The following is a 144,179-nucleotide window of genomic DNA, read 5'->3' on the forward strand; positions in this document are numbered from 1 at the left end:
TGGCCTCCTGGTTTACATCCTCCAAGAATTGGTTCACTGGAATTTTCCAGAAAGATTTGGGAGGATGGCCACCTGGTCATGGTGCATCTGGCTTCCCCTTCCCATCAAGCCTATTGCTCTCTCCTAGTTCTATCTCCCCATAAACACTATAAAATATCCAGATATTCTTCAATGTCAGAAAAGTTTTTGTGTTAATGAATGCCCCTAAGGATACCTATTATGTACTGATATGCTTCAACATCTGCTATTGTTCCATTCCCCCGAGTTGCCCCCTGCCACCAGGCCACAGACAGAATACTCACACCATCATGGTGAATACAGTCTGTCTGTTGTGCATATCTCCAGAGGTAGCCTTTTCTCTGCATACTTTAAGAACCTGACTTACAGGCGGATTCACTTATGCTTCATTTTAGTGGCATGCCAACTCCCACTGGTGCCATCCTGAATCTTCACCTGGATGACTTGCTGCAAGGCCTCATTAAATGTAACCTTCTCCCAGAGGCCTTTCCCAAACAGTGTGATCTTGAGATCTTGATAAGTTTCTAATGCTTTTTAAAACATGAATAGCATATTTGCTTTCTGATTTCTTGTTTCTCTTGAGAATAGAACCTAGACCAGAGCCTAGTACGTTGTTAGAACTAATCACCAATGAATGAGTCTTACGTGATCCTCATTGCTTGTTATTGTTGTATCACAGGGAACACATGGATTTCTTTGCCTCTTCCTTGTGATCATATTCAACAGTTTTCCCATTAATCTGTACCCTAACCCAGCACACGTCAGGAGTATTTCAGATGTCCCATGAACGGGTAAATGAACTATTGGTAAGACTCCTTCTGCTATGGATTTCTCTGATTTTAAAGGTTCTTGTGTGGATGAAGAAGGATATTTCCTAGTATCTCTGAAAATGTTTCTCCAGGGAAAATATCTTCTTTTGAGTAGTGAAGACGTGTAGCCAGGGGTGATAGCTAAAGCATATAATAACTGCTATAGTTGTGTTGGTTACAAGTTCTCCTGTGATAAACCAGATATTGGTGCTGGAACAGACATGAAGCCTTTCAGTGTCTAGAACCTAGGATGCCCTGGAAGTTCTGGAATACTATTTGGGATCATAAGGAACCATGTAGAAAATTTAGAGAAATCACTCTTGCCGCAACTTAGAATCATGTTTAAATATTTGTAACTATGTCTGTTTTTATTCTAGACCTTAGTCCAACGTGCTGTAAAGACTCAGAGAACACTGGGTAGCATGGACATGGTTATTATTCCCTTCATTCTAACCCAAGAATATTTGAGTTGGCCTAATTCAAATCTGCACACTGTGTGCTGAATGTGTTCAGTGAGAGCTCAGGCCAAATCACTGCCTTTCAACCTCTCATACTCTGTTTCTATTCCAGGGCACATGAGCTTGCTGCTTGACTTCTTAAAGACAGCCAACTTGACCAGTGTGACCCACAGTGGCCTAAAGTGAAATACCATGTTAATGCAGTCATTAGAATAACCCTTTGAGCAATTTTCATATTAATGAGGATATCTCAGAGAAAATCTTTAGCAAGTTATCAACAGGTAAATCCAAGGCTCCTCCATGCTTTGATGAAACCCTATTTATTTTTTTGTAGACAGGGTCTCTAATAGATGCTGGCCTCGAACTCCTTGTAACCTTGTTAAAGGATGTGTGTCACTGTGGGGGTGGGCTTTGAGGTTTCCTATGCTCAGGATATTTCCCACTGTCCCACTAGACTTTCTGTTGTCTGCAAGATGTAAGACTCTCAGCTCCCTCCCCAGCACCACATCTGCCTGCAAGCTGCCATGCTCTCCACCATGATGATAATGGACTGAACCTCTGAAACTGTAAGCCAGCCCCCCCAATCAAATGTTGTCATTTATAAGAGTTGCTGGGGTCGTGGTGTCTTTTCACTGGAATAGAAACCCAAACTAAGACAATAGCTGAGAATGACCTTGAACTCTTGAACCTACAGGCTCCACTTTCTGAGTGTTGGGATTATAGACACAAGCCACCATGACCATTTTTACAGTAAGGGGTTTGTCTGTGCTAGGCAAGCACTCCATCAACTGAGCTATGGCCCTAGCCACGGGCCTTACTTTAAGCATGGCTTATCAAGCCCTCATACCATCTTGTTCCTTACTCCTTTTTTTCTCTAGCCTAACAAGAAAGAAAAATTAAAAAGAAAGTTGTTAAGTGCACTAGAGCTACTTATTGCTCCCTTGGGTTTTGGTTAATTCAGTGATGAAATTCATACCAGACAAAGCATTCCTTGATGTCTCTGACTTAACCTAAAGGAAGAGCCTCTGTTTCCCACTTGACTTGCAATAGGTATGGAACCCTAACCTTCAGAGGTCTGCCAGCACCACCCTCTGTGTCTTTACTCATCTGTGAGAGATTTCCAGCATCCACCTAGAACATTAGCATTTTGGGATTCCAGTTAACAAGGTGAATATTTCTGTTGTTCACTTGTATACTTCTCCATAATAAGATGGGCTACTTTCATTTGTCAAAGAGGATCCACGTGGACTGACACACAATGATAGAATTAGAGAGTCAAGGCTGGAGCATGAATGAAGACAAGGGATGCATACGAAGAGGACCGCCACCGTCTTCAGGACTGGTAAGGGCATCTGGCTGAAGGCGGCCTGCAGTGTTAGCACAGCGTTCCTTCTTGGCAGAAGAAAACCTTCATAGGCACCTAAATAAAACCAACTTTAAAAATCCCAGCAGTGATGCGCACCAGTTTCTTTAGAAAGAGGCAGTGGTGTCTCTCTTTGCCTTCCCTTTCACTGAATGAGAGAACACCTAAGTGTGTTCTCGGGTTCTTAGGAGGCAGAACAGTTTTATGAAGTGTCTGGAGCAGGTTCACACAACCTCCTTGTTGCCATCAAGTCCACGAAATGGGCCACCATCCCATCTGTATTGAATTATATTACAGCCATCATTTAAATCTCAGCTTATGTTGTGGCTAATGACGCCATGCAGCCTAGTAACTGAACATGGAGTAGGAAAAGTTGAATGCAGTGACTGAAAATTAATTAAACCAAACAGTGAGTTCAAGGTGTACCTGTAGCACTCACCTTTAGTGCATTGTGTGGCTCTGCTGCAGTCTTGGTTCTAAACACACACCATACTGTACTGTCTGTCACACCAATGCTGCCTGGAACACTTGGACTTGGAGCTGAGACTACTGTGAGTTATGAATTTGCTACAAAAGTATACTGTAACAATGTGATTGCAGAAAACAAAGACAACAATTTTCTACAGTTATTTCTCTGCATGTGCATACCCAAATTAGGGTGGCTTTAGATTGTGCTGTGTTATGAGAATGCTTGATTTTTTAAAACTCTGTTTCAGTTCCTGACTTGAGTTTCATGTTACTCAGTAAATTTGACCATGAGATTAAGAATTTTCAATAATTTCATAAACGGCCCTTAACACACTTCCTTCTATTTTGTATCATGTATTTAAGCAAAGTGATAATATTCAGAACTATAAAACCAAAATATCACTTAATTCTGGAAAGTTTTGAAGATGCACTTTATCCTATAGTGTCAAATATTCAGCCACAATATAAATTCTTTCTGTACAATTAAAAATCTCATCTAACTCATTAATATGCAAAATAGTTCATCTTTAATAAATGTTAAAATGTATATCAATGTCATTTAAAATAATTTATGATTTGTTTTCATTAAATGTTTGATTTAAATACCTGTATATACCTTTGTAGCCAGGGTTATATAAAAGCATCTTGTGCTGCATGAAGGGATTTCAAATGAAAACAGTTTAAGAAACCCTGATGTAAATCATAGGTCAGCAAACTACAAACTGCTGGTCAAATCTTACTCATTGCCTTTTGCTTTTTTTATGAATGATAGGTGTTGGCACACACATCTGTTTAGGCATTTTCTGAGGCTCCTTTCACCCTACAAGGACAAAGCTAGGTATCTGTGTCACAAAGACAATGCCCAGCAGAGCCTGGGATACTTATTGCCTTCTCCCTAACAGTAACAAATTATAGAACTAAACTGTGCATAAAAGTTAAATTCACTGGTTATTTGTCTGTGTCTGTCAGTAGAAGGGCTTTGGTCTATGGCATTTGAGAGCCAGGATCTTCAGAGACTAGAGTCTAATCCATCGCAGACACCAAGCATAAAAAGTAAAGTGACTGTCCAAGATGAGTTAATAGTAGGACTGCGGTTAGGACAGTGTCCCTAAGTGATCTTCCTAGGATCTCACACTTATTCACAGAATGAGTTATTTTCTCAACTAAGTCATAATTTAATTTTTTTAAAAAGAATCTCTCCAGGATAAGTTTTTAATCTGATTGAATAGACTAAAAATCTCAAGACGATGAATGACAGATCTTGAAATGTGTGCCACTTTTTCAAGTTTTTAAAAAATATTAAAGAAAACTCATGATGAGCTGGGAGCAGTCCATACCACAGCCCCCAAACGAAAGCAGCTGGCTTTGGGGGGTCAACCATGCCATCACTCAGCAGTTAAAGGAAAGAGGGTCAGAACAACCAAGCAAATGGGTGGAAGTTGGGTTTTAAAGTTGGCCAAGAAATTTCTGGAAAATGTCTGGAATAGGTACAAATGTGAAGTGGGGAAATGTGTGTTTTCCTGGGAGCTCCATAGTTTCTTAGGTATATGCCTCTTGGGGAACTGGGCAGGGGATTCTAGGAAGCAGCCCAAAAAGAACGGTGCAGTCACTGACTTGGGCTGAGGGAGAGACTAGGCTCAAGTTCTTACAGCTATCCCTGAATAAGCCACAGGAGGTATTTGGCTCACACCTTCCCATTTCTTCAGCTTTCTCTCACTACCAGCCCCAACCATCTGCCAAACTGACCTATTCATGGCTTTCTAAAACACTTGTGCTCTGTTTCAAGGGGTCAAAGTTCATGGTGTGAACTGCCATCCCTGGGATCAAGTTCTAGGTTGCTATTTATCAAGATTCCTAATCTCACTTGACCCTGTGTCTGCTTGATGAGAATATTCATATTACCTTCCTGACAGGCCTGTGGCATTTCAAGGACATAGTCAGGTGCAGAGGACACACCTTTGATGCCTCCTGGTTGCACACGCTGTTTCTAAGTTTTCAGCATCCTCGGCCCATCACCCAGGTGAGAAAGGAACCCTTCCCAGTCTCCCCATCCTGTGCATCTGCTCCCACATAAGGCTGGGTTAGGTTTCTTATCTCCAGATGCAATTTGAAGCAATCTTCTCCTGTTAGGTTAAGTTCTTTTCGAGCTAGAGATTGATCTTAAACATCTCAGTATTCAGTGAATGTTTGACACAGACCACTGCTTGAAGTCTGGGGAGGGCAGGCTTTATCTCACCTTGAGGGGATTACAGAACCTTCCACAAGATCCCTGTTCTGCCCCATAAATCATTAAGCCCCCTGCACCTGGCACACAGTGTCTACTCTCACAGAGAGGCCACTGCCCTTCACTGTTCTAATTAAAGAACAACCTGCTTCTGTGAGATTCAGCTTCTCTTTCTTTTATCTTCATAGTGCCTCGATCAGTTACCATCTAGCCAAGCCCCTCCAAACTCATCAGCACATAAATGTTAATGCTTACCTTATGAATACCCCTAAAGGCTCTGAGGTGTCCCACCTGCTAACGAAGGTGGGGATGCTTGCTGTGTTTCTCAGGGCAGAACACCAGACTGATACAGCTATGATAAATGTTTATCAGGGGAGCTCGCAAACCATCGTGCCAGATGTCACCCTGTCAAACATTAGTGTCATCTTCTCTCATGGGAGTTAGGCTGTGCAGAAATTTAAGTGGAATTGCATGATGGGAGGCACCAGGGAATCTGCCCTTCTGCTCAGTGTGTCTGTCCTCCCCAGTCATCTCTGCTGTGAGACTTCTCCAGTGTTTTCCTCTCAACAGTGAGAAATTAAATGAACACAGCCTGAACTAGAGGCCAACTGATAAGGGTTTTGTTTCTTGCTCTGTCACTAATCAGTTCAGTAATCTTGGGCAAATCTCCTAGCTGTCCTGAGGCTCACTTCCCTCTTCTAGAAACATGAAAAATAAAGTCATTGAAAGAGCGCAGATTCCAAAACTGGAATACCCCCATTGTCATCAATAACTATGTATCATTACATGAATCATGCTAACAACAACAACTCTTAGAATCAAACATTTTATAAATTAGGTATAGTTATGTAATTCATTAATAGCTTCCCAAGGATTTGATCATACAACCAATACAGAAAGAGGACCCTAGGAAGGAGTGACACTTGATGAGTTATGATTAGTAAAGAAGAACGTTAAATTGGGAATATGAGTGTCTATACTACACTAGAGAAGTTTGAATCAGGATAAACACTGATGGTCATTGGCTATCTGAAAGGAAGCAGAGTGGCTGTCATTTCCAAAGTCTGGCATGGAAATTCTTCTGGGACTTGGCTTGTCATGGAGAACTTAACAGTGCACTGGGCACTGTGGCTGATGACTTTTTTTTTAACCAAACACCACAGTGATCTTGAGGGCCTCAAGAGTCAGTTCTGACTCCAGTTAAGGGAGTAAAAGATCAGGAAAGAATGAAATAAGTGGATCTTTCCCTGCAAGGTTAGAAAGTCCAAGAGTCTAAGAGAAACCTTGCCATGTTTCAGGGTTCAAGTCAATGTTGCAATCTTCTAATTAAGATAACATGTTGAGGATCAAAACACTGGAACATCACAATTGAGAACAGAAATATCACAGCCCAACAACATTCACCCTAGAAATGAAGAAACGAGAAAATCTTGTCCAAAAACCATGCATTGACCTTAAGTAAATGCCATAACCCAAACCAGCTTACCTCAAAGCTGTGGATATTAACAAACTTTGCAACTTCAAGTATACATCCTCCCATGAGACACCGGTTGTTCTACTTGTAGCCACGAATCCCCTGCAGATCTGCAGATCCCAGTGCTTATCTGAAGGTTGCCACTCCATAATATGCAGGGTATTAGAGGCTTAAGGTGGAAAGAACACTGAAGATGGCCACTACAGTGGACAGTAAGATGACACAGGCAAACCGCTGAATCAAGCCCTGCTTAGGACAGGACCAAATTTTAAAAACTCCTAGCCAGCACTGGTCTTGGCACTTCCACCCCAAAGATTTATTGATATGTGGGACAATAAGGAGCATTTCTCCCTGGTAACCATTTCAGTTCCTGCCTCAAGACTTCTGCCTGGAATTCCTGCCCTGACTACACCTCGTGATGGACTGAAAGCTGTAAGGTTAAATCAGCCTTTTCCTCCCCAAGTTGCTTTAACCACAGCAGTAGAAAGCAAACTAAGACATCCGTTTCTTATCCAGCTAATCTGTGCCTACAAAATGGGACTTGTCACAGTGCTTGATACTACATCGTTTAGTTTGGGGATATCTGCACTTACATGCTCTTTCTTGACTCCTAACTGGAATCCGGTGAACCAAGTATCCTCATTCCTTACCTCCAGCACTATCTACATAGAATTAGATTACAACACAACCTACAGTCTGCCAGTAAGTTATGCTCACACAGGAAATGGAAGGTGGACCAGATCAAAGCCATCCTTGTCAAAGGCACAGGATGAGATTCCCTGTAAACATGAGGTCTGTAGTGGCCTCCTGAAACTCACTTTCTTCAGGTGCATGAGCTTAACTGGTTTCTAGATGTTGGAGAGTCCAAAAGTTTTATGACTTAAGGGTTGATGCTATTCTTCCTGACTTCCCCTTAGAACTTTTCAATGATTGTGTAAAGTGTGCTTCTCGGCTTTCCACCCCTATTTGCTTGAAAGACTATAAGTGGCTGTAGTTAGCTGACCATGAAGCACATCTGCCACCAACCACTGTGTGATATTGAGCCAGAGACATTGCCATCCTGGACTTTGGAGTCAACTCTGTTAAATGGCAGTGACAAGCTTGGAGGAAAGGGCCTGTGAATGTTCTTCTGGTGTTAAGATCTGTAGTCTCACCTTAAGTTTACACTATTTCTCAAAAGTTGTGTGAAAGGAAGAGGATAAGGGAAAATATGTCCTGCAATTAGGGGATGCAGTCCTCTGAGAAGGTACAGGGTTTCATTATTATTATTATTATTATTATTATTATTATTATTATTGTAGCTGAAAGGCATCCAGGTCCTGCTAACAAGCACAGTTGATAGAGGCTACTCAGTTGTTACTAGGCTTCTCTGATAGAGAGAATACCACTGCCACTCCTTTGTGAAAGTGGTCCTTGCCTCACTCAAAATATCAAGAAAAACTCATATATATTGACCCTATTTAAAAGGGGACCCAACTGCCTCTTCTACCCCCAAAACATGTACTTCCTTTTACATTCTAATTAAAAGAAGCATCCGTTTGGATTAAGGCTTTGTCTCAGATGTTCTTAGGAAGATCACACCCCATCATGATGCTAATTTATAGCAGTTAGCATCATCTGCTCTGCTCCATAACAGCTAAGGTAGCTGCCTCAATACTCCATGTGCATCCCATCAGATCCACAACATCTGTGTACCCTGGTCATTTCCAAACTCCACAGGCATACACGTCATTTTCCCTAGGAGCTTTGTCCATGAACGATCTGCTCATGTGCAAGGAAGCCCAGACAGGCCAGAGGACTAACACCCTCAACCAATTGGAAAGTTTTGTGTATAGCAAACCCCAATACCCTTGCTTCTGGGTGAGGCAACACAGTGGAGATGTGTGTTAGTTCATAGGTTTTGTTCAGCGTTTTCAAACACAACTAAATGAGGTGACCCACTGCAGTGACTGACTTGAGTTTCTGGCTCTTAACTAGATGTCCTCTACTTCCCCAGTCCCTTATTCCAAATCAGGCACCTACTGTTGGCTTCCTTCCTGCCTTGGGCTCTTCTCTGAGGTAACTCAGTCAGGTACAGCTAGTTTATTACATGCTTTTCCTCACATCAGTGATTTGCAGTCAGAGAACTGAGGCAGGGGGAGGAATTACAGGTAAGAAGAATGTTATGGAGTGAAAGCCGAACTCAGCCTTTGTCCCGGGCTACAGCAAGCAGCACAAAGGCTCTGAGGAAATAAGGAAAATCTACAAGAATAGTGAGCAAAATGAAAAAAAAATGAGCCAAGCCTTCAGCGTCCTCACATCAAGTAGAGGCTTCCAAGTAGCAGGGACTCAGGAGTATAGAAAGGTGTGCAGATCTGCCCTGAAGTCAGACTATTCATTCTTCATGTGTTGATTCAATCCTGTAGTCTGTTCACTCAGCAATTGAAATCACTTCTTTCTTGCTGGAGCTAAACCAGTAATTTGAGAGGAGCTGTGGAGGAAAGGTAAAAGGGGTGGGGGGATGGGATCTGGAACTATGACAATTCCAGTCAAAAGGCCCAGAATGATTGTCCCTACTGGTACTAAGTCCACCTCCTGACTGAGGCTTGCTCGCCTGGGGGCTTCGTAAGGAGATCTTTGCTTGGCTCTGGAAGAGGTCGGCTGTACACTGTATTTTGCTCATTCCAAGCAAACAAGCAATAATGTAATGGCAGGAAGCCTCGTAAAATGGTTATTTCTATTCCCGGACTGCTCCGGGGTTCCATCTAATTTATAAACATTGTTTTATGAAAAATTGAGATCATTCTTGGAAGTGCCCACAGAGAGTGACCTTTGCTTGTTTTGGTGCAATGTTTGTGTGTGAGTGTGTACGCTGCTGTTGTTGCTAAGGAGGCAGTGGCCAGCTCCGGGTAATGGCTGCCTTTCCAGTCTTCACATTTCCTTCCTCAGGGAGGGCAAACCTGAAAGCCCTCACCCCCAACCCAGTGCTCCCCACAAAGACAGGAGTGGAATCAGGTTACGAAGGCAGCAGCTGAATGTCTGAGGCAGGCTGGCCTTACCCACAATACATTTAGGACCAGTTCAGGGCTTCCCAGTGCTTCTAAACGTAGAAATTTTTCAGTTCTTTACCATTTTCTTCTTGTGAGAACTGGGCCACTGGTATCAGGCTGTCTGGTAGGATTTGCATTAAATTCTAGAATTCGGAGCCTTAGTAAGTGGACAGGGGTGGAGGAGAGAGCCTGAGATTGGAGAAAGCAGAGATCAGGTTTAAATCAATTGTGGGAGTGCCTGACCCCTCCTAAAAATGAGTAACAATTGGAACAATATGACATAGAGATAAAATTCATGAGCTGGGCTCACCTTTCGGCTGGCCTCTTTGCTTGCTGGGTGGCCCTGGACCCATAACTAAACCTCTATGTACCCCAGTTTTCTCAAATGTCAGGAAAACACCTGTATCCACTAATTCTGCAAACTTTCATAATGTGTGTGGCACACAGCAGCCAGCTTTGGTGGACACTTGGTTCGGCTGCTTCCTTTACATGGAATGTTCTTCTGTCAAATCTCTGTCTAGATCCCTCCCTTCCTTTCATGTGACTTTCTATTCAAACATCACCTCAGTGTCCGTCCCCGACCCCCCCCCACGGCTCACACTTGTTATGAAGAGCATCCTTTGTTTTTCCCATCCTTTTGGACTGTCCTTCTACCTGACAATGCATCTTTTCATGTAATTACTGCAGTTTTCCGTCCTACCTGCCCTAACTAGAATTACTATGAGAAAAATACTTTTCTGTGTTTATGCTGTTAAAGTTTTTTTATATGTATGTATGTGTGTCTGCCTGGGTTTATGTGTGTCGCATGCATCAGGAGCCTGCACATCAGATCTGCTGGAACTAGACTTGCATGCAGTTGTGACCCACTATGTGGGTGCTAGGGACCAAACCTAGGTCCTCTGTAAATTCAATGGGTGCTCATAAATGCTGAGCCGTTTCTCCATCCCCGAAGACTGGTGTTTATCACTATACCAAAGGTCCATAGTGATGCCAAACACTGCTTAGAGACTAAATATGTATTCAATAAAATGATGTATGTAGATTCCCCCAAGTATGCTTTCTGAATTAATTTCATAATTAAGAAAATCAAATTCAGTCTAAATGTTTAGAGAAAAATGCCACAGTAGAATTTGACAGACTTGGTTAAACTCATGATGAGAAAAAAGTATACTTTCTCCTGACAGTCACAGTTGTCTCTGCTGAGTGGTCCCCTTCCTACCAGACCTCCTACTTCCTGGGCCACATTCTGTCTGTTCCCTCCACCTCTTCATCTCACGATGTAACCCTACTTTAGAAGTGACTCTTCGGACTCTGGGATGAGTTTTGCTTCTTTTTATGGGACTGAAGCATCTCCGAGGGGAGGCACCCTGCTACCACTCCTCTATTAGCCCTTGGAGGAGGCCACAATGGGCTTCAAGGCTCCCCAGGGGGTAGCTGGAGCCAACACATCCATGTGATCACCTCACAGAGCCAGATCATATGAAAATGAACTTGGAAAGCAAATTTCAAAAAAGATTGATGTCATTGGTCCCAGGGGTCCTTGGGTAGGGCCATGTGGAAAAGGAAGTCTCTTCATTGATCTGGCATGGCCCAGAACCAAATAAATAAAAAGAGGGCTGATAGGTAGACAGAAGCACAGTACCATTAAATACCAATATAGATGGAACTCACAGACTCTTCAAGGCTGTAGACTTCCCAACCATGCTAAAATAGGAGTTAAAACCAAATAAGTGGGAAGCCAGAAGCTTGTCCAATGTCATCCAGTCTGTAGTTCAAAGAGCTGAGATTAATGCCTGTTCTTGGTTAGATTATAAACTCATGTCAGTCAATGAGTAAATTTAAGTTGCTCTCTGTGGATTCTTCAACATCCAGAAGAGTTCTGGACATTGACATATTTAGGATATTCTATAAATCCATATATGCATAGCTCTGAGAATTGTAGTCAGAAAAAATCTAAGAGGTCAAAGAATCAGAAAGACTGAGAGCTTGGGAGAGCACAGTAGTTATCCTGAGTTCTCACCAAGTGAGCTTTTCTATCCCTAACCTTAGTTCCCCCAACCTTCATAGCTGTCTCCTGCCATCCATCAACAGGCCTCAGGCTCTTCTTCCAATACAATTCTGGCATTGTGAGCCTATTGCACTGTTCAGTAATGAATGTTGTTTCTCCATTTGGGGCCTATTGATTTGAAAAAGAAACCATTATTGGTTTTATCATATTCACAGTGAGTCAACAGGTTCACTGGATCCGATTCCCCAGCTGACTAGAGACAAGCGGGCTAGGTGAATGGACTAGAGCAGAATAGGTAAACAGCTAACCAAGACACTACAAAGAAGTAAAACAATAGGCAACATTGTGTAGGGCAGAATGCAAATTCCTGAGTACAGTTGTGGTATCGACTATGAGTCTGCACTTTAACTACTCTCCTGATGAGTCAGATTCAGATGGCTCAAAGCCTTCCCACACATTGGGTACATAGTCTCAGGCAGGAGCCAAGAGAGGACAATTATCAGGGATGGGATTCTGTGCGGCTGTGGGAATTCATACAACTACTTGACTTTCTTACATATGACTTTTTGTCTAGACAATGAACACATTGTTCAGGGTTCAAGTGGCAACTCAATGACTCAAAATGCCTTCAAGAAATGTGCGGTGTTGTCATTTTCTGTGTGACACCTGGCATTCTTTGTTCAGTAAGCCCATCAAATCTGTTGAGCGTGTTAGTGTTAAGTTCAGTCACCTTTCCCATTTCAAATTAAATGTAACTTAACCACAAACTGGTTGAATTGCAGTTGATTATTTGATGTGCTGTTTTACAGGCCTGTAATTAAGTATTAATAAGCATGCTAAGGTTATAGTAGGGGTTGTTTTAGCAAACATTTCTATAGGATATAAAACATCTTAGGCTTTACATTCCATGTCTCTAATTTTAACAAAAAATAAAATTTTTCTCTTTTTCAATCATGAAAGCATGTTAGCAAATGCCTGAAACTAGCCAGGGGTGATCTTAATAAAAATATAAGTAGCGTGGCCTCTAGGGGGTTATACATAATCTACTCCATCATGTTTACATTACCTACCTGTCTCTGGGATTGTTAGTCATTATATATCATGAAAAATATCTAGATACCTCCTAGCTTCCACTTGTACTGTTTTATAAACAGAAACTCCCTTGCCTACAAACCATAGTTCAACATATCCATTTGACTGATGAATCTAAACTATACAGTTAGCTTTATTTGAACAATTAAGAGTACCCACTTCATGGTCCAGCAAAGATGGCTCAGTGAGTTATGGTACCTGGCAGTAAGCCTGAAGACCTAAATTCTAGTCCCCATGATGGACTAGAAGAATCAAATCTCCTGAGTTGTTCTCTGCTGCAGAAGTGCAGTGGCATGCATGTGTGGCACGTGCGCGCACACAGTGAATAAACAGATATTTTTAAAAGGCGATCCAGTGTGATAGGGGAAAGTTTTGGTTAGAAACAATATTTAATTTCACCCATGTAATGATACCAAAGGGATTGACACACAGGACAATGAGTTTCTGAAGCTTAGTAGTAGATTATCAACAAAAATTGCTTGAAGAATACATGTATAATGATTTAGGAACATTAAAACAGAGACTGATGGGGCCAGGCAGTAACCAAGATGGCGCAGACTCATGGCACCAAGAGGAAAGTCTGTTATTACTCCGATGGTGATGTTGGAAATTACTATTATGGACAAGGCTACCCAATGAAGCCTCACCGAATCCGTATGACTCACAATTTGCTGCTCAACTATGGTCTCTACTGAAAAATGGAAATCCATCGTCCTTACAAAGCCAATGCTAAGGAGATGACCAAGTACCACAGTGATGACTACATTAAATTCTTGCATTCCATTGGCCCAGATAACATGTCTGAGTACAGCAAGCAGATGCAAAGATTCAGCATTGGTGAGGACTGTCCAGTATCTGATGGCTTGTTTGAGTTCTGTCAGCTGTCTACTGGTGGCTCTGTGGCAAGTGCTGTGAAACTTCAGCAGACGGACATCGCTGTGAACTGGGCTGGGGTCTGCACCATGCAAAGAAATCCAAAGCATCCGGTTTCTGTTACGTCAGTGATATCGTCTTGGCCATCCTGGAACTGCTAAAGTATCACCAGAGGGTGCTGTACGTTGGCATTGATATTCACCATGGCGATGGTGTGGAAGAGGTCTTCTATACCACAGACTGGTCATGACTGTGTCCTTTCATAAATATGGAAAATACTTACCAGGAACTGGGTACCTACAGGATATTGGGGCTGGCAAAGGCAAGTACTATACTGTTAACTACCCTCTCTGAGATGGGATTGATGAGGAGTCCTGTGGAGCCATTTTCAAGCCAGTCATATCCAAAGTAATGGAGATGTTCCAGCCTAGTGCAGTAGTCTTACAGTATGGCTCAGATTCCTTGTCTGGAGACCAGTTAGGTTGCTTCAATCTGACCATCAAAGGGCATGCCAAGTGTGTGGAGTTTGTCAACAGTTTCAACTTGCCTATGCTAATGTTGGGAGGAGGTGGATATACAATCCATAATGTTGCTTGGTGCTGGACTTATGAAACAGCTGTGGCCCCAGACACGGAGATCTCTAACAAGCTACTGTACAATAACTACTTTGAATACTTTGGACCAGACTTCAAGCTTCACATCAGCCCTTCCAATATGACCAACCAGAAAACTAACGAATACCTGGAGAAAATCAAGCAGAGGCTCTTTGGGAATGTGAGAATGCTGCCCCATGTGCCTGGCCTCCAAACGCAGGCAATGAGGATGCCATCCTAGAGGAGAGTGGTGATGAGGACGAAGAAGACCCTGACAAACGCATCTCCATCTGCTCCTCTGACAAGCGAATTGCCTGTGAGGAAGCATTCTCTGACTCGGATGAGGAGGGAGAAGGTGGTCGTAAGAACTCTTCTAATTTCAAAAAAGGCAAAAGAGCCAAAACAGAGAATGAAAAAGAAAAAGACCCAGAAGAGAAAAAAGAAGTCACCGAAGAGAAGACCGAGGAGAAGCCAGAAGCCAAAGGGGTCAAAGAAGACATCAAGCTAGCTTGAGCAAGATCTACAGTTCTGACCTCTCCCCAAGTTCCCCACTTCTTCCCAATCTCAGATTTTATATTTTCTATTCCTCTGTGTATTTATATAAAATGCATTAAATATAATGTCCCCAGGGACTAGGCAGGAACCAGGGACCAGAGCCCAGTGTAGTGGTGCTGGGGGAGCTCTTCCCAAAGCCACCTTGTCCATCCTGCTCAGGTCTTAGTTTTGAGCCATGTAGGGTGAAAAGGAAACAACCAGAAGACAAAATCCTGAACTGCCAAGTGCCTGCTTTAGGAGCTCTGTTAAGATGCCCTTATTAAGCTTTCTAGAAGGGGTAACAGAGTCTTCTGAGACCTCCTATTTTCAGACTTAGTTAATATCAGCCATTTTTAGATTGACTCTGCTTATACCTTCCCACTGGACTCAGGCAAGCAGAAAAACTACCATAGCCCTGTCTTCCTAGCTCTGCAGGTGGAGATGTTAGCCTAGCTTCCTTTTTGAGATATTCCATTTTGTGAGACTCTTTATAATAAACAACACATTTCTTAAAAAAAGAAGCATTAAATCAAATTCTATGTTAGTAAATGAGTCAGTGAATAGAGTATGTTCAGAATAAAAAAATATTATGGGTCTTATAATATACTTTTGATATGGGCTATTATTTAGAAAGCATAGAATAACATAAAACACAAAATAGTTTGTAAATAGAGCCTTACTTTCTGATTTAGTTACCTCCCACACAGGCACTAGGCTTAGGTAAATGTGTATGCAATTCTGTGTCTCCTGGGTTATCTGTGACACGTCCTCACAGGGCTTGCTTCACTGTTGAGACTTTGCCATGCCAAGACACTTTGCCCAGCTACCTCATATCGTCATGTATCGCCAGGATCATGCCTGAATTCCAGTTGTTTTGCAAGTGACTGCCAAATGACAATATAGGAAATGACTGGATTTTAATGCTACTAGGAAATCTAAAAGGGGCACCACAGGAGAGAAAAACATAGGAATCTGAACAGAGCAGATTTGACATTTGTTCTTGTCTACCTAGAATCCTGACAGAAGATAAGGAGCAACATGCAGATGATGAAAGTACATTTTTACGTGGGTTGTGATGTGCTGGACATGTGCTTCAGCGCTCATGGTTTGAGCACAACCTGAATCGCACTACACCAATTAATGGGCTGACATAAATCCCTCCCAGAAGAGATGGCTCTTCCACAGGGCTATACAGCAGCCTGTAGCTGAGTTCTCACTTAGGTTCATCCTTGCCTACCAACCAGGATGAAAGCAAGTATGTAAGCATGCTTACTATGTCCTGGGAAAAACAATGATGCATCTATTGAGATGATAACTTTTTCTCATACCCAAATTATTTTTTTCTTGTTTTTTTAAGGCAAAGTTTATCTGTGTAGCTTTGGAGGCTGTCTTAGAACTCACTCTGTAGACCAGGCTGGCCTCAAACTCACAGAGATGCCCCTGCCTCTGCCTCCTGACAGCTCAGATTAAAGGCATATGCCACCACTGCCCGGCTCCCAAATTTTTCTTTTGGAATAAGAGCAACTTAATTTAAAACAATCTAGCTCTCCTAACCATAGAATTTCTAAAACATAATTTCTAAAATTCTTTAAGGAAAATAAAGGTGAGAATTATATTTCTATTAAGTAGGAATATTTGTCTCTTTGCTTAAATTATAAATTTGCACCCAATAGCACTGGATATATAATTAATTATATCCAACAGTTAAATATGTTAATGTATTTCACCACAGTGAAGTTGAATATAAAAGAATTTTTTCCAAATCTGTCTAAAAGATAGTGTTCTATACAGAATGCTTATGGGTAATAAAATTTTAAACTGCTTCAAAACATTGTCTTGGTAAGGCAGTTTATAGTACATGCATTTGGTGTCTGACATGCAGTTATCAAACAGAATCAGGAAAATATGGTCTGTATGGAGTTACATCTTCAATTTATTCAGCAATATTTGAAACAGAAGCTAGCAAATTGAAAATTTTAAAATAGCTTATGTAAAAAATTGAAACCCCAGGTCCAAATAGAAATGGATGTGTTTTCCATTTCATTTTCAGCCCCATCCCCCCTTACTTCCCTCTCCTTTAATTATGTCTTCTATTTGGTTTATGTCTTATTCTCTCTGCTAGGCCTTGTCTTTTAGAAGACAGTTTTCCAAGAATTATATACAAACCATTTTACACATAATGCAAGCAGATTATATATATATATATAAAATTTATATGTTAAAATTTTTATTTCAAAATGGTGTTTAGCTATCAAACTTTTGTGCAAACTGAATTTAAGAAAAGGTACGAAACCCTTAAAGCGGATCCCAAGTATATAATTGTAATATGATCATTATGGGAAAAGAATATCCAGAAGTATTTTTTATTTAAATTAGAAACAATCTTTCTTCACATGTCCCTCTCCCTCCCCTCCTCCCCTGCCTCCATCAATCCTCCCAACCCCTATGGTGAGGCCATCCATGGGGTATCTCCAAAGTTTGTCATATCATTCAGGGCAGGGCCTAAGGCATCCCCCAAGTGTTCATGCTGAGAGAGCATCCCTCAATGTGGAATGGGCTCCCAAAGTACATTTGTGTGTCAGGGATAAATACTCACCTACTACCCAAGGCCCCATAAATTGCCTAAGCCTCCTCACTGACAACAAAATTTAGGGGGTCTGGATCAGCCCCATGCTGGCCTCTCAGTCATCAGTCTGGGGTCCAAGAGTTCCCACTTGTTCAGGTCAGCTGTCTCTGTGGGTTTCACCAGCCAGGTCTTGACCTCTTTTCTCATGACTCTTCCCTTTCTGCAACTGGGTTCCAGGAGTTCAGTTCAGTGTTTAGCTATGGGTGTCTGCCTCTGATTCCATCAATCACTGGATGAAGGCTCTAGGATGGCATATAAGGTAGTTGTCAAACTCATTATCAGGGAAGGACATTTAAGGTAGCCTCTCCACTATTACATAGTTTGACAGTTGGTGTCATCCTTGTAGATCACTGGAAATCTCACTACTTACAGATCTCTCCTCAAACCTATAATGACTCCCTCTATTATGGTATCTGTCATCCTGCTCTCCTCTATTCTTCCCGGACTCAACCTTCCTGCTCCCCCATGTCCTCCCCTCCCCTCCTTTTCTGCCCTTCTAATTTTCCCAGTTCCCTCTCCCCTCCCTCCATGCTCACAATCCACTCAGGAGATCCTGTCCCATCCTTCTCTGGGATAGCGTGCATATCTCCCTTAGGGTCCTCCCTATTTCCCAGACTCTCTGGCAGTGGGATTGTAGGCTGACACTCCCCTGATCCATGTCTAAAATCCATATATGAGTGAGTACATACCATGTTTATATTTTTGTGACTGGGTTACCACACTCAGGATGGTTCCTTCTAGTGCCATCCATTTGCCTGTAAATTGTAAGATTCCATTTTTTTTCCCGCTGAGTAGTACTCCATAGTGTAAATTTACCACATTTTCTCTATCCACTTTTCAGGTGAGGAGCATCTATGTTGCTTCCAGGTTCTGGCTATTACAAGTAATGCTGCTATGAACATAGTGGAGCAGATATCCTTGTTGTATGAATTTGCATCTTTTGGATATACATTTAAGAGTGGAATTGCTAGGTCTTATGGTAGAGAGATTCCCATTTTCCTGAGGAATCTCCATACTGGTTTCCACAGTGGCTGTACAAGTTGTCATTCCCACCAGCAGTGGAGGAGTGTTCCCCTTTCTCCACATCCTTTCCAACATAAACTGTCATTGGTATTTTTGATTTTAGCCATTCTGACAAGAGTAAGATGGTATCTCAGAGTTGTTCTGATTTGCATTTCCCTAATGGCTAAGGATGTTGAGCATTTTCTTGAATTTCTCTCAGCCATTTTAGACTGCTTTATTGAGAATTCTCTATTTAGTTATGTAACTCACTTTTTAATTGGATCCTTTGGTGTATTGGAGATGTGCTTCTTAAGTTCTTTGTAAATTTTGAATATCCACCCTCTGTCAGATGTAAGGTTAGTGAATATCTTTTTTCCATTCTGTGTGTTGCCTTTTTGTTTTGTTGACTCTTTCCTTTGCCTTAAAGAAGCTTCTCAGTTTCAGGAGGTCCCATTTTTTTAATTATCATTCTCAGTGTCTGTACTACTGGTGTTATGTTCAGGAAGCTGTCTCCTGTACCAATTAGCTCAAGGGTACTTTCTACTTTCTCTTCTAAGAGGTTTAGTGTGGCTGGATTTATGTTGAGGTCTTTGATCCATTTGGACTTAAGTTTTGTGCATGGCGATAAACATGGATCGATCTGCATTCTTTTACATGCCAGCCTCTAGTTATGCCAGCACCATTTGTTGAAGATGCTTTCTTTTTTCCATTGCATAGTTTTAACTTCTTTCTCAAAAATCAGTTGTTCATACATGTGTGCATTAATAGCAGGGTGTTCAATTCGATTCCATTGGTCTACCTGTCCATTTTTGCACCAATACCAAGCTGTTTTCAGGACTATGCCCTATAATAGAGCTTGAAGTCAGGGATGGTGATGCCTCCAGATGTTACTTTGTTGAACAGGGTTGTTTTGGCTATCTTAGGTCTTTTTTTCCCACACAAAGTTGAGACCTGTTGTTTCAAGGTCTGTGAAGAATTGTGCTGGGGTTTTTTTTTTATGGGGATTGCATTGAATCTGTAGATTGCTTTTGGCAAGATTGCCATTTTTACTATGTTGATTCTACCTACCCAAGAGCATGGGAAATCTTTCCATTTTCTGGTATCTTCTTTAATTTCTTTCTTTAAAGACCCAAAGCTCTTGCTATACAGGCCTTTCATTTGTTTGGCTAGCATTACCCCCCAAGATATTTTCTTCTGTTTTATGTAAATTAGAAACAAACTTGCTTCACATGTCAATCCCAGCTTCCTCTCCCTCCCCTCCTCTGCCGCCCCCCCCCCCGCCACCAGGCCACCCAGCCCCTCACCCAATCCCTACTCCATTCCCCAGGGAGGGTGAGGCCCTCCATGGAGGGATCTCCAAAGTCTCTCATTTCATTTAGGGCAGGGCCTAGGCTCTCCTCCAAGAGTTCAAACTGAGAGACCATCCCTCATTGTGGGATGGGTACCCAAAGTCTATTTATATGCCAGGGATAAATACTGATCTATTATCCAAGGCCCCATGGATTGCCTAGGCCTCCTCACTGACACCCACATTCAGGGGGTCTGCATCAGTCCCATGCTGGCCTCCTAGCCATCAGGCTGGGGTCCAAGAGCTCCTCATTGTTCAGGTCAGCTGTTTCTGTGGGTTAAACCACTCAGACTTGACTCCTTTGCTCATCAGTCCTCCCTCTCTGTCACTGGAATCCAGGAGTTCGGTTCAGTGCTTAGCTGTACCTCAATATATTTTATGTTGTTTATGGCTATTATAAAGAGTGCTGTTTCTCTGATTTCTTTCTCAGCCCTTTTATCATCTATGTATAGTAGGGCTACTGATATTTTGGAGTTGATCTTGTATCCTGCCAGTTTGCTGAAGGTGTTTATCAGCTGTAGGAGTTCCCACATAGAGTTTTTTTGGGTCACTTATGTAAACGATCATATCATCTGCAAATAGTGAAGGTTTGACTTCTACTTCTAATTTGTATCCAATTGATCTTCTTTTGTTGCCTTATTGCTCTAGCTAGAACTTCAAGTACAGTATTGAAGAGGTATGGAAAGAGTAGACAGCCTTGTCTTGTTCCTGATTTTAGAGGAATTGCATTAAGTTTCTCTCCATTTAGTTTGATGTTGGCTGTTGATTTGATGTATATAGCTTTTATGATGTTTAGGTATGTTCCTGTTCTCTCTGATCTTTCCAAGACCTTTAACATGAAGGGGTGTTGATTTTGTCAAAGGCTTTTTCAGCATCTTGTGAGATGATCATGCGATTTTTGATTCTCAGATTGTTTATGTGGTGGATTACATTGATGGATTTTTGTATGTTGAACTATCCCTGCATCCGTGGAATGAAACCTACTTGATCATGTTAGATGATTTTTCTGATGTGTTCTTGGATTCGATTTGGCAGTATTTTATTGAATATTTTTGCACCAATGTTCATGAGGGATATTGGTCTGAAGATTCTGTCTTATTTATGTCTTTGTGTGTCTTGGGTACCAAGGGTATTGAAGCCTCTTAAAAAGAGTTTGGCAATGACGTTTCTGCTTTTATTGCATGGAATATTTTGAGGGGAATTGGTATTAGCTTCTCTTTGAATTTCTGTTAGAATTCTGCACTGAGGGCATCTGGCCCTGGGCTTTTTTTGATTGGGAGACTTTTGATGACTGCTTCTATTTCATTAGGGCTTATAGGTCTTATTTAAATTGCTTATCTGTTCTTGATTTAATTTTGGTCAGTGATATCTATCCAGAAAATTGCCCATTTCCTTTAAATTTTCAAATTTTGTGGAGTGCAGGTTTTCAAAGTACGTATTGATGATTTTCTGGATTTCCTCAGTGTCCATTTTTATGTCCCCATTTTCATTCCTTGTTTTGTTAATTTGCATGTTCATACTCTGGCTTTTGGTGAGTTTGGATAAAGGTTTGTCTATCTTGTTAATTTTCTGGAAGAAGCTAGTCTTCATTACATTGATTCTTTGTATTGTTTTCCTAGTTTCTACTTTGTTGATTTCAGCCCTCAATTTAATTATTTCCTGGCATCTACTCCTCTGGGGTGAGTTTGCTTCTTTTTGTTCTAGAGCTTTCAATTGTGCTGTTAATTCTCTAGTGTGACTATTCTCCAGTTTCTTCATGTGGGCACTTAGTACTATGAACTTTCCTCTTAGTATTGCTTTCAAAGTGTCCCATAAGTTTGGGTATGTTGCGTCTTCATTCTCATTGAATTATAGGAAGTCTTTAATTTCTTTTTTATTTCTTCTTTGACCTAGGAATGGTGCAATTGTGCATTATTCAATTTCCATGAGTTTGTAGGATTTCTGTAATTTGTGTTATTGTTGAATTCTAACTTTAAAGCGTGGTGGTCTGATAAGATACATGTAGTTATTCCAATTTTTTGTACTTGTTGATGTTTGCTATGTTGTTGATTTTTGAGATGATTACATGTGGCCCTGAGAAGAGATATATTCTTTTGTGTTTGGATGGAATGATCTATAGATGTCTGTTAAACCCAGTTGGGTCATAACTTCTATTAGTCCCTGTGTTTCTTTGTTAAATTTCTGTCTGGTGGCCCTGTCTAGTGGTGAGTGTGGGGTGTTGAAGTCTCCCACTCTAAGTGTGTGAGGTTTTATGTGTGATTTGAGTTTTTGTAATGTTTCTATTATGAATGTGGATGCGTTTGTATTTGGGGCATAGATGTTCAAAACTGAGAATTCTCTTTGTGGATTTCTCCTGTGGTGAGTATGAAATGACCTCCTTCATCTCTTTTGATTGATTTTAGTTTAAAGTCTAATTTGTTAGATATTAGGATTGCTACCCCTGCTTGTTTCTTAGGTCCATTTGGTTGGAAGATCGTTTCCCAAACCTTAACTCTGAGGTAAAGTCTGTCTTTGAAGCTTAGGTGTGTTTCTTGTATGCAGCAGAAAAATGGATTCTGTCTTCAAATCCATTTTGTTAGCCTGTGTCTTTTTATGGACCAGTTAAGACCATTAATATTGAGGGATATTAATGAACGTTGATTGCTCATCCTTATTTGTTTTGGAATTGGTGGTGGTGGTGGAATCGTGTGTGAATTTTGTTCTTTTGTTCTTTTGGCTGTTGATAAATTGGGATTATCTATTACCTATGTTTTTCTGGTTGTACTTAACTTCTTTGGGTTGGAGTTTTCCTTCCAGAACTTTCTGTAGGGCTAGATTTATTGTTTAAATCTGGTTTTCTCATGGAATATCTTGTTATCTCCATCTATAGTGATTGAAAGTTTTGCAGGGTAGAGTAGTCTGTGCTGGCATCCATGGTCTCTTAGTGTTGGTAGAATATCCAGGACCTTCTGGCTTTCCATGGAGAAGTCAGGTGTAATTCTGATAGGTTTGCCTTTATATGTTACTTGACCGTGTTTCTTTACTGCTCTTAATATTCTTTCTTTATTCAGTGTGTTTGGGTCTTGATTATTATTTGGCCAGGGGACTTTGTTGTGGTCCACTCTATTTGGTGTTCTGTGAGCTGCTTGTACTTTTATTGACATATCTTTCTTTAAGTTGGGAAAGTTTTCTTCTACTATTTTGTGGAGTATGTTTGCTGCCCCTTTGAGGTTGGTTTCTTCGCCTTCTTCTACACCTACTATTCTTAGGTTTGGTCTTTTCACAGTGTCCCATAGTTCCTGAATATTTTGTGTTAGGGATTTGTTGTACTTAAGATTTTCTTTGGAGCAGGGCATTGGTGGTGCACACCTTTAATCCCAGCACTTGGGAGGCAGAGGCAGGCAGATCTCTGTGAGTTTGAGACCAGCCTGGTCTACAAGAGCTAGTTCCAGGACAGCCTCCAAAGCCACAGAGCAACCCTGTCTCGAAAAACCAAAAAAAAAAAAGATTTTCTTTGTTAGATGAATCTATTTCCCCTAGTGTATTCTCTCTTCCATCTCTTGTATTCTGTTTGTTATGCTTGCATCTGTAGTACCTGGCCATTTGCTGAGCTTTTCTATTTCTAGCATTCCCTCTGACTGTGTTTTATTTATTCTCAGCTTTCAACCCTTGTACTGTTTGAATTGTTTCTTGCAATTTTTGCTTTGTTTTTCCTCCATTTCTTGCATTTTTTTGGTTGCTTTTTCTTCCATCTCTTTTATATCCTCTTTGAGGGCCTCTATCATTTTCATGAAGTTGTTTTTAAGGTCATTCTCTTCCGCTTCATCTGCATTGGGATGTTTGGGTCTTGCTGGTGTAGAGTCTCTACACTCTAGTGTTGTCATATTGGTTTTTCTGTTACTGAGTGTGTTTTTATATTTTCTCCTTCCCATCCCTTCATCCAGGGGGTGCATAAGGAGTCTTTTCCTCTCCTGGTGGGTATGGGACCAGGGTTCCCTTCCAGTGGGTGCAAGCAGGTTCAATACTCTGGTGGCTCTCCTCTTTCCATGGATGGAGACACAGGGGCCTTGACAGTCTCAGGATGGGCTGGACCCCATCGGGATGGGATCAGCAGGTCACAGTCCCAGGCCTCAGCTGGTTGCATGCAGCACACAGGAAGGTGGGCAGAGAAAGGGACTAGGATGCTGGCAGTCTCTGGGTGGGTTGGCTCCTGCCAGGGTGGGAACCACAGTGGCAGTCCCCAGGCCTCAGCTGGTTGCACATAGGGCACAGGCGAATATCCTGGAGTTAATACAGAAATGGCTGGAGTTTTGAAAACATGCCATAAGGTATCTACCAGGTTTGTGTGGCACCCAGAGGCCTGTGTGTCACGGATCCTATGCTTGCTCCAACTCTGATATCCCAGCATCAGTCTGACTCTAGGCCTTATTTTGGAATTTATATGACGAATTAAAATAACCAAATTTCTTCAGAAATTCAGCTGCTTAGCTGGTTATCCTAATTGTACACCTGTGGACTAGTACTTTTAGTTTTGGAGAAGGTTGACAGAAGTTATTACTTCATGAAAGCGACATTTGAAGTGCAGTCCTTTAAACACAAGTGCTGCGTGCTGATCAGAAGGACCAAGGGATTCCCACGCAAGCACATCAGGGAGCACTCTCAAATCCCCCTCCTCGAGTCTCCAGGACCATGTAGTGTGTGGTTATGGTGTGATGGCTAACCACATAGGTCCTGGAGCTAGAAGGCCTCAATTTGAAACTAAGCCATTGCTTGTAAGCCTTGTGCCTCTGTTTCCTCATTTGTAGAACATGGCAGAATGCCAGTGACTTCCTTGGGCGTTGCCATGGAGATGTGCTAGGTCAATACAGGTGAAGCACTTAGCACAATGGACATGCTGTGCTGGTGGTTTTCCATTATCAAGTTTATCTTCCAGCTGACTCATAAAACATTAAAGTTGCACTTGCTGGTGGGATGCCATGTGGAATTTCTGTTCCTGTATTCACTGTGCAATGTTCAGATCAGGTTGAGATGTCTCCTCCAATCATTGCGTCTTCACAGTGAGAGCACTTAAATTCTTCTTTCTTTGTATCATGAAAGTATATTAAATGTCCTGAGAAGTCCTGCTTAAGCTTAACCCACAGCGCCTAACCTCACCTCACTTTGAAATCGTCCTTTCCTGTAGAGTTGTTCAGAATACTCGGAGGTCAGTAATTTGGGAAGCAGATTGTGTTTGAAAGCCAGTTGTTCAAAATGCAAGTGGGTTGTTTCCTTGGAGGTCCTTTTCTATGTAAGGGTTTGCTGCCCCCAGCTGGACAGAAAACAGAGCCATGCTAACAGGTGTGGTGAGAAAGTGAAACTAACAGTTGATGGTTATACTATATCTTTAAACAATTGACAAGGCAGCTTTTAATAAAACAGTGCAGGCAGAGGGTTCAGCCAGAACTAAGGCTCTAAATCCGTCTCATAAGAACACAATGCTCTGGTCACTGCATGTGAATCTAGGCATACAGTAGATAAGGGTATACATTGGCAGATGATCAATAAGTATTTGCAGAAAAAAATGGCTACCTAGTGGTTTCTTGACAAGGAGGGACAGAAAGCGCTGGAAACTCAAGGAACTGCTCTGGACTCACGTGACCCTCCAGGTACTCTGACTGTGACACTTTTCTTTGGGAGAGGCCATCGAGGGAGGACATAAGCTCAACACTGACTGAACTTGTAAAGATATCAAGGTGCTGAATAGTCACCTAGCAAATCAACTGAGAGAAACAGAAGAGCCAACCTCATCAAAGTCACACGGCCCTATAATCCAGTTTTTTTTCTTTGAAATGACGCCATGATAAAGAGGAGATACAGCTACGGCTTTTCCACAAAGTCGTCTCAGAGAGGAAGGCCGTCTGAGACCATGCATTTGCACTTCCGGGACCTGCCTTCCACTTGCACTTCCGGGACCCACGGTCCACTTGCACCGTTCTTCCTTCCTTTTGTTCTCTACATCCTTCTCTTCCGCTCGACTGCTAAATGTGAGCTTGTTTGTTAGGACAGTTTAAAATCTACACATACTAACTGCAGAGAAAACAGACTGAGAACCAAAGATGAGTTTCAAAACCCATTTGTTAAGTTCTTGACCTCTATGGGCTATGGTTTCCCCAGCTGAAAGGTTGGGTCACAAATTTTATAGGGGAATAGCAAGGCTTAAGTAAGTGAATATAAAAATTGGCAAGATTGGCACATTATAAAAACACTCTCAACAGAAATAGCCAAGTATTTCATCACTTTATCTCTGCAAATAGATATCGATGCACATATATGGCATGTGTAAACATGGTCAATTAAATACTTTTTCCCTTGTAAGAATTTTCGCCCAGTATTTTTCAAAATCAGGAAAAGTTCATTTGTGAACATGTCAGGTCACTAGAACCAGGACAATGTGCATTAGAATGTCTGTGGTGCTTGCCCTGGGTTAAGTAGGTAGCAGATTCTCTGGGGACAGATAGACTCATGTGAGTATCTTCTAGACTTGCTGGGAACACTCTTCCATCCATGCATGACCACCACTGCTGAGCATGAGAGCCAGTCCTCAGATGGGCACCAAAGGGAGGTATCAGACTTGTGGAGTTTTCATGTGGAGAAAGTAATCCTTCTAGTGAAAGCTCTGGATCCAGGGCCACTGTGTGAGGGGTCAGCTTACTCCCCATAACCCATCTAGCTCCCCGGTGCCTGCCCTTCCCCTCCCACACTCTACGTCACACTATGTCACATTAGAAAGTGTAGCCTTACAGAGAAGTCCTCACACTCAGGAGCATGGCCCATGTATTTATCAGGGAATCTTTTTATTTTCATCCTCCACTAGAGAATAATCTAAAGCTCTCCTAACATCGAGAGAATCATTAAGGTCAAGGCCACAGCCTCACTGGCAAAGCAAGAACTCTAAAGACAGAAGTGCCTACGTTTGACCCATATACAATTATCAAGCTGAATAACTTGGGCAAGTTGCTAACCCTCTCCAGGTTAAAGAATTTTAGTAAAGTGTAGGAAGCTTTATGTATCTGTGGATACATCTAAGGACCAAGATAAGATGTGTCTACCAAAGTGCATGGCACACTCAAGCAATGGTGTCTACTGATGGCAGAAATAGTAAGGGTTCCTTGGTAAGAGTCCCTGTCTGTCTTATGGAGTGATCAGAGAGCATCTCCCATATCTATAGACACTTAGTGAGAAGAGATCAAAGATCCAGCTACCCTGGCAGCATTCTCTGCTCACTGCTATGTCGGAGAATTCCAAAGCTGGCTGGGGGCAAATGCAAGGACCCTCGTGTTGCTTCCACTCGACGTCAGTCTAGACACTTGATGATAGTAAGGGGTCACTCTCCGATGGACACGACACCAAGACCCTCAAGAACATTTTCTAGCCTGGTGCTCAAAACCGTCTAGATCATGACAGTTCCTAGCATTGACTCCAGTCTCCACAGGATGAAAGTAGGACTTGGGACTGAATGACTTGCCTGAAACCACCAACATGCATAAGTAGACTCAGATATTCATCTGACACAGCATGATCTCAGAGTCTCCATACTTAACACCTCTGCCATATTACCTCAAAATGTGGGGAAAGGCGGTGGAAAAAAAGAGCCATGGGCTCTGTGGGCCAAGATGACTTTGTGGTGGGACTGATTAATTAGAGCAAATGACCTGATGGCTTCAGGCATGTGGCATGTGTTAGAGACGTAGGGATGTCTTATACAGCAAAGGGTTTCAGCCCTAACAGCATATGGATATAACTGCTTTAAAAAAAACCTATGCCTGTACATCACTGAAAGAAATTCTGGATTAATGGCTCCGGGTAGAGTCTTGGCACGGAATTTTAAATCTCTCATGCAACTCTAAAGTGCAGTTATGGTGAAGCAGTGGTGTGGCCTCCCCTTGCCCCTGAAGGTGCCTCTTAGTCACATGGCTTCTTGGAATCTTTCAAGGACTGGGTTTGTTTATCTTGGCATTTGGTTCACAACTAATTAGATGATCCTCAAAGGCTAGGCAATAACACATTGTGTAAATTCTGAGTTGAGACACCACTTTGCATAGAAACATGAGACTTCTCAAGGAGGATATTTTTCTCTATTTCTGACCTTAGTCAAGTTTCCTTTGGAAAATGGCAACATCCAAATATCTTTTTTTTCCTGCTAATTGTGTATTGAAAAAATTTTGTCTTGAAACATTGCAAGGCAGCCAATACTATTCAGTAAATTACACCATGTAACTGGCTTGGGTCTCATTAAATATGCCCCCCTTGGCCTTATCGAGGGAACAGCCACTTCCCTCTGCAAACCCTCCTGGGGGTAGGTTTCTTCAGTTTTCCCTGAAAGGTCAGGACACCCGCCTTTCCCTGAATCCCTCATCAAGTAGTGATGGCTCAGCCATTTGTTATCTCCTTGTGTTGCTCCCAAGAGGATTTGTCCTTACAAATTAAAGATGTCTGCAGTTTCAGACAATTTATATTTGGAAAGGAAACAAAATAACTTTATTTTGAACAATTGCACTCATAGTGAATTTTACTGGCCATCCAGAGTTGTCCCCTTTTGCCTTTCAAGCCATGATTTTATGTCGCTATCCTCTTCCTCCTCTTCACCCCACACATGCTCAGCACCCACTTGTGTTAATGTTCCGCTACCCCTGTGGTGCTAATGTCCCTTTATTCCTGTGGCGCTAATGGCCCATTACTACTGTGGTGCTATGTTCCTTTACTCCTCCAAATGCACTTTTGTTCTCCTCTGTTCCCACCCATGCCTGGTGCCTGTGCTGGGAATAGCCTTGTAGTAATGGCTCCCTTGCACTGTGGTTTTCAGAGTGAGTCCCTCTTCTGACTTCCTCCTTGTCTAGTAGTCTCAGGCTCACAGACTCCCCCTATGAATGGACAAAGGTACTCAACGGCAATGCTCTCTTTTCAAATCTTAGGGGTGTCCTAATATCAGCTTCCCATTCTTCTAGCTCAGGGAAGCACCAACTCTGGGCTGTTGGTAGCTCCTGGGTTCTGCACCACCTCTTGGTGACTTCCTTGATCTTTGTCTACTATTCCCAGTCATTTTATTCAAGTCTCCTGATTTTACTCCTTTTATCATATCATCTGCGTCCTGCTGAGACCCTATCTAAGATACTGTGTGATTCATGTCTCAGTTTCAGTGGGTGGATGGTGATTGGTCTAACCTAGTCTCAGTAACAGTTACCAGTCATCAGTTCAGACACCATTGTTAGGGCAACCAAGGTGTGCTACTCCACTAAGAAATAGTTTGATAACGATATGAGCACCTAATTGCTCTTGGTTAGTTAGTTGGAAAGACAAGGAAAGTGCTTGGCCTCAACAGTATGCCATCAGCTACCCTGTAAGCAGAGACATTGTTAGCACAAAGGAACACACTGATTAGGCAGAGCTTAGAATAGTGACCCTGGGCTATGCCTATTATGGCTATGAGCTTACGATTATAGAAGTAAGACATTTCCTTAAGGGTTAAGCCTTTTACTGCTTTATCTTTACTTGTTTGTGTGCATAAGTGTTTTGCAATTGGCTGCCAAGGGAACAAGGGCTTCTGCAGTTGTAGTACTATCTCTCTAATGCATAGAGCAAGTGCTGTGCTTTGAAGCAGTTACCACACACAGTCTCATTTGATTTTCTGGTGATCAGATTAATGATGAGAGTCGTAGTAAAGTTAAACTCATTAATAACAGTGCCAGCAGTGTTTTTTAAGTGCTTTCCCTATGAATGTTAGTTAAGTCTCTCACAGGGCACTATGATTATTTCAGGGCATGGGGGCAGAAAAGGCCATTCTAGCTCCTCAATGCCTATCTCACAATGGAGGGGGAGGCCCAGGAGACTCCAAAGGTAAACAAAATGTCATATGTCTCAGAAAGTGGAAACTCAGAAGATTTTCATAGACCCTCTCCTCGGGTTCAAAGTGTCAGTAAGCAGCTGCCAGGAATGAGCTGAGGAAACTCTGACCAGCTGAGCTACAAAGAGCTCTCATGGGCAGGTCCAGCTGCCTACACATTGTGCAGACAGTTCCAAGGTTGTAGCTTTCATGAGTTGTCAGGCATGTTGGGGTGGTCTTTTTGGTGATACAACTGATGTTCGGCGTCATCTCCACTCCTACAAATAAGCTGTCACCTATACTCCTGTTAGTAACCCCAATTAAAAACTCATTGCTTCACTAGGCTGGCTTTGGTGTGATCATTGGTCTACTGGGGGTTCCCTTTCTGGAGTTAGTAGACAAGTATGTGTGCTGAACCTCTCCAGGGAAAGCTTGTCATGTATGTGACCTTTCCACAGTTGCAATAAACACTCAGTTGTTTAATAACGTAACTGTGCCATGAGAACAACAGTTGTTTTAATTATTTATTTTTGTTTTATGTGTAGGAGTGTTTCCTTGCATTTGTAACACAAGCTCATGGTGCTTGTGGAGGCCAGAAGAGGACATCAGATTCCCCGGAACTGGAGTTACAGGGGAGTTGTGGACTAACACACAAGTTTTGGGAACCAAACCTGGATCCTCTGAAAGAGCAGATTATGCTTTTCATAACAGAGTCATCACATCATCACAATAGTGGCTCTTTAGAAAAAGAGTAATGCACGGGGAAGTTCATAAGGCAATCCAGGTTCGTCTGATTTAAATCTCTGAACAGTTCCAGTAGCGCAAGTCGAACAGCTCCTCAAGGGAACAGACTTTAAGAAAAGGTCCAAAATGTCCTATGGCCAATTCCACTGTGACTCCTGACAGCAATGAAACTTGTGTGCTATGACGATGCTTCTCTACTAGACTACTTCCATCTGCTTTACCTCAGAGTTTTACCCAGTTAAAACATGTTTCCTTCTAGAAAACTGCATGCATGGTAAGTCCCAGCTCCCCTCCCAAGGTGAGCAGGCTTCTGGTGAAACCCTTGCCTACAGAATAACATGGTTCCTTCTTTCCAGGAGGTATTTGGTATTACTTCTGGACTCCTGCTAAGTGGCAATCCATGGTATTTACAGAGACCTAAAGCCTTTGAGATTTCTAACAAGATCTCTCCTTTGTCTATAGTTGCTGCAGTAGCAACTCTGGAACCAAAAATTCAAAGAAGTGTTTGCTTGTTAAATCATGTCTTATACAATATATTCTCAACCAACATCAGTCAGGAATGTTGTGCTCTGAGATGGCATGGTCCTTTTCCAGCTTCCGAATCTACAAATTCCATTGTGCTATGTGGCTCCTTATGGTTCTCTCATAAAATGTACCACTAGTGTCAACAGGGAAAGTGAGGACCAACACGTTGTAGATACTTAAGCACTTTGAATGCATTGTCTTATTTAATTCCTACAAAAAAACCCTTATGGTATGTATGTATATATGTACCATTGGTTACATATCATGCAGTGAAATAGCCAGGATGTGAACCTAGACATTCCCCAGACCACACAAGCTAGTATGTGAAATTATTTTTCCTGGGTACAAACGAACAGGGGAGCTCAGTTTACAACTGTCTATGCATTTGGGGTTACAGTGTAGCATGTGTACTCTTAGATACATGTTCATATGCTATGTACTTTTAGGAAAGTAAAGGGTCTGCCTGTCAAAATCCTACATGAGTATGACCTTGGCAGCATTTGATTTGGGTATAGATGAGCAGTTGCTCTGTTGAACTGTTGGAGAGGATAAATGATGAGCTATAGGATGAAGTGATGGCCAAGAAGGGTACTTACAGAGTGATAAGGGTCCACACTGATTTTGTACTTGGTTAACCACTAGTAGTTGTAGTCTTGTATCTTCCTTGGAAAACATGGAACTATAGAGATGTGAATATATCTAAATGGAGTAATAAAAAGGAAACATGAAAATTAGCAATTTCCTTAGATAAGAGCTTATGGGTATAAATCTGGAGCTTGTATGAGCAATATATGACATCATCATCATGACTGCCATCATCATTGTCATCTTGCTGTCATTGCATCATCATTGCCTCTCTCTTAGTGTTAAGGAAAGGATTGTGCTGAAAATAGTTTCTTGATTACTACTGAAGAGAAGAAAGTGAAAAAGTGAGACAGGACAAGAATGACAATGATTAAATGAAGAATGATTGTGCAGCTATGATTATGGGCAACTGAGGTCATTCTCACAAGTGAAACTTGAGAGCCAGTGAGAAAACGTATCTGTCAGCTCTTCCCAGTCATTGGTGGAGGACCACTGGGGATTTATTCACTTTCATGCACTTCTGGTTCACCATAAGGGGAAATAGTTTTCCTCAGAACACAACACTTTTTAAAGAAAAGCCTTTAGGAGCTGGACCTCTGACATGCCACACCAAAGAAGAGCACAATAAATAAACTGGTCACTGACCACACCAGAAACCAGTTGTTTTAATAGGACAAGGTGCAGTAGCTTACTGGATGCATAGAACTTAAGTCTCATTCCATGTAACATATTGATCATTCTTGTTGTCATTTTGTAGTTTAAAAAAGGACAGAGATGTAATATAATTGCCCATGCAGGAGTAGATGGTACTTGGTTGAGCCAGGCATTGAACCAGTGAGCCTGACTCTAAAATCTAATGTTATTCCATCTACATTTAGCTGGCCTCAAAATAATGGTTGTTCCTCATGCCTCGACCTGCCAAGTGCCGTAGTTGTAAGCATGAGCCACCATGTCTATCTTCCTGATCTATGACTGCTTCCCTAGCTCCAATCTCATATCCACGCTGGCTACATTTTTTTTCAGAAAAACATACAGGTTGCTTCTCACAGCTTCCTCTGCCACTTAATTTGACTTTTCCTGGGCAGGGCTTGTGATAACAACTGATGACAATTAGAATTCCCCTAAACTCTGTATGTATGTACTCACTCCCCTTACCATTCCTAAGCAGGTGGGTATACTGTGTTCCCTTTACTGGCGAGGAAATAAAAGAACAGCCTGAGGTCATATACTCAGTGGCTGAGAAAATCAAGGTTCAGCCTCTGTGACTGCCTTGCTGAGTTATTATGCTCTGTTGTGTCTCCAGTCAGCAACACTGGAAATACAATTCTGAGCAGACAGCAGCACTCTGCCCTGCTGAGAATTGCCTTTAAAATGAAAGCTCAGTGCACACAGCCAATCCGGGACAACCCACAGGGCATCATCTCAACCTGCTTTGCTGTATGAAGTCTGAAGCACAGTGCCACACCATTTCCTTTAAGTCAAGCTTGCACATATCTGGGCCCTTGTTTTAAAGCACACAGATACAAGCTGGCACTGGATTTGGCAATGTCTTACTTCCTGTGAATTTCCTTCAGGGCCAAATCACCCTTGGTTTTGGATGCAGTTCTGGACTTCTTCAAGTGGTTAAAGGAGGGTACTACATCAGTGAATAGTCTTCACATACTTGATCTTTTTATTTCAATAGTATTTGTCATATATAAACTATCGAAATAAATAAAAGAAAATCAACAGCCAAACTCAAATTCAGATTAACTTCAATCACATTTTTCTCTTTAAAATAATGTCTTTTGTCCATCCTTGCTACCACAATCACAAAATAAATAATACCACAACCACCAAAAATCTAGGTTAAAACACACAAACACATTCTCTCTCTCTCTCTCTCTCTCTCTCTCTCTCTCTCTCTCTCTCTCTCTCTCTCTCTCTCTCTCTCTTTCTCAGAAATGGAAGATTATTTGGGCAAACACATATCATCTTGAAAAAGCAGAACACCTAAGAGACCCAGCAAAACTGGTTCTTACAGCAAGACCTCTGTCAAGAAACTCATTTAACACATTAATCACACAAATGATTGATCCAAAAGCCCTAATAACCTCTTCTAGTACTATCTTTTCTCACCTCTTAATACCTCATAACTGGAATTAATTTCAACAAGAATTTTGAGAGAGACAAAAATAGTATAAGACAAAGAAAGAAAGCAGTTTCTGGCGTGGCTCCCAGTCTCAATGACCACTGTCAGCATTCCCAGTGCCAGGATCCATTGCTTCTGTGAGCTATGCCTACAAGCTATTGCTATCTTTTTAAAACTGAAAATGAGTCTTCATTTTACAATATATTCTAAACTTCCTTAGTTGGAATTTATGTGTACAAAATTCCATTATGTAGACTGATGGACAGTTGGCTTGTTTCAAGATACTTCCTGATGTGGTGCATTAGCTTCCATTTTAGTGGACGGTGTCTTGATGCAGAGACTCATAACCAATTGAGGTGATGAGTATAAGTAAATGCGAGTGCTTAGCTGTGGAAGGGTGGTCTAGATCACACCCTAGCGGAAGAGTGTGTGGAAAGAATGTAAGGGCCTGTGAATGGGGCACTGGTCTACTTTCCTTTTGTTTCTGTGATAAATCATTCTGATCCAAAGCAACTCTGGGAGGGCAGAGTTTATTCCAGCTTACACTTCTAGGCAATCAATCATTGAGAGTAGCCAGTGTAGGAACTTAGGCAGGAACTCACAGTGGAACCAATAGAGTAACACTTCTCTGAATTTTGTTTAGCTAGCTTTCTCATACAAACTAGGTTATCTGCCTAGGGCTGGGCCCTCCTCCATCAATCAGCAATCAAGACAGTGTCACACAGGCATGTTCACAGTACTTCCTTTTAGGCTCTGTCTTCCCAGGTGATGCTAGACTGTGTCAAGTTGTCAACAAAAACTAACTAGGATAGGAGGAGAGCTGTGAAATGCTGACTTCTGAACAACATGGAGGATGCACACATCAACTCACAGCAGCTATGGTTACCTGCACAAGACCCGAACAAGATCAAGCCAATCAAAATTCCAACATAGATGGATACAGAGCCCTTGAAGCATCACTTCTAGTGGGTAAGCTATTGGTAGTTAGTGGTTGCTTAGACAGGGATGGTCACTCTTCTTTGGATGTGTGGCTGTTGGTAGGTTGTTCATGCTCCATACCCAAGCACATATGGATAGAGGTAATTGGACTCAGGATATTTTTAACAACAATAAAAAGAGGCCATGAGTTAGGAAGCTGACAGGGTTGAGAGCAAAATTGAGAGAACTAGGTGGAGCTAGAGAGAGGTAGTGGTTATGATCAAAATACGTTGCACAAATACATATTTTTAAAGAGTAATTAAGAATATTAATTTTAAAAGAAAAGAAAGGAGTAGAAGATTGTGAAAACCTTCAAATGGCTGCTGAAATATGGATATTGAGAAGAGAACTATCAAATTCACAGGCCCTCTTCTACAAAATGGTGGATGAGGAAGAGCAAGATGGTTCAATCAGTGAGCTCCAGGTTCAGTGAGAGACCCTATCTCAGAAAATTTTAGGTAGAGAGAAATTGAAGAAAACATTGAACATTGACCTCTTGCTTCCACTTGAGCATGCATACATACAACCACATGGACACAAACATATAAAAATGCTTGCCTGCCTGCCTATCTATCTGTCTGTCTGTCTGTCTGTCTGTCTGTCTGTCTATCTATCTATCTATCTATCTATCTATCTATCTATCGGTTGATCGATCTATCTCTCTTTCTATGTCTCTACTGTGTGGAGGACTTTGATATATCTCTCTTTCATCTTTTCCTTTATTGGAAAATGAACAAAGGAAAAGGAAGCAGGCCTGGCCTCTTTTCAACTAGTCATCTCACCACCCCATCACCCACTGAGGAAAAAGCTTGGGCTCAAATATCTCTAGTCCTCTAGCTTCTTTCTCTATGCCCCAGTATTGTCACTTGTCAGATGAGGGTATGGAAGCTGAGCTCCAGACATCTGCAAACATTGTCCTTCATGGAGAATTCCATTTTGAGTTCTTTGGCTGTGGAACATTGTGGGCTTCCTAGCTCAAAGCTGGACTTCAGTGCCCAGAAAACACCTACAGAAGGACAGGAAGTTTGGTAACTAGCAAAAGACAGAACATCAGGACAATGCTTATTATAGGGGTTAGAACTGGAGACTGATTCATAGTACAAGGACCGGGGGGGTGAGAGCTGTCCATGGTCCTGGCCAGCATTGCCCACTGGACGTTTAAGGCCCTGGTCAGTCCCAACTTCCGCAAACTCTGGATGGAGTCTGGAGCTGCAGCACTCAGTCCTTGCATGGTTTGTAATCAGATTTTTTCTTGCCTTTTTGTTGTGCTCGTTATATATTTTTAATAAAACATGCACATATGCATATGTTTTGAAAATATTTTTATTCCACAGGTTCCCCTTCCACTCTGTTGTCTTGTTACATTTAAACCTTTAATCCATTTTGATTTGCTTTTCATAAATGATATAAGATCCCAGATTTATTCTTCTATATATGTATATTCAGTTTCTCCAATACTATTTTCAAAAGTTTGTCTTTAATCCCGGGAATATCTGTGGCACATTTGTCAAAATTCAGCTGACCATAAGTGTGGATTTGTTGCTGGGATCTCTATTCTTTGTCTACATGTCTTTTTAACATAATAATACCATGTTAAAAAGGTATTTAATACAAAACGGTATTTTGATTATTAAGATTTATAGAATATTGTGAGATCAAGTAGTATAATGCCTCAAGTATATTGCTCAAGATTTTCTTAGCTAATCAGATTCTTTGAGGGGGTCTGTATGAAATTGAGGATTTATTTTTCCAATTCTGATAAAAGATCAGTGGGGTTTTGACAGGGATTTCATTACATCCATTAATTTCTTTATGTTAGATGAACATTTAATTTAATCTTTGTTGTTTTCATACAATGTATTTTAATCATATTCACTCCCCACTTTCCTCTCCATGGCTTCTTCCTGATCCAACTCCACCTCCTTGCCCCCTCCCAACTTCATGTTCTCTTTATTTTTTCAGTACCCCACCAAGTCCATTTGTGCTACCCATATAGTCTTGGCTGTGAAGGGGAAAACATCCTTAGGTGGACTTTTAAAGAATATTAGTTCTTCTAAACCATGAACATATGATAGCTCTCCATTTGTATATGTGTCTTCTTCCGTTATAGCTTGATGGGAAAGTTATTGCATTGTAAGCATAAGGACCTTGGTTCTGGTCTCCATCCCTCAAGCAAAAGGTCAGGTGAAACTACACCCACTTATAATCTCAGCATTGAGGAGTGGAAACCAGAGGACCATGGGCTCCTTGGCCAGCCATTATAAACAAACAGTGGGCTCAAGATTCAGTAAGAGAAACTGATTCAAGAAAATAAGGGGGAAAATATTAGTGGAAGACACACAACATTGATATCAGACCTTCAGATGAGAAACCACAGGCATATACATCTGCACATACATGTATTGCACACATAAACACACACACATGCATGCAAACATGACACATACACACAGACCCCAAATAAATAAATACACAAATAGATAAGTGAATGTAAATGAAAGAATAACCTGGGGTACTCCTGAGCATCTTGCCCAATAATTCTAAATGGGAAGAGATAAGAGATTCCTTCAGGTTTATTGTTGATTACACAACTGGTCTGAGAAGTACACTTGAAGAAGCACCACGTAAATCGCTTATGACTTAACTGCTTTAAAAACCAATTTTGCAGTATGTAAGAAGTTTAAATAACATCTATAAAGACAATGACATCCCCCACTGCATCTCATATGTTACAAGTATTCATGTAAAATTCATAACCAACAAACACCAAAGTCTGTTGACTCCCTACAATTGACTTCAATTGTCACTATGATCCATGCAGTGGGCTTGGTCCCCTAGGTCTTTAAACTGTGTCATAAGATTTTCTGGCAAATGAATTTCTAAAGGAGCGAGAGAAATATTTCAATCAAAGAAGCATTTGAAACTTAAAATATTGTGACATTGATGTTTTTCTCCAGCTTAAATAAAATCCTCGCTTTTCTAAAGTGGATTTACTATTTTTAAATGTATGTAACATTTAATGAATATCTCCTGTCTTTAGCTAATATCTACTATATCACATATGCCTTCAAAAATATTTCCCAAATGTACTTGAAAATGATGTCAGAAAGTTGTGGAATCAGGATCAGGTGGGCATACATACAATAGAGAGATAAAGCACACTATATAAAAATAATGCATACTATAGAGAAAAAATACCCAGAATGTTTTGTACAATGATCTAAAACTTTATTGCTTGTAACTATCTTGATAGAGTCTCAAATAAGAGGAGATTTACAGAGGCAGGATAATGAATCAGTTCTCAGAGCCATAGTGGATGAACATAGAAGCTAAGCTTCACAGTTTGAGATTTGTACTGAACTGAATAATTCATTCATGAGGACAATCTTATGTTTCACACTAAGCCATATAACATATTCCTTTACATCTTACCTGGAAGGCAAAAACAAATAAATGAATCATGAATTATAAGGGTCACAAATTTGATGAATATTGATGAGAGGTGAGAAATTACATTTTAATCTAAATTGAATGTATGAGATGTCTAAATCAAAGATGATTCTGAGTTACCCTGAGAGGGTTTAATACACTTTAAGAGAATTTTTATTCATTTGGTGATGCTCCACTGTGTTAGCATTAAGTAATAAAAGCCGACATATCAAATTAAAGATTTTTCTCTTTAGATGAGGAAGCAGTTATTATATTTCTATCAGCAGAATTTTGATTGACCTCTCAAGTTCTACCCGTGACATCATTTTCTGTTCATGTCTTTATTTTCTGCAGGGCACTGCAAAGGATTCCAAACTCACCTACAAAAAAAGAAGAGCAGAAAAGTGAGCCATCTGTTAAAAAATGAAAAGCCCAATAGGGTTGCTGGGATGCATCACACCAAACTTCAGAGCACTTACAACTTACTTACAGAGCCAACGCTAGCCCAGGTCTAGTGTGTGCAGTGAGTGCTAAAGTTGTCAACATAATTTGTTTCCCTTTTCACAAGCTGTTTCCTGGAGATAAAGGGGTTTTTCTAAGCAACAGGATTTCCAAGCAGATACCTAGGTCTGTGTGCTCTTTTTGACATACCTATCCACAACAGCTTCAGGACTGTTGCATTCAGGACTCTAAGCAGTTAAACTTACAGAGTGTGGGGTTCATTTTAGTATCCCATTTCAGAAACACCTGAGGTTCTAAGCCTCTGCACAAATTTAGAAAGTTTGGTTTGGACCTATGTAACTCAGGACTGTAATTTTTTTCAGCACTTGAAAATAGGGATGGCCCCCATAGGCTCAAATATTTGAATGAGTTGTCATTAGGGAATGGCTCTAATTGAGAAAGATTGGGAGGTGTGGCTTTGTTGGAGTGGGCATGGCTTTGTTGGAGGAAGTGTGTCAGTGAGTATGGGCTTTGGGGTTTCAGAAGCCCAAAGCAGGCCCATTGGCTCATTCTCTCTTCCTGTGATCTGGGTACAGAACTCTCAGCTACTTCTCCAGCACCATGTCTGCCTGCATGCCACCACACCTGCCTTAATGATAATGGAAATGAAAAACTAAATGAAAATTGATGCATAATGAATTCAGGGTGGTTTGGGCACTCTTTGCCTATGTCATGTGGTGCCACTGGACTGCAGTTTTGGTTCTGGACACACAAGATGCACATTTTTGTACTGTGCCAACCATCGTGTCACACAACACCCATAAACTCTGTCTGAAACAGCTGGGTTTATACACAGGGCCATTGTATATCATGAATACCAGTGCTTCAGTGGTGTATACAAAGTTTTTTCTGCCCTCATAGAAACACAATTTAGTTATAGAAAACAACTTCTAGTGATTGCCTGTAGTCATTCCTCACTCATTCATTCAAAAGCTCTAATTATCCTTATGAATAAGGTTAGGTCCTAGGGACTTAACAGAGATCTTGATATTTATCTCTGTTCAGGTCTAATTTGGGACACAGAAAGTAAACAATTCTAAAACGGTGTAACCCTCTGAAAGGAAGATCTGCAAGAACATAAAAACATATGCAGGACATACAAGCCAGTCATCCTACAAGAAGAGATGTCTGTGTAAGACACATGAGATGCACCGGCTTTGGACATATCACACAGGCATGGCAAAAGAATATTTTAAGCAGAAATGATGTCATGGGCAAAAGCCAGGAGAGGGCACAGGGACCAGAAGCTGATCTGTGGTGCTAGAGGGTAATTTCAGTGGCTATAGAGAATCAGGTGTGAACAGGGTGATCGGTGATGTTTCTACAGTAACTGTTATAATATCCACCACCAGGGAAGAGTAGAAGCCAGCAGCAGTAGATGAGTTGGATTATGGGAGGCTAGTGAAGCAGACAGAATTTAGTTCTCAGCACATGAGATTCCAGGCTGGGTGATATCAACTGACATTTAGAAGAAAAGGGGCAGGAAGGCAAATGATGAGAAGAACCTGAGAGCAACAGGCTGGGTGTGGAAAGGTGGTGTCGTGGTGAGAGATGGGATTGGATGCCAGAAGGTCAAAGGAAGAAGGTCAAAGGAAGAAGGTCAAAGGAAGAATGTCAAAGGGGAAGGTAAGGCAACCTGCATAGTTCTTTTCCTCCAGTGAACCTATGGCGTATGTGGAGATGTTTCTTTTGTCCCTGTGGGAAAGGTCAGAAGACACGGCCTCTATTCTGGGAAAGAAGGTAGAGTTCCATCAGCTGTGAGCTACTTACTGTTGATGGAGTCAGCCAAAATCTTCAGCTGTTGAGTGTTGTCCAGGACCTCAACCCTTTGAGTGTAGGGGTCATAGCGAACCGAGAAAGGCCGGGGGATTGTGGCAGCAAAGGCCCTGAAATGAACACCAAGGGCCTAAGTGAGGGTCACCACTTAGAGAGAGGTTATGCTGAAGGAGTTCTGAGTGGGAATTACTTTGCTGTGAACCCTGAAACTTCCTGTAACAGTGGCTCAAAAGCTGCGGTTGAGGTGTGAAGAACAATTGAACCAGGAACAGCTGGGGAAGTCTTTGTGTGTGTGTGTGTGTGTGTGTGTGTGTGTGTGTGTGTGTGTGTGTGTGCCCACACGCACGTGCGTGTATAAAAGCACAAAGCACACATATTGAATAAGATAAGTGAAACCTACACACAGAATACGATTAAAAGAAATAACAAAGGTACTTGACAATCAACGCAAATGGAAACACAGCTCTGGGCAATTGACTGAAACATTGTTGTGACATGGATCAGGGGTCTCATATGAATCTAGGATCACATTAAATTCTAACTGCTCTAATCCCTTTAAAAATATCACTAAGTAACCCCTTACTAAAGCCCTAAAATTAAGTACTGTGTTATCCCTATTTTTCAAACGAGGGGGCTGAGCCTTGGGAAGTTGAGTACATGGACTGCTACTGTCAGTTGCAATGCTGTGAAGGAACCTGGGCAGCCTGGTTCTGACCTGGATGCTTTATTGCCTTCCCTAAGCATTCTGTAGGAATCTCCCCGGCGGGACTTTGTGAGCGACAGCCGTCAATATAGTTAACAAGACACTCCATTAGCCTAAGATGAAAGTAAAAACTACTGTATTGAAAATGACAGTTCAGTACAGACAGTAAGCCACTCCAGGTTTTGGCAAGAGTAGCACCCTAAGTCCCCAAGTCAAGCTGTCTAGGTTCCTTTCTTGTCCGTTATAGCCCTTGTGATCAGAGGCAACAGCTCTCCTCTGTTCCTCACACTCCTTATTTTCTTATACAATCAGGGTACCAACAGTCCCAAGAACAGAGGGGCATGACAAGTGCTGTCACACTACTTGTGAGTTCATTATCTCCCCATCTTCCCTCTCTGAAAGGAGCTTTTAACCCAGATGGTGCCATGTCTAATGTGATGCAGGTCTGATCTCGACTACTCTAGGTCTCTTCCCCTGTATATTTACAGAGCACCCCATTTGACTTTGGGGAATGCCCACACCCACCTCACTGAATGTATCTCAGTCTTGGGCCTTCTTTCTGGAATCTCACCTCACTTTCTCCTTGGCGTCATTGAAACTCTCTGCTACGTAGTATAGGGGCTGGAACTCTGTGACGTTGTACTCCTGTGAGGCTGTCTTCTCTAGGTCCAGGGGCAGGAGTTTTGGCTTGTCTGATAAACAGTACTGCAGACCCAGAGAAAAGTTTTCAGCTGAGTCAGGGCCTGTGCTCTCACCCGCATCCCATAGTTCATCAGCAAAACATCTCCCATAACCATCATTTCCTTAGCCCAGTGCAAATTTGGTAAACTGATTTATTCAGCATGTACTAGATTAGACTCCCCACAGCTCATTCAAAGCCTACAGTTAACTAGAAGGGCACAATTCATTTCAACACTTCCTAATAATGAACTTAATAGGCATAGCCAATCATATTTCTTGGCATATGTTTGCATACTTACAAGTTGTAAGCCTGGGTCAGTTTGGCCTCAGGAGGCCTCTCCTTCATGGAGTTCTGTGGACTTATGCTTGAATTTCTATCTCTAACAACACAGTTGTAGTCAAAGCATAGCTGCTAAGGTACCAATCACCTGAGGAAATGAACCTCTAATTATAGCTAACAGCATTTCAGCCAAGTCCCAAAGGTGGGAATGGTCCTACATACTCCTGCTTCTAAGTGCCCAGGCTTTCTGCTAAACTCATACCTGTAATTCACCAAAGGATGACAGAAGCCCCGCACCATATGCCTTGATGGAATCTCCTTCCTTGCAGAGCCCAAACTCCACAGTAAACCAGTAAATCTGGAATAGAAAGCAAGCAAAAGACACTTATCAGGGATGAGTAAGGTAGCAGATACATAAAGACATATCCAGTAGGTTGAAGTCTGCACAGATATATTCTCTGAATCAGTGAGGCCTAGCATCACTCTGTGGCCCATGGCTTCTTCTATCCAGTAACCTGTTGAATCAGGTGTGGATGAATCATGGTGTAATAAAACATGTTACAGTGTGCTAGAATTTCCCAAAGACATCCCCAACAAGTTCCTTTCTGTGTGACAGAAATTCTCCATGACTTTTACTTTTCTATCTATGGCACAAACTGGAATGATAGATTCCTAAGATATTGCTATATTGGGAGGGTTCATATGGTAATTTTACCAAGGAAAAGAAGTGAGTGGTTAAGGGATTGAACAGTGAGAGAGTCCATGAGGTGCATACTCCATCTGCTATGCAAAAGCATGGGGTACTGATGAAGTCAGCTACTATGTGTGTCTTCCCAGTAATCATGCCCTTTTCTTCCAGTATCTCCTACTCCAATGGATCTTGGATACTTGACCTAGATAACAGCTCTGGAGTTCTGGCACCAAGAGAAAACAGGGCTTAGTGAGATGCTAGAGATGGTCAACATCTTGGAGAATTAGGGGTGGGTTAACAGTTAAGTCTCCTTGTTAGATTGTAGGACATTAAACCCAAGAAGGTCATCAAAGCCCAATCAATATGTCTTCATCATACACAGCAGCCTTCAGCCTAGAAAGTTAAGGTGACATACTCACAGTGACACAGAAAATCAAAGGCACAGAAAAGACACAGGTCTGTTCCCAGCTCAGAATGACAATATAGTGGGTCCTTTGTCATTAGTGAGGGACATAGTGAGGTACTCTGGATTCTAAGACTTTACTCTTTATAAATGATAAATTCTATCCACTTTTTCTAAAAGCCCTTGGAAAGCTGACTCCCTAAGATACCTAAAATGTAAAAACTTACATTCACACGAATTTAACTCTTTAGACCCACATGAAATTCTTTTGAGATGGGCAATAAATTTTCATGCCCATTTTTTAGAGATAAAGAAACAAAAGCCACTTGCCCTGATACTCGGAGGAGATAGATGTTCAGTGGACAAACCTAGAAGTTTCTAGTCTTTCTGAAGGAGGGAGTATATAAAATTTCTTACCAAACACATCTCAATGCAAGTCTTGCATTAACTGTAGTTTTTTAAATTTAATGTAAACTTTTGTTTTTTAATCTTCCAGGCCAGGCATATGATAGGAAACACAGTTTTGTACCTGGAGAGGGATATTCAGAAACTGGAAAATGTAAGGAAGGAAATTGCCAATGGTGCAGATCTGGTGTTGCCATAGCTCCTGTGTGTGCATGGTCCCTGATTCTCTTGTGAGAGAGAGGGAAATGTTTGGCAAGAATGTGGAGCCTGGACCCATTTTTTACCTTCTATCTAAAACAGACCCTGAGACTAGTTCTAGTGCAGAGGTAGAGAGGTAAATATTCGCTGAACAGAGCACTAAACCCAGGCAGTTCCTGGCACCCTTTGAACCAAAGGATTTCCAGGTCTATTATTACACTTGGTTGTTGTTTCCAAGGAGATCCTATTAAAAATTATGTGGAAATATCCATATGCAAGCTCACCTTAAAATCCAGTCCCTTAAAGAAAAATGGAAATGTGACATTTCATTCATGTGAATGTAACTTACCATGTTCTTATTATTATTTCAAATGGCCTAGCTGACAGGGAGAGAAGAAACCTTCAAAGACCTGAAGTGTGGGAACACCAGACCTTGTTCAGAAACCCACTTCCCCATCAGCCTGGGAGTAAGCAGCTGTAAGACAATGTTTACTAAAAACATGTTTACAAAAAACAATACAATGCCGGGGCAATAAGTTCCTGAAAAGGGCTGGCCCACGGGAACCGCCCTGACCTCGACCTTGTCCAAAGACTAACCGCCTCTTCTGACACACCCAGATCAGTTTTTGGTGTCAGAGCAGAACCAGCCAGGGGAGAGGAGAGAGCAGACGCTTTTCTGGAGGGAGGCCTTTCTTGGGAAGTTTTCTTGAGCCTTTTTGGGGCCTGCTTAAAGTTTTCTTTACATCGTTGAACAAGTCTCTGTGTTGTCAATCCCCAACACTCTCCGCACGTTCTCGGACACAGGCTGCACAGGCGGACGCGGCACTGAAGGACATGGCCCTTAGCATTCCCATAACCCTTCCATGGACAAGACTTACTGTGGCTAGTTTCTCGATGTATTCATCAGGTGCACCCAGAGAAGCAAGCCCGATTTCCTGTGTGTGGAGAAACAGAGTCAGTGGCACACCCATTATTTAGACTTTGCCCTCAGCCGGGCATTGGTGGTGCACACCTTTACTCCCAGAACTTGGAGGCAGAGGCAGGCAGATCTTTGTGAGTTTGAGACCAGCCTGTTCTACAAGAGCTGGTTCCAGGACAGCCTCCAAAGCTACACAGGAAACCCTGTCTCAAAAAACCAAAAAATAAAAAATAAATAAAAAAGACTTTACTCTCAGTGCCAACTTGACACCCAATAATGGGCAGGTAATTTATTTCTAAACACTTTCTGAAGGCCCTAGATTGACACTGCATATTTGTAGAAGTCCACTCTAGCCAGGCCAGAGGCACAGACTTCAGGAGCAGAGGAATGCATCACCAGTACTTGCTTCCTTTGTCTTCACTTTACAAAAAGGAATGACAAGTTAGCCTGCACATGGTCACACAGCATCTAAAACATCATCTGTTGACAGCAGCCTAGTGATCACACACACCCACACAGAATGAGAGAGATATTTCTGGAATACAGAATGAGTCTTAATCAGATACTTGAAAATACAAAAGGAAGACTGCAGAGAAGTGGTTGCGTCATTCCAGACATACGCATAGCTGGAGAGGCTGAAATGCCATGGATCACTGAGTACAGCCTCAACTGCAAAATTCCTCTGGTGGTCTCTTGGACTCTTTAACAGCAACCCTCTGTGTGTGTGTGTGTGAGTGTGTGTGTGTGTGTGTGTGTGTGTGTGTTTCCAAACATGTATTCATTCACTCCAAACATGTGCATTAAGTGTTTTCTATGTGCCAGGAAATATACAAAACTGGCACATATACTTGACCTTGTCATTTATAATAAAAATACACAGTTGTTAAGATGTGCGTGGATAAGTAAAAATTTAGCAAAGACTTAGGGGGAAAAACACAAGGAGGAAGAGACAGAGGACTGGGAGCTTGGGGTAATCCTGGGAAGGCTTCATTATTAATTTGGGTTCTAGGAAAGGTAGTACTTGGGGAAAGGCTTGGATGCTATTGGTTCTTCTGATGACAGGTTGGATGCTGCAGAGCAAACAGCAAGTGTACAGCTAGTTGGGACACTGTCTAAGCAAGGGAGATGCGGGCTGCTCCCAGGAACAGAGAATGAGGGACAGAGCAGCTATAGTATAGAGAGAGTACTGGTGGGAAACACTGAAGATCCCAAATGCGATCATGTGGGCTTTTTTTAAAAAGGCATTTGAGGACTTGGGTTTTTCTTTTCAGTGAAATAAAAATCCATTTCAGGATTTGCAGTAACTCCTGTTGTTTTTCTTCTTTGGTAATTCCATGTATGTATATAAATTATTCTAGAGTGGACATGATCTAATAATATATGTCACTGAAGACTTACTCTGGCTACTTTGTGAGAATAGACTGTAGGAGTCAAGGATGAGGGTGGGATGCCAATGAAGAAGCTACAGCAGACAAGTAAAGAATGAGAGTGCCTGAGAGCCTCTTAGCAACAATGAATGAGAGTGCTAAGAGCATATTATCAACAAAGAACGAGAGTGCTGAGGTCATGTTAACCCCCAGATGTGTGTTTTTGGCTTGAGCAAATCAAAGAATGGAGTTGTTATGGACTCTTACAGGGAGACTTATGGCTGAATAAACTTTGAAGAAGATTCAAAAATCAGCTTTGGACAGGAATATAGAGATGTCTAATCAACATCAAGTGGGGTGGAGATGCTGAATTGATGGTTCATATGTAAGCATGATTTGGTGTTGAAGTCTAAGTCAAGAACATGAATGTTCAATAGTATATTAGAGATAATATTCATAGACAAGAGATTGGCTAAGCTCACCAAGGACTGGGTACAGACAGGGAGGAGAACTAAGGGCTTTTTTATTTTGAAGCAAGAGGCTACATGCCTTGTATCACCATATCCCTCTCTGGGCCCCACATTGAGGCTGACATACACTGTCTATAGAAAGTACTGTCTGGCTTAGAGTAAACCAAGTTCAGGTAGCCCCTAGCCTGGTTCTACTACCCCATTTTTCCCCCACCTCTACTCTAATTCTAACTCTACTCTATTTCTAGATATTCGAATCCTGAGTTTAACAGAATCCATTGATAAGCTGAGGTTAAATCCTTAGTTGTTTCTCTTGACATCATTTTTTTAAAGATAGGGTCCCGTATATTCCAGTCTAGCCTCAAACTGGCAGTATAGGCAAAGATAATCTCAAATTCCTGATCTTCCTTCTTGCATCTCGCAAGGGTTGGAATTGCAGGTGTGTGCCACAACACCCAATATCTTATTCTTTGTAAGTCAAGAGTTCAACTAACACAGGGGCCCCTAAGATCCTTCTGTACTCCATCACCACCCCCACACTGCCCTACAGTGGTAAGAAACTTCTGACTTCAAATCAAAACAAAATGTTCTCAGAGAACAACTTTTTGCCTTGGGACTATCCATGTCAAAGACGAGAGTGCTAAACAGATGATCATACAATATCTGCTGACGTTAATTGTCTACTCCTCTCCAGGGTTACCCAAAATGCAAATGACTTAAGGAAGACTGCCACCAGCTCTGCAGCTAAATAGAATATCTCTCATGTCAAGAATTCAAGGTTCCTATTCTCCAAGGAGAAAGCTTCTAATTCTCCTGTCATAGTAACAAGTTCCTGTTTTAAAACTGTCTTGAGTAATCAACACCATCTTGGCAGCCGTAACTGCATTATTGGCAATAACACTTTCACAGCTAAAGTTCAAACAGACACTCCCACTTCTAAAGTCCAATGGTTTCAGGGCTCCATGATTCTCAAAACCTCACATGGAAGTAGCAAGTGTTTTTGTTTGGACAGCCTAAGTCTTCTAAGTAGTCAAGAAATCAGTTGAACTTTTTATCTCATTTGTTTCAAATATCAAGTGGCAGCTGCCTTGTTCCATGGTTGGAAACACTTCCTGCAGCTAATGGCAAATGCTTGTAAATTCAAGCACAGTGTCATTACCTTCAAATTCCTACTCAGAGCATCGTTCACTCATGTGCCATCCTTTGACCATCACTCTTTCTAGTGAGGAAGAAGACTGATAAGACCAATTTTACTGATTCAAGTTCATGGGAACTGAGGCACATGATGGCTTCACAGCTTGTCCAGCTCATCAAAGCTCTGGGTTGGGTCTATGAGTACCTCGGAGCCATCATTCAATCTTTCATTATCCCAGCCACCCAACTGTGCTTTAAAATATTTTTATGGTTTTTAAAAATTATTTGGGCACCTGTGTGTCTCTGTGGGGTGTGTTCATATGAATGCAGATGCCTGCAGAGACCACAGTCATTATATGTTAGGGTTAGAGATATGGGTGGCTATTGGTCACCTGATGTGAGAGTTTGAACAAAAACTGTGGTCCTCTGCAAGAGAAGTATGTTGTCTTAACTGCTAAGTCATTTCCCTAGATACCTCCTACACACACACACACACACACACACACACGGGACCCCCTCCTGGTGACAAGAGAGAATTAGGAGAATTGCTTGAACTCATCAGAAAACAGTTTTGAGTTTTCTTATCACTGTGAAAGATAAATCAAAGTCATGGTACTATTTTGACAGTTGAAACAAGACATTATATGGCTCTTTATTTTATCTTTCTTTGTTTCCTTCTCTGTCTCTCTAGTCAATCTTATACATAAGATCATTGATGTTGGATTCTTGGCAAATGTCATCTTATTTAGTTCAAGTATACATACAGAAGACTACCTGACAGGATGGAAAGTGTCAAGGTCTCTCAAAAGACTACTGGATGGAAAGTAGTAGACAAATTTGAAAGCAGCTGAGGTGACGTCTGCATAGAGATGAGAGATGCTTTTATCAATGAGAAGGCTCTTAATATATGACTGACAAGATCATTGAGATTAGCCAATTGGTCATAGGCATGTCACAGAATGATCAATCACCAACCCCAGGCTGTGGTTCTGAGTGTTCCTCCTGGCCCACAGAGCCACACACCCTTCACGGTGATATTCTTCTCAGGTAGGAACATGGAACGATATCTTTTTCCACTCGTACAGAGCATGTGAGGGCCCCTTTGTCAGGGATTAACTCATTTCAGAAATGCAGTCCAAACCCTATAGCCAAGTCTTTTTTTTCTTACCTGGGAAAACTGGGCAAAGCTGCGATCTGAAAACAGGGGCACATGTCCCAGCAGTTCATGACAAATGTCACTAAAACAGAAAGTACAGCATTTAGAGGATGGACAGGTTAAACCAAGTTAGAAACAATGAGGAAAAAGTAGCACATTGAGGCCTGGGACTTTACTCTCGAGAATAAGCTCTGTTTGAAGCAAAGGATCCCTTGAAATACAGTATGAAAGAAAAGGAAGAAAGGGAAAGGAAAGAAAGGAGAGGCAGAGCCGCTCAGAGTCCTAGGAGACAAGAGGGGTTCAGATGCAAAGCCAAGGAACCAGCATCTGTATAGGTCTCTTCTCAGATACCTGAGTGAGTTGTGGGTCAGAGATTCCTCCCATCCCAAGTCTCCTTGTCACTCACTTACCCGGAGAGGGATAATGTTCCCAGCTTTTCCAATAAGGACTTTTTTTTTAAATAAAGGTGTTGCTCTTTTCTTGGCCCAGAGTAGGCCAACAGTCAAAAAAGAAAGGTTACATTTTTTTCTAAAACACTACCGGTTCCAAAGAAACAAGTCCTTTCTAATTGAGCCGTGAACATCATGAAGAGGGGGAAATAATCTGGGACATCATCCTGATCTCCTTGGATCAATTTCTATGTGACTAATGAGGTGGCTAGAAGTCCAAGTAGGAAGCACAGTGGCCACCCATTCTCTCCTTCTGGCCAATACATAACCCATGCAAAGAACTGGCATCATCTAAATGTGTACTTGGGAGATGCTGAGATCACTTGGCTACTCTTGTTCCTATCCTATTTGGAACTTCAGAGGTCTGACTTTGAGGCTTGATGGAACTTCTTTTCCTGCTTCCCAAGGAGATCCCAATCCTTGGTTGACAGGATGTCCAAATCTGTGTGTCCAAATTTCATCTATCTGGACTGAGAAAATCCCCAAGGTGTGAGTTTCACTTAGAACCACTATCAAATAAAGCAGGCAATGAATTGTGCAGACCAGCCTGCAATGAACCTAGAAAGCATTCTTAGAGCAGGTAGGACTAGTGCCCATTGTGATTGGCAGTGGTAGCTGGAGAATGGTACTCACGGTTCAGGTGTGTACATGGGCTTAGACCCATGCCTGATATATTGTGTGCAGTGGAAGACTCGGAAGGCCAGGCCACCCAAGAAATCTCGAGAGGACAGTAAGCCAGCAACAGGTCGGAGGCGGAAACCAGTACAGGCTGAAAAGCAGAAGACAACCTAAAACTCAAAGTCTGTGGAGAAGCCAGAGACTCTACAAAACCCCCCAATAGGGAACCAATGCCCAGGAATGTGGACTTTCCACCAAGGAGACATGGCTTCTGGTCTCTGCCACCTTGGCTGTGTTGGGTTAAGTAAACTCACATTGATGAGATTCAGTTTTCTCACCTGCAAAATGTAGGTGGGTACTACTGAGGTATATACTGAACAGCAGGACAGTAACGACTAAAAAATCCTAGCGGAGCCTAGTCCATTGCAAAACTGCAGTAAATTTCCTGTTTGCTACTGATCATTGGCATCAGATACTTGTCCACTACTTCTCATATTTCCAGAGTGGTGAGGAGATTTCAGGTCAGCATCAGGAGTAAATCATGCAATTCCACACACAGTGGGGCTATGTTTACCATGCCACACACAGCCCATCCTAGGAAGAGAAATGTCCTGTCTGACTGCAATAATCTCAAAATCTCTCTCTCTCCCTCCCTCTTTCTCTCCTATCTCTCTGTCTCTCTCTGTGTCTCTCTGTCTCTCTCTCCCTCCCTCTCTCTCCTCTCTCTCTGTCTCTCTCTGTGTCTCTGTGTCTCTCTGTCTCTGTGTCTCTCTGTCTCTCTCTCTCCTCTCTCTGTCTCTCCCTGTCTCTCTCTCTGTCTCTGTGTCTCTCTGTCTCTCTGTCTCATCCATAAACAGGGCATGTGGGTTTCTCTTTAAAATGTAGGGAGCACCAAGAACTGGTAGATAGTTCCCTAATCAAGGTTAAAGTACTGGGAAAATTTTGAGCACCAATGTACTCTAAATAACTTTTCTTTAAAGCTACCAATTTATAGCCATCCTTTGCCTCCTACATCTGTTTCTCAATCTGCTCTACACTGGGAGTAGAAAGTGTTGCTGTGATGACCATAACTAACACTACATACTACCTAACATATGCCAGGCACAAGCTAACCCTTGCAATGACTATGAGGAAGACATTTTATCATCCCCACTTTAATGATGGGGAAGTTGAGACATGGGTTAAAGCTTTTAGACCGGGGCCACAAGACACAGACCACATGGCTTTAAAGCTTTTTGATTGAAATTACATAATTTGGCAACTGCCAGCATTGGCGTTTATCATTCTTGCTAATGGCCACAGCATCCGGCAATAAACGGGAGACCATCTTTAAGACTGGCTCTCACTTCCTTCACTCTACATTTTCAGGCTGATAATCACCTTGCTTTATCCTAGAGGTGGGAAAGATCTCGAAGATTATCACCTCATCCATTCCACTTCTAATCTCTGTCCCTGCCGTGTACTTTTTTGGCCTTTGAGATTCTGATGCACAGAAAAAAAGTCTTCCTTTATATGCAACTGTGGTTCATCTCCCTACTTCCCCTTATTCTACCTAGCACATAGTAGGCGTTCAATATGAACTAGTTGACTGTTCACACTTTGCTAAATGAGCATCCTGTTGTCAGAAGGAAAAACACTAATCTCCCTTTGGAAAGGCTACTCAGGGAGTCATGACTGAGCATCTCTCATGACCATTAACCCTCAGACTCACTGAACCCTGTCTGTGGACCCAGCACTATGCCAAGTTCTTTCATATGCAACATCTCATTCCATTCTTGTAATTTCCCTGTGACAGATGCCAAGAGGGCAACAGGGTCTATTTGGCAGGTGACAACATGAAGGCAGATTTACACAACCGCAAAAGGTCAAAGGCAGGATCCATCCCAGATGAATAGACCCAGGACAAGGGACTCTTGGCACTGGCCCACATAGAGCATACTTTTTCCTTGAATTGGCATTGCAGCCATTTCCCAACAGTGGGCGCTGCAGGGAAAACCCTGGCAGGCACCTCAGGCTTTGGGTATGAGAGAAGACACTTTCAGAGACAGCTCCATGGCAAGACTCCACAGCTGGTGTTCTTGCTTGGGTGGAAGGAGACCAATAACGGAGGTGAGACAAAGGCAGGAGACAATGCATCTGGGTTCTTCATGGGAGACTCAGCCTGCACTGCATCACCGCTACTCACAACAGCCTTCATTTACTCCCCACCCCCACCCCACTGCCTGCAGGCGTTGGCCCTGATGTGGACTTACTCTGAAGAAACTGAGAAACATCTTCCAGCTGGGGAATGTTGTCTTCACGGAACCCGCAGTACTTTTCCAGAAGTGGGAAAATGTGGTTGTGCTCGTAGCAGGCATGCGTTTTATACAAGGCCTTCAGCGTCTTGAACACTGTCCCCCAGGTCTTCTTCTCTTCTTCTGTGTACTCCACCCGAGGGATGGGCTGCCCACTAGAATACAGGCATGGAACAGGTGTCTCCAACAGAGAAGGGTCAGGACACACAGTGTGGTAAAACCAGAAGAGGGATACGGGCTCCACAATTTGTGAGATACCACCACTGACCAGCATGGACTTGAAGCATTGTTTGAAAGAGACAAGGCTCATAGGAAACACTATTGTGTTGGTTCCCACAGGAAAATGCGGTTTGCTGTCAATCTAGGAAGTTATTTGGTCTTTTTGCTCCTCTAAGAGTCCAACTGTTCAAGGTAGAAAGTGGCTTTCAGGGGCTAGGCAGGTGACATACAGGTGTAAAGAGGTATAGTATGTACAGGAGGTACAGAGAATGGGAGCTGGGACAACTAACAATGCATGCTCATTCCAAACAAAGGTACAATGTCTTGTATTATATCACCTAAAGCCATCAGCTCTGGCTAACTCAGGTTTAATACCTAGGGTGAATGTTTGAAACTTGTCTGGGGAGCTTGAACCTGCTGAGTTTGATGCTTCTGTTCCTGGGAAGTTATGAACTATTTAAGTGTAGGCTAAAGTCCCACATTGTATATATCTATATATCTTAAGGTGTGTGTGTGTGTGTGTGTGTGTGTGTGTGTGTATGTATGTATGTTTTGTTACATGGCATAAGCACAAAGATTTGTCAATTAACAAGTTTTCTAGATCAAAGGTAAGAAATTAATAAACATTGAGATGGAGGAACAAATAAGCATGATAAGGTATAAAATACGCTTATATGTGCCAAGTTTGTCAAAGCACCTACACGAGACTCTGTCCCACCATCCTGATGCACTGGAGCAGAGAGAACCAAGGACTGGTGGATCTTAATAAGCCCCCCAGGTGACCGACACAAGTTGCAATTTAAGAGTCATTAGTTTGGAAGCTTTAGAGCTGTGTCCTAAAAAACAATGAAAACCAAACAAAGCTTGACCTCTCCGACCAGGGACTGTTCCCTGGGCTGCAGCCCTGCTCCCCTCACCAGGGACATTGAGTCTGGGACAAAGTGGGACTGTTTACCTTGGAACTGTGGATCTGGTTCCAAACTAATTTCCTCATGCACTTTCAAAATTGTAGCTCGTCCAAGGACAAGAGAGCAAAGACTGTTACTTTCTATGGAAAGGTGGGCCAGGATTAGGAAGGAAAGGCAGATTGGCGATTGAGAAATGAAAAGGACACATGCTCATAGGATCTTCTAGTCAACCAGCAGGCACTGAAAAAACAGTGTCAGGTGAGCCTTTGCTCAATACCACACCATAACCCAGGGTTAAGTGGTGATGGAAGAAAAGAAAAAGGCTTTGGAAATAGAAACTGATCAAAACTTTGCCCTGCCATGTGTGACCTCAGACAATTAGTAAACAGCTATAAGCATTAGTCCTGCAGTTAACACATTTTTAAGGTGGACAAGATTGTATGAAATGTTATTCATAAATAAATATATATAAGTATATATTTATAATACTGAAACTGGCAATAACCATTGATCATTAAAATAACTAGTCCTCATTTCAAAGAAAGGCATTGATGGAGCCAAAAGGATAGCTCTGTAGGTAAGGGCACTTGCTGCTAACCCCAGACCCCACATGGCAGAGAGAGCTGATTCACACAAGTTGTCCTTGACTTCCACCCATGAGTCATGGCAGACACACACACACACACACACACACACACACACACACACACACACACACACACCAAGACAGGCAACTGGTGTTTCTGTAAAAATTCCCAGAAGTGGTGACATTTTGAATATGCAGCTCGTTGACACTTTCTCTTCCAGTGACCCAGCATGACTTTCTCCCCATTTTCAGCCTGTGGCATTTGAGAAGGAGGACACTCGATGCCACCTTTACAGGTGTAAGTGTGGTCATGGTTGTCCAATCAGTCTCTTTACCCTGCCTGAAGTGATTGGCTGAAAATCCGGTCCATGTCTAGTCAAAATGAATAAGACCCCATCACAGAGCTTCAGCTGCTTTGTAGGAAAGAGTAGGAACTTGAAGTTGGGACATCACCTGGAACCTGTCTCTGAGAGGATGAGGCCAAGCCTGAAATCTAGAACACTGTAAGTGAGTGAGTCATGGAGATGGAGCCAGAACCTGAGTTCTGATCATGCCCAGATCTGGGCAGACTAGACACTGTGGAAATAGTGAGATTAATTCTGGGGACAGACAAATTTAAAGCCAACCTTTGTCACCTCCTAACTATCTGACTTCCACAAGTTATTTAGCTTCTGCTTACTATCTGAAAAATGAGTTTATTACAATAGTGTGTGTGTGAGAGAGAGAGAGAGAGAGAGTGTGTGTGTGTGAGCATGCATGCACATTAAATTTAGCAAAACCCAAAATACTTAGCAAATAGATGATAATCAAATTGACTGTGAAGATGAGGCCCTGCCTATACTGACTTAGTGGGTCAAAATGAGGTCAGAGAAAGGTCACCAAGTTCCCTTTCTTCCGCTAAACAAGAGGCAGGGTCCAAATGGACCTTAATCTGAACACGGCCACATAACTCTCTTCGCTCCCAGAGTCATTCAGAGAAAGTGATATTCTGGATGTCTTTCCATCCATAGATACACTTGTTTTCACCCCCATAGATCCCCAGTATTTCCTTATGTCACTGAGGTCCACCAAAGCTGTTACAGTGATGCTCCAGTACCTCCATCTCCAGGACAGCTCTTCCTCAGTCTCTGGGACAGCTCCACCTGAGTCTCCAGGACAGCTCTCCATCAGTCTCCAGGACAGCTCTCCCTCAGTCTCCAGGACAGCTCTCCCTCAGTCTCTGGGACAGCTCTCCCTCAGTCTCCAGGACAGCTCTCCCTCAGTCTCCAGGACAGCTCTCCCTCAGTCTCCAGGACAGCTCTCCCTCAGTCTCCGGGACAGCTCTCCCTGAGTCTCCAGGACAGCTCTCCCTCAGTCTCCAGGACAGCTCTCCCTGAGTCTCCAGGACAGCTCCCCCTCAGTCTCCAGGACAGCTTTTCCTCAGTCTCCAGGACAGCTCCCCCTCAGTCTCCAGGACAGCTCCCCCTCAGTCTCCAGGACAGCTCTCCCTGAGTCTCCAGGACAGCTCTCCCTCAGTCTCCAGGACAGCTCTCCCTCAGTCTCCAGGACAGCTCTCCCTCAGTCTCCAGGACAGCTCCCCCTCAGTCTCCAGGACAGCTCTCCCTGAGTCTCCAGGACAGCTCTCCCTGAGTCTCCAGGACAGCTCTCCCTCAGTCTCCAGGACAGCTCCCCCTCAGTCTCCAGGACAGCTCTCCCTCAATCTCCAGGACAGCTCTCCCTCAGTCTCCAGGACAGCTCTCCCTCAGTCTCCAGGACAGCTCCCCCTCAGTCTCCAGGACAGCTCTCCCTCAGTCTCCAGGACAGCATTCCCTCAGTCTCCAGGACAGCTCTCCCTCAGTCTCCAGGACAGCTCTCCCTCAGTCTCTAGGACAACTCTCCCTCAGTCTCTGGGACAGCTCTCCCTCAGTCTCCAGGACAACTCTCCCTCAATCTCTGGGACAGCTCTCCCTCAGTCTCTGGGACAGCTCTCCCTCAGTCTCCGGGACAGCTCTACCTGAGTCTCCAGGACAGCTCTCCCTCAGTCTCCAGGACAGCTCTCCCTCAGTCTCCAGGACAGCTCTCCCTCAGTCTCCAGGACAGCTCTCCCTCAGTCTCCAGGACAACTCTCCCTCAGTCTCCAGGACAGCTCTACCTGAGTCTCCAGGACAGCTCTCCCTCAGTCTCCAGGGCAGCTCTACCTGAGTCTCCAGGACAGCTCCCCCTCAGTCTCCAGGACAGCTTTACCTCAGTCTCCAGGACAGTTCTCCCTCAGTCTCCAGAACGGCGTTGGAGTTTCTTTTTGTACATGCCTTTTCTTATTCTCTTAACTCAGAAATTGCTATTCTCAAAACACCCAGTTTCCCAAGTCACAATTTACATAGTTCCCAAGGGTTCACAACAGCAAAGCCATTGTGTTCCCAAACAACACATCTGGTATGGCCATTTTCTTTTGGCTAAAATGATAGAATTATGAACAGGAAAAAAATCCATCTCACAGCTGCTCTATACAGCTGAGTCAACCAGATCAGTAGAACACACTAGTGTGGCTGGTCCAAAGGCTCCAGGGCTCTTTATTTCATTGGAGCAGACAGATTTCTTCTTCCTGGTCTAATGTGGAAAAGACCAGAGGCTGTTCCTTTCAGGATGGAAGCCTCTCCGATTACAGATACAATGAATGCTGAGTTAGCAAAGCTTGAGAGAGAGCTGGGCTACAGCAATGGGTACTTCTGTTTGATCTAGAGGCTATTTTTCCAAACGTGTTTTTAGGAGAGAGCCTAAACACATATGCACACATAAGCATATTCACGTACATACACATATACACACACATACCTCCACACAAACATACACACACATATACATATACATACCTACACACACCAACACCCATACACCCACATACACACATGCAAAAACACAAACATACAACTACACACACACACACACACACACACACACACACACACAAAGCAGGGTGTCCTGGACTGATTCTTTCCAACCTAGAGCAAGGGTTAGGAATATGCTCTGCTTAGGGAGACTTACTGGCGGTAGTTGTAGGCAATGTCAGCAAACTGCTTTCGTCTTGCCCGGTACACAGGATCTTTAAAGCCCTAGGAGAGAGAGACACTTGATGACTCAGGTCTGCAGAGGGAGAGGCCTGACACTGCTATGGAATAGTCTTTTTGCACACTGTGAAGATGTGTTGCTCTCATTGGTTTAATAAAGAGCTAATGGTCAATAGCTAGGCAGGAAAAGTTAGGCGTGACTTGCGGACAGGGGAAGAGTGCTGGGATGAAGAAGGGCGGAGTCACCAGGATTCAGAGAGAGGCAAGATAAACTTGCTGTGCTGAAAAAAAGATATCTCCATGTGGTAGATCATAGATAAGAATTATGGATTGTTAATTTAAGTGGTAAGAGCTAGTTAGTAACAAGCCTGAGCTATCAGCCAAGCATTTATAATTAATAAGTCCCTATGCATTTATTGGGGAGCTGGTGGTCCCCGACAAAAATCTCTGCCTACATGGCACCTCTACTAGCAATCTGAGTGGAAGTTTTTCAGCTATGAGAGCACGTGTCTCTTTTCCTTGATGATGCTCTAACACACAGACAGTTCTTCCATTGTTGTGAGGGACACACACTCAGACACACCTTCAGGGCAGTGAAATCTTCCCCACCCTGAGATTCCAATATCTACAGATATACTCTGATCTTTTAAAAAATGTCATCCATACCATTCCCAGCTTCTAAACTAATGGGACCAAGTCAAGTTAGATGTCTGTGTTGAAGGCATAAAGTCTTCACTCTGGCAAGTGGTGTGTGTTTAGTAATACCTCCTTGTGTACACCTATCTGTGTGCCTGTGCTCATGTGTGTGTGTGTGTGTGTGTGTGTGTGTGTGTGTGTGTGTGTGTGTGTGTGTGTTGGAATTTATGTACGTTGTGGGGTGGGGACATGCTAAATCCAAAAGTCAATCCTTGGCTGTCAGTCCTCAGGGAACTTTTACCTTGTTTTACGAGATAGGTATGTGACACCATGCCTAGCTCTTCACATGGATGCCATGGCCTGAACTTGGGTCATCGTGTCTGTACATCTGTTCTTTTCTAACTGAGTTATTCCCACAGTTTCCATAAGAAAATAGTCACTATGGAAATTAGTATGGAGGCTTCTCCTCATTTCTTGGCAAACAAATGGAAATTGCATTTTATTTTCTTTAAATAAAATATTTCTGGATAGCCCAAACTGGCCTCAACTCTCCTGTCTCAGGCTCCCAATTGCTAGGATTACAGGTCTGTGCCACCATGCCCTGCTGGCAATTGTTGAAAATGTTCTTCACCAGGTGTCTACAGCTGTGCCAGCTTCTGGCACAAAGATGTCAGGCAGATCAGTACGCATAGTCTTCCAGAATCCCCGAGACACCGGAGAAGTGGATCCACAGTGGAGGGGCCAAGCTTTGGATGACCCAGCTCTCTGCTCTTTTTACTATACTTCAGCGATTGTGAGCCTTGCTGACCTGGCAGGCCCACCACTGATGGAGCAAGCCATCCTGGACAAGAGGGTGATGACTTCTCTGGGGCTGACTGGCAGGCAGTCTTCCCAGGGGTGCCAGCAGCACATTTCCAATGAGGAGAGGCCAAGTGTGTCTTTGAGTGTTTAGGGTGGAGTGGGGTACATCAGGAGCTGGAAGTGTCCCAGCTGATGGGAAGAGTACTTGACAGAAAAGTTCATTGTGCTCTGAAGTTCAGTGAGACAAGAGACTGGTACATTGCCATAGAGCTCGTCTTTGTTCCCTGCAGACATTTCCCAACAAACTCTTCCAGAAAGCACTTTAATGTGCAATCATCTGTCTCCAAACCATGGGCTGAATGGCTTGAGAACGCAGGCTTGTATCACAGGCAGTGTTTAAAGACGCGTTTGAAGAAGGCCAATAGCCCCTGGTTTCCAAGTGTTGCCCTGTTTTCATTGCTTGACTGGTTGGTTAGGTTTTGTTTTTTATGTCAGGGTCAACCAACAGTATTTTTAAGGCAATTTATATAAGGCAATTTTACCTAAGAACCTGGAGCAGGGAGAGGCAGGGAGGGAGGGAGAGAAAGAGGGAGGGAGAGAGGGAAGGAGGGAAGGAGGCAGGGAGGGAGGAGAAGGGGAAACTGGAGGAAAGATAAAGGATGGATTTTGAGAAATAAAAATCCCTGAAAGCATCACACTAGCAAAGTAAAATGGCCATGTTGTTATTCCACACCCAAACCCCAATTAAAGGAAATACTACTCATTTTAAAGATTATACAACACAGTTGTTAAAAAGCATAAGCTGTTCTTTTCCCCTGAAACACTGGCTGGATTGGTATCATTAATTACATATGGGGGACTGGAGAGATGGCTCAGCATCTTAACTCCGTTAAGAAAATCTTGGAGCTCTTCCAGAGGACCCAGATTTGGTTTCCAGAGTTCACATAAGATAGCCCACAGCCACCTGTAAATCCAACTCCAGGGGATACCATACCCTTTGCAGGGCTCTAAGGGCACTCACACACATGCACACACACACACATGCACACATACATGCACACACAGACACATACCTATGCCTAAATGAAAATAAAATAGTCATTAGAAATAAAAACCAATAGGGAACTTGGAAGCATTTGTTTGCCTGCTGTCGGTTTTTGAGGCAGGGTCTTACTCTGTAGTTCAGGCTGGCATATGTAATCATCCCACCCCAGGCTCCTGTGTATTGCGACTAAATGTGCACACTATGACACCATGCTTTAGGAACCTAAGAACTTGCAATTAGCATAGCGCTCATTTATGCTGAGGAAAGATGAGTGCCCTTAGATATGCTAAGAAGAAAACTGGGCCCTGTGGTTTAATTTCCAAACATCACCAGCTTGCCACTGGGGACCATCTCTACTAGACTAGACAATAAACATTTACTTATCCATATATTCATGCTTGAACTCAAAATATCAACTCAAATTTAGCAATTGCCATCTTGACTAGCCAGTCTTAACAGATGGTGCTTTGTGTCTCTCCCTAGTCCTTCAAAGTATAAATGAAAGATTTCCACACCATCAGACACTAAAGAATATCTAATTCTGCTTTGGTATCAGAAGGGTAGAAAATGAAGCCCCCTTAGGCCATCTGCTGAAGGAATTGTAAAAAAAAAAAAAAAGTAAAACTAAGGCTAACCATACCAGCAAGTTGGTATTTGACATCTGAAGCAGAATAGTGAGAAGACATGAGAGAAGACTCATTCAATAGAAGGATTTCCATGTTGTACCGCCTTCAGGAAAGGGATGCCCACATTTAATTCTCACCCACACTCAACTATTGTTCATCATTGGTGTGCCTTGTGGGTGCTTTATGGATTTTCCATTTGTGAAAATAAAATCCCAATGCAAAATTATTTATCTAGTAGACAGTCTATATGTTAAGAGGAATATACAAGTGTTCCTTGGAGATGGTGGGGATAGTGGTTAGCCAATGATGCCATGTACATTTTTGAAGTTTTCTGCTGTATGTATTTTTTTGTAATTGGAAGGAAACAAAATAATATTCTAACTCCATTTCAGATCACTTGAGTGTAGTGGCAGGAAATCCAGTACATGAACAGACGTGTGTAGCATGTTACAGAGAGTCATCATTCCGGCTCCTTCCCAACTATGCTCATTCCGCATTCCCTGTCTCTAAAACATTCTATATGAACCTGCAAAGAGCTCCCACCAATCAGGTCTCAATAGGTTTCTCTGGTTAGATCTGTGACCTTGAAGCCTATTCTTTCAGATATTTGACCTTTCATCTTTTGGGTTGACAGGTGACCACACGGTGCCTGCATCCATCACCATAAGATGCATTCTGAATTAAGCTGTAATTGGTGATGACTGATCACCCTGTCTCAATTTAGACTAATAGCAGCAATTTCTCCAGCACCTCGTGCAATTTATTTATAATCACCCTGCCTCAATTAAGCTAATAGCAGTGATTTAGGTTGCCCTGCATGTAACCGAGCATGTTTTGACAGGAAAACATAAGTGAAGGAGTGGTGAAGGGAAGGGGGTCAGAAGAAGGAAAGAAAAGTCTGTGAGATAAGAAATTATGACACCACCAGAGCCTATATGCAATCCCTTTTCTCAGTCTCAGAAACTATACTACTTCAGGGTATCTATGACATGCCATCTGAGGATACTTCTAGACTGACATATCTAGTTCACTGTTTCTTCATGTCACAACTGGGGTTGAAGCTTACAAATGCCGTCTTCAGGACAGCAAGGAGACCATGGGTCTTAAACTGCCTCGCTGCAGGAGCATGGTGGTATGTTGATCAGTTTACCCCTGAAGCTTTAGCTCTCTCATAAGGAAGATAAGGTTGCTGATCACACCTGTTTCACAGAGTCACATGGGCAGGGTTAGGTCACATGGCAGACAGCGTGTGAAAATGTGAGCACAGGACAGGCATTCCAAGAGTGGCACATCTGCAGAAAGGCAGAATCCAGAAAGCTCTGGCTCAGAGCACAGGAAGGCACACTCTGGAGTGGGACTCCCTTCACATGCCCTCGGCACCTACGGGGCCAGCCAGAGGGCTCAGCAGCGTGAGGTGCTTGCTTCTCAGGCCTGGTGTTTGGTGCCTGTGACCCACATGGTAGATGGAGAGCACAGACACCCTCAAACTGCTCTCTGGCCTCCACAAGAGTACAGGGGCACACATACACCCATACACATACATCGTACATGCACACACATTCTGTATTTCCTCTAATAATTATAAATTTTTTGAGATAGGCTCTTTCAACATAGCCCTGGCTGTCCTAGAACTTACTTTGTAGATCAGGCTGGCCTCAAACTCACAAAGGCCTGCCTGCTTTTACCTCCATAGTGCTGGGATTAAAGGTGTGCATCTCCAAGCCCCTCCCATATAAATTAATGTTTAAAATAAAAAGTAATAGGTATTGAAAAAGTTTTAAAGAAAAGGTACCACTTGAGTTCTATTGGTGGGAACATAAAACATTACAGACAATGGTTCGAGGTCCTGTGAAACATGCATAGTAGAACTCCCACACTCTTCAAGTAAACCCACATGCACAGTCTTTCCTGTGGCAATAGAAGGCAATGCTGCTGCCTGGAGAAGAGATGGGAGAATGGCTTTGGGGGAGGGGCAAGAGATAGGTGTGCGGCCTTGAAAGACCAGTCCAGGCTTGCCAGTGAGGTTAAACAGCTGCAATGCTCTGAGGAGGAGCCACTCAGGAAAAGGGCACAGCATGGCCAACATGGGGAACGGAAGTCAAAAACATCCCTTGGGGTTCTGCCCACAAAGCTTACAGTTGCTATCTCAGGTCCCCCTGGCATCACATAGAAAAGTTGACATCTTTCCCTTTTTGCTCTGCAATTACAAGGGCAGGTGGGCACAGATGCATCTTGGGTATCACTTCAGCTCCCTTTCCTACAGGCATAGAGCACAGCTCACAGACACAATTTCCTAAATCCTAACCTGAGGTTGAGAGGCCCAACCCTGCAGAGTGCTGACTGGAACGGAAATTAACCACATGCCAAGCATTTAGCATTGTGCCTAATACACAGACAACGATCAAGAAAGGTTAGCTAGTAATGCCTGCTAAAAATTGATAAATACTTGTGGAAAGGAAGAAGGGAGAGGGAGAGGAAGAGAGAGAGGGGAGAGAGGAGAGAGGGGGAGAGAGAGGGAGGGAGGGAGAGAGAGGGAGGGAGGGAGGGAGAGGGAGGGAGGGAGGGAGGGAGGGAGGGAGGGAGAGAGGGAGGGAGGGAGGGAGGGAGGGAGGGAGGGAGGGAGAGAGGGAGGGAGGGAGGGAGGGAAGGAGAACACAGCATGTGGGACAGAATGGAGGACAGTCTTTCATCCTATTCCATTTTCTCACTTACCCTGGATTCCCAGAACAACCTCTCCTTTCCCGGGTTCACAACGTGGCTGTTTGGGAGGCTCGAAAGTACTGGGTCAAACACAAGCAGGCTGCCAAGGGCAGGGGGTCAGGGGAGGAAGGGATCGCTGCGCTGACTGCAGGGACAAAGCGGAACAGAGGGTCCTTGAAGACTGCTAGGGTGCTGTCTGCTTGCAGTTCACACCTTGAGGCCAGGCCTGCGGGGGCTGGAGGCGTCGGGAACACCCTTGGTTTTGCTCTGTTCCCAGCATCTGATGAAAGACCGAAGGAACGGAGAGAGCCTGGTGCCTCCTCTACGGGGGCCTGTGTACCTGATAAGTTGTGTTTTTATGATAAAATTCACGACAGGGAGAGCCTGGGAAGCCAAAGTTGTGGCCTGGGTTGGCAAAGAGAAATGAATTCCAGAGAGTTTTAAGGCCAGTTTTGGCTTCTGAGGGGACATGACACTAAAGGGAAGGACATGTCCCTCTCTCTCTGGACTGGCCTCTCCCACCCACCCAAATGATTAGGACTGAGGCCAATGGGAAGGACAGAGGGTCAAGGCAGGAGGAGGGGGCTGATGGGAGAGGAAAGCTCTCATGTGCGTGCATCCTGCGGGTTGATTCAGGTCAGTCTTGCTTTCCTGGGAGGAAGAAATCTCCGGAGATGGATTGTGCTTGCGTTCTCATGGCTGAGAGGCACAGGCAGAGGTTTGTCAGAGGGGACATCAGTGTGTTGCCAATGTGGCCTTTGCCACCTGAAATGGACTGTGTCATACACAGGAAGACAACAGAGAATCTGTCCCTCCAGAGTTGGCATTTTCACTTTGTTTTCAGTTTAGCTTGGTTTCATTTGATTTGATCTACTTTGAATCTGGTCTAGTTTGGTTTGGTTTTAGAGACAGAGTCTCACTACATAACCCAGGCCATCTCAGAATTCACAAGCCTTCTGCCCGAGGCTCACAAATGCTCACCATTTGGTCTGTGAAACACACTATTAAAGGCATAAGTGGGATGCTTAGAAACAACTTCTATCCTCAGTTCAGGGTAATTTATTCTACTGTCACAATTAAGATTTAGGAGAGCTGTCATAAGTCCATTTGAAGATGCCAGGAAGAACTCTTCACTTCAGTGTAACAATGGAGATGGGCTTGTGTTGGCAATGCCTGCTGAGCGCCTGTTGATACATACGTGTACACTTGTGTGGCTATGCAGGTAGGGGACCTCTCCCAGACATCAATATTATTTTAGAAAAGTGTGGAAATAGTATTTTATCTGCTTTGAATGTAGAGGGCAGGATGAATTCTCCTTGTTTCTATTCATTAAACGCCCCTCTCTCTAATTCGCTCTCTCTTTAATCGAAGAACAGGATGAAGAGAAAGCTGGGTAAGTGAGGTTGCCGGAGTCTCCATCGTCTTCCTTATGCAGTTCAAGTCTGCTCACAGGTCTGCTCTATTTGGTTTAGAGCACATGCCAGCTGCTCCTGTTTTGAAAGTCTGGCCTATGGCTCCCTGTTGCTTGGCAGGCAGGAAATTGAGTTTCTTGACAGCAGCCAAACTTGTGTCTTCAATTACCCTGAGCACTGGGGTGAAGGTCCAAGGAGCCCAGGTTTGATCAACAAAGGATGTTGTAGAAGGTGCCTGTCATCCCTGGGCCTGTCTGTGAGATGGAAGCCTTAACCTGCTTATAGGAAACTGCCTTTGGGAAGGGCGAGCCTCCTGTTGATTGTTAGTCTTCACAAGGTCGTGAAGAGACTCTGGACAAGACAGACGTGCCCTAGCACCAGCCACACTAAAACCTTGTTAATATAGACTGCTTCCTGGTTCAAAGGCCAGAGAGTCCATTGCCTGACAGAGGGTGGAACCTGAGGTCACAATGACACACCACCCACCCAAGGAAGCTGCCAAGCCACCTCTGTTCACCTCCAAGGACCATTGGCCCTAGAGAAGAAGAAGAAATAAGGAGACCCCCCAATACACACACACACACACACACACACACACACACACACACACACACACACACACACACCTGATCCATTTCTTAGTGAGAACCCATTTAAAAACCTATTCTCTGATCATAAGTTGAGGGCACACTGAAATTCACCACTCCAGTATTGAAGACTTTTGAAAATCTGACCCAACCCATGTCAGCTCGCCCTGTCACTGTCATACCTGAGGCACCACCCGCCCACCCCCTTCCCTGGAGGAACTCCTAAAAGCAGGTGTGATCCTTTCAGCCAAATGCCCCTCCTCCCTCATCTGACTAGAACCCTGCTCAGCTCTCTGAAGGGCCAGTGTCAGCTCTCTCACTGTCCCCTAGATGTGCCTGATTTAAGTGTCCATAAAATACACAAAGGCAGAAATAGAAATGCATACAGATGTACAGGGACAGCGTGTCCTGGCCACTGGTTCCCATTCCCTGCAACAGTAACGACCTCAGTAACGATGACAATGAGATCTCATGGTCTCGTTCATCCCGGCGTTCCCAGTCCTGGCATATATACAAACTCAGAAAACTCTTTTCTTGATCAAATAAGCAAACACATTGCTCCAAGAGGAAGATGTGGGAGGAAGGGAAAAGGAGAGAAGACGGAGGGGAGGTGGGAAGACTGTGATCTAGGGCCCTAGACTCACCGGGTGGTCTGCGTCCAGCTCTGCTCCATAGCTGAGAATCTGATTGGCGAACCTGTCCAGCTCTTGAATGGTCCTTGGGAACCAGGGCACTGCAACACAGAAGGGGCAGAGTCCTGAGTGTAGATCGTGCGACACGTGGCTAGCGGCCTCCCCCTGTCCCCAAGCGGTTATGTTGATGGTGACAGCAAACGAGGTTCTGCATAACTCCTACAAGGCTAAAGTTAAACATTTAAGCTGCCTGGTCCACACCTCTAATCACAGCCCTTCGGAAGCAGAAGCAGGTAGGTCTCTCAGAGTTCAAGGTCTGCCTGGTTTACAGAACAAGTCCCAGGGCAGCCAAGACTACATATAGAGACCCCGACTCAAATAAATAAATAAATAAATAAATAAATAAATAAAATTTAAATTTAAAAAACACTAAAATCCATTTTTCTGTGAAACTGATTTAAAACACGCCCCCAAGAAACCAGCAGAGCAGGCCTTGGCCTGGGCTGTTCTTCTTGGGACCCTCTGTCTCTGAGAATAAGGAATAAGAAGGTTTTAACCTGGTCCTCTACTGGAGCCTGTTAAAGGACCCTTTCCCTGCCCACAGAACGCAGGACAGAGTCAAGTTCTACACTCTGCAATGTTAGACCCTTGGAACTCTGAAACCCACACCCCAGCTCTCAGTCTTGTGCCTAAAGGTTTCCAGAATTATCTCAAACTCATCCCTGGCCACCACTTACAGTTGCTGTCACTAAGGATTCCTTCAGTGGCAAAATATCATGTGTAGCCCCAACTTTCTACCAAGTGACTCCCTCCTGAGTGCCTTGGACACCCCTACAAAACCTTTTGATCTCAAAGCCAGTTATGGCCCTGTGAAAGTGACAGGTAGCTTGCAGCTCAGTTTCTAAAATAACATCATGAGGAAAAAGATGCCTGAGTTCTGTGTTTGCAGTAGTGGTGTCCCCCAGAAAGGGGCCAGGGTGAAGAGTAAATGACTCCGTCCAAGTCCTTGTGGCTTATAAGAAAGAGACACCCTGGGTCCAAGTGTCTGAGTGCCCCGAGGGCAGGAGCTGTGAGTGTCGCATGGCTGTGGAGAGGAGAGAGGGGAGTTACCGGAACACATAGGGGTTTACACTATTCACGGCCGCTACTCTGACCTAGTTTCTGCTCCTTAAGGTCCTCCTCAAATAAGGCATTACAGCCTCTATTATACTGATGAAAACCGAGTATTTCAAAAGTCTGAAAATCAAAATAATTGGTTTAAGATCACGCTGGGACTAAGACAGAGCCAGAATGATGAGCGCAGATAGACACGGTTTAAGATCACGCTGGGACTAAGACAGAGCCAGAATGATGAGCGCAGATAGACACGGTGGGATCCACGCAGTGAGCCAAGGCTGCAGCTGTTATGCCTGAAGAGTCCAGCGCGGACTTGGCGAGTAGCCTCAGCCTGGTTTCAGATGATCAGGGTCTCTGTGCTCAGTTCCTTCTCTGTGAGGATAGCGAATGTTTTCCAAGACCTTACTGCGTGCTGGACACTGGGTTTAGCATTTGGGGTGGGGTGTGTCCTTTAGTCGGAGGTTTCCTTGAGCAAGGGATGAAGGAGTATTGCCCCATAAGGTTCTGCCTGCCTGCAACCTCAAGTGGGATGCGAAAGAACACTCCTGCCATCCAGTGGTTAATCTGAGGAAATGCCCTCTGGGGAACTAAGCAGTCGCCTACAGACAAAAATGAGCAAGGATCCTCAAAACTTTGGAGTCAAGGACTTACACCAACTTGCGTTCATAAAATGCAGTTAGAGCCTGATCTTTGTGGATCTGAGTTTCAGGAGCCCTCCACTCTCCACGTCAACAATGCACCAGCTCTAGGTGTGGCTCTAAATACTCTTTGTGCAACCTGGTGCTCAAAGGTTGTGTGTGTTTCCAAGCGTGGCTGAGGAACTTTTGCCAAAATCATCCCTTTGTTTCTGGGACAATGCAATATGACACAATTTTAGAGTTCCGTTGGTTCAAATTTAACAGACAATATACATCCACAGGTGCACAGGCACACCGACACAGGCATGCACACACATACATACACATGAACAAAGCATATGCACATGCACTCACACTCACTCACACTCACACTCACACACACACACACACATGCCTGCACTGCTGGTGAATGATGGAGCCAGGATTCACTTCCAGCTGCCTCCATGCTCGCTCCTGGATCTTGACCTCAACCCGTCTGTCATGGAAGGGCAGTGATACAGCCAACTGATGGAGAGCACTGACTCTGGAGCCTGACTGGCTCTTTAACTTTTCATACTGGGGTTTCCATGGGCTTAAAGCACAGGTCACTTGTCCACCTCTCCATAATGGTGACAACAGAAGCAATCTTAGCTTAATGATGCCACTCACATTACAGGTGCCATCCTCAACACCTTACCTAAGTTAGCCTGGTGACCTGTGCTATCTGTAGGGCCAGGCTACACCCAAACCTCCAGACTGTTAGACCTTTGGCTTGACCATTGTTTCTCAGTCAATAGAAGCCTCCCTAAGGACGATATCACATGTATTTTGTAGCCTAGTGACCTCTAGGATATCTGTGTGGCCGAGACCACACCGGGTCCTCCCCGGGCCTTTAAACTGCCTTAAGATTTTTTGCACTCATGGGATTGACATAATTGTTGCCAGGAAAACATTTTCCAGACTTGTACTGGACTTAAATACCTAAAATATAAACTGACCAGTATCAGACTCCAGAAGTTAGAACCAACACCAGTTGACTAAGCCTGGTTAAACCGGGCTCCCTTCTTACCTCACTCAGATCATGTCTCTGCTGGCTGTAGCATTTACAGGGACACCCACTGACGACGACTGCTTCCCAGACCTGTCCCTAGTGTTTCTCTGGCATGATGAACCTCTGTGATCAGCCTTGGCACTGGTTCTATTTCCTAGTCCGCTTCGGCAGCACCAAGGAAAGATCGGGTCTCTGGTGAGACCTCGCTTATCTCTTCAGGTGTTGCCATCAAAGGGCCTCCCTGAGTGACCCTGGTCTGGGCAATGAAACATGCCCCTCTCCCCTCATGGAGCACCACCTCCTCAGTTCGGGTCACCACTCATTGCTTACTGTTCATTTATCTCTTGCCTGAGAGTCACTCACAGGTCAGGACTGTGTCAGCAGAAACACAAGGTAAACTTACTTGTCACACTGCCTTCCAACCTATGGATACTCAGACCCCCATACCCCAGCATGCATTGAACACCACTGCACTCCAGGTCCTGGGCACGAGAGGTGACAACACTGGTGGCCATCCTGGAGTGCTTACACTCCACGGAGGCTGTCCAACCAAGCAATCGAAGTAAATAAATAAACGTCAGCACTGGGAGCTCCTAAAGAAGCCAGTGGATCAGGAAGACAGAAGCCATGGGTACGCTATTTCACTTATTTCTTTCAAACCTTCTCCAACTTTCTTAAGTTGTTACTAATAAAACGTGTGCATGTTTGTATGTAATAACATTGATTTGATATACATACGCAATGTAAAATAGTTGCTGCAGTCAAGAACATGACCTCATCCATTGCTTCATATAGTTACCACTGTGTATATGTGTGTACATGTACGCAAGTGCGTGTTGAGGACACAAAATGTCTCTCATAGATTTCAAGTACACACTGTATTTATTATTATTTATTGCATGTTGCATGTTAGATCGATGGAGTTTATCTTACAACTGAAACTTTGTACCATTTAGCCAATATCTCCCTACCCCCACACCCACACCCACCCCTACCCCTACCACTACCCAGCCCCCCAACATCTGGTAAACACCATTCTCTGACTCTGTAGATTTAATTTTTCAGGCTCCCTAAATGAGTAAGGTGCTGCAGCATCTATTTACCATCAGTGAGCTTATTTTCCTTAGTGGAAAGACCCCATTCATACTGCGGCAAATAGAAAGGTTACCTATGATAGCTGAATCATATATATATCCTGCATTTTCTGTATCTATTCACATGTCTGCGAACATCCCATGCTTGGCTACAGCCAACTATGCCACAATGAACAATGAAGTGCTGACGAGTTTTCGGGATACTGATTTCATACTCTTTGAATGTATGTATGCCCATAGGTGGTATATGCTGGCCATACTCTGGTTCTATTTTAATGTGAGGCACAACTACAAACTGGATTTCATACGTCTGAACAGATTTACTGTCCATCCAGGGTGCAGAAGGATTCTTTGTCCTGTGTCTCATCGATACTGGATATCTAGTATCCATTTTGTTAGCCATACGATTTTATTTAAATGGCATCTGTTCCTCCAGCTCCTGAAGATCCTAGGGACTCAGTCCTACTCTGGCAGAGCTCAGTGGGATCTGGGACCATCAGAGTCTATGCCTGCTTCACTGGTGTCCCCTGTCTCTTCTCAGGTCAGTGAGCTTGGAAAGGCAAAGAGCCCTGTAAAGGAGCCAGATTGCCTGTCTCTGCCTTTACCATCTAAGAGTTCAGAAAAGTAACTAAACATCATGTGCCTCTGCATTCCTTCTGTAAAATGGCAATGTAATAAGTACTACAGAGTACCCCAGCATAAGAACAATAAGCACTCAAAGGAGTCAATATAGAGGCATTTCTGAAAAGTTAAGGCATGTAATGGATATCACTTACTAAATACATTCTGAGAAATGCATTTCACCCTGTGTGATCCAGAGAGTATTCATGCAAACTCAGATGTCTGCAATATTAGTAAGCACTATCCTCTTATACGACTCATTATATGTTATATGGGGTCCACTGTATTCTGTAACATCTTTATATGGGGCCTGACTATGTATGTTTTCACACACGTATATGCACATACACACACACACACAGAGAGAGAGAGAGAGAGAGAGAGAGAGAGAGAGAGAGAGAGAGAGAGAGAGAGAGAGAGAGAGAGAGAGAGAGAGAGAGAGAGAGAGAGAGAGAATAACTCTGTGTTGTTTTCCTCATCTCATAAAGAGCAAAGTGAAATTCTGGGAAGACTACACACGCCTGTATTTTGTCTTCTGGATCCAGAAAACAGATTCAAGGAATCTTTCTTTGCTGTTAAATGAAGTGAACTCTGAAACCAACATGACACGTCCTCGCCCTACGGTCCATACACACACAGAGGGGCTCAACCCATGTTCACTGTGACGAAAGAGCTAGTAATCCTGGCAGTAATGGAAGATACGGGGGAGCACCAGAGGTTAGAGCGTAGAACCGCTTCTCCATTCAGCTCTACTGTTAAAATCCTTCCTAATACTGGGCCATGGTTTCCCCCTATGAGCTACACATTTTTCGTTTACTTTTTGATTTGGTCCTTAATGAGTCTTGTGTTCTGAGACGCATGGAATGTCTTGAGGCGACTGGACAGAGGACACATGAAAAGATGCTTTCACTACAGTCAGCAAAGCAGCTACATTTATCTCTTGGGAGTATAGTCACTACACTCTCAGACCCCAAGGCACGATCCATAACGTCTTATCTCCACCAGACTCTGGCTATCTCCCAAATCAACACTAGAGGGCAGCAAAGCCAGTCAGTCCCAGCTCTAATGAATTCTTCCCTAAAAGCAAACACGAGCTAGTTGGACTCACGTGGCTTAGTGTAGACCTCTCAGTAGCAAAGAAGTAAGTTAGCTAATTAACTAATTAATCATAAATAAATAAATCAGAGAATTTGAAATAATTGCAAAGACTCTAAGATATAAAGAACGAAACAGCCTGGTAAGCTCCAGGCCTTTGAGCTCAGGACTTGGTTTCCAGACTGCAGAAGCCTCTGTTGACTTTTGAGCCGCCCCATTATCATACAGGAATGGCTGAAACACAGAGCTGTGCGAGAACAGAGGAGAAGTTTGGACACTTCTGACACAGGTTTGGGTTGGAAGATATCTCTGCTAGTTCCCAACCATTGAACTTCATGCAAACGGATTAATCTCTCCATGGTTCCCTAGTTTCTCATTTGCAAAATGACCATAAAAATCATATGTCCCTCAGAGAGTTGCTGAGGATCCAAATGAGCTTGGTAAATGTGGAGGGATGGCTCAGTGCGTAAAGCACCTTCCCAGCAAACCAGGGACCTGAGTTCAAATCACCAGAACCCATGTAAAGCCAGTCAAGTATGCACATGCACTATCAACTCTGCTACAGCAGAACGGGAGGCAGAGGCAGGGGAATCACCACGAGCTCACTGGTGGACACAGAGTTGAAACAAACAGCCTGTCCCAAAGCAGAAGGAGGGAACCAATACCAGAGGTTGCCCTCTGACCTCCACACTCATGCACATTGCACACTGCATGAGCCCGTGCGCGCGTGTGTGCGCGCGCGCGCGCGCACACACACACACACACACACAGTGAAAATGATAAGTTATGTATAAGCCCATAGAGAGAGCTTACAACAGTGTTTAACACGCAAACATACACACACACAGTGAAAATGATGAGTTATGTGTAAGCCCATAGAGAGAGCTTACAGCACATACACACACACACACACACACACACACACACACAGGATTTTAAAGTATTATGGTAGTATTATTCTTCTCACTGCTCTTAGAAGACCAAAGGATACACTGTGACAGGGTTGGGATTCACTGTTGGCAGCTGCCCAGCCCTACCTGGCCTCAAACCCCCACCTCGATTTTAAGGCCATGGTCTGAAGCCTGTGTCCTGTGGGATAGAAGGACCCAGGTCAATTAAAGAGTTCACAGGCAATCAATCACCTTGGAATAAGGGCTAAGTCTTGAGAAATGAGACCTAGGGGAGACCTAGGATAAGAATGACCTGAGGTATTACGATTTCCTTTCTCTTCAGAATGAGAAGGACATGCAGTCTGGCAACTCCCAAAGTCAAAAGAAGCGCCTGTCCCACTCAGCTCCAAACACATCTGTCCTGACACTTGCTCAGAAGGTTGAGCATCCGGGACTGGAAGCTGCCAGGTCTCTCTGTGCTCAAGTATATCTTCCTGAGCACAAACTATGTGAGTCTCAGTGAGTTACCTTCTCCTGAGCATCTGGGAGTGGGTAACTATAAATTTTTCATCTGTAAAATTTAAAAGACAACTAATCCTGCCATCTGTCGCCTTCTTTAGTATGGGAAGCAGCTAACCTGTAACAGGTAGTTCTGGGCCACGGGTCATTGCATTTGAACCTCTTAACAAAGCCTAGAGGTGCCTATCTGGCTAAGAAAATATTGCAATTCAGGCTACTGGTGACAGAACTCAGGCTCACGTCTGCACCCCCAGTCTCATAGGACTGACCAATTTTCAGTTCAAAAGTTCTAGTTATCATTGTTCTTTTGATGAGCTAAGGCGGGACTCCACGGAGCCTTGAAGAATTCCTTCCTGTCTTCCATCCAAGCCTTCCTGGCTATCAGTGACAATTCATCACACTTACCTCCTCCTCCACACACTTTCTCCTCTTCAGTGGGTTGCAGTCCCCTCCCCACACCCACACAGGGGTCTCACTCACAGTGCTGGGAATAGGCACTGACCCCAGTGACCCAGGCCTTCATTGTGAAAAGTTAAATCAGATTAGCTCATTAATGACCTTGCCAAATAGCCCAGAGGTGGGTCAACTTCTGCAAGTCCCTCCACAGGCTCTGGGCTTGGGGTTAATGAATTACTGAGCCGGCTGGTGCAACAGAGGCTCTCTGTGGAGCCAGTGGCACCCTGGGGGGGGGTGCAGATCATTAATAAATATTGATTTGACTCCAAAGGAAGCAACCTGCTGGAGAGCAGGCGCTGGACACCCACGTTGTGGTCCCATTAAGTCAGGGTCAAATATTCTACCCAGACGCCAAGGGACCACTGGCTCCAGCGTGCTCCCAAAGCAAAGGCCCCACAGGCAAGAGGCTACTTCCTGCCCGGTGGGTCAGTGCAAGCCCATTAAATCCACAGTCATTCAAGGCAGACTGTTCGCTATCTAGCTCCCACACAACGTCAGACATTCGCCAGCCCCAGGGCTGAGGCAACAAGGCACCCAAGATTGTGGCCAGCCAGTCTCAAAAAGAGCAATAAATCCTCCAACTAAGAGACCCAGAGCAGAATGATGTTTTCACCCTAACTTAGGTTCCCCAGGTCATCTCTGAGACATGGCCTCCGAACTTGTAAGGAGACAGCTACTGTTTGAGTCCCAGGAACCATTGTATAGGGAGATGGCATGGCTGCCATCTTGCAGGTGAAGACAAGCAGGGTCTTATTCTTCTTTTAAGAATTTTCTATGGCTGAGTGGTGGTGGCAGCGCATGCTTTTAATCTCAGACTCAGGAAACAGAAGCAGGTGAATCTTTGTGAGTTCAAGGCCAGTCTGGTCTATAGAGTGATTTTCAAGACAGCCAAGGCTACACAGAGAAATTTTGTCTCAAAAAACAACAACAAAAAGAAAGAAAGAGAGAGAAAGAATAGAAAGAAAGAAAAAAGAAGGAAGGAAAGAAGGAAGGAAGGAAACTTCTGTGCTGGTTTCTATGGAGAGAAAAACCCTAATGAAGGTCTTGGCAAGAATAAAGGAGCCAAAGCCTGGTTGACAGGACGAGTTATTCCCCTTTGCATCCAGGACAGAGCAGTATCAGCAATGTTTGCATGGGCAAAGATCTGGTCTTTGCTTACTAATTAAGAGCAGCTTCTTAGAATCAGATAAATAAATGAGGGAAGAATCGAAATGTCAATGAAACATTGAGATCATAAATAAATAAAATAATCTGCAAGTCCTTTACTCCATCCGTGCCTAACTGCAGCTACTCCCCCTCTGACCCTCCCAAGGCAATATGCGGTTCTTTTACAGGAGATTCATTTTGTTTTTAACTGGGGTGGGGGTGCGTGTATGAGAGTGCTGGGGCCAGAAGATGTCAGAGGCATTGGGCCCCCTTAAAGCTAGAGTTACAGGAAGTTGTGAGCACTCCACTCGGGTGCTCGGCATCCAACTCTCATCCTCAGTAAGAGCAACAGGTGTGTTAGCGGTGAGCCGCTCTGCAGCCCCAAAGATGCCCCATGTCTCCTAAGGGTATACAGTGGCAGGTTGCCCACTGCGTGCTCCAAACGTCCAGTTTTGCCTTCTAAGAGCTCATATAGGTATGAGATTAGGTGATCTGTCGCTCACAAATTGAGTTACAGTCAACCTGCTTATATAAGGTCAAACGGAATACATGTAAAGTCTTATGTAACCCTAGATCTCCCTGGCCCCACTTCCTCTGATTTGCTGAGTCAAAGACTGAGTTCAGTATGCCAGAAAGGACACTTCCAAGGAATACCAAATCTCCCCATCATTGCCGTACACCACGGGACACAGCAATGACTCCACACCAGGTTGGGCACTATGTCTGCTTATCTTCCTACTGCTAACCCCGAATAGGATGAATGAAGGAAAGTCGGAGGGTGAATGCGAATGAAAAAGAAAACTGTGAGAACATTAAGTCAAGTTTGAGAAGGGACGGGTTGCAAAAGGAAGAAAACCACAACAGGTGGGACTTTAAAATGAAAGGGTCACATGATGTTCAAATGGTAGGGAAGAAGAGATGAAGGCATCAAAAGTGACGGGGGATGTCCTTCTGTGCATGTGTCTGTCTTGGTGGCTGATGAATGAAGCACTGCTAGCCAACAGGGAAGCAAGACAGGTGGGAATAGGAGTCGAGGAGGATTCTGGGAAACAGAGACACAGTGAGTCACCATGTAGGATGCGAGAGAAGTAAGAGCTCTGGAACCTTTCTCCGGTTAGAGAAGACCACGTGGAAATACTCAGATTAGCAGTTATGGGTTAATAATTAGGTCAGAGCTAGCCAATGAGAAACCATAGCAAAAGGCCAACAGCTTCATAATTATTATAGCATCCTGCGTGTTCATTTGGGACTGGCGTGGCTCAGGGACCAGTCTGGCGGGAAGAATGCACGTTACACAAGTGATGAAAAGGTGTCAAAGATGATGAAAATGCTCCCCCAAAAGACATCATTAGGGGAGTGACTGTTGTCAGAATTGGTAGGAAAGAGAGGAGGAAAGCCTGGGAAAGAGCAACGAAACGAAACTGGAAGGAGGCAGGAAAAGAGAACAAGAGAGGGAAGGTGGAACTCTGACTTCCTGCCTCCCTTGCCCCTACTCTTCCCAAAAAAGCACAGCCAAGCACTGGAAGGCTTGGAAATGGGAACTTACATGCAGGGCCATTGCAAAGTCCCACATGTGAAGGTTTTTTCTTGATTGGGGGTTAAAGTCAACCCCAGTGTGGGGAAGGCTGCCACCAATTCCCTCTGCATTACTCCCCTGGTCAGTGTGGGGAAGGCTGCCACCAATTCCCTCTGCATTACTCCCCTGGTCAGGCTCCACTTCCACAACCTTGTGTAGCAAATGGCCTGCTATTGGTTGCGGTTATAACTACAGAGGAAATATATTGTGGTAAGCCCTACTGAGGCCCAAACATGTCAGAGACCAAGATTCTATTCCTCTCAGGCAATCTCAACTCAACCCTTTAGAAGCCTCAAGATATCATACATGATCTTGTTCATGAGCCATAGAAAGTAGCAGAGCAGGTCTTCCTTTTATTTCACAGATAGAGAAGAGGCCGGTGCGAATGCCCACTGGAAAGGAACAAATGGCCATTTAGAAAGTAGAGAACCAAATATTGGCTCTTGACTTTAAAATTATTGCTCTTTCTGGATCACTATGAGGGTCCCTTAACTCACTATGAATGACAAGTTGGCATTTCATCATTACAATCGTTTTATATCCTCTTATTCCCTCTTGTGACTTGGGAACCAGACATGTCACATGGAAGAGAGGTGTTCCTAGTCTGTTCTTTCTAACTTTCACGGTCATTTGTCTAAGCCCAAGCAGCATATGGTAGTTCCCTATACTCAACAAAGATTGTGAGTTTGGAGACTCTGGACCTGAAAGACCATAAGAATCACTGTGTATCCTGTAAAAAGATTCAAGGGTAAGTTCACTGGCAGCATTGGCCCTGAATGTTGGCACCCTACCAAAATTATATCATGTAATCCACACAATCTCATTAGCACTAAATGGCTTCACTTTCCAAACGAGACACCAGAGGCTTAAACAGAGCAAACAAGCTGGCCAAACAGATACAGGCCAGGAATTAAACAGGAACAATGAAGACCACAAAACAGTTTTGCCTCCCAACTTTACCTCTCTCTTATCTTCTAACCCTGAAAACATGAATAATGTTCTCTGGTTACTCTAGTTATTGCAAAGATTAGGTGAGACGAGTAAAATAAGGAAGAATTTTAAGAGTTTGATTGAGAATACAGATGGAGAATTCTTCTTCTAGCCTGATATAGAATTGTCCCGTCTTCCTTAGCTTGAACTCCGTGGCATGGCCACCTATCGTAGCCTCGTTGGGGCATTTGTTCATATTTTTCTTTGCCAATGAATTATTGAGATAATTGAGGGAGCAAGCAGATACCAACAGCATTAAGTGATTCTGCATAGAGTTCCCAAATTTCCCCCTCCTGGTGAGTGTGCTTATCCTCCCAGATGGAGCCAGCTTGTCTCAACAGGGGCAGTCTGAAGAAACAGGGGTTGTCTCCCTAGCTTCCAGGACTTATAGCAACATCAGTACATCCAGTGAGCATTTAAATGAAGGCAAAATAGTGATGCAACTGTGCGTTTCTACCAATCCAAAGATATTTGGTCTCCTGCAGGTGTAGGACCATGAGATATACAGCTATGGTTGTGAAAGTCATACACAGGACAAAGCAAAATACATGGGAGAAAGTTTCCAGTTGGAAGAAGACAAGACAAGAATTGGATCAGAATAGACAGACAGGGTTAGAAAAATAAAGGTGCAGGTGGTGACACTAAAGAAACTCCAGCCATCTGGGCCACTCAGCCCTAAGCAGCTTTCTCCTAAAGACTCTTATCACTTTGGGAACCATGACTCCTTTGAACATTCTACTCCTCTTAAAAACAAGTAGGCGGGCACACATGTGCAAGTTTGTCAAATCCTGGGAGGGGAAGGGCAGAGCCTTTTAAGGGATCCTGTCACTGACCACAGAAAACCTAAATGAATCTAAAACATCTGTCTTACTCAGCACGGTGCTTCAGAGCAGCAATATTGAAGAAGAAAAGAGAAACCTACAGGGGACTGGACTAAGAGGGGAGAACTTACGTGATAATGTTTCTTTTGTCTTCTATCAATAATCTTAGCTCTAGGCTAGATGGATAAATAAGCTATAGTACAGAGATGGTTAGATAGATAGATAGATAGATAGATAGATAGATAGATAGATAGATAGATAGATAGATAGGTGATACACATACATATACACACATTCATACTTGTGTTTATACATAAGTATATGAGAAAACCAGTGATTGGAAGAAAGATAGATGAAACATACATATATGCACACACATGTACTTGTGTATATAACAGACATATAGGGAAGCAGTGAAAGGACGGAAGATAGATAGATACATAGATAGATAGATGAGAGATAGATAGAGATAGATAGATAGATAGATAGATAGATAGATAGATAGATAGATAGATATCAGGCAGTCTTTTTGTACAGAATATAATAGAAAGTTGTAATGGAAATTTGAGTTCACTGTTGCAATACAATATCCTGTTAAACAACCCCAACTTGGAGAAAGTTTTGTAAGAAACATCTACAAAGAGGCAAGTCTCTCAAAAGGCAGTGCCCCTAACTTCTGACTACCTGCAACTCTGTGTCCATGTCCGTCTGCTTCCCCTGGCTGCAATCTGTCTCCATGTAGGCATTTACCACCCCCCACTAAATGCAATGTCATGCAGAACACTCAAAGGGAAAGGGAAACGGATTAGTAGATGGATCGATGGCCGATATTAATGCTCTTTCATGTTGAGTTGAAGAAGGATTTGAGGTCATCAGGAGAGAAGGCAGCAGGAGAATAGACTAAGCATTCAAAAGACTGTCTGGATTAAAATCCTATTAAGTTCCCATCAGCTTCTCCAGGAGGCTTTTGAGGAGTTTGGGGTTTCTTTAACCTGTCACCATAATTAACCTTCCCTCAAGCTGTTTTGGGTGGGGAACTTTAGCAATTAAGAAACTGGGAAACTTTCATTTTCTATCACCCACACTACTGTTTGAATGGTTTAGAGACTGGAGTGGAAAGTGGTTTAGCTTAATGGCTTTGAGGGGTTCGGGTCTCTCACTTGAACCTGCTGTCAGACTTGCCCCTGAGATCTGAGCCTCTCATTAAAAAGGGCATTTTGTCTGGAGAAAGAATCAAAGGTCCCGGGGCGACTCCTCGGCTTTCTTCCCCTCATCATTCCCCGGTGAAACTGATAGGAAAGAGCAACTATGCAGGGCCATGCTTGCTTCTCTCAGAAGCCCAGCTTCTGGCCCTGATGGCTGGTCCCTCCCTGTAGGTGTCACCCCAGCACCTGCTGCATCCCAGCAGCTGCTTAATCACAGATACGTTCAGTCCAGGTGGAAACAGCCATGCAGAGTGACCAGCCATTCTAAGAAGTAAGGGTCACCAGACATGTTTCAAATAATTAGTGAGGACTGCTTCTTCTTTGCGATGTAAGACTGTCACCCTCATCCCCGCCACACACAGGTATACCCACGGACATTTCGGTCACCAGCATCCCGCTGTCCTGAGCAGTGAGGTGAGCAACCTCCTAAGGAATTACGTTTGTGCTACTTTTGGTGTCTAAGAAGCTCAGCAGTGGTTGCAGGATAGCTCCGTGGGAAAACGTTGGCATTTTACTTCCTCACTGGGGGGCCCTAAGAATTTCGTGATGTGACAACTGTCTCCTTACAGCAACAGTCCCTCTTTTGTGTTTACCTGAGTGGCTTGTGCCCTCAGTCAGACCATGTTGACTTATTTTCTCTCCAGCTCCCAGCACAATGCCTGTCACAGATCAGCTGATACTTAGCATACTCTTGCCTGTGACCACGCAGAATTTACTCTCTGCCTTAAGGCAAGTCACAGCCTCTATTCTCACAATGCAAAAATTAGGAGTCTGTAGGGTTGCATGCCCTCTGAGATCACGTTCCAGCTCTTGGAATCTATGAGAAAAATATTCATACAAGCTGAATTGTTGTGGCTCCTGTAGTTGAGTTATTTTTCATAACAATGATAATAATGCAAGAACGTAAAGCATTTATGGAGCTCCGAAACAACCTCTGCTCCATTTCCAATGCCTGATGATATAATTTCATTAGCCCCGTAATGTCAGGGACTCTTGTTTGTTCCATCGGATGCATCAGGAGGTTGTCAGCAAAGTCACACCAAGTGTGCCATGTCTTGGTTACAGAAGCTGGGCCCTTAGCTTCCTCTTTGTATCTACTCCAAGAGCCTCCTTCTGCAGCCTCCAGCTCACTGCAGCCTTCCAGCTGGCCCACATACATCTTTCTAGCTCTCCAAGTGGCGCCTGCCTGCCTGTCAATTGCTTTGATTTCTGACTCCAGAGCCCAGCTGGCCCAGCCTCCACCTGCTCCACCCATGGGCAGAGCTGGCCCCAGGACCCAGCAGGCCCTTTGTCCTGAGGGCCTGAAGTTCCTGTTGGAAGCAGGTGGCCTGAAAAGCAGGAGAGGGCAGGCATCAGCCTGGGAGGCGAAAAGAAGGAGGCAAGAGATCTGACGAGGAGAGGAAGAGTTACAGGGTCCCTCCCGATCTGAGCCCATCTGAGCCCTGTGGGCAAGGGCAAGTCGGATGGGACCAGACGATGCCTATGAGAGGAGAGGGGAGGCAAGACATCCCCGGAAGTCTTAGAGCTGCCTTTCAGGCTCTTTCTCCTGCCTGTTCTGCAAACTGCATGTGGTCTTATTTAAGGCATCTCTGCCTCTCCAATAAAATTTTAAATAATTTTCCATTGGCACGTAAGAATTGTACCAATTCTTAAAAATGCTCAAGGATATAAATATGAGCACAATACCCAGAACAGAGAGATCAAGATAGAGGAACGGAAGGAGAGGGTGGGGAAATTGGATGGCAGGATGTGATATTTCCATGTACTTGTAAATTATATAATGTTAAAACTGGAGTAGTCTACTTATCCTCTTCAAACATTGGTCACCTTTTTGTGGCGTAATGTTTAAAAATGCTTCCTCTATCTTTTATTTTATTTATAATTTTAGTTCATTTTGTCACTAAGAGCCATCCTTTATCTTGCTGGTGCTGAGCACCTGTGGGCCAGTTCAGTAACAGTGTGTTTTTGCCCTAAAGCAGTCAGGGTTTGGGAAAGCTACTCTGGATTCTACAGTAGAAAATGCAGCAATTGAAATGAAGTTCATCTTGCCAACATCCTCTTAGGTGTCCACGAAGATGAGTTGAAAACATGTCAACACAAAAACCTATACATGAATGTTTATGTTTGTTCAAAGTAACCCCAAATTGGAGTCAACCAAGATGTCCTTAAAGTGGGGTTAAGTTAATGCAATGGGATATTATTTTAGGATAAATGAAATGACATATAAAGTCAAGAGTTAATGAAGTCCATTTAAAATGTTGCTTCTGGAAAAGGCAAAACTACACCACCGTAAATAAGAGAGAGTCACGAAGGAGGAGTGGAGACTGAAGACAGATTTAAGGCACTGAAACTGTTCTGTATGTCACTGTGGTGGCAGATAAGAGAGCACCATGCATCGGTTAAAACCAGCAAAAACTACAACACAAAGCAGTTTTAAATGTAAATTCTAGACTTTCTAGTATAAATACATAAGAATTCTCTGTACGTTTTGCTCACTTTTCTGCAAAATAAATTCTATCTATTAAAGCAGTTCATCTGAATATTCTTTGCATTCTAAAGAGCAATCCATCATTTTCCTTGTGCATATTCTTTGCATGCTAAGCCTAAGCCTAACAACCCCATATTGCCATTGAGCCAGTCCTTATAACATGCTAGACACTATGCTAAGCAGCATTTGTGCTTAATCTCTTTTGTTCATGACAAAGGCACTATGAAAACACAAAGAAGGGATCTCAAAGTCAGTAACTGAAGGAATGTCAAACCCAAACTGATCCAACTCTAAGCTTGTCATACCTGTAATTCCTATGGTAAGTAGATAGCAAAACGCTGCAAGTTTTAACAATGCCAATACTAGTTGTTCACTCATCAATCATAGCTATGTGTCATACATTGCGCTAAACTCTGAGGGCACAGACATGAGTAAAGAAAGACTATGTGTGCATGAGAGTTTGTGATTAGTGAGAGAGAAAGATAAACAGATAGAAGATTCAGGTTTGGTATGCTATAAAAGTTTGGGGAAAGCTCTTTGGGTAGGGCAGAGAGTATCATAGCCCAGGAATTAAAAAAAATAAATGAGAAATTGCATGTGCAATGAACTGAATTTACTGCCTGGCTCTATATAGGCTAGGCATGGTAATCTAAGTACTTGGCGGGTGGAAACAGCAGGATCAGAAGTTCAAGAGCAACCTCACTTACTTAGTGAGCTCAGAACACTCTGGATTACACAGTATCTTGTCTTTCAACATATTCAATGGGAATAAGAAACGGCTACATTGAGGATGGGCAAAGTAGCTGAAAATTGTGTCTACATTTATGCTAGGCTTTGGCCTAGGTCCTTGGCTTTCTTCCTCTCCCTTATGCACACCTTCCAGTTGCCATCCATGCTATTGCTTTATGAAAACGGTGTCATATTGTTTAGGTCACATTCTTCAGACTCCCACCTGTGTTCTTCTCCTTGTCTCGGGAAAGCTCATGGACAGTGGCACCAATGTCATGCCGCAAGCTCTTGATGATGCTGCCCAAAGCAGGCTTGCTACGTTTGTCCAGATGCGTGAAAAACTCGTACTCATCTTTGTTTACACGAGAAGGTCTGGATTCAATGTGAGTCAGGTTGATGTCATTCTCCTACAAAGAAAATGATAGGTGTGAGTGGCCGGTTTTCATCACTACCAAAGACACAGAGGCAGTACACAACACAAGACAGCAAGCAGGAGTTAAAGAGCAAGAGGGTTTTTAAAGCACTAGTATAAGGAATCCCTTACATTTCCAGAGGATTTTTTATTAATATTGTGTCAAACAAAAAAGTCAGAATCTCGGGGAACAAGGAACAGAGTAAGGAGTCTGACCTGGGCTCTCTTCCTGTGGGCCCCGAGGCCCCAGGATGTTACCACTGGTCCCATCTTCACTCTACAGAGAACACCTGTCATTCAGATAAGACCACATGTGTGCCCCAGAGTGGAAGGAGAGAGAAGTCCTGCAGGAGGCAGGCGGGGCCCAGGAGACAGTGTGAAGCTTCCCCAGGAAAAGAGGTCATTTTCTAAGCAAAGCAAAAAGCAGTGTCATGTTTCTTGGCTTAGGAAGAAAGAGAACGTATAAGCCCTCCCTACTGTTTACTTCTGTTGAAATTTAAGAGGCAACCAAAGTCTGTGCTGTAGAGAGAAAAGTGGAGAAAGTCTGGAAGGAATTAAAGGAGGGAAATAATCAAAATATATTACATGAAAATTTTTAATAAATAATGCCTAGAAAGTTGACTTACATGACCAAAAACAGAGAAAAGAACACAATAAGGGCAAGAACCAAAATGAGACTTTTATTTGTGTAATAGTTTGAGATGGTACACAGAAGACAGAGAGGTGTGTGCAGGGTGGAAGATATGCTAGAAAGCAAACCACACCCTGGGGGGACTGACCACCCACCCACAGGCCACCCCTAAGAGTAATCACTTCCTCCAAAAAGTTCCGTTTTCTCCGGAAGTGGTAGCACACTAGGGAGACAGGGGTAGGAGGATCTCTCTGAGTTTGAGGCCAGCCTAGTCTAATAGTGAGTTCCACTAGAGCTGTGGCTGCATAGTGAGACACCATCTCAATAACAAAATCAAAATGAGGATGGGGAAGTGGAAGAGGTTGGCAAGGAGGAGGGGAGGAGAAGAGGGACCAGAAGAAGAGGAGAAAGCGGAGGAGAAGTATAGAGGGGAGGAGGAGGGGGTAGTAGCAGCCCTTTGCCTTGGGAATAACCACAGAACAGCTTATATGCCATGACTCCATTTTTATGATATTGGAAATCTAACTTAGGAAAAAAAATCACAAAGTTTGTTAGCTAACTAAACACCCTCAGCAGGGGATGATTAAATAGACTGTAGCACCAAATGACATCCTATAAAGTAAGTAACAACAATTTTCAGAATGCAAAATATCCACAGCAACTCCATTTGAGTTGCCTGGTAACAAAGAGTCTGTAAGTTCTGCAGCCACAGAGGCTGGCTGCCTAGCTCACTCACCTCAATGTCTCCATCATCTATATAGGACCTAACAAAAGGATCTGCTTCAAGGATAGTAACTGGTTTATAGATGAGTGGGCATGAGGTCACCAAACAACGGATGAGTGGAAGGAGTGCATTCTCTGGACAGAGCTAGGGCACAGGGAATGCATGTGACAAAGGTAGACAGTTTCCTTTTGATTGTTTCTAAAAGATCAATCACATCCATGAAAGGGGAGTCTAAATTCAGAACCAATACCAGCTGTGCCTGTCCCAGTGTGGATAGCATGCCAAACTGAAACTCTTCACCTCCACAGGTTAAACAGTCTACTTGAGGCTGCTGGAGAATGTCCGACATGGCCTCAGATCTCATAGCTTTGTTGATCTGTTTCCTTGTCTACTCCCTTCCCTGGGCACATGAAGAGAAAGAAAGAGTTCTTCTTTGTACCTTCTCCCAAGGGAACTTCTTCTGATTTTATGATTCATCACTAAATGTCTTGTTAAAAAAGACTGTTTTTCCTTTGAAGCGGGATATGAGCCTGAAGGGGCTAAAAATAGAGTGCTGTGGAAAATGCTGAGATAAATGCATAAAGAATTGAGAGTTAAAACACTCTGGTGAGGACAGCAAGTGTCCACAGGTCAGTAAGGAGAGGTTTGAGCATGTTCCTAATTGTTTGGACTCCAATTAACAGACATCTACTTCATCTCTAACCATCCCTCAACAACACAGAGTAACCTATGTCTCTTTTATAAGCATGGGTTTCCTTGAGGTGCACTCTGATGTAGCTACCAGCTGAGGTCTGTAAGGCCAGTGATGGGCAAAGTGGTTCCTTAGTGGGGAGGTGACTTTGAGCTGACTATGCCATGGAGTGATGAGCTTGAACGGAAAGTACAGACCCTGACTAGTCCAAGAGGAGCCTGCACTTATACGACAGACCCTTCTTTCTCTGAGGAGCTAGCATGCTTTAGTATTTCCTACTAGGAATTGAGTTGAGAAAGTCTCCACATGGCGTCAGGCCAGAGGACCATGATCTAGGTTCACATCACTGTAACTTCCATTATTACTCTGAGTATTTAGTAAGGGCTAACTAAGCATCTCATTGTGTATCTGCTACACTACAGGGTGTTGAGGGTTGGAGCTGCTCATCAAGCCTGGAGTCATTGTGGGGCTATTTAATAAGAAAGCCGTAGGAGATGTGTGATTATCCCATTATGAAATGCTTGTCCCTCTCAGGCCAATATTCAGAGGACAGACTTTTACCTTCTGTCTCTATTAAGGAAAGGTAAGTATTTTTATAGCATACCTTTTGCTCTGATATTATCCTTTTGGGGATCTATTTTAACATATGTTATGCTTGAAATGAATGCCTTCCATATTAGAGAAGCCACCCATAAACAATTTTAAATATATTCCCTGTATTTCTATTCGTTGCCATCTTGTGTCTGACACTAAGAAAGTTTCTAGGAGTCTCCTTCCATGGACAATCCCAGATTGGTGAATATTCCCATACCCAGCCTTCTCCCTTACAACCCAATAAACTTCATTCTTCTATTAGTTTTTCTGAAACCCACAGTACACAGAAATAACTACAACAAACATTTTTTGATATCTAACTCTATGTCAGTTACTGTTGTAACCAGTTTTCACAAATTAGTAGGTTTGGTTTTTGTAGAAACCCCTTCACCTTGAAACTGAGGAAACTAAGCCAAGAGATTAAACAGCTTGCTTATAGTTTATAGTAGAACGACTGTGTTTGGGTTCTAAACAGGAACCTCTTAACTTTAATGTGGTGTATTCCTCGCTGCCACAATTCAGACTGCTGTACAGCAGTTTTTCCAAATTGAAACTTTGCACCTAGGAGGGAGGAGGAGGCTCCTGAGACTCAACAGGTAAACAAAGGGTCACATGTCTGTGGAAGGGAGGACAGAAAGTTCTCAAAGCCCCTCCCCCCTCAGGATTACAGCATTGGTCAGGTCAACAACTGCTAAGGGAAGAGCTCTGACCAGCTGAGCTGCAACAAAAATAGTGTCCTGTGAACTGCCCACAAGTGGTACAGAGAGCTCCAGGGTTGCAGCTCTTTGAAGTTGTCACCCATATGTGCATGAGAGGTTTCTGGTGGTGCAACTGCTTTTTTGTTTATTTGTTTTTGGATCATTGTAGGGAAAAAGGACCAGCCAAAGAAATACACCCTGAGCAGAGCCAAAGAAACACACTTTGGCCCTGCAACCAGAACCAAAGAAATGTACCCTGACCCTGAAACTGGTGCCAAAGAAACACACTTTGTCCCTGGAATCAGAGTCAGTGAAAGAAATGCACCCTGACCCTAAAACTAGAGCCAAAAGACTAAAAAGGACCAGAGAAAGAAACACACTTTGGCCCTGAAACCAGAGCCAAATCTGACCCCAACCCTGTTCAGAAAACTAACCAATCCTCAAGCAGGAGCTCTAGCCAATCTGAGCTCAGCATTGAAATCTGACCAATCGCTACCCTGGAAAAACTTCCCCTGCCCCCAAGAATCCCTATATAAACTCTGCATATGTTCATGCTTCCTTCTAATAAACCCCTTCGATGTGGAGCAGAGCAGATACACTGGGGAAGCCTTTCCCTGAGGCAGGGCTGTAAGCTGCTGAGCTTACTGCAACCTGTGGTAGTCCTTGGCTCTCGAGCCCCAGGATACCTTTCCATCTAAGGTGTGTAACACTCAGTATTCTGTGATTCCTGAGTGCCGGAATACCTGTCCCATCGGATCCGCCCAAACGTTTACAATCATCCCTTCTCCTATAAGTAAAACTTTACCCGTACTCCTTAGAGTGACCCCCATAAGAACCCATTGGTCAACCAGCTTGGACATTGCTGCAATCATTATTTTTGTCTGTTGTGGACTGAGTACAGGTGTGTTGTATGTGTGGTGTGTCTTCCCAGGAGTAGTCTTCCACACAACACGTGCTATATACTAAAACCTAGAATATCATATGTGGTCCCTAAAGAAGGTGCCATGGTCAAACGTGTTTAAAAATACAAAGTGTGACAATGGTCTTCCCACTGCAAGCTTGCCAGTTGTTAATGTGTCTGTGTGCAGTGTAACTCTCTAAAATCAAGATCTAAAATGGATTGTTGGAGTCCTTTTCTAACAATATAGAATTTGCAAGACATTTTTTAAAGAAAATGTTGCCTTAAAGTACAGTTTAGTTTCTTTCATTTGCTTTGTCATTTACTGCTTTTGATTTAACTTTTTTATGTCCAGAAACTTTGTTTGTCAGAACACAAAAGTGTAGTAAAAGATACAAACTTACAAAAGCACAGTGACCTCAGCACCTCCCTTTATCCTCTAAGCTATTTTTGCTAGATAGAAGTGTGGATATCACAGAGAGATCCTGGACTTGGAAGCCTGAGACACAGGGTTCCAACCTACCTCCATTGCACATTCCCTGTGTGATCTTGAGTGGAGTTACTCAGCCCCTTGGTTCCCTCATCCATACAATAAAATAATGGCTTCCATCTCTGAGTGGAGAACCTGATGTGTCTGGCTTATATGAGAACAAGAATTTGTTTTCTCCCTTTACTCACTACTTTGAGTGACTGTTATTTAACTATGAACATCACCAGAATGTTACTATGGCTTTTCAAAGTATACTGGGATGGGGTGTTTCTATGGTAACTTTTGAAGGTACTTGAGGGAAAGAAATCAATACACACTAACAACTTCCACTACCCAACCAACACATTAAGCTCTGTATCCTCCTTGGCAGGATGGGTAAAATAAGGCCCCTAAGGAACTGGGATTTGGATAATGCATCAAAGAATCCAGCCAGAGCACACATGTGTGTTCATGCATGCTTGCAACTCACACACACACACACACACACACACACACACACACACACACAGTGCTCCCCATCCAGTTCTGCTAATTTATTACTTGTGGTTTATTTATTACAGTGTAAACAGCCTCTCCATTTATTATTATTTAATCCATTAACTCTGACTTGGTCCCAAAGGGCAACTTTTCAAGAAGAACACGTGACTCCCAAATACAGAGGCTGAGTAGGTGCGCTGGAGTGCCCTACAGAAGCATCCTTTTCAGGAGCAGTTTGTCCCTCAGGAAATGCTTCCTTCTTTCCATGTCCTCTCTTTACACTTGGGCATTCATCTACTCCCAGCTACCACCACCAATTTAGAAAATCAGGTTTTAAGTTTTAAATACGCTTCATATACTAGAGTAATTTTAGATGTCCAAAATTGATTAATAGGGCTGAAGGTGTCTGTCCGTATTAGAGTACTGGCTTGGCAAGGGCAACACGCTGGATTTCAGATTTAGCACCAGACCATTGTTATTGATATTTTATTAATTTATATCTAATGCCATTTGGCCATGATGATGACTAATCTTCATTGTTAGTCTGATTGGATTTGTAATCAACTAGAAGACAAACATCTGCGTGTTTGTGAAGATATGTCAGCAAGTCACAGGCTCTGAGGGAGAACCTACTACTGTTATTCAGCTAAATTGACATGATATTAAGCCAACTCCTAGTGACTTATTTTTACACCCATATGTCAGTGCATCTCTCAACTCTCATCAGAGAAGCTTCTGTCTGTGGTAGAAGGTGATTAATGGAGACCCACAGATGGTCAAGGTGCAGAGAATGAGACTAGAATTCTCAGTCCTAAATGAGGCATCTGCATTATATCCTCCTTCAAAGGCTCTGGGACCATTGCAAAAGGAGTGGGAAGATTGCAAGACCCAAAGGCAATGGCTGACTGAAACAGAACCGTGTTCTCCAAACATTGCAACGCAGCTACATGTATGAACTCAAAACAGTGGCAGTGGCAGGCACATGGCCTGCACCAGCTTAAGCCAGACAAAGCCATAGCGCAGAAATGGGAGGTAGACAAGAAGTCCCACCCTTAGCTGAGGAGCTGTTGGCTCATGATTGCTGGTGGAAGAGGGAGAGATCTTTCATGTTTTTTTAAGGATGCAGCCCTGGCAGGTCAGCAAAGTTGAGGGGCAAGGGTAGGAAAAGGAAAGTAGATGTAGGAGAAGCTGGAAGAAGGGTGAACATGATCAAAGATTTTACATTAAATTCTCAAAGAAATTAGAAAATGTTTTCTTTAAAAAAAAACATCAAGGCTATGACTATTTGGTTGCCCAGGACACTTACCTCAAACAAACGCAAGACCTTGGCTAGGGCACCGACTTCCTCTTTGAGTGAAAATAGCAGTGACACGGCTCCATTTTGGTTGGAGTTGTCTTCAATATAACTTGTTTCCTACAGAGTTAGATCACATGGTTAAAAGTTGTCTTCAATATAACTTGTTTCCTACAGAATTGAATCACAGGGTTAAAAGGTTTGTCACAGCTTAGTAATTATTCCCTTGAAACCTCAGGAGAAGAGGCTAGCATAAACTTTTTCTTCTCCTTAAGCTTTGGAACACAATGAACTCCATGTATTCTACACAGAAAGCAGTGTGCTCAGAAATAAATAAGTTGAGGACAATGAAATAAAGAATGTCACTCCTGGGTTGGCTTTCAATTTTTATAAGCTCAAATTACTTGTTGACATCACCGGTCATTGGGGAAAAAAAAACACAGTATCTTTTGATGAGCACCCACCTAGTGCCAGATCCTATGACACATCTTCAGGAGATCTAAGTCTGAAAAGGTAAATGTACCCATCCTTTCAGTGTCAAAATTCTGACTAGCAGACACAAATACAGGAAGCCAGGAGGTTCTTAGAAGAAGACCAAGTGGTCCAAAAAACAAACAAACATACAAACAACAACAACAAAAACCACTGGGAAACACAATGTGAAAAAAAACATTAAAAATGGACATTCAGAGGCTATGGGTCCAAAGGCCTGAGTGTTACCCTCTCTCGTCCATTTACCACTAACACAATTTTGAGCAGATCTCTTTACCTCATCTCCTCACCTATAAAATAATAGTAAGAATAAGCTCTGGCCAAAATCCGAATGTTGAAAAAAGAAAACATAAGTTTAAATAGAATATTGGCATTATATGTAAAATGATGAAAATATTATTATCACACAGTAGGTTCCTTCAATGAGGGAGCAAAAGAAAGTGGAATAAGTGTGAGCATTCAGAGTTTGCTAAGACATTTTTTTAAGTTTTAAGATACTTCACGACATTCCGTATGCACATCCCTAATAGACAGCATTCCCCTAAAATGCAGAAGAAAATGTGAAGAACAATTACTTACTCTCTTGTAAGCAAGTTAATTAAATTAATGGTATGGAAATTTCATCATCTCAGGGACAGAAGACAGTGATGGAAGATTCTTGTCAGGGACTCAGATTGAGAGCCTGGGAGATTCTCAGGACAAAAATCTGAAACTTCAGAAAGTTCAGATATTTCCCAGAATTCTATATGAAGTCGGAAGTACCAATTTTTCAGCAAGTTGGGTTATAGGACCCTTCAGGTAAATTAGAGGATTGACCTGCTATTTGGCCCTATGGACTGCAGAGATGGCTCAGTGGTTAACAGCACCAGTTGCTCTTACAAAAGACTTAAGTTAAATTCCTAGTATCTACATGGTGGCTTGCAACTATCTGTAACTCTTTTTCCAGGGGATCTAGAGTCTCTTTTGACCTCCACGGGCTCCTATATGCATGCAGTGCACACATATACACCCAGGCACACACAGGCACACATTAAATAAATAATAGATATTTTTAAAGAAAGGTACTATGCTATTTTAAAGAGAATTTAATGTTCCGTGTCCATTACTTGATTTGGACAATCTCATTTAACTTTGAAAACAATCAGTGAAACAGGTTTGATTGTACACCACGTCCCTCCTTTCATTACTGGCAAGATTCTGTCTTAGAGAAGCTAAATTACTAGTGCTGTGGAGATAGCGTGGACATGTGATTTTAATCCCAAGACCATGGAAATGGGACCAGGTGGATCCTGGGAGCTCCCTGGCTATCCCAGCTAACTGTATGGTGAGTTCCAGACCACTGAGACACTTGTCTGTTAAATAAGGAAGGAGGTGCCAAAGAAATGACTCTCAAAGTTATCCTCTGGCTCACAAATACTTGTGCAACTGTATGCCTCTGTGTCTTTTTGTCTCTGTCTCTCTCTGTGTCTCTGTCTCTGTCTGTCTGTCTCTTTCTCTCTCTCTCTCTCTCTCTCACACACACAACACACACACACACACACACACACACACACACACACAGCTAAGCAACTGGCCTCTGATTCCACAATAAGCAATGGCACTAGTGTATGACCTGGACCATTAGACGATGCTACTGACCATGAGTCACGGCCTTCTTCAGTTCTGCCTCTCTCTCTCTCTTCTAAAGCCTGTCAGACATGCCGATGAGCCTGACTTCTGCCCCCCTCGACCTCCAGAGAATATTGAGTCTAAGTCATTTCTGAGTTCCTTGAAATAACAAAGGGCTTCCCTGTTTCCAGTTCACTTTCTCTTGATAGCTAAGAAAAGTGAGGTGTCCCTGGTACATGTCAACACATGACGCCTTAGAGCTAAAGACACCTGTGATAGAGACCCGGGTGTCCACCACCAAGGGCCCTCTCCTGTGTGTGTCCAACAACTACTGAATCCATTGTCATCCTCTCGGGGAGTGATTCCTAAGCAACAGGTCATTTTCTGTTGGTCTCCCTGCCATCACATAAAGCTGCCTCTTAGTGCTCACAGGATTTCCCCAGGTCCTTCATTATCAAAATTATCGTTAACAAATTTTACCATGGACAATTTCAAAGCCACTGATAATAAATATATACTTCCATTGTTCTTAAATCATTACTTTTCCTGCAACTGTCTGCAGATTCACATCTATGAAGTAGCATGGCTCTACTCTATTGTTATGAGTGACAGTACTCCATCTGCCCCTGAGTGGGCATCTGCTTATTTATAGGAACAAAACCATGTCCTTTTATGCTCAATACATGTTGTCATTGGCGGCAGCTACCACTCTTTGCATGGTCCCTGGAACAGGCCATTGGGTCCTCATGAGTGCAGTGAGGAAGGTCCTGTAGTTTTGAAAATGGAGAAACGGGGTTAGATGGGTCAAGTACCTTGTCCTAGGCGATCCAGCTAATAGGTAACAAAGCCTGGTCTTGAACCTGGGTTCAGTGATCTCAACACTATTACTCTGCTCCCCAGTGACAGGCTCAACTGACACAAAGGCTCCTTCTTTCTAAATCAGGAGGACTTTACACGACAGGAAGCCCAGAGAAGTCTGTGAGATGGTGTGGGCCTTGATGGTGCTAAATTCCAGGTTAACCTAGCCAATCCAGGGCCATGAGAAAAATCTCTTTTATCCTGTATTTCTATTGGCTCAAGAGCTATGCCTTATTTGATTCTAACAGACTTACAAGCAACAGTAGTCCTAAACTGTCAAGGAAGAAACCGTGCAAGTAAAAGAACCAGAAACCAAAGAGTGAGGAACTTTGATCATTGACCAATGCATTCAGCAATAAGCACAGACTGTTCTTTTTAGCTATGCGGTGAACACAAACACAGTCTGTCATCTCTGGAAATAATTACATTTCATATTTACAAGCAATATGCTCTGTCAAGGATGTTCTGGGCCAATACTGGTGATCTGGGGTTTACAAAACACATAGGCATTTGCCTGTGTGGTCACAATCCCATTGTGTACATCCACACGGAAGAACTATTGAAAGCAAGATGTGAAGGGTCCAAGCCACACACCTCTATGTGGCAGGGTGTGGACATAATATGTCTGCATATTTCAGCATTTTCCCACAGGAGGAAAGGTCACAGGGAAGCAGTGTGCTCATTTGTGGGGCCAGAGTAGACTAAACACTGGCTGCGCTGTACCTACTGGTGGCTCTGAGCTTCTCGCTGGTCCCACACTGTACACAGCTCCTGTCTCTGTATGAAACTATACTACACTTCATTCTAAAATAAGCAGTTTTACCAGGGGAAAAACACTGCTATAACTGGCACACAGTAGGTGCTTCTTAATCTGTTGGGTGAATGACAGTGTTAAACCACTCACTCCCGCAGACTGGTGGCACTTGCTATATGGATAAAGCTTTGACATTTTATATGCCCTGGACAAATGGTGGCTCCTTCCTGCAGTCTCCCTTTTATTAGAATTATGTCAAATATATGCTGTTTATCTGGGTGGGAAGCTTTAAGGAGACGCAAACAGGACTGACAAGATGGCTTAGCATAAAAAGGTGCTTGCTGTCAAGCTTGACAATTTGAGTTCAGCACCAGGAAAGAAGAGAACTGCCTCTCCAAATTGTCCTCTGACCTCTACACATGCTGTGGAACACACCTCATCTCCACACACACATAAATAAATAAATATAATAAAAAATTTTAAGAACACATAAATATGTTTCGTCTGCAGGCTGACAGAGCTAGAAGACACCAAAATTACTAACCTATTCCAGCATCCAGCCTCAATTTTACAGACACTAAGAAACTGCCTGGCCTCACTGAGTGACTTCACAGTACATAGATTATGTCCCCAAAAAGGACAACCCTGGTGTCTTGACTGTGTGTGTGGAGGATTTCCCATGAGCGAATGACATCAGGCCTGGTATTTGTCTGTTGTCTAACTTTCCTGCTCTTCAAGACACATTCTGTCAAATACACATTGACAGTTTCAAATGGTCTAGAAATGGTAGTAAGATATGCATAGGCATTGTTTGATTTTCTTCTGAACCCTAGAATCTGAGGGGTTTTTATTCTTATTTTTCAAAGGAAAATACTGTACTTCTTATGATGATGTTTGTACCAGGACATGTTTGGATCCTCTTCTAGTATCCCTGGTATTGGCAGGAACAATCTGTGGGCTCACAATCACATAAGTGTTTTATAAATAAATCTGTAAGGCCCTATCCCTCAGATCACTGGCTTAAGCTCCCCAGATGGCTGAGAGGCTGTCCCAGCAACACCAAAGCCTAGAATAGAATAGAGTCACGGTCTATGGACCGGCCTGCCCACCCCTCATACCAACCTTCTTCAACACTAAGCCTCTGACTCTAGGTACCCTTGGACCATCAGTCCTGTCAGAGGAAGGGCTCACAAAGGGTCTCCCCTGGTCCACGGCATGATGACAGGTACAGAATTATTCGGTCTACCTAGTTATTCTGACTTTGATATCAACTCCCTCCTACTGTCTGGAACGACTCAGCTCTCCGGAGACAGTTCCTGAGGGTTGCACAAGCAGCTACCTGTGAGTACATTACCTCCAAAATCTGAATCTCAGTGCTCAAACCATGATTCTCGACCGGGGCAAGCACATACATCCCAGTAAAGAACATGTTCTGCACGGGCTCCCCGGAGAGGACAGCAAATGCCTAAGAGAACAGACCCCTTCGACCTACTACATAATCCCCAAGGCACGCACAAGCTCAGGGCTAAATCCCATTAATTTTTCTCTCAACTTGTTCTCTCCCTCATCACATCTGAGTAAGTCCCCAAACTCTCTCATGCTACATCATCTCCTGAAAGTTAAAGAAGGGTAGTTTCTTACATTCTTGTTTCCATACCCAGAAGAAAGGATTGTATAGCTGTTGAGACACAGTAGGACTACTACCCCAGATGATTAAGGACCAGCCCTTTCCTTTCAGAAGGTAAAGCAGATAGCACAGGTAGCCAATGAGTTATCTAAAGACGCAAAGATGTAGTAGCCACTTTGGCAGTCAGAGCTTCAACCTCTCTGCATCCTCAAAGGATAGATGTCCCTCCACTTGTTAAGGACAGACTTATCAGTTGCCTTCCTAGGCATTTTCATTATCTTCAAATAAATTTGTATTTCCTAGTGACCTTAGGAAAGACCAGTATCTCCCAGACTGCTTTCCCATCTAGGGAACTAAGCCTCTCCCTGCTATGGAGGCTCACCACACTCACCTGCCCAAAGTCTGAGAGTTTTCTGCTCAGCACTGGGTTCTCCAGGACCACAGCTGACATGCTGACTCCCAGTAAGTGAGGTCTCTAGCTCCTGGCAGCAGGCTCTCAGAGTTTGCCCTCAGGAAGTGAGGCTGATGGTTTTAACCTGACTCTCGGGAGGACAAGAGAGGAGAGGTTTCAAAGGGTGCCTCCTACTGCAGTGGGCAAGGTCACTCTTCCCGTGGGCGTTGCCCTGACGCAGCGGTGTATGGGCAAGAGTAGCCCATGTCCAACTCTAGGTCCTGGGCTGACCCAAGGGGAGGCATGTTGGAAGGTGTGGCAGCCACAGCAAGACTCAGTTGGCAGACTGCCCTGGACAAGAGCAGAAGGCAGAGAGCCCAAACCACATATATCCTGGAACTCAGACAAGTTTGGCATTGCTGAAACATCAGGGGTGCCTGGATTATGGATTCTCTGCACTGGAGAGAACCAAGGACAGTCTGCTGATAATAATTAAGGAAAGTAATCCTCTGGCAGCACAGAAATAGAGCCGGAATCCTAATTTAAATGTTCCCCACCCCCAACTCACCTTTTATTGACACCAAACAAGTCAGTCTCCTTGGCATTCTTTTCTTTAGATAACTACAGCAGATACCACTATGGCACTGAGTACAACAGCTAAGGACCAAAGGTATGAGGGAGCCCTGGGGCTGGAATCCAGCCAGTTTTAGCAACTTCCATGATGACTGGGAACTCTGCAAAGAGGACAGAAGGCCCGTCTTGCTAAGATATTTCAAGTACACCAATAATAAGAATGAGGTGATGCCTTCAGACAGTACAGCTCTTGCCACATAGTAGAATGCTGGACAAATGGAAGATAATGCTTAAAGGTCTGTCTCAAAAATGTGACAACGGACAGCTCTAGAGCATTTGCTCTGGGCTCCTGGTGGTGTCCTAGACACTGGGACTACAGAGGGGACAAGTGACCTCCCTCCCAGCAGTACACCACTCTAAGTAGTCAGGCAAAATAAGCAAATTCAGGCAGGGCTAAGCCTCAGGGGAGAGGAAAATAGAAAGATGACCTAGGAGTTTGCTGGTGGGTACTGTGGGTGGTGTTCAGGTGGACATGAAGATGTTGTGACAGAACCCCATTTTTCAGAGACAGAAACCGAGGTGAGATAATCATTGCTAGCAGGAAAAACAAAATCTAAAAACACTGGAGGGTCAGTTTCGGGAAGATGTGAGAAGTCAGGACATCAAGGACTCGAAGCCTGCTTAATATTTACCCAGGCAAAGTTAATGGGCTGTGAGGAAATAGGCCAATAATAGAAGGTGCTAGAAGTCCACCCCATCCCCTCCCACAATTCTTTGACCTAATAGCCAAGTATCTGCTGAAAAGGAAAAACAACATTTCCAGTTTGAAATTTAGAACAAGTGGATTAATCCCTCGCTGGATGGACAGCTGCTCCCGCCCGGCCTCTGTTTCCTTGTCTTTAAAATGAGGGGTTAGGGCCACTGTTCAGGATTCTTCACATTTCCATAGTGTAAGAGACTTTCTCCTGATTTCCAAGAATATCGATAATTCCTATCTAATCTCCCTCTAATAAGTTGCAAGTTCCTGATCAAGAATATTGATATTGTTAGAATAATTCCTACGTAATCTTCCTCTAATAAGTTGCAAGTTCCTGATCTTCATTTTCACACTCTGTCTGACTCCAGGATCCACCTAGAGCTGTGGTTCTCAACCTCCTCAGCAAACCTCTATCTCCAAAAGTATTTATATTATGATGGATAAAAATAGCAAAATTACAGTAATGAAGTAGCAACAAAACTAATTTTATGGTTGGGAGTCACCACAACATGAGGAACTGAATTAAAAGTCGCAGCATTAGGAAGGTTGAGAACCACTGGTCTAGAGTTGAAGATATGAAATAAGGTGTGCCCCTCCATTCAGGACTGTCTTAGAAATGCCCCATTGTCCCTTATCATTGTCGGTGTACCACAGAGGGCGATGCCATCAGAAGAACCTGCAATATGAAAATCCAGCCGTGATTAATGCCACAGTTGCAGCAGCCTGATCTGCATGTACTCTGCATGCTGAACACCAAGCCAAGCTCTTCATACACAGGGTTTCCTTCCTTACTGTCATCGATCTGGAAAACAATGCCTCTCCTCTGTATAGACAAAGCAATGGCTGCCCAGGAAATTTAAATCCATAGCTGGAATTCAAATAATGTTTGATTCAAGCCCAAAGCCTTGGCTCTTAAATATTCTTTGTCTCCTTTTTGAAATAAACATGTGGTTTTTAGGAGGACACGACAATAGTCCTTTTCCTTTCTCTGCACACCAGTTAAAAATAGAATTCTAAATCTATTTCACAGTTTTCACATTGCCCCAAGTCTAGGTTGGAAAAAAACAGTGTATTTCAATGCCTACTCTCTCAGGGAAAAGAATAATAACAGTTTCTTAATTAAAGAAAGAAAGAAAAAATGAAGGAAGGAAGAAGGATGGGAGGAGGAAGGAGGGAGGAAGGAAGGAAAGAGAGAGAGAAAGAAAGAAAGAAAGAAAGAAAGGAAGAAAGAAAGAAAGAAAGAAGGAAAGAGGGAAAGAAAGAAAGAGAGAGAGAAAGAAAGAGAGAGAAAGAAAGAGAGAGAAAACCTCATGGCTTAGCAGTTAGTGTAGTTGCCTAGCATGCCGTAAATCCCAGGTTTGACCCCCAGCCCTTCAGAAAACTTGGTGTGGTGGTACATGCCTGCTGTCTCAGCACTGAGAAAGTATAAGCAGGAAAATCAGAAATTCAAGAATATCCTTGGCTACAAAACACGTTCAAACCTAGCTTGAGCTACATGAAAACATGTCTCCAAAAACAAAACAAAACAAAAATTTGCTTGGGTAAAAAGACTGATTGCATTTATCTATGGACTAATACAAACCTGACTGAAAAGTTTCTACACCTATATAAGCCTCTCCGCCAATACAGCAACCTAAATCAGACCAAATCAAACTGAATTAAGAAAAGCCCACAGTTGGTTTTGCCACATTTGGCTGGCAGTTCCTTCCTCAGAAGGAAAGATTCCTCTGCCATGGAGTCCTACAATGTGATTGCCAACCAGCCTGTTGTGATCGACAACAGATCCGGTGTGGTTAAAGCTGGTTGTGCTGCTGATCAGATCCCAAAATACTGCTTTCCAAACTATGTGGGCAGACCCCAACATGTTCGTGTCATGGCAGGAGCCCTCGAAGGTGACATCTCCATTGGCCCCAAAGCTGAGGAGCACCGAGGGCTGCTGTCAATCCGCTATCCCATGGAGCATGGCATCGTCAAGGTCTGGAATGACATGGAACGCATCTGGCAATATGTCTATTCTAAGGACCAGCTGCAGACTTTCTCAGAAGAGCATCCTGTGCGCCTGACTGAGGAGGCTCCTTTGAGCCCTCCGAAAAACCGGGAGTGAGCTGCAGAAGTTTTCTTTGAGACCTTCTTCATCTCCATGCAAGCTGTGCTTAGCCTCTATGCCAGAGGCAGGACCACAGGTGTGGTGCTGGACTCTGGGGATGGCGTCACCCACGCAGTCCGGATCTACGAAGGCTTTGCCATGCTGCCCTCTATCATGCGCATTGACATTGCTGGCAGAGATGTCTCTTGCTTCCTTCGCCTCTACCTCCGCAAGGAGGGCTATGATTTCCACTCCTCTGAGTTTGAGATTGTCAAGGCCATAAAGGAAAGAGCCTGCTACCTGTCCATCAGCCCCCAGAAGGATGAGACACTAGAGACGGAGAAGGCCCAGTACTACCTGCCCGATGGCAGCACCATTGAGATCGGCCCTTCCAGGTTCCGGGCCCCTGAGCTGCTGTTCAGGCAGACTTGATTGGTGAGGAGAGTGAGGGTATCCATGAGGTCCTGGTGTTTGCCATCCAGAAGTCTGACACGGACCTACGGCTACACTTTTTTCCAACATCGTCCTCGCAGGAGGTTCTACCCTGTTCAAAGGTTTTGGTGACAGGATACTGAGTGAAGTGAAGAAACTAGCTCCAAAAGATGTGAAGATCAGGATATCTGCACCCCAGGAGAGACTGTACTCCACGTGGATTGGAGGCTCCATCCTTGCTTCCCTGGACACCTTTAAGAAGATGTGGGTCTCCAAGAAGGAATACGAAGAAGATGGTGCCCGGTCCATCCACAGTAGAACCTTCAAATGTTGAGACAGCGCCTTCACCTCTCTCTGAAGTTAACTCCACTTGAAAACTCACTTTCTTGACTTGGGGTATTGGAGAGGAACTGCCTGTGTGTGTGTGAGTGTGTGGGTATGAGTGTGTGCACATGGCGAGTGCATATGTGTGGCCCAGGTTCCCGGGCCCAGAAAGGACATTGAACTACCCAAGGTGGTGATGGCTGGAGGCCTGGGGTTGACTACTAACTGGCCCCTTCCAGGGAAGAGCCAGGGCAGAGGCCCACTCCTTTCTCAAACAGGCCTTTGGCTGGCTGTGTGGAACTATGGCCACTACCATAGAGAGACCTTGCTGCTGCCAATCTAGGCTGGGCTGGCCCCACCCCACCCCAGAGTGCCCTGAGGCTGGAGGCAGCTGCCTCCCCTCTCTTCGTTCTGCTGTCCATGCTGTGGATCAGACTGAGAACTGAGGCTGGGGTTAGGTTCCGTCTGGCTCTGTTTCGCTTGGTGTTTGGGAGACTGACAGAGCACTCTGGCAGTGGCTGTACAACTGGGCTCAGGAGAGAGCAGGGTGCACTCATGTCAACCTGGGAACCAGGACCACACTGGGCACGGGAAGACAGGCGACAGCTGCAGGCTTAATTTACAGCCCTGGCCACATCCAGGGCTCTTGGGAGACTGGGCTCCAGGGCCTGTCATTCTTATCCATCCTTGTTTCGATGCCATCTTCAGTTTTAGTTATGGAAGTGTTTGTTCAGTAAAGGGACTGCAGAGAGGGCTCAGTGTCCCCTGCCCACTGGTCACCTTGCTTGCACTAATGTTTACACACCTAGGCTTTGCATAGCATCCAGGGCGTCACCCTCCTGATGGCAGACTGACAGTATTCCGGACGGGAGGCTACACTCAAGGCACCCCAGCCTCCTCTCTCCTCCTTCCTCCGCTTGCTCACTGCCCTGGAACCACCAGGCTGGCTGCGGTTAGATTTCCCAAAACAGGAAGTAGATCACTCTTTGGCAGAGGCCCCTTGCGAGGGAGGTATGTTGGAGATCTCGACCCTTTAAAACTAAGAAAGCTGCAGTTAACCTTGTTGCCTTCCACCACTCCAGCTGACCAGGGAGACTAAGGTAAATGGCAGGGAGGCCCCTTGTGGGTTGGTCAAAGCCACTTCTGACTTTGGACCTGTGGGGATGGAGAGAAGGGGCCAGACCAAGTGCCAAGAAGTGATGGGCTCAAGCCTGGCTCTCAGAAGCGGCCCAAGGGCCTGTGCACCCAGAGAGTACAAAGCTAGGGTGAGCCTGTCTTCACCGGCACGCTCACCAGTGATACCCAGTCCCACCTCAGTTCCAGATTCCAGACAGTATTTTCTCCAGCCATCCTATGAACAAAGGCCCCTGCCAGATATAAGCTGCAGCTGGCTTGTGTGAGATCAGTGTGGCAACCCATGGACTGCAGTGCGCTTAATCAGCTCATCTCTCTTAGCCCAAGCTTGTCCCTTGCACAGCCTCGAAAAGCCGCGTTGCCTGGTGGGGCCCAGTGTACTTAAATAAAGTCGTTCCAATAGAAAAAAAAAGAAAAGAAAAGTCCACATTTAATAGAGATAATGCTCCCAGGTGGTCTTCCAGTCTCCCAGAGAGGAGAGGAGAAAGGGAGACCGAAAAAAACACAAGGTTGGTTCCTGGGGGCAGTTTAAATACCCTGTGGGTGTGACCTTGAGTATCTCTGGGGGAGGGGTCGTCATTTGGCTTTCTGAGATGCAGCAGGGTTTGGAGGGAGAGGGGAGGGAGGCTGGGGTGGAACTTCCACAGTAGCATCACGGACTCTTTGAGTATATGGATGCCAGGGGCTGGGGTGAGGGTTCCACCTTAACACTGACATCACAGGGAACTACTGGTAGTGAAGCAGAGTTTGTACTGGGTGGACTATGTGGTGTACCTAACAAGGGCAGTGGTGGGGGCTAAGAAAATCCAGAAGACAGTGAAGATCTAGCTGTTTTCACGTGGATAGTCTGTAGACCACTGGGCCACTTTAACGGGTGTGCCGGACTGAGCACCAAGCAGCAAGATGGGCGTCCAGCTCGGTACTTGGCGATCTTAGAGCTGACTCCACGGATTTAAAAGTTGAAGATTTCCCAACCATTGCTAGTTTGTCGGCTTCTTTCTATTTAACCTCGTGCGCAAAAGACTGAGTTAATCATAATCCACGAATTCCTGGCCCGTAATCAAAACCTACGAGTCCCTTTAATTACCTGATTTGCTCATTCTCTTTCATCTTGAGAAATCAAGATAAAAGAACATCCCGTGTGCTTTCTTTTTTTTCAGAAAGCCACTTTATTTTGAAGACTCTGTCATAAACTTTTAGCGTGCTTTCTATGTCTGATGTTAGCTGTGCACCTGTGTGTGCAAGGGTATGTTTTCCTGATATGTGGTGTTGCTCTAGAGACTTATTACGACATATGGTAGTACTATAGAGTTCAGATTCTGCTCTGAAGATTTAGCCATGCCCTGGAATGTGAACTTAGTTCTCTGACTACCTGTTCTGGTGTAAAATATCCTCTGTGTATAGCCACCACTGCTGCTTTTTGATACAGGTTCCTGATGTCGTAATCTTCATTGACTTTGCAAAACCCTTCTGACTATAGAGTGAAGTTCATAAGCTTACATCATAAAGTGTTGACAAGTGACGTTTAAAATTTACTAGGAAACATGTGATCGATTCAATTTGATCTGTTAATGTGACTAAACATTAATAAAATAGCATGTAGGATTATAGCCACAGATTTTGAGGGAGTGTTAAATTGCTTTCATTCTCGGGTAACCTTTGTTCATGGTTTATTTTATTTTTGAGATAGGGTTTCTGAGTAGTTTTGGAGGCTACCCTGGAACTCGCTCTGTAGAACTTACAGAGATCCACCTGAGATCTACCTATCTCTGTCTCCTGAGTGCTGGAATTAAAGGCATGCACCACCACACCCAGCTGTTCATTGTTTATTAATTTTAATGCACTATTACATATGTCTAGTTCATATAATTTGATTTTCTTACATTTCTTTATGTATTTACTTGTGCATGTGTGTGTTTGTGTGTATCCATGTGTAGAGACAGTGGACAACTTGCAGAGTTTATTTTTTCATTCCACCTTGTGGGGTACAGACATTGTGTACCGCATCTGTACCTCACAATCTCAAGCAATTATAACAGTTTTATGTAGGATCTTGAAGAATCTTCTCTGTTCTTATACTTTTGGTAATCATCTTCAGGTGATAGAAGTTATTTCTTTCTTGAGAATTTTGTCAGCCTTCTTATTACTCAACCTGAAATAAGGAGGTGGGGAGATGGTGTTCAGGGCTGTTTGAGATTACATTTCAATTTCTTTAGCTGCTATTATCTTATTCCAATAGTCTATTTCATCTCTTTTTATATTTTTCCCAGAAATTAATGCAGTTTCTTAGGGGTTCCATGAAATGTATATTACTGTTTATAACATTATTCTCCTATCTGTCTAGATTTATTCCCATCTTTTTCTGTACTTCATCATTTGTTGTTTAGTTGGAGTGGGGTGCGTGTGTGTGTGTGTGTGTGTGTGTGTGTGTGTGTGTAGAAGATGACTCCAGTGTCTTCCTTCTCAGGTGACATCCACCTGTCTTTTGGTAAAAGGTCTCTCATCATCCTGATCCTCTGGTCAGGCTGGCTTGGTTGGCTCACAAACCCTACGGACCCTCCTGCCTCTAACTCCAAGTGTTGGGATTGCAAGCACGTGCCATTTCTCTGTGCCTGTCCTTTTGCATAGGTCGTGAGGATCAGACTTTGGTCCTCCTGCTTGCACAACAAGCACTTTTCATACTGGTCTACCTTCCGATGCCTGTGATTTATTTATATATTCTCTCATCTTGCCAGATATTTGTCCACTAAGGGTGAGCATTTCGTAACCCTGATCTCCTCTATATTGATCTCTCTTTCATTGACTGTTCTCTACTTGTCCTTACTATTTTCTTGATTGAGTTTGCTTTATTAATCTTTTCTAACTTCTTGGGTTGAGTACGAATTTGTTTTCAATAATCTGTGTTTACTAATAAGTATATTTAAAAAGAATTATTTCCAAGTACTATTGTAGGTGAGACTCATTAATTTGGTATCCAAGTGCTATACTACTGTTCAGTTTGAGGTTTTGAAAATAATCTTCTCAATAACTTAAGGATTTTAACGAGTATATTATTTAAATTTCAGGTACTTTGGATACTTTCAGCTTTCCTCTCTAATTTGCTTTTACCAAGTTATTGTCTACTGGCAAATACAAGTCTTTTTCCCTAAACCTATTCTAACACAATGTGAGGTAGAATATAATATCAGTGATAAATATAAAAAGGTTCCAATCCAAAGAAAGACCAAGCATCAGTTGAGTAAATCTCATAGGTTTGGTTAGTCATTTTTTCACAGAAAGAGGTCATTCTCATTGTTTGGGACAAACCAACAGTCTTTACAGGTCAGTTCCCATCAGAGACAACAACACTTGGATGAACATCAGACCTCATGGCAGTTTGCTTCCCTGCTTCAACCCCAGGCTGATGGACAGGACACCAAAGAGATTCTGGGAGGAACCTTGCCTAGATACAAACAGTGGCAGCGGAAATGGTACATAAATGCCATGTGTGTGCTGCACACTCACATGAATATTATATAGCATAACTTTCCCTTACACCTGAGCAAAATCCCCACTTATCACATTCGGTTTCACTAGAATGAATGTAAACCATTCAAAACCTTTATGAACTCATTGCCATGGACTGAGACAAATGTTGCATATGTGGATGTGTACCCTTTAGTCATCCATAGAATTTAATAACTTTTAAATTCTTCCTTGATAAAAAGAGAGACTTAAGAACTATTAGAATATTTAGGGCTTAGATATTCAGTTACCCAATAATCTAATCAATTAGTAAGTCAAGTGACTTTGATTAAAGGTATATTAATTGACAATTCTCATCATTCTTCATGCATTGTGAGTTCAGTTATGATATATGATATCAATGCTTTCATATATTTAAATGTATTATGTTGGTGCTGTGGATTTAAATTAGAATCTTACACATGCTACCACTGAGATATAGCCTTGCTTCTGTAAATACAATTTATTTTTAGTTTATTATAAAATAAAAAGATTTTAAAACAATCCTAAGGCAGAATAAAGGTCAAGGTTTCATCTCTAACCAGCGCCCACTTCCAACTTCCATATCTAGTTCCACTGAGGCAGAAAATAAACACCACAATTACAACACGGCATTGAATGATTCCTGTTTTTGAACAATATTTAACAATTCTTTGAGTATTTCCTACTATGTATTTTGAAAGTATTCACCATCCCTAACTCCTCTAACAGCCATTCTCTTCACCCTGCTTTCCCTTTCCACTTTGAGATATCTTTCCTTTCCTCATCAGCAAAGTATGTGTTGCCCAGCTAGTCTTCAGAGCAGGGCCTGGCATCTCTGGATTTTACAGTCCTTCCATCTTTCACGAACATCCATGACTCTTGGAGCAAGGGGTTTGATATAGACATCCCAGTTAGGGCTGAGCACACAGTGCTCTCATATCCTCTTCACATTGACCAGTTGGGGTTCTGTCAGTTGTCATCTACTGAAAAGATAAACTTCTCTAGTTTGGGTAGAACGATGCTCTGATCTATGGGTAGAGCAATAAGTCATTGCTGTTTTAAGACTGTATCTAATTAGCAGAATAGTATTGGGTTTTCCTTTAGGGTCCATGACCTATCTGGTCACAGGGGTGTTAGAGAGCAGAAACTTCCTGAGTTTTGTAGTGTGACATTGTACTGTCTTCTAAATTTTTTCTTTCACAAAAAAATCTTGAACTCTAAATATCTCCTAGATGTAGTATTTTGTAAGTGACCTGATTCCTGTTTCTCTTTGAGTGAAAGGTCTTTTCCAGTTTAGCATAATAAGAATGAAAAGCATCTTCAACTCTGAAGATACTCCATGGTATGAATTTCTCCCTCATCTTTCTAGAAAATACTTGCTTTTTTCCAGGGTTAAAAGTCATATCTGGTTTTAGAAAAGAGCATCGAGTAGTTGCCATCAATTTCTTTCTACTATCAGTGTCCTCATCTCAGAATACTCTAGGCTTAGATCCTTTCTGAAGGCATTCCAAATTGATGAGAAGAACCAATGAAAGCCATATCATCTCTTACAGTAATAAATTGAATCCATTTGTACTTACTGTTTCCCTACTGGCCCACTTCATAGATGCATGGACAATTCCATTTTTATTTCAGACTGCAGCTCAGGAACTTCAGGATCAGCCGCCAGGAGTGAAAGGGGCTGTGTCCTTCTTACCTGTGCAAATGGAATATTGGAGCTTGGGCTGTAGGTAAAATTCTTTGTAAAATAAAAGGTGCATTTCTCAGAATTCCTTGAGGATACATGTAGCTACAAATCAAATGTGTGACCCAAGAAATCCAAGGGGAAAATCTGTATAACTGCAAAGAAGTGCTTTTTAGGATGCATACCCTTCTCTTCCCTTTTTTGTTTTTCCTTGAGGGTTCCAATATGGAAATCCTGCTGGAGTAGGAGCCCGCATGTTGGATTATGGGATAAATTTAAGAATGTCAATCATCCATACTTTACAAAGGAGAAGAAGACAGGAAGGGCATGGTAGCTGACATCTAGGAGTGTGTTGGCCTGGCATTTTGTAGAAAAAGATAGTGAACTGCTCTCTTGTTTAAGCCAATTATTTTGAAGCTTCTTTCACAGCTACATATAATCCTACTGAGATGAGATACAAGAAAAGAGCGTGCAAGGTGAACTTGCCGTCAGCAGAGCTGTGCTTTCCTTAGCAGAATTCAAAGGGTGCCCTTCAACGCCACACCTCAAATCCCAGTGCACTTCAATGCCACACTTCAAATCTTAGGAAACTCCCACCCTGCATTCACCTTCTACAGAATTCCATTTCGACCACATCTTTCTACTCAGTCTTCTTCCCCACATAGACAGCCCAGAGACTTGAGGGCCATTATCGACTAGTGCCTCCATACACTAAATATGATTAAGACATGAAGTCATGCTTTTCATAATAATATTTTAGAATACTATTGGGGGCTGGCTATTCCAGGAATCCTTAGCAGAATGAGGCATTGCATTGGCTTGTAATGAAATCAGTGAGTAAATCAAGTGCCTTTGATTAAAGGTATATTGAATGAATGGGAGATGCGCATGGACGCAGCACAGCCCTGGAGCCATCGTGTTAGCATCCTGTCTCCGAAGCATCAGAGTGAGATCACTAGGCATGGTCATCTGTTTGCTCACGTACTCAGTAAATATTTGCTGAATACATATTTACCAGGCACTGCTCTAGACAGTGGTGATCAGGACTGTCACGGTTACTGTTCCCATTGATTTCCCATTCTTGTAGGAACATGAACAGTAAACACAAAGACTAGAAAGGAAAACAAGAAAAGCAAAGTCAACCCAGCACTGAGTATGACCAAGAAGAAATAAAGTTTTAAGAAGAGAGCCATTATTTTTTTTTAAAAAAAGGTTTTGTTGGTGACTAACTTAATTGTCATCATACAACTTTCATCCAGTAACCTGTAGAAGCAGATGTAGGGATCCACAGCCAAGCACTGGGCTAAGATCTGGGAGTCCAGTTTGAGAGGGGGATGAGGGATTATATGAGCAAGGGGAGGGGATCAAGACTATGATGGGGAATTCACAGAGACAGCTGACCTGAACCTCTGGGAACTCTTGGACTCTGAACTGACAGCTGGGGAGCCTGCATGGGATTGAACCCTCTGTATGTGGGTGACAATTGTGTGACTTGGTCTGCTAGCGGGGTCCCTGGCAGTGGAACCAGAATCTATTCTTGGTGCATGAACTGGCTTTTGGGAGCCCATTTCCTATGGGGGGGGATACCTTGCTAGCCGTGATGTGGCAGAGAGGAGCTTGGTCCTGCCTCAACTTGATATGCCAGCATTTGTTGACTCCCCGTGGGATGTCTTACCCTTTCTGAGGAGTGGATGGGGACAGGGGAGGGGAGGTGGGGAGTGGAAGGAGAGGAGGGAGGGGGTACTGTGGTTGGTATGTAAAATGAATAAAAATTTAAAATAGCAAAGGAGGGAACAGAGACTGAGCATAAGACTGAAAAATAAAAAAGGTTTTGAGGGAGACTCGTGGAATCAAGAGACATACTGAACATAGAAACTTTGGGCTGAGAACTGAGTCAGGGGAAGGTAACAGATTCACAGTTTGGGGAGCAAAGGGGGCTTCTAATAGAAGGAACTCCTGTGTAAACATGTAGATTAGATTTAAATGAGACACTTCTCAGGAATATCCAGGAGTATACCTAAGCTACATGTGCCTGGAGCAAGAGAGAAAGGGGTGACCTGAGGTTAGAGGGACAAGGTGAGTTCAGGCCACTGGTGCACCATAATCAATGGCAGACTAGGGGAAGCTTGTCCAGGTTTCCTAGAACAATTTCTCAAGAATTCAGTAACCTGGATGCTAAGTATAATTGTAACTTAGAAATAAATCACATAAATTCACAATTGAAAAAGTATCTATATTAAAAATATGACAAAACCCATTACTAACACTTCTCTACAGTTTGCTACTTATCTGTGTTCATACAGTTATTAGGATGGTAGAGATACTGCATAATATGCTACTGGATATCTTTTCTCACCCAGTACACGTCTCACATCCAGACTCTGAGAGCCAGATGGTAAGTTCAAAGATACATATCATGTGTGTTTACTGGGTGTGATTTCATCATTTCATGGATACCAGGTGTAAAAAGGGCTCCTGAAACATCCAATCATGTCAGTCAGCTGATGATTTTACAGTCTTGAGAAATATTCTGTTTTACACTGTCCATTATTTTTTTCAATTCACTTCTTGGCCAGAATTTCTTTGTAGGAGTATTCTTGATAATAAGGCATAAATAAATGTAGACACATTCTTTCATTTTTCTCTAGTGATCAAGGGCATAAGAACCATGGCATCCCAAGGAAGAGAGTTCAAGAGGATATGAGGGGCTGAGTATCCTTATGTAGATATCCTTCTTAAGAATCACAGCCTTAGAGGAACAGAGTGGACAGGATGAATAGAGATTAAAGGGGAATTTATTAGACTGACTCATAATGTAGGGTTCGGATAGTCCAACCATGGATATCACTAAAGAAGCCAAGAACCTGGTAGCTACTCAGTCCACAAAGTGAGGTGTCCCAGCAATTCCAGTACAGTACTCAAAGACAAAAGGGTTCCCAGAGAGCTGGTGGTCTTAAGTCCTTGTTGGAAGCCCATGGAATCTGAGTTCTAATATCAGCAAAGGTATGCAGCTTAAAGTATGTGAACTTGCTGGTGAAAATGAAGGCAAATCTTTATCTCATTTTATCTAGGTTGCCACTGGAAAATGGCACCAAGACTTAGGGTAGGTTCTTCTCACTTCAAATAATCTGATCCAGAAAAATCCCTCATGGGAGTGCCCAAGGTCTTGCCTTTTAATTGCTCTCAGATACAGCTGTGTTGACAACTAAGAATTAACATTACAGGCCGGCAGCGCCTGATGCATTGAGCCAGTCAAGCACTTGGAGTATTCAATGCATTGAGCAAAATAAAGTCATTGGCAAATATATCAGCCTTGAGTGCTCCTGAGAATCAGAACCAGCAGGAGATTAGAAAAACAGATGAATAGATGAATGAATAGGTTATATATGGATGGATAGATAGACAGACAGACAAATAGATAGACGAAAGATAGATTGATAGGCATTATATATTGAGGATAATGTCACTCAGCCTCAAGTCCTACAACCTGGAAACCCAGAAACAAGTGAAATAGAATAACAGAAAAAATATTAGAACTGATTTAGTGATTTACCTGAAGTGCTGCTCATACTGTTCATTTCCAAGCAAGAATTCACCTGATACCTGGAACAAAAAGACCTGGAGAAATAGCTGAAACAGAGAGCTGTTGCCCTTAGCAACCTGACCACAAACACTTCTGCCTGTCAAATGTAATATCTACCTTTCAAAACAAAAGGCTGTGTGCATTTCTGTGAAAGCTCACTTGCTTGTCCACCCCACCATGTGGTTTTAGAGTATAAAATGAGAATGCAACCTGGACCCAGGACCAAGGCCTTTCAGGAACTATCCTGGCTTCGGTCCATGGTGAACGCATTTCCTTTCTTCTATTTTCATTGATGCTGGAGTGCTATTCCAGGAAGATTCCTGTAGCAAAAGTTCTAGTCTAAACCCAAGTCTGAAGGAAAGAGATGGCAAGTGAGAAGACAGTCAGGCAGGGACAGAATTCTCCCTTTTGTTCTATTCAGGTCATCGTCAAAGTGGATGAGGTCCCAACATAGGGAAAGTAATCTCATACTCATCTACAATACAAATGTTAATGTCGTCCAGGAACATCCTTAAAGACATAGTGCTAAAATCATTTAGCTGGACATCTGGGTACTCTGGTCCAGTCAAATTGACATATAAAATTTAAACATCAAAATTAGAGCCTTTGGGGTGAGAAATAAGTAGGTGAAGCTAGTCATAAAATCAAGGAATAGGTAGCTTGATGAAGAATCTTGTTTGTTTGTTTTGTGAACATAATTGTAATTTAATGAAAATATTAAGTCAATGATGCAGGCTTAAACATGGGACTAAGAGAAAGAGAGATTTGATGGGGACATCCCATTTACCACTGTGTGCTCCAAGGTCTCCCGATCTCTGTGTAGTGTCTGCCTGTTGGTCTGTATTTGTTCCCATCTGCTGCTGGAGGAAGTTTCTCTGATGATGGCTGAACAAGGCACTGATCTATGAGTGTAGCAGAATACCATTAGGAATCATTTTATCTCTACATTTTTATTTTTTTTATAGACTTGATTATTATGCATAGTGTTCTGCCTGAATGTATCCCTGCAGGCCAGAAGAGGGCACCAGATCTCATTACAGATGGTTGTGAGCCACCATGTGGTTGCTGGGAATTGAACTCAGGACCTCTGAAAGAACAGCCAGTACTCTTAACCTCTGAGCCATCTCTCAACCCCCCCACACACACCTTTTTTTATTTGGTTTTACCCTAGGTCCGAGGGCTATCTATACCAATGTCAGGTATGGATTACATCTCTTAGTGTGAGCCTTTAAGTCAAATCATTTATTGGTTGGTTACAAATCTCTCCCCTCAGAGCTCAGGGAACCCTGCAGAAGAGAAGTCAGAAAGAGCAAAAGGACCAGAAAGTATGGAGTACACCAGGAGAACAAGGCCCTCTAAATCAGCCTGTGCAAAGCAAAAGGGCCTGATTCTTGTTCCTTCTCTTGGGCTCTTTTTCTTCTCTTGACGTCTTGTGTGAGATTCTGGAGTGATAGTTTTGTTTTACCTTATATTTTATTTTGTTGATTTTTAATGAGTGAATGAATGAAAACCTAGCTACCAGAGTAGAGTTAACATCTAAACTGTCAATTATACCTGATAGGACAGAGAAGTTCGGTTTTCTCCAATAGAGTGGCACTTGGCACACCAGCCACTCCAGGACAGGACCCATTTTCACACACAACTGCCCAACATGTGATGCACTCCAGAGGTTGGTTTCCTGTATGTGTTTTCATTTGGTTACAGTTTGGTGGTTTTATTTCTTTAGGGAGTGGTTTATTTTGTTTTCTTTGGTTGGGAGAATTCTGTTGTATTGTTTCTCTTTTTTTTTTTTTTTGGAAAGAGTTTAAAGTTGAGTGGGTAGGGAGGCGTAAGGATCTGGGAGGACTCAGGGCAGGGAAGAGTATGATCAAAATATATTTAAATTTAAAAATCACTTTAAATAATAGAACTAATGCAATAAAATATACAATGAGAGGAAGAGGAGTGCTCAGAATGGAAGATAGGAAACTGAGGAGCATGGACGGAGCTGCCAGGAAACGTGAGTGGTCATAAATCTATGGGGCAACCAGTCATGCTTTCTGGACTGAGTGACAAAGGGAGGACCAAATGCCAGAACAGCAGTTGAGGCTGGAGAGAAAGAGAGCAGGGATGTGCATGAGGAGGGGTCTGAGGATGGTGTGACAGCAAGGCCCAGGAGAAGGCCCGAACTGAGGACTCCATGGACTGGAACTAAAGACCCTGGAAGTAAATGCAAGAGATCTTATGCCCTGGCCTTGGCAGGCCATTTGTGTGGTGCCTTTCCTTCTGAGTCAGGTTTCTGACCACTCACTGGGCCCAGCAGGACAGACATCTCAGTACTGACTTACCCATTTCCCCTCCTTCAAAACCACCAGGGTACCTGACCTGACATGAAAAGACACGTTTCTTACCAGAAAGGCTCCATCTTCACTGCCTTACCACTGCCTCAGGTGGGGCAGTTCCCGTCCTTGGCATAGGAAGCGTAGCTTGTTGAGAGAACACGGTCCCCGGTCCTGTTTGAGTGGGTGTGGAATAAAACTTCAGAACCCGGATGTTTAACGCACTCAGGTGTTTGGGAAGATGGCTCAGCTGATCAAGATCTTGCAGTGCAAATATCCAGACGAGTTCAGATTAGCTAAAATAAAAGCCAGCCATGGTGGTGTGGGAAGAAGGAAAGAGGGGATCCTTGGAGCTCAGTGGCCAGAGTCTCACCACATGGACGAACTACTTGTTCAGTGAGAGACACTGTGTCAAAAAGTAAAGCAAAGCCAGACTGAGGAGGAACGTGTTCAGTATTGGCCAATCATCCTCTGCCTTCCAGACACACGCACGCACACATGCAAACACACTGAGAGAACGCCACAGATATCACTACTGTGGCCAACGTGGTGAGCGGGACACACACAACTGCATTACGTAGAGCAGAATTAATAGAATAGAGCTGAGTGAATGAATCTCGTTGCAGATTCCCTCCCCGGCCCCCCACACACAGTTCCTGCTGCAGTTCGACAAACAACCAGCAGGTGGCAAGCGACTCACATACCCAGCAATGGAAGACAAGGCAGTTGCCAGCTCCCCAAGTCTCAGATGAGAAACTAGTCCAGTCACAGATGAATGTCCTGTTTCTCCAGCAAAGCTGTGGGGAGCAGTGGTGCTTCATTCGTTGCTTGTTAATCAAAATTCACCAAAGACCCAAAGTTTACCCTAGTCCCTAGCACTAATCATTTGTCTCTAGGATGCTGAGGGTTGCTTTCTGGCTAGCAAGGACCATAGTTTGAGCATCCACATTGCTGCCACATAACGCAGGCTGAGGATAACATCATCTACCCATGAATGTTATTTTGGATGAAAAACAAGCAAAGGAGAAAGGCTCTAGGTGACTTGAGGATGCCTTTGCAGCCCACTGATTTTACCTGGAATGTCTACCTGGGCGGTATTCAGGTACGTGGAAAGGGTGGAGTCTGGAGGAAGAGGACCATCCTTTGTCTTGCTGTGTCTTAATGGATTTCTTTCCTTCCATGCCGACTAGTCCATCTGCAACTTCATAGGAAGCAGCAGATGTGACTTGTCTCCCTTCTCTCAAATTTGCCAGTTATTTAAAGGATCAATGGCCATGTCAGCCTTAGTCACTTTTAGAATTAAACAGCATTTCCAGCACTTCACAGAACTAGCATGTCACCTCTTGCTACACATTTCAGTGTGGGTGGTATATTTAACACGCATCTGTGGCTTCTGTGTGCTGGGCACTCCTGTCAGAATTTTATATTTAATAAGTCCTTAAGTCTTGCCTTTGTTGCTGTTTCAGATTTTGCGTCAAGGAATATCCATGTTAAAAATTACTTCCTGACCCTTGTCACCACCCATACCCTCACTCCCACAAAGGACTGAAAATCCTGCTGGCTGTTGTCCCTTGTGTGTGGTACACAAGGGCTTATGGAAGAGGGGTTGAATCAGGCAGTCAAGATGTCTCTTTCAGTGACTGGCCCGGCTTCTGCTTCCTCTGAAACCTGTTACCAGCAAACTTTCTCCTTGGCCCTCACCGCCAGTATCCCGGTCCCCAGACACTGCTTGATATTCCAGAGTGCACCGCAAGGAGTCAGGCTGAGTCTGGGCTTGGGGAGGTGCTGATGGACACGGGACGCGTGGCCACACAATAGGGACACATGACTGACCTCAGACACTTCGGTAAACTGTGCTTTGGGGAGGCGGTAGGCGCAGTTCCCAAACTCCTAGGTTCCTGGTGCCTCAGCTCTTCGCCCACCTGGAAGCTCCCCTGCCCCCTTGAACCTGGATAGCATCCAAGGCATACAGAAAGTCCAGGGTTTCCCGGACTTTCAAGTTCTATGCTCAGGATGTGAGATAGCATCCTGAAAACCATCACTAGATGCCGGGCGGGACAGGCGACTGTAGTGGACTTTCAGACAGCTGGGCAGTCTGGAGGCCCCCCTGGGTGGAAGGAATACTGAGTGTGTGGCTGGGGGAGGAAAGGTGTGTGAGAGTATCAGAATTAAGTAAAAGGTATGGGGACAGCAATTACAGAAGGAGCAAGTTGGGGCAAAAGAAGCAGGGTTGGTTTGAGTTTGGGGAGTTTATGTTTGTTTCTTGTCTTATATGCAAACTGCCACTTAGGCTTAGTGTGAGTTCTTATCTGCCTCATTAGCATGAGCTGTGGCCAACAGGCTCAAACGTTCTAATTATTTATTATGCTGTCCCATAGGGGTCCCAGCCCAGGGACACAGCCCAAGACTGGGATGCAGTAGCTACACTGCAACTCTCCAGCCCCCTCCCAACTCCGGAGCCCTACAGAGGTAGACTGCTCAGAGTTGATGCAGAGTCTCCAAGTCTGGAATGTCTTTTCCCCAAAATTCACCCCCCACAAGATGGTAGGGTGTCTTTGGTCCTGCCAAGGTAACCTGGCTTTTGCTGAACCCCAAGTGAGGGGCTGCTGGCATTCGAACTTGGTAGACAGTGAATGCACTTTCCAGGAGTCCCAGAGCAATCTAAAGTTTGCAGCGCACCCTATTCCCACCCTGTCTCCAAGATGGTTCATGAAAGTTGGGGAGGGGACGGGAAGGGGGCGCAATGGGCTGAAATCTGGCCACTCACGTCCACGGTTCTATTCACAAAACAGTTTCAAAATAAGTTAACCTCCATAGGGTGTTTACCCCTCCTCTTCTTTGTCGTGGTTCCTCCTCCCTCTCTCCATTCCAGGCTGTTTTATGTCCCTCTGCGTTGTGCCAACTATTTTATCTTTATTCCTTCTCTTTCTCTGTCGCCATTCATCCCCTTTTTGTGTGTGTGGCTTCTGGGGCCAATGTGCAGCTCATTACCACCCACTGCAAACTCGCTCCTGTCGCTGAGGTGTTTCTATACAAACCGGAGCGTCCAGTTGTCATATTAATTATTACACCGAGTAATGACTGAAATGGTCAAAATAAGGGGAGACTCAAGAGCGCTTTTTCCTGCTGCTCCACGATTCAGCAAAGAACCCGTGCAACAAAGCGCTAATTGGTCCCCAGAAACACTCTGACAAGGCATGGAAGATAGGTTTCACAGAGCCCTGTGATTGTGACGGGGGAGCTCTGAATGGACTCCACGCTTCTTTTCTAAACTCTCTTGCTGAGCAAAAAAATGGACCTCTGTTTGAATACTGCCCTGATCCTTGAATACTATACCCAGCAGAGAAAAAATGCACCATTTATTGTAAGTTTTTTTTTCCTTCTCAAGCTATTCAGGGTTTCTCTGTGAAGAATCAGCTGGTTTTGTTTATGGTGAAAGACCTTTGCTTTGTTTTCATCCTTGGAGGAGGTGCCGAGGGGGGGGGAGAAGAACCATGTGCCTAGACAGAGCCGGGCAGGCCCACTGTAACAACAAAACAGAGTGTAACAAATCCTACAAACGTTTAGAATGTATTGATTCTTTGGAGAGCTATATAGATTAACGACTTTCTTTATGCTTATCCAAGGAAGGTATTTAATCATAATGTAAATGGGGCTTTAGAAAAAAGTAAGAGTTAGCATTAGTTCTCCTCATTTGGAGAACTTCAAAAGCTCCTGTGAGGGTGACTGCAAATTACTGCCTCCCCCACCTTCTTCTTTACCCCAAAAGACACAATAAAATATACTTTGTGCTTGTTTTGTTTTGTTTTTCCAACTTTTTTCCTTGTTAAGACATACTGAAAAAGTGAATAGAATCATTAGAAGTCTGGAGTCCTTGATGCAGGTGCAGGCCGGGCTGTTGTGACCAAGATGCAGAACCAAGTCACAAGTGAGGCTTGTGTTCCTCTGGCCCCCTGAGGAGGCCTCTCAGTGGCAGCAGTTTCCCCAAGTTTACCTCTGAAAGGGAAAGCCTAACAAGGAGAGATTCTTTAGGAGGTACTTTGCACTTTCCCTAGGTGGGACAGTATCTTCCCTTAGCATAGGCACCTTACCCTCCAGGAATATGGCCATGTTTTGTGGCTGACAGGAATTGGGTTTGTAACTGATTTCATTTGTACCCTCTTTTCTCAGAATACCCAAAGTTCTGAAATTCAAAGCGCCTCCAGCTTGATGATTGCACTAACATCAGAGTCCAAAACTCAATGGTTTCTTTTACTCTTTGTCTCTCACTTAAGATCCACTATACATACAACTTTATTAAGAAATTCTTCCATTGGAAGCCTCGTTTAGCCATGCCTTTAATCCTTTAATCCCAGCACTCAGAAGGCAGAGGCAGGTAGATCTCTGAGTTGGCGACCAGCCTGGTCTACAAAGTGAGTTCCAGGACAGGCAGGAATACACAAAGAAACTTTGTCTTGAAAAACAAAAACAAAATTAAAAGAAAGACAGACAGAGACAGAGAGAGAGAGAGAGAGAGAGAGAGAGAGAGAGAGAGAGAGAGAAACCTAGTTTAGTCTTTAGTATTGAATGTTCCACCCCCAAAATGTGGCATAGGTGGAAATTTTTCAGAGATGAGACATACCTCACTTCCACAGAGAGAAGTCCAGGATTCTGAGCTGCGTGTGAATGCAGGCTCAGGTCATCTAGGAAGCAGTTCCCAAGGCTCATTACAAAAGCCTTCTCCCCTACAGGACCTCAGCTCTGAATACACACAAGGGCCAATCTGCAGTATGGTCCAGCTCAAGGATGTTATGAGAAGAAAAACCAAGTGTAGAAATTAAGCTCTTATTGTATGTAAAGATGAGGCAAACCATCCCTTTTCCCCAGAATGTCTGTTCTGGGTAATAGCAACAGGGGTCAATGTGCTGCCCTCCCCCATCCTGGGACAGAACACTTATTGTGTGCTTCCCGTTGGAAGAATGAAAGCTCAGTTCCTGATACCAATAGTGCTCTTCACAAAGCAAACTCATCAACAACCCCTGACTTCATTCTCATAACAGCTCTGACAGATAAGTGAAGGGTGTACCTCTAACCCCACTTGTGATAAAGGTACGCAGTTCTTCTTGTATGAGTATCTTGTTCCTTCGTGTCCAGAAAAATGAGACTTTGTTCAAGTGACCTGGTCAAGGAAAACCCTGGGGACTTGTTCAGGGTCAAACCACTGGGTGGCAAGGTAGCCACAGAAAGTTGATATGGAATGTGGGCCAGTGGTCCTGCTGTAGTGTCTTTCATGAAAAATCACACTGTATGATCGGCATTTAATATCTTCAAGATGGGTAGTATTTTAAAATGTGGCTCCTATCTCTACTACCCTGATTCACCAGCATCATCACTGATGAAGAATAAAAGGAATTATTTAACCTTAAGTGCTAGGCAGGGAGATACAATATTGAATTTCCAGTAGTTAGAACAATTATCTCAGTGAGACTCCAGAAAGCCAAGAGCTGAGTCTCCTGCTCTGCATTACAGTGGCTCTTAAATATTCCCCAGGGTGATGCTATGGAGTAGAGGCAGAATCTTCAAGAGGTAGGGCCGCCTGGGAGCAACTGAGGTCCCTGGAGGGCTAAAGTAAATTGTGGGATCTTAACTCCTTTCCATACTAGTTAAGATTTCTATTGCTGTGATAAAACAAAACATCATGGCTGAAAGCCACTTAAGGAGGAAAATTGAGGGGGAGGGCTTACATATCCTGAGTCACAGTCCACTGAAGGAAGCCTAGGAAGACACTCAAGGCAGGAACTGAAGAAGAGGCCATGGAGGAACTCTCTCTGCTTACTGGCTTGCCCAGCCTGCTTCCTTACAGCATCCAGGACCACCTGCCAAGGGATGTACCACTCACCATGGACTAGGCCCTCCCACATCAACAATTAACCAAGAAAATTCCCTACAGGTTTGTCTACAGTCAATCTGATAGAGGTGTTTTCTCACCTAAATGTCCCTCTTCCCAAATATGTCTAGGTTTGTGTCAAGTTGACAAAACCAACCACATTAATTGACCTGCTGGCAATTGAACACACAACTACATCATTTAACCATAGCATTTCCTTTCTTGTTCATCCCTGGGATCTCCCACCAATATCCCAATATAGGCATAGCATAATTTTTAAAGTCCCAATATTAAAATTTTCAATACTCTAAAAGCCCAAGTTTTCTTTCAAAATCTAACATCTCTTTATTTTTAAGATTATAACTTAATGGCATTTCTCCCTCTCCTTTCCTCCTCCTACGTCCTCCATATACCCTTCCCTGTTTTCATTCAAATTAGTCGCCTATGTTTTCATTAATTGTTATTGTATACAAATATGTATATAAATATATATATTCTTAAATCTAGCCTGTTCAGTCTGTATAGTGTTACTTGTATGTATATTTTCAGGGTTTATCCTGTGGCACTGAACAACCAGTAACCTCTTCCCTAAACATCTCTTTAGAAGTTCAAAGTCTCTCAACTGTGGGCTCCTGTAAAATAAATAAATAAATAAGAAAAAAAAGTGAACTACTCCTCCAAGAAAGAAGAATCATCATAATCAAATCAGAGAAAGGCAAACTTCAGTAGCATAAAAACGCTTAGTGTCCCACGTCTGGGACTCACTCACAACCTTCTGGCCTCCAAACACCCTGAGCAGCCACACTTCCCTGGGTCTGCCAGGCACAACACATGAGAATGGTCTCACAGGTTCAAGTGGGTTCCACCCCACAGCTGCTGCTATCCTTGACAGCAATCTCTTGCTACTGGTATCTTCAATATGCTCGAGTTTCTACTGTAAGTGAGGTTGTACCTTCACCCAGGAACTCCAGCCCTGCCTTACAGTGGCAAGTGTCAGCTGCTCTTCAAGGCTCCTGCAAATATTCAAAACCAATACAACCTGTGTGGCTCTTACACATTCCTATCGCCTTCAGTTGTCAGTATTAATATGCAGCCTTGGCTCCCTCTAGTCCACAGCTTCCATGTGCTGTCCCCAAGGAAGCAATTCTTGGATGCTTATTCCTTATTAGTTGCAGCTCATGTCTATGCTCCAGCTTTTGATGGCCAGCATTGATTGCCCCAGCAAAGCAAAAGTTCCCTTTAATGTTTCAGGCCTCTTGTTAACCACAGCTGATATTTCAGCCCCAGCTGAGGAGATTCATGGGTTCTTAATTCAAAATCACACATGAGTCGTCTTTGCTTCCCTGTAAGATTTTACCAGCCAGGGCTCCATCATCCGCACCTCCTTTGGCATCCCAATCTTTCAAGCTCCCACAACAATGCATTAAGCTCTAAACATTCAATGGCTTCTCAAGCCCAAAGTTCCAAAGTCTTCCCCCAAATTCTCCCAAAACAAACAGGTCTGTCACAGCATTGTAGCTGGTACCAAATTCTACATTAGTTGGGTGTCATGACCTAAAGCAACTTGGTAAGGAAAGGATCTATTTCATTTTACAGTTGTAGTTCATCATGAAGGAAAGACAGGGAGGACCCCCAGGCAGGGACCAAAGCAGAGACCAAGAAGGAGCAGTGCTTATTGGCTTGGTCCTTGTGGCTTTGCTCAGTGTCTTTCTTCTACAACCCAGGGTTATCTGCCTAGGGATAGCATTGCCCCTCCACATTAATCATCAATCAAAACATTCCCCCATAGACTTGTGAGCTGGCAATCTGACGGAGGCCTTAATTAAGATTCTTCCTTCGCAGATGTGTGTGTGTGTGTGTGTGTGTGTGTGTGTGTGTGTCAAGTTGACAAAAAAGCAAGCGCTCTTTTTTCCCTGACCATAACATGTGTCGTTTTGCCGTTTTCTGTATTTCAGTGATGACAGCCATTTCCACAGGTTCAGAACCAATTGGTCAGGGCTTAACACCTCTGAAACTGTGAGCTTAGGCAAACCTCTCTTCTTCATAGAGCACCTCGGGCCTTTCATAGCTGCGACAGAAAGATGACCTCCACACCCTATCACGACTCATGTCCTTGATGGGTGTTCAAAACTACTTTCTCACCAGTCCAGCTTCATTCCACTGTCTCTACTTCTCTCTGTGTGTTGGAGGGGGGCCTGGCACAGGTGAGGAAAATGAGACTCCCAGAAGTCAATAAGCTAACTATGGTAGAGCCTATGGGCTGGATGAGTGAGAATGATTACAGAATTGGTGTGTTGATGTTGTTACAACCGGTGCTCCCCAAAGCTACCCTTTTACAAGGAGATAGCCAAGGCAAGGCGTGGGACTCAGCTGGGAAGAGCACTCTTTCTCCACATGGATACCACTGTAACTCTGAGAACACTCACCATTAGCCACTCATGTCTAGGACATCTTTCTGGGATAGCCTCATGGACCCTTTAGAAAGACCCATCTCCACAAAGAGAAATCAACTAGAAGCAATTATCCTGGCCAGAAATTGGGGCCAATGTTCATAATCTCAGTCCTGGGAAAGCTGAGGTAGGAAGATTGCCAAGAGCTCAAGGCCAGCTTCCACTATGCAGTGAGACACTGAAAAATAGCTCCAATAACAATTAAAATAATAATACCCACGATAACTAGAAGCCATTATCCTGGTACTTCACTATAATCATTACTGCACTCTGGTGCTTCATCAAACCTGAGATCTTCTGGACAAATGCACCAGAGGATCGCTGCTTGCCTCTGCCTATGTAGCCCTGACCAGAATCTATTCCAGAGTAGTCTGAGACCTTTGCCTGCAGTGCTTGGCGTTTCTAAGCTGGACTTGGTTCGGACAGTGAGTGTCAGGCCTAGGGCCCAGGAAGGGCGCCTGGGCAGGCACTGTCCCAGCGGCTGAGCGCCTCTGCAGGCGCCTCCCCTTCTCTGGCGGTGCCAGCACACAGCCCCGGCCCCAGCGGGCTCTGCTCCCAGTCGCCTGCCACCAGCCCGCCAGGCACACGCCTGGGGCGGGATGAAGGCTGCGCCAAGGCCTCTGTGGCCTCTGTGGCAGAGCAGGACACGGAGGGAAGCCTTTCCGTTTGCCCAAACTCAGTCACCCTCCATTCTGCGATGCACACATCTTCTGCCTCCAAAGGATTTGGAATATCCCAGAGAGCTCTCTTTCCCCCAGCCAATCTAGAAAGCATCTTCTGAGGACTGGCAGGTGTTACAGAGGGCTAGAATTAGCTAGCCCCAAGAACTTCCCTGTATACACTCCCCATACCACTCACCACCTGCGCCCCCCCCACACACACCGTTTTTTAAACTGAGAGGTATCTCACTATGGAGTTCCAGGTAGCCTCCAACTTATGATTCTCCTGCCTCAGCGTCTTAGAGAGCCGGTAAGCTCCAGTTCACGTCTTTATCCTCTCCACACTTGCAGAGGAGGTCCAGCTCAGGCTTTTCTTGAAGCAGGCTAGGATACAGCACCCCCCCCACACACACACAACCTTATAGGGCTGCGGAAGGGAAGGAGGCTCAGAGACATTAGAACTTATCTAGTGAGAGGACTCAAGGGACTAGAACTCAAGTTCTCAAACAGCGGCCGGTACTTCCCTCATGGTCTCTCCTGTTTCATCTTTCTAAACCTAATTGCATATCTGTTTTACTTTATAGGGTCACCAAATAATCCTCCAGAATAACTGTGGAGAGAAGACAAGAGAAAAAACGGAACCCCCGTCTCACCACCTCCATGAGGTCCCTCTACTGCTTTTTCCTGCCTAATTCCTTCCGTGCATTTTCTCCCAAGTTCTCAATAGACCCCAAAGAGACTTTCCCTCCACCCAGACTTTCCACCTAAGCACCCCAAGGCCTGGAGCCATTTGCCCTTTTTAAGAAGAAGAAGAAGAAGAAGGCCCCCATTTCTAGAGCCACCCCCTGGCGCCCGGAGCCACCGCCCCGAGCGCGCAGCCTGTTTATTCAGCCGGGAGTCCGGCACGCGCCAGGCGCACGCACTGCAACAACAAACCCGGCTGAATGGAGAGTTTGCAAGGAGCGGGCGCGGGCAACCGGAGAGGGGGAGGGGAGGGAGGGAGCTGAGGGGGTGGGGGAGGAGGGGGGGCTGCAGCCGTCCGCTGCAGCAGTGGGGAGTGGGGGGCGAGGCGGGGCCAGGGCTGCGCGTGGGGCTGGGTGTCCCATTGAAAAGGCAGCCGCACCGCAGCCGCCCAGCACTCTCACTTCTGGCCAGGGAACGTGGAAGGCGTACCGGCTGGGAGCCGATCAGGAAGGGCGAATTGGGGGCAAAAGAGGAATTAGAAAAAAAGGGGGTTATCCAAATAATCCTGGAACCCAGGCTCAACCCAGGCTGGAGCCGGGGACACCGGGCGCAAGAGAGCGCAGCACCGGAGCGGCGCGACACGGCAGAGCGCGCTCAACACTGACTTTTGCTGCAGCTTTCCCTTTCCCTTTTTCTTTTAATACCGAGAAGGCGCCGGCGGCGGCCGCACACGCGAGCGCCACGCGAAGCTCCCGAAGCCAACCGCGGCGGGAGGAGGGGAGGGAGGAGGAGGCGCAGAGGGAAGACGATCGCCTAGGCACTTTCCTCTGCCGCAGCTGGAGAACTCTGTGGCCTCCTGCGCGTTTCTTCTCTTTTAACTTTCTTCCGGGCCCGGTGCTCCTCTCTCCTTTTCTTCGCCCCTTTTGATTGTGCCTCTGAGTCCCGAGTCCCCCTCGCGCTCCGCGCACCTCGCACACCCCTCTCGCTCTTCCCCGAGACTCCTTGGCCCGGTATGGAGGGCTCTGGCAAGATGGAGAACGGAGCGGGCCAGCCCCCGCAGCCCCCGCAGCCTTTCCTGCCGCCTGCAGCCTGCTTCTTTGCTACCGCGGCGGCGGCGGCGGCAGCGGCAGCAGCAGCGCAGAGCGCTCAGCAGCAGCAGCAGCAGCAGCCGCAGCCGCAGCCGCAGCAGGCGCCGCAGCTGAGCCCAGTGGCCGACGGCCAGCCCTCAGGAGGGGGCGGTCACAAATCAGCGGCCAAGCAGGTCAAGCGCCAGCGCTCGTCCTCTCCCGAACTGATGCGCTGCAAACGCAGGCTCAATTTCAGCGGCTTCGGCTACAGCCTGCCGCAGCAGCAGCCGGCCGCCGTGGCGCGCCGCAACGAGCGCGAGCGCAACCGGGTCAAGTTGGTCAACCTGGGCTTTGCCACCCTCCGGGAGCACGTCCCCAACGGCGCGGCCAACAAGAAGATGAGCAAGGTGGAGACGCTGCGCTCAGCCGTCGAGTACATCCGAGCTCTGCAGCAGCTGCTGGACGAACACGACGCGGTGAGCGCCGCCTTCCAGGCGGGCGTCCTGTCGCCCACCATCTCCCCCAACTACTCCAACGACATGAACTCTATGGCGGGTTCTCCGGTCTCGTCCTACTCCTCCGATGAGGGATCCTACGACCCTCTCAGTCCAGAGGAACAAGAGCTGCTAGACTTCACCAACTGGTTCTGAGGCGCTGTCCAGCCCTGCTTTGGGAGTAGGTAAGTTTCATTTGGCCTTGGGCCCCTTTCCCCCTTTTTGAGGGTTCATGGAGAGTAGAGGCTGTCTCCAGGAACGCGGAAGGGTTGCTATTACTGTAAGTTTGTCTATTTCAAATCCTAGTTCATTAGCTTCAGTATTGACCCCTGAAAGTGACCTTGCCCAAGTTTCCAAGGAACGGAGAGTAGAGATGAGGTGCCAAGACCCTAGGTACTGAGCCCTGGGACTGACTTGTTCAAAGAGATATTTTACCTGACAGACTGTCTCCCCAAGCCCGCACATCCTCTACAACTACCCTCCAAATTCACTCTAACCTCTCTTGTTTCTGTTACAGAGCGACAGCAGATCCTGCGTCTTTAGTGTTTCTCGCCAAGGACTTTGAGAGGGAGGAAGAAAACAAGAAGAAAGAAAACAAACAAACCAGCCGGCCAACCTCCAGGGGCAAACGACTAAGATTCAAAGTTTTCCACAAACAGGGTTGGGTTCCAGACAGTAACTTTGCACTCCAATCATTCTGAGACACAAGAAGAGTGACTGGTCACAGGCGGTGTGCAAAAGCAGTGGGGTCTTTTCCTAGAGCGTGAGAGCCACACACACCTGCCAGCAACTCCCAGCCAACCACTAACAGACTGGGCTGAAAGCACTTGTCAGTGCCTTCACCTCCCAGCCCTCCATCTAAGCCAATTCTTAGCCCTGGGACCTGGGGTAACTTCTTTCCTTAGTAAGCCGGCTGTGGGCATTCATCTGCAGTGAAGCAGCTATGTTATACCACACTCAGTTCCTGGACACCCTTCCCCTGTCCTGGTGGCCTCCTCCCCAAACCCTAATTCCCCCACTGTCTTCGCTTCTGTTTTCATCATAGAATGCTTCCAATCTTTGTGAATTTTTTTATTATAAGAAAAAAATCTATTTGTATCTATCCTAACCAGTTTGGGGATATATTAAGATATTTTTGTACATAAGAAAGAGAGAGAAAAATTTATAGAAGTTTTGTACAAATGGTTTAAAATGTGTATATCTTGATACTTTAACATGTAATGCGATTACCTCTGCATACTTTAGATGTGTAGCCCATCTTACAACTGCCGTTTCCCCCTGTGGTTTTGTAAAGAGCTCTCCTCACAGGTGAGATCTAATGCCACCAGAATGACTTCAGCACCAATGTGTCTTACTTCATAGAAGCGTTGTTAATGTATTAATGATGTTATTAAAAACTGTTCAAGGAGAACAAAGTTTATGCAGCTACTGTCCAAACGCAAAGTGGCAGCCAGTTGGTTTCCCTGGGCTGCCTTTTGGAAATTTCTACCACTGCCTTTTCCCCTTACTGTTTTATTACAAACTTACAAAAACATGTATAACCCTGTTTTATACAAACTAGTTTTGTAATAAAACTTTTTTCCTTTTTTATAAAAAAAAAGAAAATGACCAGCTGCCTCTAAGTCTTCTCTTCTTTGGCTCTGACACTCCTGGCTAAGCTATCAAAATGCTCAGAGGGGGGAGGAGAGAGGGAGGGTGCCACCAAGGGTGCTCAGCAGAGGGGGGTAATGGTTCCTCCAGCCTTCCTCCAGTGGTGACTTTATGAGAGTTGTGTGTGGGGTCCCCTTCTCTTCTAGTCACAGTGCACATATACAACTTGCAGGGAAATAGATAGCAATTCATAGGTGCATCATCTTACCACACACTATGCATTAAAATAAAACAACAATAACCTAGGAGGGACACTCCTCCTCTCCCCATTTGAGGTTATCACTGTGGGGACATGGAAGGCTTGGAAGGATAGTGCTCAACGTTGAGGCATGGAACGGGACTCCTCCAGAAACAAACTTTAGGGGTGGTGTAGACTCTTTACACACTCCCCTAATATATACATATTTCCCCCCAATATACACACTTTCCATCCTGAGTTGAAGTAAAACACCCATATGATTAAAAATTCCCTGCAGAAGGAATTGAACTTGAATATGTAAATTCAGTACAAATGTGTGGTCGCTTTGAGACGCCAGCCCATCTAAGCCTGTGGCTCTATCCCCATAGCGTGAGCAGCGTGTAAAAGTACCCAATTACCAAGATTCAAAAAGAAATTGGTGGGGTTTTGGCTGGCTTGCTTCTTGTCAGTTACCAAGGACGTGCTTAGAATCCTACTCGCCCTCTAGCAGGCTCCTTGCTCGCTGCCTCACTTGCAGATTCAGTTTGCTGTGTCCAGCCAGGCGGAAAACCAGGCGCAAAATGCTTCTTACAAAACGCAACAAAGAGCGGAGGGCCGGCACGTCTTCTAGAGTTAAAAATCTAGTTTGTGTTGGTATATCTATACCATTTAGTGGCACAGAATAACCATTTTTAAAAGCACTATGCGTGGAGCATGCCACAGAGTCTGATGTCATTTTGCTAAATGACCCTCTATAGAATGCACATGGAGGCTTCAGTCTCTTTCACAGAGATGGGCGTAATTAAGGGGAAAAAAATCAGTAAATTCCCCATCGCCATAAATAATCGGACTTTCTGCCAGCAGTGGGCCAATTTAGAGCTTACTTGGGGAAGCAATGCTCCCGTGGTACTGGCTTTGTTTTTATATTATTTGGGAGACCAGAGCTAGGCTCTCCCCTCCGCCCTCCATTCCCTTTTCATTTGATTTAGCTGCTTAAGGTATGCAAAGAAAGTGTTGCAAGTCATTTATGGCTATGAATATAACATTAGGATAATGTTTCAACCTCCACAAAAGGGATTTTTCTCCTTCTTTTGCCTGCGAGGACAGGTGTTCTTTTACTCCCTTCTGAATGAGAAACATCAAGTCTTGGTTAAACTCTGGACAAAGTTAGCTAGTTGTTTGCCACAGTGTGAAGGCAAACTCCAAAAATTCACAACACACACACACACACACACACACACACACACACACACACACACAATTTTGCCGAAGCTAGGAATGGGCAAAATCTCATTACATCTGCTCTAATCGCTTAGCAACACAAAGCCAGGGCTTGTGCAGCGAAGGGAAGCCATTCACAGGGCTCTGACAGGCCGCATTCAGCCAGCATTAGCCAGCTCCATAAATCACCGCTACCCATTGGCTGCACCACGGACTTAGGGCTGTCAGCGAAATACAAAATGTAGACCCCAGAGGCCAGCAATCATGCACCCTCCGCCCGGTTTTAAGCCTCCCCTGCGGGGGGGGGGCACTCTGGGGAAGACTTGCTTTGCTTTATTGACTGAGAGATCTTACCTATTCGCAAACAGCCTTGGAGACCAAGACCACTAGTTAAGGCTGGAAATTGGCCTGCAATAGAGGAGGGGAAGCTAGGAAGTATAGTGGGGGGAGGGAGGGAGGGAGGGAGGGAGGGAGGGAGGGAGGAAGGGAGGGAGGGAATTAGTTGCATACTACTCCTCAGCCTGGGGTAGATTAGATACTGGGTCAGGTGTCTCACCTCCCCAATTCGTTCTTTCAACTTTGGGAGTAGGAGCCTCTCTCTCTCTCTCTCTCTCTCTCTCTCTCTGTGTGTGTGTGTTCTACCTAGAATTTGAAAGGAGAGTAGGCTGACATGGGGCGGGGGAGACCTGCATCTCCAGTCTACCTTGCACAGGGACATTAGAACACCCACCAAGAAGGAACAGCCTGATTCCTTGGTATCCACAGCAAGTACATCAAAGGGATCTAGTAAATGTCCTTCTGGTGGAAATTGCAGGCCCTGTGTAAATATGCCTGCGTGTTCTTCCCAGCTAGTTATCATGTGTCTAATCAATGTGTTGCAGGCACAGTCCACACTGGATCTGTACCAACAGCCCACGCAGAATGATTTCTGAGAGTCAGAGCAGGTCAAAGGCAATTTTCTTAGAAACCCCAGCTTGCATCTCTCCTACAAGATGCATTCCCAGATTACCTCACCTTTCCACCTGTCATTCACCTTCTGTTGCCTACCCTTCTTTTTCTCCCTAGGATTTAAGTGTGCATGAGAAAACTCTGTATGTTTGCTTCATAGTGTGCTTGTTGTGACTGGCCACGTATGCAGTAGTGAGTTCTTTGCCTAATGACAGGGACCTCACCTGTCTTGCTCATTATCACCTCCCTGGTCCCAGAAAACAATTGCTTGGAGATGAGAACTTGGGTGGTCAGCAGTGTTTCACTGGTGTCTCACATCTGCCACCTTTAACGCCCAGAGTTATTCTCGGTCTTTTTCTGCCCCTGTGTCTCAGCAAGCTGACACAGAACCCATTGCCAGAGGCTCTGCTGCTCTCTGGCTTTCTTGCTGGGTTTGGCCAGGGAGAGGCATGAGGAGAAGGTCACAGAGTAGGAGGGGAGATGGTTTGGGGTAACCCTATGCTCTTATTCACTTGCTCTGGAAAGGGATGCTCTTTGGACTAAGGCCACAGCTAGTCAACTTGTTTCTGCCACAGGTACGGTCTTTGCTGATGTTCAGTGCTCTTGCAGGCACAGAGGTGATGGACGGCAGCTTCCTGTAGTTACTGTACTCCGCAGTCCAGGTGCTGCCTCTCTGGGCTCACTTGCCCTCACCTGTATATATTTCTGTCAGATCATTAACTCTTCCTTTCTTTAAGGAACCCTTCCAGCTATCTTCTGCTACGGGTTATCTTATGCTTCTTAACCATCATGCCCCAGGAACTAATGGATGGATTGCTTTCTGGAAGATTTTTCAGGGTTTTCAAGTAAGAGACTTTCTAAGCTTGACGTGAACCATCTTCAACACCGTCTCTGGAAAATCACTCTATCTTTTGGACCAGCAATGACTTAACTGCAAGTTGGGAAAAGAAGTTACCCATTTCATGACAGTGGAATGTAAGATAGCTTTAATAGGGAGCAGAGGAGAGGGCTCAGAGCTGCCAGTGGCTATCTTTCAACCGCCACCTTTCCCCTTGGTCTTTTGGAACCTTGTATGGAGATGGCACTGACACAGGTAAGGGGAGCAAAGGCTGAGGCAGGTGGGACCACCCACATCCTCACTTAAAAGAGGCGATGATGACACTCACTCAGCACTTCAGGGTCTCCATTGTCCTTACTCTAGGAACCGTGTCTTACTCAATAAAACATAAAACCAAACGCTTCGGGTGCTGCTCTCATACACTAAAGTCAGTGACCGCGTGTATTTCCCTGTTCTTACTGCTTTGAGGACTCTGACCTTCCCTCCTCCACTCTTGGGCCTAGAAGTGTCTGTTTTCAGATTTCTCCCAGAAATTCTAGGATACAGAGGCCAAAGGAGGGAAGTAAATGTGTTTCCTGACACTAACGTTCTTTGCTTGAGGCGTGCGAGAATGGCTGGGCTCTAGTGCGGGTCCGAGTTATATGCGTTCTTCCTGCGTTCTTCCTTTGTATGCAAGATTAGGTTGTTACAAAAGAGGGTGTGTAGGTTAATGGCAGGAAGCAAGTTGCAGTGTGCAGCGCTAGCCCTGAGCGCGTGTCGGGCTTAATGATTTATTCAAGCTGCAGCGCATCCGGGAGTTGATTGGCTGCAGGCATGCGTCCGCTGTCAGCTGCGTGCGCTGGGGACTTGCAGGGCTACCTGATCCGGAGAGAGTGACCAAGGGAGGTGGGGGTGGGGCAGGTGAAGGGAGAGCAGATTGGGGACCCGATCGAGGGAGGTGTGAAAAGAAGGAATAGTTGGAGGTGAGAGCAGGACCAAAGGAATTGGAGGCAGACGGTGGGGAGAGGGAAAGGAAAAGGAGAGATTGGAGGGAAGCCAGGAGAGAAGGAGAAGAGGGACAGAGAGGAGGGGGAGAGGGAGAAATGAAGAAGGTCACTGAGAATGAAGGCTAGAGGTTGCAGAGCCCAGTGGGACTCGCTCCCAGAACCTCGGGCAGCGCGCCCCCTCTGCAGGCGGCCAGCCTCTCACAAAGCAGCCATTGATGCAGTGGCTAGGAAGGCTATTTTGGGGATGAGCTGGGGGAAAGCCACAAACCCACGCTTCTTTAAGTGAGTCACTTTCTGTTAAGTGTCACATAGGGGTTTGGGCTCCAGTCTGGGTTGTCCGGCACCGGATGTGGATGCAGGAGACAAAAGCTCCCCACCTGCCAGAGAAGCAAGGGTGCTTAGGAACCATCTCCCTCACCCCTGCGTCTGCAGTGAGTCCTAGCCCCAATTCCAGACACCACAGGATGGCCAATCCTTTTGCTCTGCGGCCCCAGGACCAACGCATTTTAGCGGCATCTCTCTGGAACTGTCCTCGTCATCGACCCAACCCTCTTCCTTCTTCTTTTACTCTCCATTCACTTATTCTATAACCCCCCAACACACACACCATTTCCGGTGTAAAATCTCAACAGCAAAACCGAACATTTCTGCATTGCTGCTGCTTCAGTCATTAAGCCCCTTGGGAGAGGGTGTAGGGAGGAAGAGAGAGCAAGGAAGACCGCCCCAGCAAAGGGTGGTTCTGGAGACGCCAGTGAGGAAATCTGCCCACTGTGTGCGCTGGCAGAGATAGAGTTGTTGAGAGTGGAGAGGCAGCAGACGGAAGGGTGGCCTCGGTGTTGGGAGGTTGAGAATTCTGTCAACAACCTCCCCTATCCAGAAGATTCAGGCAGAAATAAAGGCGGCGTGTGCCCCTCCCCTCAGAGAGTCCGCACAGCTCGGCCTCCCCCAGCTATCTTTCTTTACTAGAAAAACAGTCTGTCTCCATTGTCCAGGTGCCAGCAGAGCCTTTGGCGAAAGAGAGGCCTGCCAGCCCTCTGATCAAACTCAAAGGTTAGTTAAAAGACAAAACCAGCTGAAAAGTCTTCATGAATAATCCCGGGCCACCCCCACCCCCACCCCCAGCTCGCCGGCTCAGTGTAGGGCAAGCCCTGCTCAATGCCCTAGCGCTTCGTTATGCTGCTCGCCTAAGTTAGAATTTCACAGAAAACCCCAGAAGAAAAGCTCCCACAATTAGGGGTCGCCTGTCAGAAAACATTAACGCCTTCCTCTCCCAGCCTGTCAGGCATGCTGCACACACAAACCGCCATGGCGAATTGGCCCTCCACCCCTTGAAGTCGCCAGCCAAAGGAGCAAGGATTTGCAAGCCACAGGAGCTAGGGTCCACAGGAGTGTTGTTTCTGTTAAGAGTTTAGGTGCATGGAGATGTCTCCAGTTTCCACTTTCTGCTCAAGGTGTCCCAGGGAGAGGTCACAACAGGTAGTCCTGCAAATACACAGCTCTTGCCCACCACGGCAGCCCCTTTTTGTTTGTTTTATAAGGGAAAGGTTAAAACATGTATACACGACTATATTCTTTTTCTTTTGTTTTATTTACCACCCACCACCCTGCCCCGGACCAGGCCAGTCTTGAACTCACAAAGATCTGCCTGTTTCTGCCTCCTAGTGCTAGGATTAAATGTGTGAACCACCATGTCTGTCAATATTTTCCAGATATCTTGTTTATGACTGGAGCAGTCCTTTAAGACTGTATATTACCCTAGCATGTGGCATCTATTATAGCTACCTTATAGGTGAAGAACAGTATGTCAGAGAGGCAGTGTGACTTATCCATAGACATACAGCTATAGGTGGTGGCAGAGACAGGCTTTAAACTCAGGCTTGCCCATCTCCAAATTCTGTAGACTTTCCACCATATTCTGCAGGGAGCAATATGCTGCATTGTGCTCCTAAAGGTATTACCTGTACATAAGCATGTGCTTAGCCATCTTCTGTACAGTACCAAGTATTATGTTTTGAATGTAAATTCCCCACCTCATGAATATGTGTTTGAATGCTGGGTATCCCAGTGGGTGGTGCTGTTTGGAGAAGTTGTGAAGCCTTTGGGACATAGAGGGACAAGAAGACAGACAGAGGGACCCTTAAGGGGTAGGCCTTGAGAGTTAAGGGTCCTTCTTCTGATCTAGCTATATTTCCTGTTTGCAGCCAGCATGCTTCTGCTGCCACAGACAAACAAGAGTCCTGCTACCGTGTACCCCTTGCCACGACTGACTGGATCCATGAAACTGTGAGCCAAGAGAAACCTCTCTTCCCTCATGTTATTTCCAACAGGTGTTTTGTCACAGCAGTGAGGACGCTAACTAATACACTAAGAACATCTGGTTTAGAGTGGGCTTTGGCAAAGGATGCTTGGCAGTCATGAGCTTGCAAAAGGAAGGGAAGAGGCAAGGAGGTGGGAGGGAGGGAAGGAGGAAAGAAAGGAGAGAGGAAGGGACAGAGGGAGGGGCTCTTTAAAAAGACCATTGTGATTTCTTTAAACACTATTTTGTTCTGGAGGATATTTGATTTCACATCAAGAGATCCAGTTAGGATCCCAGGGGTTTGGGATCCTTTATTTGCATAAGTGGAGATAATAATAGCTACTTGCTAGGACCATGGTAAAACCAGAGTAAAATAAACTGTGAGAAAGTGCTTTGCATGAAGTTACTTTAGATGGTCAAAAAAAGTCAGATGAAAATGAAATAGGAGTCAGTCTTTCATTTTTATGAAGAAAGCATATGACATGCATGCATTCAGCAACATCTATAATAACACACTGAACTATAGCTGACTTATAGGGAATATTACAGGGTGCTGGGTTCTGTGCTGTTCACACTGCTGACGCTGCTCAAGTTAGAGCAGAGACTGTGTTCTGAGTATTACCTAGACTCCTAAGTGCTTCCAAGAGGAGAGTCAGTTATCAGCTTCCTGTAAGAGCAGTGGCTGTTGTTTGTTGCTTACTTTTCCATAGAGAGGCAGGTGGATCATTGTCAACCATTTCATGGAAGACAAAATTGAAACCCCATGAAGCGACAACTTTGGTAGGAGAAAATGAACACAGGCCATTTGAATCAGGTGCTACTCTTGCTCCTTCTCAGGATCTCTTGGTATCCTCTTTACATTTTAGAGTGGGTCAGATTACAGATTACAGATGCCCTCCACAGGCATCAGAAAACCATACATAGAGATTTAGGAGATAACCATGAATCCCATTGAATCATGGTAAAATCTTTTAGATTTGGTATCTAAACTCCAGGATTGGCATCAGGATCTGTTTCTGATTCTACCTACTGATTAGCTGTTCCAGTTTCCAAACACCAATAAAGACAGAAAAGGTTAAGAAAAGTTACAGTCTAATCAAATATGTTTAATTGTGCCAAAGTTTTTCAGCTTCTCGGTTTTATACCAGTTCTCTGTTTGATGCTTCAGTTTCCAAACGTCTTGGTCTGTCTCAAGTTTTTCTCTTTCCTTTTTCCCTAGGAAAGCATCTTTGCCTTCAGAGTCACAACCATCATCTCATGGACCACTGGCTGAAATGATGGAGGGATGGAGAAACAAGAGGGTATTTATGCAAATATGCTGTCTGAATGCTTTCAGATTATAGTAATGTCTGAAATATGGACTGATCTGATGAGCAAGACCCTGGCCTCCCCTACACAAGCATCTGAGCTAGGACAGCTCAAGTGGACACCAAAGAGTTCGAAGAATCATACCAATCATGGACCAGGAAAACCACCATGACCAAATGTTTTATCCCTGGGAAGACCAAGCTGGGGCAGTTCAGCTTTAGGGCTCAGAACGTACTCATGCCTCCACTTCCTGGAGTAACGCCACTCTTTGGAGGATACATCACTTGGAAGCAGTAGGAACATCATGCTTTTCTAAACCACTTCCTTCTGCTGAAGTGACCCAAAGGTCACTGATGTATGCCCTTTACACCTTCAGCAATGTCTCCCTGCTTCACTAGTCACATAAATTAGGGACATCTACTGGTTGACATCTAAGCAGAATATTTACTCCTGTGTGTAGCTCATTTGTTACCAGAGATCATCTAAAAATGACAACAAATCTGCTAATCCTAATATAGTTCTGGGTACTTGCTTTTAAGGGAAAACAATCAGATAAGTTCAAAGAGCAGATAGCAGACAGTATTTTTGCAGAATTTTTAATAATTCTAAATATATGAAATTAGTTGAAACTTTAAAATACTGGTTCACATAATTATTTGCACGGTCTCAAAATTGTATGTAATTCCAAAGAAGTTTTATTACAATAGTTTTGGTTATTTAAAACAACTTTAAACTTAAATATGTCGACCACATTCTCCCCCTTCTCTAAATCCTTGCAGATCTGCTCCCCTCCTCTATACACCCAATTTTAGTTCTTTCTCAAAAACAGATAAAACCCCAAGACACAAAACTCCCCAAAACCAAGAAAACAAATAAATACCCACCTCCAGTAAAACAACCAAACTGTAACCAAATAAAAGCACACACACGCAAAAACTGTGGAGACCATTATATGTTAGGCAACAGCTTCTGAATATGAGCTGTCCTGGAGTGGTTGACATACCTAGTGTCACTCTACTGGAGATAATGAATTTCCCTCTCTCCACTGGTGTCAGTCACAATTCAGTTGTTAGCTTTTACCACCAGTGGCTATGCTTTCATTGACTCTTTTGTTCATTTATCCATTCATCCATTTTTTAATATAGAAAATAAAATACAGTAAGATAGGACAAAACTACCATACTATTGTTTACTTATTTCATTACTAAATCCACAAATATTTTCTCAGATTCTGTTCTAAGCCACCAAAATACAGAAGTGAAAAATACATGCTGACCCCATCCCTCAAGGTGGTATGGTAAGACAGAAACTCAAATTCTAGCAGTCATATATTTATGGACCTTTTGTTTCCTATAACATAACTTTAGATGGTGATGAACATGGGTGACATTTTAGCCCTCTGCGTATTTTTGCAAAGGCTTCTTTCTTTTCTTCTTTTGCTACGTTCAACACATGAATGCTTTTATAAACAGTTTTGCATGTGCACGATTCTGTTCTCAGGACAAATCTATTGGAAGAAAACTGCATTGTCAGAGAAAATTGGATTTATTTTCTCCCATGGAATTTAGAAAGGTTGAATCAATTATGACTTCATCAGTAGTGTGAGTATCAACTTCCATGAACATCATTGCATATTGCCAGCCTTTAAACAAACAATATTGACAATGATGTTTATTTTTTTAAAGCAAATATGCTCAATATGTACGTTTATGAGAATGTCCTAAGGTGACACAAAAGTTTTAACATATAGTAAAATGCCAAACTACCACAACAAATGTGATAAACAAGGAAAAGAGTTATCTCATTCTTACTCAGCTTGTCTTACTTCACTAAAGACATTGAATTTGGTGTCATATTTACTATTATTGGTAATTCTCATACTGGTAACTAGCATGAGTGAGTTTTGCTAAATTTTCCCAGACTTTTAAGCAACTAGATCACGTTGATAGAAATCAGTGGATAGGCAGTTATTCATTACAACTTTTGTGTGTATGGAGAATGTACCAGATAGCCAACTCTAGAAATGACAGCTCTCAGTAACTTAGAAAAGCCACCTATGCCATAAAGTTTACAGACATATTTCATACATTTATTTCTCCAAGTTACTTGCGTTGACCATCCCTGACAGTCATCCATAGGAACTGAATGGAGAGAATTGCTTTGGATTCTGATTCCCCTAGTGTTCCACTCCCCCCTCCACCTCTTCCCATTCAAGTTGACCTCCTAGCCCTGGCCCCCACATGCTGCTAGCCTGGAGAAGAAAGCCATTTCCATTGGCCTTGGCTGCCTGGGGAGATCTATATTACTCCTGGGAAGACAAGAGCTGTCCCCATCTTGCTAGAGTGTGAAATTCGGTTTTGATTGCAAAGGGAAGCCATTTCAACGGGATTACACCGTGACCATGTAGATTCAACTCGGCCATATGGCCTGGGGATGAGCTTTCCTACTGTCAGGTAACAGCACATTGCTAATGACGTGGTGATGACATTTTCAAATGAAAAATAAAGCCACCTGGACAGGGATAAAAGAGGCCAGAAAAAATGTCAAGAAGCTGGTAAGGATTAACAGAGCCCTTTCCTCCACTGGCTGTGAAGAGAAGTGATTTGCTTAATTCACAAGTGAACCAATGAGCAAGACAGTAATAAAAGGGCCTCTGTTTGCTTGGCATAGGAAAACGGCATTTTCCATTTTTGTCAAAGAAACCTGGTGTCGACCTGAAGAGGTTGCTTATCCTCACATAGCCTCATTTTCTTCACCTGTTGAGAAGATGCATAAACACAAAGTCATCAAATAAAGGTGTGAAGATGATCGGTGATCTACAACTGATGTACAAATGGGGCAAACCGGACTTTAAAAAAATAGTCACAAGAAAGAGAAACTCTAGTCTTTTAAATAAAAAAGAACTTTGGCTACTTTATAGAATTACCAAACATACTAAATGCAGGGATGGAGCATGAGCCTTAAAAATGAGGCACAAGGCAGCCCAAACCATCTGTTGCCCAGACTAGTCAGATCAGGCTATAGTCTCTGCTGCTCTTGTCTCTGGACACCAAGGGTTGCATGGACACTACCCCCAATCCTAGGCACTGGATGTTGGTGGTGTCACCATCCAGAATCTGGACGGTTGCCATAGCCCTGCATGCCATCAAACATTAATGGCTTCTCCTCATCCCTGCTTCTCTGTCCCACTTGCCATCACGCCCACATCCAGGCAGGCCTGGGTATCATTGCTGGTTGAAGTGTAGATGTAAGGGAGGGGAGAAATGGACACCGGACTTTGCTAATATCCAAGGAAGGTTATTCAGAATCTGGCCAGCCAAAAACGAAGCAATAAATATTAACAAGTCTTCCTATTTTCTTATTCCTAGGGTTTCTAAAGGTCTTAATCCAACCCTTGCTAATAGCCAGTTGGCTCTGAAAACAAATGTTTATTGCAAGAACATGTCTAATTTGTTTTTCAAATCTAGTTTTGTATTGCCATCCATGTAACAGTTTCAACCAGAAACCCAAGTCATTTGTCATTTTCTTTGTAATTTTCCAGTACACAACATTAAGTCCAATGGTTTTTGTATGAGGTCTCAAAATTCTACTCTAACCTAGATTATGATTACAGGCATTAGATTTTATATTTAAAGATATTTGTCAGTGAAGGTATCTAGAATTTGAAGGGAATATCAGTAGCATTTAATTTAAAGCACAACAAATGTATTGTTTGAAAATAATTTACATTCAGCTCCTGCATTCTGAAGCCCACTTCTTCTACTTTTGTTCAGGAAATTATCAATTCTCCTGGGACCTTTGCCTCTTACTTAGTGTCCTGATTCTTGTCACTCTCCTAGCTACCTGCTACATTGTGGCTGCCAGAGTGCTTTGAAAATAATATACAGACTATGTGAGTGGGACCTAATATTATTGCATAGTTTCCTCATGGGTCATGATAGTTTCTGCTTTACTCAGTCTATGACTTTATGGAACTCTTGCAATGCTAAATAAGGTCAGGGGTAAGACTGACTAGACAAACATAGCACCTGAGCTCAAAGAAGTCTCATTCTAATGAGTGACTGAGAAGTGCTTTCATGGACCAGCTTCTGTCTACAGCCCTGTCCATGATCTCCAGCCATTTTGATAGGCATTTGACTCTAGAAACAGCAAACATTTTTTATCCTCCTCCTTATATCTTTGCATGTAAGTAGTTTTGCTGATATGGTGTCTCAAACAGTATTTCTTCTATGAAGTCTTCCTTGATTCCATTTAAACAAGTTAGTCCCATTCTCCATGATGCATGCATGTGCTTCTATGAAGTCTTCCTTGATTCCATTTAAACAAGTTAGTCCCATTCTCCATGATGCATGCATGTGCTTCTATGAAGTCTTCCTTGATTCCATTTAAACAAGTTAGTCCCATTCTCCATGATGCATGCATGTGCTTCTATGAAGTCTTCCTTGATTCCATTTAAACAAGTTAGTCCCATTCTCCATGATGCATGCATGTGCTTCTATGAAGTCTTCCTTGATTCCATTTAAACAAGTTAGTCCCATTCTCCATGATGCATGCATGTGCTTCTATGAAGTCTTCCTTGATTCCATTTAAACAAGTTAGTCCCATTCTCCATGATGCATACATGTGCTTTGTTGTTATTTATTGTCCTTTCATGACATTATGTAACTTCTTTAGAGTTCTTTTTTGCTCTAGGATAAAGAAATGGTCAAAGCAAAACAACTTGGAACTGTGTTTCAAGTTCAGACAAACTTCTATCACCACTTTATTTGATAATCTGAGAGAGAGAGAGAGAGAGAGAGAGAGAGAGAGAGAGAGAGATGTTGTAGAGGCCACCAGAAGTTACAATGAGCATTTTGTAGCTTGAAGAACAATACCCCTTAAGAAAAGGAGCCTGAAACTCCACGATGCTTTATCTCACTCAGCTATAACAGTCTGTGAATCCTCATTAATTAATTGTCTAACAATGTTTCATGAATCTTGAAAGTAGCTGAAATAAAAGAGTTCATTAGAGTGTGCCTCATAATGGGGAAACTCAACTTCACAGCACAAGAAGAGAGCTATTCTTTTTAACTCTTTCAAGTCGGGAGGTCTAGGGAACAGAAAGAATAGCCTCTAGCAAAATGCAGTCTCAGTCAAAAATTGTCTTCTCAGTGCAGACCATCAAGTAGTGAGAACAAAGGGGTCACAGGAAGGGAAGAATAGAGAAACGAGATTCGTGTGTTAAGAGAGAGAGTCATTTCCATTCCGGTGACTTTTTTCCTTGTAAAAGGTAGACTTTATATTTTATTTGCACGCTAAGTTGTTAGGCATCTAGGGAAAGGACCATATTTTATGTCCTCAGTGTCTGGTGCAGAAACACAGGTGATTTTCAATGCATGTAAATTTTGATGAAATGGCAGTGTACATGATTGATATTTGGCAATGACTAGAAAAGCTCTATGATTGAATAGTGATGGTAGATAGTATTAAAAATAGCTACATAAATCTGCAGATTTCTAGCTAAGTTCTATATTTTAAGCAGCCAGGACTAAAGACCATCAATGGGAAATACTTGTTCATTTTCTCAAGGCACACACAACAACTATTACCTGGGTCATAATACACACCCAAATCTTATAGTTTCAGCTCTTAGTCTCGATGGCTTAACTCCTATTTTTCCAGTTCCCTGCAAACCCTTCTCTTTTGTTGTCTTTAGCAGTGACAAGAAATTTTATTCTTCATTTTATTGTCAACTTTTCTTTTCAAACCTCAGAGAGGCCAGGTGTGAGGAAAGAGGGGCCTCCACACTGTTATAGCTCACAGGGAGCAGAGACTCCGCTTCCGTTCTTTCTGACTCCAATTCATATTTTTTTAGCTGTTCATGGAGGCCTCTTCTTCATCAACCCTTTCAGCAATTTTTTAAAAATTTTATACAAATTCAATGTGTGTGTGGGTTTTGGGTGGGCTGTGGAAATTGATTTACGAGTCGACCACTTTTCTCTTTCCTTGCCATCTCCCGCTTGAGTGGTTTGTCGGCCCAGGCCTTTTCTTTCACGCAAGGAGAATACGGTTGTCTATGGAGGAGGTCAGAATTTCAAATTGGTGGAGTTCAACTGCACAAATGACATAGAACTGACAAGAAAAGACGGGGGTTTTGGAGGTCACAGACTGCATAGGTCTCGCTTAGAGTTTTTGCTTTGTGATGAACCCTGGCACCAAAATGAATTAAATAACAGGCTTAAGGACTATTGAGGGAGGACTGAATGCAAATCAAAGATAAGTAGAAGTTTTCTTTCCTAAAAGGGGAATGATTTTTTCCTTCCCTCACCCCTCCATATCTGTGCCGCCAAAAGCGGCATGTTAAACATGATTTCACTGGCATTATGCAGAGTGCTTTTACTCTGGGCTGCCGTGATGGCCTATCTTGGCCTATGATTAATGACCTGCTAGGCGATTTGGAAGCCATGCTAACTCTGCGGTCCACAGACAAACTGTATAGTTGCATTCCTTCTGCGGATTTGCCAGGCTGTTACCAAGGGGCCTGCATAGGAGCCGGATTGCTGGAGAGATAGCCAGACTCTTCTGCAAATGCCATTTGAGTCTTATCTTGCTTAGAAGTGCAGGGAGCAGTGGGCCCATTTACACAATTAAAAGCCCAGATTAGGGAAAAACAAAACAAAACCAAACCAAAAACCAAATCATTAGAAAAAAAAAAAGCTGGTTTAAAATGCAACCTTTCCATGTGGTTTCTAGGCTCACTTAGTGGTTATGTTCAAATCTCAAACAGGATTCACCAGTGTCTGGTGTGGATAATGTCCTCTGAAAGCAAAGTGCGTATTTGAAAGTTTCAGGCAGAAACAAAGGCTATGCTTCAAGGCTGTCTGTTAGTAACAGCTTTGGGGCACTCGGGACAGGAAACTTGCCCAGGAAGGGGAAAAGACCCAGGGGAAGGTCTTGTACTAGTTCAGCCACTAGTCAATTGGCTTCTTCTGTTCTTAGACTCTGTTGTCCTCAGAGCACTGAGAGGGCTGGAGCATGAGCAACCTAGCAGCTCTCTTCTGCCCTGTTTGTAACTGTGCGCAGCTAAGCCACCTCTTGTGTGACATCCTTTTAGGCTCTGATGATACTTAGGGAAGATGCTGAAGCCCCCTTTGTTCAGGTTTCTATTCTAGAGACATGAAATAATCAACAAAATTTGAGGCACAAACGGATTCTTGGTGCACTGACTGTGTAAAAGGAAAACACAGAACCCATGAGGCAGAAGCAGCCATATCATGGAAAGCGGCACAGAGGCAGGCTGCAACATGAAATGCAGGGGCTAGTTTATTTGGCAGTCGCCTGAGGAAAGCAGTCATCCTAGCATCTGTCTGCAGAGGAAGCATTCTGGCTGGATCACCGCCCCTGGTGCTCTGAGTCCATTGGTCCTGCCATGTGCTTTGAGACTAATTGGCTTTCATTTACTCCAGCAGTGGCTTTATCACATACCAGAGGCAAGGTGTTCAAGCTCATCAGTGTGCTGGAAGCATACAGGAAATCGCAAAGATAGAGATCTGGTTCCATTTCCAGAGACTCTGCCTTTTTTTTTTATCTGGGTACCACCTATGCAGGCAGGGTTTTCAAAGTTTTGAGGTATTTCTTCTATGTAGCCAAAGTTGATCTAGAACAAGAGAGTCAATCCTACTACAACCTTGCCAGGAGCTGTTTGTGACCAGAGAAAGCAATCTTACAATTCATGCTGTCAAACTAAGTAAGTATCACTGAGGGTAAGGTCTGCACAGAGCATGGGGAGTACAGGAACACTCAGGCGACCCTGGAGATGCAGAGGCTGGTGCCGGAGCAAGGTACCATGGGCTGCTAAAAACAGTTGCTTCTTAGTTGCTCATACAAACACATCCTCAGCATATTTGTCAGGTTCATCAAGACTGACTTGTGAAAGCACTTACACATAAACATAAACAAATAAATAGTTGAAAAACAGGAATTTACAATGCATATATTTGCAAGGAAATGGACAGACCTTCAGATTATCATGTTAAACAAATATGATCAAAATGCAGAATATAAATTCTCAAAGAACTAATAAAAATAGTCTAAAGAATACAATTAGACTAAACTGTGCTTTCAAAAATATCTAATGTGTGTTTATGTACGTATGTACATACCAAGTGTAAAAGTATATGTGGTGTTGGGGGGAGGGGAGGGGGAAGCAGGAGGAGGGAAGGGAGGGGAAACTATGGTTGGTATGTAAAATGAACGAAATACTAAAAAACACAAAAAACTGTATGTGGTGTCACATTTAAATGCTATTTTAAATCTATCTTTAAAAAAACTGAACAATATGCTGAACTTGTGTCTTATATATGCACTAGGGCAGCAGTTCTCAACCTGTGGGTAGAGAGCACTTTGTGTGTCGAATAACGATTTCACAGGGGTGGCATATCAGTTATCCTGCCTATCAGACAGACCGTCTCAGAAGCAGGGAAACTGAAAAACGGTCTTACCCTAACTTGGCAGGGTTCAGCAGTCTTCTTTAAGTTCATCTCCTGCAAGCTCAGTTAGGACAGCATGTCCAAGGTCAGCGGTCGAGATGGTGGCAGTTTTTTGCCCAAGAGACCAGTAGTCGAGGAGAGAATGGACTCCAGATGGAGTGTCATCAGTGCCCAACATACTCTCGGGTATAGCTCGGTACTGTCAGGAGCAATTGTGTCTCATGTCAACGGAATACTAAAACATTCAAATGCCCTTTTTTTCTGCCCATTGTTGAAGTGTTTGAAAATCAAAATATCTATGCCTGACTAGCCTGAAGAAGCTGGTAATTCTCAGAAATATAGTTGCTCAATGGCTAAAGCTTCCCAACATAATTTAGCAAGGATAATGACTTCAAAAAATTTAACTACACACACACACACACACACACACACACACATCTCAATGACAGAGATAGAACTGAAATGTCTTGACTAAAGGTAGAACTGTAAAGGGTAATACAATAAAATATCCAAAGTTGTATCAATATACAAAATAAATACATAAAGGACCCCATAGAATCTCCATCACCCCATTTCATCAGGATGGGAAGGGTATGGTAAGGATGTTTTATATTTGTGTGCAAAACATTATTAACAGAAAGAAGACCCTACTTAGTCAACATACAAGAATCTAACAATTTATCTATAGCTAAATTGCTAAAATTAGTTAATCTGCCTATATCCCATCCTAACCATGTCCTTCCTATCCATACCCCTAAACTTCTATAAGAGATACCTGAGTCTAACCATCACCTTCCACACCCAACCCTACAACTTAAAACCAACCCTAAGCAGGTGATAATTATTCCTTTTTCAGCAATAAGAGAACGAACCCACAATTCCCTATGTCAACTGTAGAGAAAGGGGGTATTGCTTACTTCCGGATGAAATGGGGTGATGGTGACTCTATGGGATCCCATAGCAAAAAAATAAGGCAATGGAAAATCTCGAGCGGACTAGCTGTAACATTTGTAGCTAGTGTCTGAGTGGCAGGAGAATGCTTGACTTAACTTCTTATCTGGCCAGAGTGTTTTCCTTACAATGCATGGAAGGATCCAATTGGTTTTCTTTATGAATTTTATTCTCTCACTTTTGGGATAATTGTTACTAATCATTCCCAAAAAGTTACTGCAAGCTCTTTGGAGTATTCATTATCTTTCCATAAGGAGGAAATTTCCTCATTAGTTAAAAGTACTATGATTTCTGCTGGGTTCACTCCTGTCAGTTGACAATGTCTTAATTTTCCTTTTATACGTTTTTTAAATTTTTTATTCTGTTTATGTGGTAGAAATATCCATTATAATATGATATATTACCTCTGCATCAAAATCCCTGAGGGGTATTCCCTAGATGGTAATACAACTAGGATATGATATAGCTTTAAATCACATGGTCCACGTGTGCCTCTAGTATTCTCTTTTCTACCCATTCTAATTCTTTTTCAGCTTCAGATGATAATATTCTTGGACTATTTAAGTCTTTGTCCCTTTTTAGGGTCTTTTTCAAATATTTTAGATCATGACCTTCTACTCCAATAATAGTCTGTGGCTGGGAAATCTCTCCTAGCAATTTTTGAAGATCATTAAGAATCTGATATCAATCCCTCCTGATTTGTACTTTTTGTGGTCTAATTTTCTGTAGACCTATTTTATATTCTAAATAATTTATAGAATTCCCTCTTTGTATTTTTGGGGGGCAATTTGTAGTACCCAGCAAGGTAAAACTTCATTTACTTCCTCAAACATTTTTTCTAATGTCTCTGCCTTAGAATCAGCTAACAATATATCATCCATATAGTGGTAAATATAGATTGTGGAAACCGTTTACAAATTATTTCCAATGGTTTTTGCACAAAATATTGGCACAGGGTGTGCCTATTTAACATTCCTGTGGTAAGACCTTCCATTGATATCTCTTGGCCGGCTGAGAATTATTGTAATTAGGCACTGTTGAAGGCAAATTTTTCCTTATCCCTTCCTTGAAAAGGTATAGTGAAGAAACGATCTTTTAATCAATAACTATAATAGGCCATTCTTTTTTTTTTTTTTTTTTTTGGTTTTTACGAGACAGGGTTTCTCTGTATTGTTTTGGAGGCTGTCGGTCCAGCCTGGCCTCGAACTCACAGAGATCCGCCTGCCTCTGCCTCCCGAGTGCTGGGATTAAAGGCGTGCGCCACCACCGCCCGGCTTAATAGGCCATTCTTTAGGCATCAGAGAAGGTAAGGGCATTCCAGGCTGTAGAGAGCCCTTCAGCTGAATTACTTCATTGATGGCTCTCAGGTCTGTAAGCATTCTCCGTTTTCCAGATTTCTTTTTAATAACAAATAAAGGATAGTTCTAAGGGCTGGTAGATTCTTTAGTATATCCAGCATTTAGCTGTTCCAGAACCCTCTTTTCTAGAGCTTCTAGATTCTCAGAGGTCATAGGCCATTGCCCCATCTGGACAGGCTCATCAGTTTGCCACTTTTAGGGTAGTGTTCTGTTTTACCTGAGACAGGGTTCCAATCCCTACAAATTGAATGTTTACCTCCTGGAGAGGCCATCTTGGAGGCCAAGATTCTTGAGTTATAATAGTAACATCCATCTGTCCCTGTGTCCACCAAGTTTATTAACAATATTATTTATTTGTACTCTTATTTATTTTTTATTTATTTATTTTTGAGACAGGCTGGCCTCAAACTCACAGAAATCCACCTGCCTCTGCCTCTGAGTGCTGGGATTAAAGGTGTGTGCCACCAGTTCCTAGCTTATTTGTACTCTTAATTTCAGTCTTTCGTCATTTGTGAAAGTATGCCAAAATATATGTTTTTTGTTTCTTCCATGTATGTTTGATTCATCATCCAAAGCTAATCTACCATCCAAAGCGGTATGATTTTTTTTAACAATAGGCACTGATTTTTTAAAATTATTCTGGGGAGGATTGCCCTCCATAGTGGCTGTGAATGACTGAACCACTTTTGACATGGAGGCCTTCAAGAGAACCCCCAAGGAGTTTCCTGATGGTAAAGGGTTTCCTCCCTTGTCCCTGACTGATCTACGTTCACTGGTCCAGTGTTGGCCTTTGCTGCATCTTCTACATATTCCAGAAGGTTGAAGTCTTCTGTTTGAGTTATTCCTCTAAGAAGCACTATTCCTAGGAATGCCTTGTCTACAGTTTCTTCTCAGATTTCCTATTCTATCACAATTAAAGCATTTGGTGTTTTGATGTCTTGTCATATCTTTGAAGATAGCTTCTCCTACCAAAGCCTCAGTGTCATAATCATTAGACACAAAATTGGCTGTGTGCAGGATACATTCATCCAATGGTGCTGATCTGATCTTTAAGGGCTAAAGCACCTTTTTGCACTGTGAATTAGCATTCTTACAAGCTAGAGATTCTATGAGTATTCACCTAGCTTCTGTATCTGCTACCCCTATTTGAACTGCTCTAGTCAATCTTTGCAAAAATGCACTGTAACATTCCTTCAGGTCTTGTAACATGTTAGTATAGGACTCAACTCCTTTCCTGGTTCTTGAATCTTATCCCAAGCATTTAGAGCTGTTCTATGGCATAGAAACAAGATGTGTTTATCATATGCAGTTTGAGTCTCTTCATCAGCATAAAGCCCCTCACCAAGAATTTTATCTTGGGGAGCCTTATAATTTTTGTTTTGGTCTTGAAGTTCAACTGCTTTTGCCTCTTCCCTCTATGAAGATCCCCATTCAATTTGAGAGACAGATTCAATGACAGCTTATATTAATTGGCCCCAATCCTAGGGGTCACCCTATTTCCTGTTGCCCATGACTCTAATAACTGTCTCACATATGGTGAATGCATGCCCTAAGAGGCTACTGCTTTCTTTATAACTTTTAAATCTTTCATATCTATTGGATCCCAATGACATTCAACAAATCCTTTTGGGTGATTTTTATCTGTTGGTTTTTCACTGAATATAACAGGGTAAACCATAGGGGATGACATAACGACCTTAGGTAGGTCATCCCTGACTTTAAAAGATAGTGGTAATGTTAAATCATTTTCATTCTCTATGATTTGTACCTCAGCCTCTGGTTTATCAGCCTGGAGGTGTTCTATGGCCTGCAACCTATTCACCATTGTATCTCTGAGTGTTTGAATCTCCTGGACAGTATAAATTTCTAGGGACTTCATTAAATCAGTTTCTTGTTCTCTTCATTTATATATGATTCTAAAGATTTATTATTCTCAT

At 43.7% G+C, this 144,179-nt stretch overlaps 2 protein-coding genes, 2 long non-coding RNA genes and 2 pseudogenes across 4 annotated transcripts; 4 read left to right on the forward strand and 2 right to left on the reverse strand.

Annotated features, from left to right (window-relative positions):
* The first annotated feature begins 13,491 nt into the window (after positions 1–13,491).
* Positions 13,492–14,922, forward strand: LOC101822824 (annotated as a pseudogene).
* A 23,002-nt stretch (positions 14,923–37,924) lies between these two features.
* Positions 37,925–94,548, reverse strand: Pah (phenylalanine hydroxylase). The gene is made up of 13 exons (XM_005067966.4): positions 94,444–94,548; positions 88,726–88,833; positions 82,028–82,211; positions 65,403–65,491; positions 56,929–56,996; positions 52,153–52,349; positions 49,916–50,051; positions 48,846–48,915; positions 44,666–44,722; positions 42,353–42,448; positions 41,701–41,834; positions 40,421–40,536; positions 37,925–38,529 (listed from the first exon to the last, which is right to left on the reverse strand). Exons 1-13 carry the CDS (start codon positions 94,501–94,503, stop codon positions 38,483–38,485), a joined length of 1,362 nt encoding a protein of 453 aa, XP_005068023.1. The 5' UTR covers positions 94,504–94,548; the 3' UTR covers positions 37,925–38,482.
* Positions 94,549–97,474: 2,926 nt separating this feature from the next.
* Positions 97,475–98,646, forward strand: LOC101830047 (annotated as a pseudogene).
* A 2,921-nt stretch (positions 98,647–101,567) lies between these two features.
* Positions 101,568–111,274, reverse strand: LOC110340522. Its single transcript, XR_005880544.1, has 5 exons — positions 110,893–111,274; positions 108,473–109,404; positions 105,935–106,030; positions 104,816–104,931; positions 101,568–101,901 (listed from the first exon to the last, which is right to left on the reverse strand). It is a non-coding gene; the product is annotated as an uncharacterized LOC110340522 (long non-coding RNA).
* Positions 111,275–120,915: 9,641 nt separating this feature from the next.
* Positions 120,916–123,648, forward strand: Ascl1 (achaete-scute family bHLH transcription factor 1). Its single transcript, XM_013111835.3, has 2 exons — positions 120,916–122,225; positions 122,558–123,648. The coding sequence occupies exon 1, from the start codon at positions 121,492–121,494 to the stop codon at positions 122,194–122,196; it is 705 nt and encodes a 234-aa protein (XP_012967289.2). The 5' UTR covers positions 120,916–121,491; the 3' UTR covers positions 122,197–122,225; positions 122,558–123,648.
* A 3,137-nt stretch (positions 123,649–126,785) lies between these two features.
* LOC110340506 lies at positions 126,786–132,642 on the forward strand. The gene is made up of 3 exons (XR_002382298.2): positions 126,786–127,130; positions 130,063–130,144; positions 131,377–132,642. It is a non-coding gene; the product is annotated as an uncharacterized LOC110340506 (long non-coding RNA).
* Positions 132,643–144,179: the final 11,537 nt, after the last annotated feature.

Source organism: Mesocricetus auratus, unplaced genomic scaffold (assembly GCF_017639785.1).
Source record: "Mesocricetus auratus isolate SY011 unplaced genomic scaffold, BCM_Maur_2.0 Super-Scaffold_100011, whole genome shotgun sequence".
Taxonomy (NCBI): Eukaryota; Metazoa; Chordata; class Mammalia; order Rodentia; family Cricetidae; genus Mesocricetus; species Mesocricetus auratus.

Bases quoted from the DNA above. Each gene is read 5' to 3' on its own strand.
- Pah (XM_005067966.4), bottom strand. From the start codon at position 94,503: ATGTCAGCTGTGGTCCTGGAGAACCCAGTGCTGAGCAGAAAACTCTCA. The intron at 48,916-49,915 runs GTGAGTACCATT...TTTCTGTTTTAG, and splicing joins CCCATGTACACACCTGAACC to TGACATTTGTCATGAACTGC. The intron at 41,835-42,352 runs GTATGAGTTTAG...CTGGGTCTGCAG, and splicing joins CATCCTTTGGTGAATTACAG to TACTGTTTATCAGACAAGCC.
- Ascl1 (XM_013111835.3), top strand. From the start codon at position 121,492: ATGGAGGGCTCTGGCAAGATGGAGAACGGAGCGGGCCAGCCCCCGCAG.